At 46.3% G+C, this 125,313-nt stretch overlaps 3 protein-coding genes across 4 annotated transcripts in view; all 3 read right to left on the bottom strand.

Annotated features, from left to right (window-relative positions):
* LOC136626704 (uncharacterized) overlaps positions 1-1,563 on the bottom strand; it is a 244,542-nt gene extending 242,979 nt beyond the window's left edge. The window contains 1 exon segment of the mRNA XM_066601717.1: positions 1,463-1,563. Coding sequence (XP_066457814.1) covers positions 1,463-1,558 — 96 coding nt within the window. The 5' untranslated portion in view covers positions 1,559-1,563.
* Positions 1,564-29,508: 27,945 nt separating this feature from the next.
* LOC136624417 (oocyte zinc finger protein XlCOF8.4-like) lies at positions 29,509-85,857 on the bottom strand. 2 transcript variants are annotated; one of them, XM_066598393.1, is made up of 8 exons: positions 85,794-85,857; positions 38,709-38,751; positions 37,886-38,018; positions 37,326-37,505; positions 37,113-37,236; positions 36,966-37,030; positions 36,155-36,257; positions 29,509-31,260 (listed from the first exon to the last, which is right to left on the bottom strand). In XM_066598393.1, the coding sequence occupies exons 3-8, from the start codon at positions 37,961-37,963 to the stop codon at positions 30,515-30,517; spliced, it is 1,296 nt and encodes a 431-aa protein (XP_066454490.1). In that variant the 5' UTR covers positions 37,964-38,018; positions 38,709-38,751; positions 85,794-85,857; the 3' UTR covers positions 29,509-30,514. The 2 variants fall into 2 exon arrangements, with proteins under 2 accessions (XP_066454490.1, XP_066454489.1); XM_066598392.1 differs by having other exon boundaries at positions 29,509-31,263.
* Positions 78,585-118,789, bottom strand: LOC136626705 (zinc finger protein 585A-like). The gene is made up of 13 exons (XM_066601718.1): positions 118,745-118,789; positions 117,940-118,072; positions 116,840-117,019; positions 116,627-116,750; positions 116,480-116,544; positions 114,987-115,089; positions 102,373-103,461; positions 84,503-84,548; positions 82,136-82,268; positions 81,719-81,755; positions 81,216-81,280; positions 80,389-80,491; positions 78,585-80,082 (listed from the first exon to the last, which is right to left on the bottom strand). Exons 2-13 carry the CDS (start codon positions 118,033-118,035, stop codon positions 78,740-78,742), a joined length of 3,384 nt encoding a protein of 1,127 aa, XP_066457815.1. The 5' UTR covers positions 118,036-118,072; positions 118,745-118,789; the 3' UTR covers positions 78,585-78,739.
* Positions 118,790-125,313: the final 6,524 nt, after the last annotated feature.

Raw genomic sequence — 125,313 nt, forward strand, 5'->3', positions numbered from 1 at the left:
GGCAGGGTCAGGCCACCTTTTCTTCTATAGGTAAGCCGCCGCAGAGTGGCGAAGACACCACCTGCCTGAGTCTCCCCCGGGAGGACCGGAAAGCCAGGGAAAAGCCCCAACTCCCTGTATTCCCGTAAAATTAGACACGTCTGCCTCCTGCAGACACTAAGCTAAAGACTGATTAGCTGAGTGCCTGCAGGGGGGATATAGCTGGTGGGAGGAGCTAACACTTGTGCTTAATGTCGCCTCCTAGTGGCAGTGGCTATATCCCATGGTCTGGCTGTGGCCCCCAATGATACGGACGAGAAAAGGTCATTAATTAGTATGAGGAGCCCGAATTACATGACAGCAGTAGTGATCTGGGCCAAATAGCTGCAGGTCTCCTGTATAACTCCAACCTGTTGCTTCTTTATTCCAACCAGAAGTCTCCAGAAACAGAAAATAGTAATAAGATGCGGAGATCTAATGTCTGCGGTCGGCTGTAATCCCGCCATCTCCAGCTTTCTCATTACACAAGTATCAATCATATAATAAGACTGAACACAAAACGTTCCCAGCCGTCCTACAGACCAGAAGGGAGATTTCATGAGACCTTCTCTCCATCTACCTGATCATCCTGTGGAAGAAGAGGATGGGGACATCTCTCCGCTGCTGTTCTCTTACTGGATCTACCTGCAGAAAACACAGACAGCCACTGAATTCATTCTCTACATATAAATAATAAAGGCCATGTGGATTTAGTCCTGTCTATTACCTGGTGATCGGGGGGGCTGGTGGTCCTGCATCATGACGTTCTTGTACAGATCCTTGTGTCCTTCTAAATACTCCCACTCCTCCATGGAGAAATAGACAGTGATGTCCTGACACCTTATAGGAACCTGACAACACAATGATACCGTCATCACCCAGACACGTTAAACCACCATAGCGTTACTGTATAATGTCCCAGCATTCCCAGCAGTGTCACCTCTCCAGTCAGCAGCTGAATCATCTTATTGGTGAGTTCTAGGATCTTCTGCTCATTGATCTCCTCCAGTATCAGGGATCGAGGTGGAGACCCTGGGATTGGGCTCAAGGGTCTTCCCCATCTATCAGACCCCGAGGCCTGACAGCCATCACTAGAAGTCTTCTTCACTACCATGTAATCCTGTTTATGAGGAGACACATCCATAAATATCCCTGCAGACATTCCCAGGGTCCTTCATGTCTCCAGTTATAGCCAACAATTATTAAGATTCTCCTCACATCTGTGTTCATCATCTCCATTGTTCCACTCAGTCACAGGAGCAGAAGAACAAAATTATCAGTTTTTGTTCTATCAGATGACAGACAATAATGACCCCAACAACCTCCAATTGCCTTATAATAGATCTGTTGTTTTTTTGTCATTCTGAAAAAACAAAACAAAAGAAAAGTACAACCGCCTTTTCTTTTTTTCGGTATTTATGAATGAATCCCCAGAATCTCTCACCTCTCCTGTAAGCTGGAAGAGTATCTCTAGGGTGACGGTGAATATACTCTCTGCCATCTTGTCCCTCTTCCTATCCATCCTTGTTGAGTCAATCATGAAAATAATCTGATAATGGAGAGAAAACGAGACAATGTAAATCACACCAAATCTCTGGATTATAGTGGATCCAAAATGTAAATGTTCTCAGTAGGAGAAATCAGGTAATCTTGTAGATGTGTTACTTCTTAATTGCTAGAACCTCTACTCCTCCCCTCAGGCGCAAATTAATACTCCAGGTTTTTTCTCCCCCAAATTTCTTCTACAGAAAGGCACTGGGCAAAGATGCCCCTTATTTCCACTGTTATTCAACCTGGTGATAAAACCGCTTGATTGCTAGAAAAAAAACACAGAGCTCAAAGGCATAAAGGTCAGGGATAAAACAGGTAAAACCATGTTACTCACGGATAATATTTTACTAGCACTCCCCCAACCAAAATCCGATTTGCCACGGGTCTTTGACTTATTGGAGGCTTTCGGGAATCTATCAGGTTTCAGGGTAAACAACACCAAATGCGAACTACTGGATATTTACTCCCAGGGCAAAATTATGTATAAAGATCTCAAGAGCTGCCCTGTTGGCATAGCCAAAGACGGCATTACATACTTAGACATAAATATAGGCAAGAGATCGGAATCCCTTTTTGCATTGAATTATCCCCCAACAATCCTTAAAATAACAAAGGAACAAGACAAGTGGAGTAATCTCCCATTCTCTTTATCGGGCAGATGTCATTTTATAAAAAGGATTAGTTTCCCAAGATTATTATATCCCTTGCTAACAATATGGCTTCTCCTCCTGAGACGTGATTTGGGGAAATTGCACACGGCATTCGTAGCTTGTGTGTGATCACGTAAGAGACCACACATTGCTTTGAAAAAACTAATGCTCCCCAAGAGTGAAGGCAGCCTCAACTTTCCAGACATTCGATTATACAATGTCCCCAGCCTCATGAGACACTCCTTGGATTGGTTGCGGGGCTCCAGCGATAACTCAAATACCCTTGAAGCGGTGTTGTTTGACCCATGAAGCCTAAATGCCCTCATGCATACAAGCTATACAAATCTCCCTGTCAAATGCAAACACTCTATAATGGCAAAAGATACCATAGCAGCCTGGAAAAAACACTTGCAAGAGGTTCAAGTTTGCTGTTTAAAATTTCCAAATATATGGAATTTTGGAATCATTCAGAATTTAAGGCGGGGAGGGAAAACAAAATGTTCGAAACAAGGCGACAAAGAAGAATTATGAAAGTCCACCACCTTCTCCACCCAGAACCCCAGGTATAAGACCTTTGGAGAACTCAGCCAATCAGAGGCAGTACTCAGCTGTCATTCAATGACTGCCAATCAGAGGCAGCGCTTTCTGGAGGTGGGGATTTTTCAATTCTCGGCCTCCAGAACAGAGAAGACTGCCGGGGCTGGAGAGAAGAGCCGGACGGCTCTTCTAGGTGAGTTAATCTTTTTTTATAGCTTACTATGATTTTCAGGGAACGGCTTATATTTTAAGCCCTTCCCCAGAAATCATCACTGCAAAACCACTGCTTTCAATGAGGCCATAGCAGTGTCGGCACCATTGAAAGAAATGGGATAGCATCACGGGCTTCTGCCACAGCTGTGGCAGAGGATTCCTTCATCCCCATGGTCCCCGTGGGGGTGAAGGAATCCCCTGTCATAGCTGTCACAGCTGTGTCAGGGGAGCGCAATGTTCTCCCTATGTTTTTAATGTGGCTACCGCTGCTGCCCCATTGTATCTCAATGGAGAAGGGGGGGGGGGGGGAGCGAGAGGAGAGAAATCTCCTGCACTGCCCCGCCCCCTGCTGGCTTCTCAGTGTGCAAGCCAGCTGTGCATCCTTTGCCCGACACTTGTCCATGTAAATGGGCCTTAATACAATTACTGGAGTTATTATTGGGAGAGGTGAGAGAAGAAATTAACATGTAAATGTTGTGTTCTCTGTTTTTGTGCAGATGATCAATTGATTCATAAGACTGTTCCTCCATGTTCGAGGTAAAGCGCGTCGCATCTTCAAAAGACCAAACTGGAGCTTTCATTTGAGCTATTTTTCGGGTACACATAGTACATTGTATAATATTTTCTTAATTTTTTTGGTGGGCAGGGAAAAAAAAAATACATAAATTCTGACTTGGTTTTATTTTTCACTCATGCAGGATAAATGACATAATTTTGGTTGGTACGATTATGAGGATATCAAAACTATATATATTACATAATTTATGTATATTTTTTTAGGTTTTTTCAGTATTCTACAATAAAACCTTTATTTTGGAATTTTTTTTTCTCATCTTAACTTTCATAGTCCAATAACTTTACATTTTTTCATTGCCGGACCTCAGTGAGACGTTGTTTTTTGTGCGGAGAGCTGTAGTTTTCAATTGTACCATTTTTGGGTATATATAGATTTTTTGAGAACTTTTATAGTGTTTTTATTCTGGGAGGAAAAATGTAACGAAAAAAGCATTTTGGATCCATTTTTCTTTTTTTTTTGGAATTCGTTTTCAAACAAAAGAAAAGTGTGTAAAAGGTTTTGTTACTAAGCATTTTTTTAACATTTTTTTTTTGGTTACATTTTTATGTCCCTGGGGGGAACTTGAACCTGTGATGCTATGATCGCTCTGGTAATACACTTCCATGGCATGGCTACTTGTCATGGCAACCTACTTACATTCCACGCTTACATGGCTTTCCCTCTGTGAGACTTTCACATGCCACAATTAACTTTTAATCGCTGGTATCGATGTTCTCACTGATCCCTGCTGTTGCAGTGGGAGGCCAGTAGTCAGTTGCAGCTGGCACCCGCTGCAGATGATGGGGGCTCAACCTTTTAGCACGCACCATTTATTGGATGTAACTGCAGGAATTCCTTCTTATTCAGCGTGTACATATAAGCAGGAAGGGGTTAACCAGGGTGAGTTATGATGTTATGAAAATACAAAATGTTATCTATTTCTTCACAAGTGATTTGTATGAGTCCGGTAGCTGAAGAAGGATCGGGCGGCCAAAACTTGTCCAATGTATCCTGATAAATGCTATAAAACACTGCATTAGGAAGGGAATTGCGAGAGCCGAGATATTTTGAAAGATTTACTGGTTTCAGAAGATGGCCAGAAGATTCTGGAGTGGTTGTGGAGACGGCAGCTGCACAACACAAAGCCTAGAGCACATGTGTCAAACACAAGGCCCGCGGGCCGAATCTGGCCCGCTGCCTTGTGTCATGTGGCCCGTGGTGTGCCGACGGCCGCTCACCACTGTAGTGATTACCAGCTGGGGTGCCGCAGCTCCCCGCTGGTAATCACACTGACAGCGCTAATCCCTTCTCCCCTGAGTCCCCTGCTCTTCAGTTCCGCAGGAGAGGACTCAGGGAGGAAGCGTGCCGTGCTGCTCACTGATGTCAGTGCACACCCGGACGCATATGAACTTTTTCCACAAGACTTCTGCACTTGTCAGCAATTCCAGCAATCTGATTGGGGAATCAGCCAACCCAGAGAACCAAACAACCAATCAGGTTGCTGGAATTGCTCAATAGTGCAGAAGTCTTGTGGGAAAAGTTCATATGCCACCCGGGCTCAGCACGATCCGAGGAGGAACGGTGCTGACAGCAAGGAGGAGGTAAGCACATGGCTGGGGAAGGGGGAAGTTAATATTGCTGCTGGGGGGTGAGGGTTAATATTGTTGTTGCTGGGAGAAGGTTAATAATGCTGATTGCTGCCGGGGCTGAGGGAGTTAATATTGCTGGTGTGTTGGGGGGTGGGGGTGGGGGTTAAATTGTTGCTGGCAGGGGGTTAATATTACTGCGGGGGTCGGGTGGGGTGGTAATATTGCTGGTGGGGGTGAATATTGTTGCTGGCAGGGGGTTAATATTGCTGCGGGGGTCGGGTGGGGTGGTAATATTGCTGGTGGGGGTGAATATTGTTGCTGGCAGGGGGTTAATATTGCTGCGGGGGTCGGGTGGGGTGGTAATATTGCTGGTGGGGGTTAATATTGCTGCTGGGAGGGGGTTAATATTGTTGCTGGCAGGGGGTTAATATTGCTGCTGGGTTGGGAAGGGGAGGAGGGGGGGGGGTGTTAATATTGCTGCTGGGTGGGTGGGGGTTAATACTGTTGCTGGGAGGGGGTTAATATTGGTGCAGGGGGGAGGGGTTAATATTGCTGGTGGGGGTTAATGTTGCTGTGTGGGGGGGTTAATATTGTTGCTGGGAGTGGGTAATATTGCTGCTGGGAGGGAGTAATATTACTGTAGGGGTCGCTATTACTACTGGGGCCACTGTGGGGATCGCTATTACTAACTGGTCTACTGTGGGGGTCAATATTTTTACTGGGGCCACTATCAGAGTCACTATTACTACTGCGACCACTATGGGGGTCACTATTAGGGCTCGTTCACACTGGCGTAATTGCATTTCGGTCGCACAAATACGCTACGTATTTGCGCAATCGAAAATCGCTTATGCCTGCGTATTTGGGCACGCAGAAAAGAACGCAGATGGGCCCCTGAGATGGTGCGCAAATATGCATTGAATACATAGGCTTCCTGCGCATTCACCACGTATTTGCGCGGCCCATTCACTTCAATGGCCTATCTGGGTGCGTCATACACAACAAAGTAGGTCCTGCTGTGTGAGAATATACAATATGTGAATGAAATCATTGACATCAATGGCTTCTGTTCTCTGCATATTATGTACGCAAATACGCTGGTGTGAACGAGCCCTTACTGTACTGTCTTATAATCGGCCCTTTGAAGTTCACCAAAAACCTGATGTGGCCCCTGGTGAAAATGAGTTTGACACCCCTGGCCTAGAGCATCAGTGAGCTGGAGGCCACCGACTGTGAGGAACAGGGTAGGACTTCTCAGGAACGCTGGTGGAAGCTGCTGTCCGTCTATACATTACGTCTGCAGCCGCTCAGCAGAAGTGTCACATCTGACCCTGATTGCTAAGTAGGTGTAGCAGGTAGCAGAACACTCCCATAGACACTCCCACCATTGCTAGAGAAAGCTGAGTCTCAAATCTAAAATAGTATTAGTATAAACCAGACCTCCATTAACCAAAACCAAAATCGGAAGGGGCTCTAAGTACTAAAGGCCTTACAGAGAAGGATTATTTTGAGACTGTAGAAGTCAGAAAAAGTGGCATTTTGTGGAGAATTTGAAGAAACTGCTTGTTATATTAGGGAGAATAGAAAGTTTACAAGGATCAAGCAAGACTGAAAATATTACACAAAATATATAATTTATAACCTAATGTAACTTCCAACATTCCCTATGGAAGATTATTTTGACCAAAAATTGGAACACTCTACAAGGGAATCACCTCATAGTTACTAAAATTCCAGAACATCCTTCGGTGGTCTTCCATGGAAACCAGACACCAAAGAATATTTTGGGACCTCCTTGCCCCCGCAGACAGAGCGCTCTCCAAACTATTCGATCAGCCATGGGCCACCATTAAAAGGCTCATTTAAGTGTGTGATATGGATATGTGTCCATCCACATCAGCCCCTCCCTCCTCTCCTCACCTATGCATGGCTCCCATGCACTTTTCAACTTCCTCAGACGCCTCCGACCCCCCCATACCGCCAAGAAACACCTCAGCCACCCACACAAATCCCCTAACCATGTGCTCACCTTCGCTACCCTGCTACTCCTAGCCGCAGGGGACATATCGCCCAACCCAGGCCCAGCCCGTACTGCTCTCTACCAAAATGCCCCCCCAACCCCATTCAAGTGCGTCCTATGGAACTTCCAATTCGTATGCAACAAACTCCCAGCTATCCATGACCTCTTCACCACCAAAACTTTAACCTGCTCACCCTCACCAAAACCTGGATACAGCGGTCCGATTTTACCTCCCCTGCTGCATTGTCATATGATGGCCTGCAGTTCTCCCACACCTCTAGATTGGACGACAGGTGCAGCGGAGGAGTAGGCGTCATCCGCTCACCTAACTGTATCTTCCAGTTCATTCCCTCAGCTCCCTCGTTCACCTTCCAGTCATTCAAAGTCCACACCCTGCGACTATTCCGCCCACTGCCCCTGCGTGTTGCAATTATTTACTGGCCCCCAGGTCCCATCCACCTGTTCCTATACTACTGCGCTGCCTGGCTCCCCCACTTCCTATCCTGTGAAATCCCAACTCTCATCCTTGGCAATTTCAACATTCCTACTAACGACCCCAGCTCCCCTTTTGCCTCCCGGCTTTCAATGCCTACCTCCTCTCTCGGCCTATCACTAATCTCTGACTCCCCCACTCACAGAGATGGCAACACTTTCGCTATAATCTTCCTCCGTCTCTGCTCTGCCTTTCACTTTACTAACTCCCCCCTTCCTCTCTCAGATCACAACCTCCTCTCTTTCTCCATCAGACACCATAGCATCTCCCCTAACATTCCTACCTATTGAACCTCTAGGAACCTCCAGTCCATCCATACCCAACAGTTCGCCGAAACCATTCAGTCCTCCCTGTCTCCTATCTCTCTCCTCCCTTGCCCTAACCTTGTAGCGAACACTAGCACACCACCCTCAGCAGCGCCCTTGCTGAAGCCGCATGGCCCATGACCTGAGCCTTCAACCGTAGACCACGGCAACCTTGGCTGACGTCCCAAACGCACTTCATCCGGCGGCGCTCTAGGTGCGCCGAGCAGCTGTGCAGAAAATCAAAGCTGCCCGCAGACTTTCTCCACTTCAAATTCATGCTTAAAACTTATAACCTAGCCCTCCATCATGCCAAACAAGTTTATTTCACCTCCCTTCTTTCTCCACAACCCCAAATGACTCTTCAAGACCTTCCACTCCCTCCTCAGCCCCAAAGAACAGGCCCCCATGACGGATCTGACTGCTGGAGAACTAGCTGCCTATTTCAAAGAAAAACAATCGACAACATCCGTAAAGAAATCTCCAAAAACTGCACTGCTAGCCTCGATCCCCGTTTCCTCAGCACTGCATCCAGCACCTACCCACTTTCTAAGTTAGAACCAATGACAAAGGAAGAAGTTTCCAGGCTGCTTTCCGATGCCTGCCTCACCACCTGCGCTAGCGACCCTCTCACCTCCTCCGGCCCCTTTCCCCAGCTCTCAATTCTCACCTCACCACAATCTGCAACCTCTCCCTAATCTCTGGCACCTTCCCCTCCTCATTTAAACACTCCATCATATCCCCTCTGCTTAAAAAAAAAGACCCTTGACCCGACCGATGCCGCCAACTACCGACCCATCTCAAACCTCCCCTTCATCTCCAAAATTACTAGAACGCCTGGTCTACTCCCACCTCAAATGCTTTCTCTCTGACAACTCACTCTTCAAGCCCCTCCAGTCTGGTTTCCACTCTCTACATTCGACCGAAACAACTCTCACAAAAGTGACAAATGATCTGATGATGGCAAAGCCGAGAGGTGACTACTCCCAACTAATCCTCCTTGACCTCTCTGCTGCATTTGAGACTGTCGACCATGACTTCCTTCTCACTATGCTCCACTCTATTGGTCTAAAGGACACTGCTCTCTCCTGGTTCTCCTTCTAACTCTCTGACGGCTCTTTCAGTGTCTCTTTTGCTGGCTCTCTCTTCTCTCCACTTCCTCTCACTGTTGTGGTACCCCAGGGCTCGGTCCTTGGTCCTCTTTTCTTCTCTATCTATACAGCCCCAATTGGACAAACCATCCACAAACTCGGCCTCCAATACCATCTCTACGCTGACGACACCCAACTATACACCTCTTCCTGTGAGATCTCTGAACCATTCCTCCAAAATATCACCGACTGTCTGTCCACTGTCTCTAATACTATGTCATCCCTTTTTCTCAAACTTAACCTGTCTAAAATGGACCTTCTAGTCTTTCCGCCTTCCAACCAATCTCCCCTCAACATGTCCATTCCAGTGTCTGGCACCATCATAACCCACAGACAGCATGCCCGCTGCCTTGGGGTTACACTGGACTCTGACCTCTCCTTTGCCCCCCACATCCAATCTCTGGCCCAAACATGCCACATGCACCTCAGAAATATTGCTAAAATATGTCCGTTCCTCACCACGGACACGCTAAAGACACTCGTGGTCACCCCCATCCTTTACCGACTCGACATCTGCAACTCTCTATTCATTGGCCTTCCCCGCACCAGACTCGCTCCACTCCAATCCATACTAAATGAGGCAGCTAGGCTCATTTTACTATCCAGCCGTTAATCAGATGCCTCTCCACTATGCCAGTCACTGCATTGGCTGCCCATCCACTGCAGAACTAAATTTAAACTCCTCAACCTCACCCACAAAGCTCTACATGGCACTGCGCCACCATACATCACCTCCCTCCTGTCCATACACCACGCAGCCTGCTCACTGCGATCCGCTAACACTTTTGGACTAAAGACCCCTCTAATACAAACCTCACATGCTCACCTCCAGGACTTCACCAGAGCAGCACCCATCCTCTGGATCCATTCCCGGTTGCACAAATTTCAGACGCGCCTTAAAAATGCACCTCTTCAGGGACGCATACCAAGTCCCCTGACCTAGTACCCCTGCTTCTCCCTATGGCTCCCCATACCTTCCACCCTGCCTATCACATACAACCTCTACCCCTGCACTTCCTTACTGGTCCACTCTGTTTGCTTTCTAATTAACTGATTTCCACATGAAATCCCCTACTGCTATGTCCCCATGTCCCCTCCTCCCCTTGTACCTCCTGTACCACCCCCACCCCATTTGTTTCAAACCGATTGCATCTCACATTGTAATTGTTTGCATTTCTTCCATGTTTGAAAGCTCTGCAGAATATGTTGGTGCCATACAAATAAAGATTATTATTATATATTTATATCGCTGGAGGAAACTTGAACCCATGATGCTATGATCTCTCTGATAATACACTGCAATACTTTTGTACTGCAATGCATCAATGCTTATCCTAGTGATCACAGACCCAGACGCCATTGACTGGCATTTATTTGCCTTGGCAACCTACTCGCCCACCAGGTTTAAATGGTTCTCCCTCTGTGATTCTTTCACATGCTGCGATCAACATTGATTGTGTCATGTAAAGGATTAACAACTGGCACTGATGTTCTCACCGATCCCTGCTGCTGCAGCAGGAGGCCAGCAGTCAGACCATAGGATGTAATTGTTCATCCAATCACAGGAGCCCCTTCTCACCCAGCGTGTACATATAAGCCCCGGAGCAGGAAGGGGTTAACCAGGGGATTTATGATGCTATGAAGATACAACATGTTATCCTCTGTTTCTTCCCCAGTGATTTGTAGCAGTCCGGCCGCTGAAGAAGGATCGGGCGGCCAAAACGTGTCCAGCGCTTCCCGCTAAATGCTACAAACAGCACATCCAGCCGGGAGCTGCGAGCCGAGAAGTTCTGGGGGATTTACTGGTTTCAGAAGACGGAAGATTCTGGAGCGACGAGACGGCGGCTGCACCTCCCAAACCCCAGAGCATCAGTGAGCCGGCGGCCGCGAGGAACGGGGTAAGACTCCTCCGGAGCGCCGGCAGAAGCTGCTGTCCGTCTGCAGCCGCTCAGCAGAAGGGGCTCCCAGGACTAAAGACCTCATGGGGGATTCTGGGGCCGCAGGAGGCAGAAAAAGGGGCATTTTGTGGGGATTTGGGGAAAGCGCTCGTTCTATCAGTTGTGTCACTTATTTATATTCTTCTGGGGGGATTTTGTACGGATTGTAGAAAGCGAATTTGTAGTGGAGGCCGAATAATCCTGATTGTAGCTGGAGATGTTCTCTGCCTTCCGGAGGCTTCTATTCCCAGTCATGTTACAGGCCTGCCAATAGGGGGCGCTGCAGAGGCCTTGTACCATCTCCTATGTACATCCCAGACTTCCCAGAGGAGCATTACATGGCCGCTAATCTCCTGCACCTCCCCAGGGTCTCCACAAGGGGAAGCTGTGACCCCCACATACCTCCACCTGCAGCCGGACAGGAGCCGTGGGGTTGTTCTGTGCTTACAGGACCTGTGATGATGTCACCGTCATGTGATCAGTGTGTGGGCGGAGACAAGGGGTCACATGACTAGGTCTCTCCGCTTAGTGGATGCAGGACTCTGTTGTGTGAGGATGTATTCAGAGAGTGGATGGAGCAGAGCTGAGTATGTAATGTACATGTGGGGTGCTATATATATTGTAGCAACCCGGGGATCATTCGCTCACACCACAGGTAGACACTAGAGATGAGCGAGCATACTCGCTAAGGGCAATTACTCGAGTGAGCATTGCCCTTAGCGAGTACCTGCCCGCTCGAGAGAAATGGTTCGGCTGCCGGCGCGGGTGAGAGGTGAGTTGCGGCAGTGAGCAGGGGGAGCATGGGAGAGAGAGATCTCCCCTCCGTTCCTCCCCACTGTCCCCTGCCGCCGGCAGCCGAACCTTTTCTCTCGAGCAGGCAGGTTCTCGCTAACGGCAATGCTCACTCGAGTAATTGCCCTTAGCGAGTATGCTCGCTCATCCCTAGTAGTCACCAATGGGTTACACTCCAAATTCTTATTTATTTTCACTTTCGCAGCAATATTATCTTGCTTTACCGCATCACTTCATCAAGTAAACTTAAATGTCCTTTTACTTCAGGGTTTTATTAAATAGTCCAACTGTGGTTCTCACCCACACTCCAGGGCAGCTTCATACAGTTGTCTTCAGCTCAGGACTCACTCCGCTTTCCTCAGAAAGGTTTCACACAACTTTTCCTGAGGCACACGAATAGTCTCTTTAGTGTTCAGGTCTCTCCAGACCTCTTGCTTTCAATCCAGGTCTTCCCCTAGATCTATCTCAGGCTCTTACAGCCCAGGTCCCTCTCACAGGACCCTTTTCGGGCTCTCACAGCCCAGGTCCCTGTCAAATGACGCCTCTCTGGCTCACAGCCCAGGTCCCTCTCACAGGACCCCTCTCTGGCTCACAGCCCAGGTCCCTCTCACAGGACCCCCCTCTGGCTCACAGCCCAGGTCCCTCTCACAGGACCCCTCTCTGGCTCACAGTCCAGGTCCCTCTCACTGGACCTCTCTATGGCTTGCAGCCCACTTCAGCCCTGACTGTAGCAGGAACGAACACCTTTATCCTACTTACTGACCACACCTGTGGGTGTTTTTCAACTTGTCTCAGGCACCAGACTGCCTGCCTGTTGCCCCCTACAGGCCATACTCTGTAGTACACCTCTATTATATATATATACACTATATATATGTGTGCGTAATGTACATGTGGGGTGCCATATTTATGTGTGTAATGTACATGTGGGGTGGTATATATGTGTGTAATATGCATGTGGGGTGCTGTATGTGTGGGGTGTACTAGATATATATGTGTTTATAATTATAGAAATGGACCTGGATAAACTGGGGGCTTAGGTAGAAAAACGGCAAATGAAGTTCAATGTTGATAAATGTAAGGTTATGCACATGGGCAGGAGAAACGGATGTCACCAATATACACTAAATGGGTACTGCTAGGAAAAAGGGGTATGGAAAAAGACCTGGGGGCACTAGTGGATTGTAGATTTAAGTGGAGCAATCAATGCCAGTCAGCTGCTGCAAAAGCAAATAAGGTCTTGGGGTTCATTAAAAGAGGTATAGGGGCGAGGGACAAAAAACTTTTGTTCCTAATGTTTGTTTAAAAATTAGACTGATTCTTAAGGCACATTTACATGCAAAGATAATCTTTCAAATGACTGAAAGATTGAAGATTTAGCGATCTATGTTGATAATGTGTTAATGGCCATATTCTAATTAGCCTGTTTTTCTCCAATCAACAAAATTCTATTATCATAAACACATATTTAACCTCTTAACGCTATAACGCTATAGGATGTACAGTAACGGCCAGCAGCATCTGGGTATGTATGAAAAGAGATCTTGTGGCAATCTCCCTCCATGCATTGCAGGCGCCAGTTGTTCGTTACAGCGACATCCGCCTGAACAGCTCCGATAAGCTTCGCGGCTCATTGGAGCTGTTAACTCTTTAAATCCCGCCGTCAATTCTGACAGTGCTTTTTAAATGCCCCGGCCAATGTGCCAGAGGCCCATAAGCTCCCATGCGATGAGATCACGGGATGCTGAGCGGGTGTCATGGTAGCTGTCTATCAAACCATGCCTGTAGCAGAACATGCATGAGTCCAAAAACCAAGGTTCTGAGAGAGAATGAGGTGACTATTGCATGGTATGAGAAGTGAGGATAATCTTCCAGAGAAAATATTAGTTTTCTAATCACGGCATAAAATAACTCTGAATTGGCTACACTTCGAGGATCACTGGACCCTTTTTATCTGCTCAATGTTTCTTCAAGAGTTTGAGACTTAAATCTTATTTTTCCATGCAGTATTTGGGAGGGGTGACAGTTGGTGCGCTGTCCAATCCCCTGTAAAGGGTTTACCTCATTGGGTGTTGGACTGTACAACAAGAGTACCTTCCAACCATCTGGAGTTGACTATGGTATTGATGCTTATGCACATTTGGTAAGAAATGATTTACGGAAATTAAGGGCACAGCAATATAGGTATGGTTCCAAGGAAAATCTGAAAAGAGTGGAATTTGAGGCACTCAAGGCACTCAGTGATGACAGTTGCATCACCATTAGGGCTGCCAACAAAAGTGGTGCCATAGCAGTGATGGATACTGATTATTGCCAAGTTGAGGTTCTTTCTCAATTATGTGATAGAGAGACCTATGAACCACTCAAAAGTAATCCCACTACATCATTTCAGATGAGCCTCAAAGTTGTGCTTGATGATGCCTTCGACCAAGGGATCATGGATTAACAACTGAGGGATTTCCTATTCATTTCCCATCCGATCGTACCAATTATCTACACGTTATCTAAGATTCACAGAAATCTGCATGCCCCACCGGGTAATCCAATCAATTCGGTAGGGAAACCCTCTTTAGCAATGCGTCTCGTTTCCTGGACAGAATTCTTAGGTATTTTGCTAGTGAGGCAAGGTAATCTGTCCGGGATACTACGGATTGCCTGTTGAAAATCTGGGATACTCATGTGAGGGGTTAATTCAGATTTATGCCTTTAAATAGAGAATGATAAGTGTATTTCACAGAATACTTATGTGTTTATAATTTGCGTCTTCTTCTGCTAAAGGTTTAAGCTTATACGTGTAAGGGCTGACGCTTTAAAAATAGACTACAGAGACTCCATTTTGTCTCTTCGCTTTAATACACATATATATCTGTATTAATTTCAACTTTCACTTGAGAAAGATGTTAGATTCCAATTATAATGACCCACCTGGGAATATTAATTGGATAAACACTGGGTTTACGTCCTGTTCCCATCCACAAACAATTTTAGTAGAAACTTACTAACAAGCCTACAGGAATGTACCTCCCTATTAACACCCACACAGAGGAGGACATACTGATAAGAGGCCGAGATGTTTTAAATCAATGTATGTGCTTATTAATTTTAATTGTATCTGGCATAAAGCCACTTGCTTCGTAAGAACTGTATAAAGATTGAATACATTGTACATTAAACGGGCATTTCTTGGGTTGACACATGCTGTGTGGAGTCCATAGAATTCCTCAAGAGTATACTCTTATGATTTAAGATTAATTCGGAAGCAGACAGCATTAGCTGAAAGGTCTGGTTTTGACCCCTTACAATACTTGGCGCACCAACGAGGGCCAGGAGTTAACTCCTTACCTGCAGCTGATACCTGACGACCCTGCCTGCCGACCAGCCGGACTAGAGGCCACGGGACCCCAGATCTACAAAACACCGGTGTAAGGTAAGCCCTTGACTTACCACTCTAAGATCTGGATTCCCCGGACTTCAAGCCACGTGTCAGCAGACGGTTAGTTGCTGCATGTTTATAGGACACTTCTGCCTGTTATTTAATTTGTTCTTAGTAACCGTGCTAGACGGAAGAACCCTTGTGTATATTGCCATGCTGTCTGCTGTGTGCTGTAGAAAGTATTGCTTTTTGCCGGACTCATAATGTTAGCTGTAATTTGTAATAAGAATACTAAAAGCCGCCCAGCAAGGCAAGCCGTGGTCCTTCCTCTATCCCCGTAAGTATAGTAGTAATATATTCATAATATGTCTTTTTTTTAATGTGTTTAACTATTCCTCTGCCGTTCGGGTTTGATAGTCTGTGCAGAGAAATATATCTCTTGTTGCTAATGATTAATGTTGTGTAAAGTCTGAATGTTATGGCTGCTTTCCAAAATTCTGTTTCCTAGGGAGAGATAAAATTCAAAGTCATAGAAGAAAGACAGACGTTGAATATATTATGTGAATTATGTGGTTTTAAAAATAGAATATATATATAGGGATTTTAAGATATATTTTTGCTTTTTATGTAAATGTCAGTTCTGTGATTGGTTGGACGTGTGCATGATTGCAAAATGTGTTTCCTTTTTTTTTTGGACAATATTAGCGATACAGTAGTTGTTGTGGAATCCGGTATACTTCTCTAGTGTTACAAACAGTTAAAGTTTGACTGATTCCAGGGGGGGGGGGGGGGGTACAGTGAGGAGGAACAGAGTTTAGTGAGATTTGCAGAGAAGGAATGTGTGCTTCTCAAGGCCAAAGATTAGAGCGGAGAACCCTGGGCAGTAGCCCTGCTTGCTTGAACAGAATTGAATGCATTTGTTTGCAAGATGAGGACAGTTGCATCATACGCGTTACGTCCTGTGTGAACTCTTACTAACATTTGAATGAGACTTGACCGCATGAACGGATGAGAATTAATGACCCGTGTTCAGACTGTAATGAATGTAAAATGTGTGATGTAGGCGCTGTGTGCTGATAATTTGGAAGCCTGCCAACAAGCCACAATTATACTCTCTCTGAGAGAATGTTCTGTAGAAAAAAAAAAATGTGCAAACGGCCATACCTGTACTTACACCTGCTGCCAAACTCCGCACCTTTCTGGGCCTTGTTTTCATACTGCCGCCCATTGGTCCACTCTGTTTCCGCTCTTATGCAACTACTCTATGACTGCCTTTCAATCATTCTTTTCTCTCTCTCTCACCCTTGAAGCTCATTTCTCACCCTTTTATACTTTATCCTTTATTCTTTTCTGTACTGAATTTTCTGGCCATGTGAAGACAGTATTGACACAAAGGCACGGAGGACATCCACGGCCACCTGGATGCTACTCCATGAAGCTGTATCCAGTGGCTCGAGGAGCTCCCTCATGTGTTTGTGCGGTGGCAGGAGTACAGGCAATGGTTAACAAATCTTCGGAGTTGGTATTGAACTACCCCCCCAGTGGTCCTCACCCCCCCCCATGACATCCGGAGCATATACACGCAAGTGCAACCCAAGCACTTATTTCTGGCCCGTCAAATCCAGCTACAATGTGCTCTTGTCATTCTTCTCACTGTTGCTACTACTTTGAACTCGGTTACTCTTCCAATTAAGTACCCTAGTTCAAAGGGGGGGGGGGGGGGGGGGGAGAGGGAAGATATAGGTGATCTAGGTATTGCAGGTCAGCTATTTATAAATTAAAAAAATAATAATTTTTTTTCCTTCTTGCAACAAGGTTATGATCTATTTGAAATAGAATACCAGCCTGATTGTCTAGCGGTAATCAGTGCAAGGGGTTTCAGGAGTGCCAACTCAGCTGGCAGAAACTGAACCGCTTGAGGTAATGTTTAAAGGGTCACGATGCCTCACGTGCTTCCTTGTGCTGGAAGGTCCTGAAAGCATATTTGGAACTGACGTGATGGGACCCTTGGGATGTTGTATCAAACTTCACCCGTCCGGTGAGGCTCGTATACACCCCGGGTCTGAAAGTCACCCGACCTTCTGTCGGATGGCAGCAGACCAAGCGACACCTCTCCCTGTCCTCACTCTTATGCACGCAGAGGAACAAGCTCTTAGCCCCTTGGCCCATCAGTACCCCCTGGCACATGTCCAGGAAGATGCAATTGCAGACACTGTCTCTTCTTTATGTTAACTGAAAGCCCTTGTTAATAATGCATATTTTGAGTTGTTTTTTTTATATATATAGATGGTACCAGGGGTGATTGACGACTCTACACTGGATATGCAGTGGTCACACAACAAGATGTCCTAAAAGCAGAAGCTCTGCTTCCGCATGTTTCAGGACAAGAAGCGGAACTGAAGGCCCTCACTGAGGCGTGTAGAGTGGTAGAAGGTAAGACGGCAAACATTTACACTGACTCACGGTATGCATTTGGCATAGCTCATGATTACGGCCCAACATGGAAGGCCAGATAGCTTGTTACCTCAGCAGGACAGCCAATTAAGAATGATGTAGCGGTGCAGAGTCTCACAGAGGCCCTACTTACTTCTACCTGACAAAGTGGAAAGCTCACACCAATTCCTACAACAGAGAAACAAGAGGCAACGCCATCACAGACCACACAGCAAAGGCAGCGGCCCTCAAGCCATAGAAGAAAAGAAGACTTTAACAATAACTTTGGACTTTGGCTAAACCTTGGACTTTGATATGAACTTGGACTTTAACAATAACTTTTGACTTTGATATGAACTTGGACTTTGATATGAACTTGGACTTTGATATGCTAAAGACTTTACAGTTACAAGCCAGCAAGAAAGAAAAAGACAAATGGACTAAATATGGGAGCAGCAGAAATGGGACGACGTTTGGCGAACAGTCAACAGCACTTGCCTACCACGGTCCCTGTGCCCCATGATGGCCCAGCTGATGCACGGAAAGACACACCTATCAAAGCAGCAATGATGTCGACGCTTGAACGAGGACGGGTGGCTCCTGGGTTTTCTGTAGCTGCTGCATCATCATTTGTCCAATTTTGCATGATCTTTGCTGTAAGCAACAGGGCAGAAGTAAATTTGCCACATAACACTTGCCTAGACCACTCTACCCATTTCAGGGGTTGCAAATTGACTACACTCAGCTCCCACGTGTTGGGAAGTATGAATACGTGCTTGTTGTTGTTGATGTCTTTTCAGGTCAGAGACCTACCCTGTTACCAAAGTAAATAAGCAGGTAATAGCACAGGAGCTGATGAATGAGGTAACCTGCAGATGTGGGGCACCAGAAGTGATTGACTCAAACAAAGGTACACACTTCACACCTGCAGAGTTTAGGCAAAGTTAAAAAGACTAAATGGTACGCTTAAGTTAAAAGAAGTGTTGTTTGGCTCTATGCCAAGATTGGGGCTGTATCATCCACAGGCCCTACAGCAGGGCTATGACATAGTAGCCGGATATGTAAAGCACCTGTGGGACCAACTAATGGTAACCCAGAATCTAGTCTTTTTCTCCCATTCCAGACCCAGACAACCTAGAGGGATCTCACTCCCTACAACCTGGAGACTGGGTGGTCGTAAAGAGGCGTGTCTGGAAATCCCTAGGGCCCAGATTCAAGGGGCCCTGTCAAGTCCTGCTGACCACACCTACTTCAGTAAAGTTGAAGGAACTGTTGCTTGTCTTGAGACTAATGGGACTTTTCACGCCCTACTTTGCCCCCCCATGAGAAGGAAAACTAAGGACATTTTGTTTATTGATGGACTTTTGGACTCCTCACTCCATGCTTCACCCTTATGAGAGGGTGCAAAATGACAATGCCCAGAACCACCTTGTTAGACACCACCAAAAACTGGTAGATGGACTAAAACACCTCACAGGTGAAAGACTGTTGGACTTGTACACACACCTGGTGCCACTAGTTTTCCTTTCCTGGCTATTCCTGTTCCGTCGAAAGAACTGCTTGCGAGGGGGCGGAGCTTGCCGATGAGTGAGTGAGTCGCACGAGTGGCGGGCTCCGGCGGCAAATAAAGGAAAAAAGCTTACCGACAGCACATATCAGCAAAAGGAGAGCCCATGGGACACAGGAGAGCCTACAGCACCTCGGGCCGCCTGCCCGAGCCGGAGAAAGGAAGAATGGAGCACTTTCTGCGGCCGCAGACAGACGCGGCTGGAAGCCGGGGAAAAACAAAGATGGCTCCGGCGGAGAGAGGAGAGCGGGAGAACGGCAGCGCGCGCTGCGAGGAGACGCCGGGAGTGCAGAGCCCAGAGAAGAAGGGACAAGAGCACAGTCCGTCCCTGCAGATGGCCGCGATCGGCGGCAGCAGAGAGGCAGGAAGTCAGCCGTTCGGGAGTGAGGAGCAGAGGAGCGGCGGTGCACACAGCACAAAAAGGCAGGAAGACAGGAACAGCAGCAGGGGCTCAGAGGAGGAAGAGTTCCAGGAACCTGCAGCAGCACAGGCAGAGAACCAGCAGCCCAGGGGTGCCACAGCCAGAAGGGCAAAGGAGCCTGTTGACAACAAAAGGTACTGTGCCAGCACACACTCCTCACCACTAAACACAGTAGCCCCAGCAGATGTGGAGCAGGCTCTTGCACCAGAGGGACAGAGAAGGGAAGCAGGAGAGCCCATCAGCCCCCCGGGCACCCCACTGACACAGTCTCAGGCAACATTCACAGGCGGTCAGACGCACACTAGATCCCCAGGCTGGTCAGACAATGGAGAAGAATGGTATTGGAGAGCACATCTACGCTCCCTGCCCACCAAGAGAGATTTAGACAGCTCTCTACACAAGCTAGAACTGTCCCACAAAAAAGATATGTCAGCGTTACAAAAAGATATCGCCAATGTGGGCCAGCGCCTAACAGAGGTGGAAGACGTTCAAGAAAAGCTATTAGACACAGTGGAAGCTCACAGAAAAGTGATTGAAACGCAGTCATCACAAATATCAGAATTGTTTCTCCACCTGGACGATCTGGAGAATCGCCACAGGAGGAATAATCTACGCATAAGAGGCCTAGAACAAAGCGTAGAACACAACCAGCTGGGAGCGTGGGCCCAGAAATTTTTCAACAACTTTCTGCAAAGAGCTTTAGACGAACCAATTGAAATCGATAGAATTCACCGTACGCTAGGCCCAAGGCCTGCAGACCCGGCGAGGCCGCGTGACGTGGTCTGCAGAGTCCACTTCTTTCAAGAAAAAGAACTGATCATGCGCAGAGCCAGAGAGGCGGGAAAGCTGTCATACAAGGGATCCCCTATTCTCATCTTTCAAGATTTATCACGACGCACGTTACAGCTCAGACGAGCCCTAAAACCACTACTGGAGGCGCTAAAAGAAAAAGAAATTCAGTACCAATGGGGGTATCCCTTTCAACTCCAGGCGCAAAAAGGAAATAGAAGAGCTTCCTTCAGAACCATAGGGGACTTGCCGGGATTCCTGGGTGCCTTCGAACTCCCAATGATAGCGCTCCCAGACTGGCCACAACGAGAGGGGGCGTTAGCACCAGCCATAGGATCCTCATGGACGAGGGTCGAGAGAAGAACCAAGCGTTGACCCCAAGTTCAACACCTTGTGTTTACACAACGCTGTTGCACCCACGTAATGCATATATGCCTGTTGCATTTCTCACTTATTTCTTTCCCCAGGTTCAACCGAGGGATGCACTCCCTGCAGATAAAAGACAAAGTCGGTAAAGTTTAGCTTAATTGATAACCACTGTGTTTCCGCCGGAGCTGCCAGGAGATGTAATCTCGCCTCCGGATCTCCTCACCCCCCAGTAGGGTACGCAGCCAGTACGCTGCATCGAAAATCTTTTCAAAGTAGAATCGTATAATGGTAGGAGGCCTTAAGCCTCATGTTTTTCTTTTTCTTCTAGTCTCTCTCTCTCTCTCTTCTTTCTCGGTCTCCCCTCCCCACTTCCTCACCTGCCCCTTCGTTTCCTTGCCCCATCGGGGCTCGAGAGCTGGGACCCCTTACGTGCACCTGTACTTAAGAGACCATGGTTAAGGTTACTACTTGTACCTACAATGTCAAGGGGATGAACACCCCGAAAAAAGAAACCAGGTTCTGTACCACCTTCATAAGAAGGGCATTATGGTGGCCATGCTGCAAGAGACCCACTTCAAAGCAGATAACATACCGCGCCTCACATCTAGATTCTATACTACATGGGTTCACAGCCCACACCCCACCAAGAAAGCAGGAGGGGTCTCGGTAGCATTGCACAGGTCCTTGCAGCATGTAATCATAGATCGTTTGGTGGATCCTCTCGGTAGATATATTTTTTTAAAGCTGGAAGTTATGGGCTCAATTCTGTCATTCGCTAACATCTATTTTCCCAACCAAAACCAGGTCGCCTTCGGAGTGAATATTCTACGTAAGCTAGCCGACTTCGCTGATAGCACAAGCGTGATCCTGGGAGGTGATCTCAATATGGTGATGGACCCGGAGGTGGATTCGTCGGCGGGTAGGTCCCCCATCTCGCACACAGCACGCCGCACATTAAGGAGGGAGCTGGAGAGACTACAGCTAGTAGACATGTGGAGGATCCTGCATCCGGGTGTCAGGGACTATAGTTTTCATTCAGCGGTACACAACAGTTACAGCCGTATAGACCATCTATTTATTTCACATAGGCTATTAGATTTCAACCCTGCCTGCTCTATAGGCCCATTTCTGTGGTCTGATCACGCCCCAATATACGGAGAGCTTACTGACATGGGCAGACCCCCCAAAATTAATCAGTGGAGACTAAATGAGAACCTCCTTAATGATACCCTATGCATCAGCGACATCAAAAAAGCTATCGCGACATTTGAAGAAACACACAGGGAGGACCCAACTAGCCCCCCCATTAAATGGGAGGCTCTCAAGTGCATACTGAGGGGGATCTGTATCTCCCATGGGGCCCGTCTCAAAAAAGTTAGGTCAGCAAAACTAAATAGACTCCTAATTGAGCTACATTCTAAAGAGCAAACAAACAAGGGCCACCCGACAGAAACGGCAAAAGCAGAAATCTCCACAATACGCCACCAAATATTGACAATCCTAGACCAGAAGTCATTGGGATATAGGGACAGAATGCGAAAATGTGCATTCGAATACGGCGATAAATGTGGGAGGTGGCTGTCCAGGGCCCTACACCCCAGAACTCCTTTGACTCATATTCCCAAAATCCAGAAACAAAGCGGGGGGACAGTCCACTCGACCTCCGAGATACTGGAGGAGTTCCACAGCTACTACAAAAAGCTGTACGACATCGAGCCTAGCGCGGCATCAGCACAAGAAGGAGGGAGAGGGGGGATAGAGGAGTACCTCAACAGCAATGCCTCAGGCCCGGTGGACCTAGAGGAGTCAGCTAATATGGAGGAGGATTTCTCAAGCCAGGAACTAACGGAGCTGATCAAGGAACTCAAAGCAGGCAAAAGCCCGGGCCCCGATGGGTTTACCTCCAAGTTCTATAAACTCTTTAGCGAGGAATTGGCACCCTTACTTCTTAAGGCCTTTAATGCAATAAACAGAGGCTGCCCCTTCCCACCCCAGGCGCTCCAAGCACACCTGGTAGTACTGCCCAAGCCGGGGAGGGACCCTACAACTTGTGGAAACTATAGACCCGTTTCGCTCTTAAACGTAGATATCAAACTATACGCGAAATTGATTGCGACCCGGCTACAGCCACATATACCAAAATTAATACATAGAGACCAGGTGGGGTTTGTGCCGGGGAGAGAGGGAAGGGACAACATAATAAAATCTATGTCGCTGATGTCCTCTGCGCGGAATGCGGGGTCCCCGCTCTGCCTTATGGCAGTAGACGCAGAAAAGGCTTTTGATAGGGTGGGGTGGAGGTTCCTGGAGGCCACGCTGCGGAGGGTGGGGCTGGGGCCCCGCATGAGGAACAGGATCATGGCACTATACAACAGCCCTACGGCAAGGGTGAGGGTAAATGGGACACTATCTGATAACATACCCATTAAAAACGGAACAAGGCAGGGCTGCCCACTGTCGCCCTTTTTGTACATCCTGACAATGGAATCTCTGGCAAACGCCATAAGGAGGAACGACTCAATTAGGGGCATTAGGGTGGGACAAACAGACTACAAACTCTCCCTGTTCGCAGACGACCTCCTTATTTATCTGTCCTGCCCAAGCGTCGGCATCCCAGTTCTGCTACGGGAGTTCGGTAGATTCAGCGTGGCGAGCAATTTTAAAATCAATCTACAGAAAACAGAAATGTTGAATGTATCCCTCCCACGGCATGAGATGCAGACCCTACAGGGACAGTTTCCATTCAAATGGCAGGATAAATCCATTAAATACCTAGGGGTACAGTTACCGGCGGACCCGGCAGACACATTTGAACTAAATTTCAAACCCTTCGTAGCCAACCTAGAGAGAGACCTAAACAATTGGAACCCACTTTTCTTGTCATGGGTGGGAAGGATCAACTCAGTTAAAATGGACTCCCTCCCAAGGTTTTTGTATGTATGCCAGGCCTTCCCCGTTAAGCTACCTAGGCCCTACCTGAGGCACATCCGCTCCCTAATAACAAAATTCGTCTGGCGAGGCCGCAGACCTAGACTAAAATATAACATGCTTGCCAGAACAAAGGAGAAGGGAGGACTGGGCTTACCGGACTTTGCCTTATATTACAAGGCCAACATTGCCAACTGCGTACTGAACCTCCTTAAGCACCGGGAGTCTAAGCTTTGGGTCGAGATAGAACATGAGCTCGACCCGGGGTTGACTCAGGGCGTGTTCTGGATCCCGGGGGGCCTGATCAGAGGCTCTCCTAGATTGTCCCCTCTGCTGAGGCAGCTAGTGGAGGCGTGGTCGGGCATCCTGAGGGGATGCCCGCTGGTCACAGTCCCGGGACCTCTCACCCCACTAATAGCAAATCCCCAATTTAGAGCTTTCGAGCAGCGGAGATCCCTGCTGATCACCCCCGCGAATAAAACACCGCGTCTGAGAGATGTGATGGGGCGGTCGGGATTGAAGCCCCTGACGGAACTTTTTATAGAGAGACATGTACCCCCAGGGGCCTGGATGGAATACCTCCAGCTGAGGGGCTCGCTGGATTCCCTGACACCCGGATCAAACCTGGCTGGGGATCTCACCCCCTTCGAAAAAATAAGCATGTCTGCTGGCTCTCCTAGCCACTTGATCTCACTGCTTTACAAGATGCTGCTGGAGTGGGAGATGGGGGACACGCCGCCGGGATATATCGCGGCATGGGAAAAAGAACTGGGTAGAGGCTTTCCCCTGGAGGCTTGGGAGAAGTCGTTTGCCCTAACCCACAGGGGTTCGGTCTCCTCCAGATTACAGGAGCTAAACTTCAAGATTGTGTCACGCTGGTACAGGACCCCAGAGAGAATGCATAGAATGTCCCCCCAGGCGTCACCCTCATGCTGGAGATGCCCGGACGTAAGGGGCAACATGTCACACATTTGGTGGGAATGCCCGCCAATAGCAGCACTGTGGGAAGACGTTTCGGGGTTGCACAATAATTTATGCAGGAGGGAGGAGCGACTCACACTTGAGATAGCAGTACTATCCATGTACCCGAGATCCGTCTCAACCACCAAAAAGGGACTGCTTCGCTTTTTCGTGCAGGCAGTAAGGCAAATCATCCCAAGGTACTGGCGGTCTCCTGCCCACCCCTCCAGGAGTCAATGGGTCGAGGCGGTCAACGAGTTGGCAAGGTTCGAGGAAATGAGGGCTGACGAAGACATGACCACCGAAAAGTTCTATGAGATTTGGTGGCCATGGCTAGACTTCAGGGCATCCCCCAGGGCTGCGGAATGGATAGCACATGGTCGGGTATCGCCTTCGTGATGTAACCAAACCCGCAAAACATGCTAAAAAAGATATCAGAGACCAACACACATGAAACGACCCAATATTGGCTCCTGGACAGGTAAACACATCACTGGTGAATTTCAATATACGGAAATGAAACTACGCTTGCCGAGGCATACCGGCGACCCAGCTCTCACCCCTGTCCTACCCCCCTTACCCCATGCCTCCCCCTCTCCCGTCTCCCTACTGTAATTAATCTCTATCTAACGTTTATGTCTCTTCTCTTTTCTTTTCCTTCTCCTAAGTCTTAGTGTTAATTTTAGGGTTAGATTAACAGGTTTAGTTCAGGTATTCTCTAGGGTAAAAATTTTGACAGCAGGACGTCAGAGATCAAAATAGACGGATGAGAAAAGTCGATATGGCATGTCATGATGTGAATAATATGTTGCCCGCTGCAAAGCAACCTGATACATAATTTGTATGTAACAAGTGCTGCCCTAATAAAATCTTTTTGAACGAAAGAACTGCTTGCATGGACAAATGGAAACTCAGAAACCGGGAATAGCTGGTGGGGTAACATATTTAGTTCTTTGAACCCTGCCAATTGGTTCTCTGGTTTAGGAGGTTGGTTTATGGGGATCCTACAAAGTATATTACAAGTTGTGATGATTTCATCATGCATTTATATAGCAATTAAGGTTATAATTTCATGTATTTCTCAATGTACTGAAAAAGCTTTCTCTGCGCCGATATGAATCACGTGTTTATGGACTAGGACTCGTACTTGTCTTGACTCCATGTCCAAAATGGGGGAATGTGGGGGGTTAATTCAGGTTTATGCCTTTAAATAGAGAATGATAAGTGTATTTCACAGAATACTTATGTGTTTATAATTTGCGTCTTCTTCTGCTAAAGGTTTAAGCTTATATGTGTAAGGGCTGACGCTTTAAAAATAGACTACAGAGACTCCATTTTGTCTCTTCGCTTTAATACACATATATATCTGTATTAATTTCAACTTTCACTTGAGAAAGATGTTAGATTCCAATTATAATGACCCACCTGGGAATATTAATTGGATAAACACTGGGTTTACGTCCTGTTCCCATCCACAAACCATTTTAGTAGAAACTTACTAACAAGCCTACAGGAATGTACCTCCCTATTAACACCCACACAGAGGAGGACATACTGATAAGAGGCCGAGATGTTTTAAATCAATGTATGTGCTTATTAATTTTAATTGTATCTGGCATAAAGCCACTTGCTTCGTAAGAACTGTATAAAGATTGAATACATTGTACATTAAACGGGCATTTCTTGGGTTGACACATACTGTGTGGAGTCCATAGAATTCCTCAACAGTATACTCTTATGATTTAAGATTAATTCGGAAGCAGACAGCATTAGCTGAAAGGTCTGGTTTTGACTCCTTACACTCACATAACGGCTGATACGATTCGTGGATCATTTGACATATTTTCACTTTATACCAACATACAGCATAATAGAGGTTTGGAAGCGGTTCACAACTTTCTGATCTATTCCGACTTCTCCAATAGGAACATACATTTTGATATAACACTTATAGAGATGATTCTACATAACAACTATATGGTGATATGTTGTGTAGGCAATGCCGAGGCACGGCGATGGGATCGAACATAGCCCCAACATATGCAAATATGTTCATGGCCTTTGTAGAGGAGATGTACAGCTGGTCTGCGCATGCGCAGAAGACCTGTGCGGCGCGAGCACGCCGGAGTGGCCCCTTCAAGAGGCAGACTGCGCAAGCGCGTCTAATCGAGGCAGAAGAAGGCTTTGGTCGGTGCCATGGAGACGGGGACGCCAACACCGGAGGGGGTAAGTATATAACTTCTGTATGGCCAATATTTAATGCACGATGTATATTACAAAGTGCATTAATATGGCCATACAGAAGTGTTTAACCCCACTTGCTTTTGCGGGACAACCCCTTTAAGGGAGATTCCTTCACCGTATCAGGGAGAGATTTACATGTATCTCCTCCTTTGTTGTGTACGTAATTTCTTGTCCATGTGGTCTCTTGTACATTGGTGAGACGACGATGAAGGTTAGTAGTCGGATCACCAAGCACAAAAGTATCATTTGTATGAATAGGACTGACTTACCAGTAGCCAAGCACTTCCTAGAGAAACAACATTGTGTGAGCCAACTACAATATCGGATTATAGACCATGTGCCCTTGAATATTAGAGGAGGTGACAGAGTGAATAGATTAAATATCTAGAACATAAATGGATATTTGAACTGGATGCACTACAACTATAGATTAGTGAGTATACTCACTAAAGGCAATTGCTCGAGCGAGCATTGCCTTTAGCGAGTATCTCCCCCGCTCGAGACTGAAGGTTCGGGTGCCGGCAGCGGGTAGGGAGCTGCGGGGGAGAGTAGGGCGGAATGGAGGGGAGATCTCTCTCTCCCTCTCCCCCCCCCCTGCTCACCGCCACAACTCACCACCCCCCCCCCCCCCGCGCCGGCACCCGAACCTTCTGGCACCCGAATTGCCTTTAGCGAGTATACTCACTCATCTCTAGCTACAACCTAAGGGCCTTAACATTGAATATAATCCATTACCTTTTGTTTGACTTTTGTTCTGTCTACAACATCTGTCGATACTTGTTTTTACTATTGATTTAATTTGTTCTGGGTCCTTCCAGCCACAGGTACACTGGAGGAGGTGAATGCGGTGTTGGAGCTCGGTGCAGATTTAAGTTTGGTATTTGGAATTACAGATCCAGCGGAGAAGTGGCCCTGTTGGATCCAGTTTTCGCCCAAATGAGTTGACAAGTTTGGATGTGGCCCATGTAGTACATGCATAATAGCAATTTGTGGAGTTTCGCCATCTTCCATGTGATATTATATTTTGATGAATTATTTGTGTTTGTGACTATATTAGTGAGATCTGTTTGTATGAACAGTCTATGGCCCATTATGGAGTGGCGTCCGTGTGCTGACTTGCTCTTTGCTATGTATGCTACAAGCTAGCTCGACATGTGTAAACATCACAGGAGGACAGTTTGGATAAGAGATTCATAGACATGACATATCTGTTGTTTTACGCACAGATTCAGTCCTTTTTGAGTATTACTGCAGCCACTTTCCGCTACACCAGCCGTAGTGGGAGTGTGATGGGAGGATGTGCGCTAAGTGGTTTTTCACATGTATTCCGATAGCCGGGTTGGTTTTTAGATGTCATGGATTAGCCTCTGAGGTTTCCATGGGCACCAGAGTGACGCGCGAAGTCCCGCGATATGTTGAGTTCCTGTGCATGCGCAGTTACTACGGTAGTGTATAGATGTCACTGATCAGCTCCTGAGATTTCCATGGATATTGGGGTGACGCACGATGTTCCGCAATAGGTTAAGTTCCAGTGCATGCACAGTAACTGCAGCGGCCCTGAACTAGGTGAAGCTGGATCTTGCGATGACAGAGAGCTCTGCCTCTGCGCTTGGAATGCTATGCAAGTGCAGTGTAAAGTTGCGCCATATATATGGGGCCCATGTGACACTGCAGTATGTGATTGCCCGCTATGCTGAGACACCGCACCTGAAGCTGCCTCTGCCACTTTTCATGCATATTGATTTGCACCATCTATGCTGCTCATGACTCTTATATTTACCAAGTGTCTGGTCACCTACACAGACACCGAACATGTTGCTGTTAACACCAACAACAGGGAATCACACTCAGAAAGTAATGCAAGCAAGTAACACCACAGCAGAAGATGCAGGACTCCAAAAACCAAGGTTCTGAGAGGAAATGAGGTGACTATAACATGGTGTGAAGAGTGAGAAGAATCCTCTAGTGAAAAGATAAGTTTTCTAATTACAGCCTTTGCAGCAGTAAAGTATCTCTGGATTGGCTACCAATGGAGGAACACCGGACCCTCTTTATCTGCTCCAGATTGTAACTGCAAGGTAGTGTGCCATGGTGTCTTATTGAAGGATGAACTCGATCAGTTTATTCACACTTTTAAGACCTTTTAACCTCGGTGGAGTTCCTACATCACAATGTCATTGATAACAGAAGATGGGCACTGAATATATGTTCCTAAAATGGTCCCATCCCAGAATTTGTACCTTCTGGACTAAGTTAATTTTTTTTGTAAGGTGGTCACCCTTCAGCACCAGCTGCCCCTGGGTTATTACTGATGGCTCCTCCTGACGGGAGAAGTGGAAACATCATATCTGTATATTGTGATACACATAACTACAGTGATGGGATGGATGGAGAGGAGACTCTGTAGTCGGTCTCAGCGCTGTAATAGGTTTGATTTGATGATCTCCAATGAAATTATCTTTCTGAAAAACCAGAAAGTGTCCCAACTAGTCCCACAAAGTCCGGGATCCTCGGTGTAGTTCTCTGCTCACTATTTTTACACATAACACCTACTGGCTCCCTCTCATCACCAGAGGTCTGAAGAGATAATTTACCATGTAAGAAACACAAGACTGTAAGGTTTTACACATTTATTAGTTATTGGTTACACATTTTGAGACATAATTAATAATAAAGCGCTGCGGAATAAGTTGGCGCTATACAAATAAAGATTATTATTTATTATTATAATTATATACATTAATGTGAAATATTCTTTACACATGATTGGTATATAGATGTGTTTTCTGGGTTCTTGAGGATTTTCAGATAACAGACATTATTTGGCAGTTGCATATATTTCTTGATCATCTTTTTTTTTTTGTACTATTAATCAGTGAAAGAAAATGAGTTCTTCCCCAATAAGTTATTTAATTAACAAGATGAGATTTGACAGAGTGCTGTATTTGCTAACTTCAAAACACGTCAGATTTTCCAAAATTTGGTCTGGTCATTAATGCGCAAACAGGATTGGACACTAAGGGGTTAACAGATAAGATTTGTAAGTGCAGCACATGCGAAATTCAAAACATTAACATGGTTTATCCTATGTTTGTTTTTTGATAGTCAACAGGATTTGAGTAATATATTCCCAACATTCAAGATATAAAAATGGTTTCTGGCTTGTGTGACTTCTCTGATATCTAAGAAGATTTGATTTAGCTGTAAACATTTCCCACATTCAGGACATTTATAGTTTCTTCCCTGTGTGCATTTTCTGATGTGCAGCAAGATTTGATTTATTATTAAAACATTTCCCACATTCTGAACATGAAAATGGCTTTTCCCCTGTGTGAATTCTCTGATGTACAGCAAGATATGATTTCAGCCTAAAACATTTCCCACATTCTGAACATTAAAATGGCTTCTTCCCTGTGTGAGTTTTTTGATGTGCAGCAAGATTTCTTTTCAGGCTAAAACATTTCCCACATTCTGGACATAAATATGGCTTCTACCCTGTGTGGAGTTTCTCATGTTGAATAAAAGCACTTTGATGTGTGAAAGATTTCCCACATTTGGAACATGAATAAGGCTTTTTCTCCTGTGTGAATTCTCTGATGTACAGCAAAATATAATTTCCGCTTAAGACATTTCCCTTTGCTTATGTGCAAGAAGATCTAGTTTATAGTTAAAACGTTCCCCACATTCCGAACATGAAAATATCATCTCTCTTGTATGAATTTTCTTATGTTGAAGAAAATCAGATCGATATGTGAAAGATTTCCCACATTCAGAACATGAATAAGGCTTCTCCCCTGTGTGAATTCTCTGATGTACAGCTACATATGATTTCTTCTTAAAACATTTCCCACAATCAGCACATGAATAGGACTTCTCCTCTGTGTGACTTTTCTGATGTGCAAGAAGATCTAGTTTATAGTTAAAACGTTTCCCACATTCCGAACATGAAAATATCATTTCTCTTGTGTGAATTTTCTTATGTTGACAAAGACCAGATCGATATGTGTAAGATTTCCCACATTCAGAACATGAATAAGGTTTCTCCCCTGTGTGCATGTTCTGATGTGACACTAGATTTGATTTTTTGCTAAAACATTTCCCACACTCAGAACATGAATATGGCTTCTCCCCCGTGTGAACGCTTTGATTTTCAACATGTGTTGTGTAAATGTTATTTTGTTTAACATTCCGTAATGAATCAGAAGATGGAACCAGTTTAGAAGGAGCAGAGTACAGATCTTTGCTGTGAAGGGCTGAGCGTATATTTGGGATAATAGCAGGTTCCTCATATGTATCTTGTATGATATCAGGATCTTCCACTTTACAAACTGTTATCAGATGTCCCTCTGAGCTCCTGGTGTCGTCATCTGCTAAGGATAAAGCAGATTTTAATATTTTTGAATATAACATTACAATTATACTGATAGTTTATGACATTTGTATATAAAATGTTCATACAAATTCTAAGGCATGTATTACATTTCAAACAATAACAGGTTTTCCCATTTACACGAGCCACAATAGTTTTTGGAGCACCAAATCTACTGACAACCATCCTAACAGACCCATTATTTTAGCTAATAAGGTTACTTTTGTATTTTTCATTTCTCCATTAAAACTGAATATTTACATGTTAATTTCCTCCCGTGCGGTGACAGTAATTTAGTACATACAGCTGGAGCTCTCAGCTGCTGATCGTATCCACGGCTCATACAGCTAGTAAGGTTACAGAGCACAGGAGCTTTAAGAAGAAAGTATCATATATTATTCAGGTTTCTTGGGAGAGTAGGAACACCTTCAGTTTTCATTCCATGGACAAAGAACAAACAGTACAGGAATCACAGAGAAGTGCAACGCGTTATGGAGGGCTTATAAACAGATTTACATCCTTTTTCAAAACGGAAAAAAAAAAGGTTTGGTACCGTGTTAGCCAGTAGAGCAAAGTGTGATTGTTCTCAGTGAGAGAAACCAAGTAATCTTGTAGATATGATACCTTGTAATGACTAACAAAAATACATGATGTTACAGCAAGCTTTCGGTTTCAGCCTGATGAAGGGTCGATAAGCACCACCTAAAAGCTTGCTGTAACATCATGTATTTTTCTTAGCCATTAAAAGGTATAATATGTACAAGATGACTTGGTTTCTCTCACTGAGAACAATCACACTTTATTCTACTGGCTAACACCGTACCAAACCTTTTTTTGTTTTGTTTTATAGCGCTAGAAAGACATTCTTTTTTCAAAAAAGGTATTTAATTATTAAGTATTGCTACATATACGAGAAAAAGGAATTGTATAAATTTGGTATTACTGTACTCTTACTGACCCACAGATAAAAGATATGTTATTTTTTACTGCATCAAGAAAACCGTAGAAATAATCCCCCCCACACACACCAAAGATGTGTAGCTTTGGTCTTTTCCCACTCTGCCCCACTTACAGATTTTTAAAAGTCTAATAATACATTATACGGCACCTGGTATAGATAGGTCACCCAAAAAATAAAAAAGTTATGGTTTTTTGAAAGTGGGAGTACTGGAACTGCAGAATGTGTCCTGCACACAAGCGCATCAATGCCCCCAAGTCTCAAAAGAGTTACTCAATATTAAACACCAGACAGTCCCAAACTGCAGAAAGACTGCATACTCTATGACGCATTTCAGACCAACACTTCGTCCTTACTCATAGTATATGCCTATCTCCCGTGGACAACCATTTTTAAAAAGACTTATGACAAATGAGATTTTTTTTGCCTCTCTCTGGATCAACAAGGGGGGTGGCAACAGGCTGAACTAGATGGACATAGTATGTTAGGCTGATGTTACTATGTTAATAAGAGGGTCCGTTACCAGGCAATGAGAGGTGAGAGTCTGACCCTTGGCTGCAAAGGGAATGGGTAGACCCCTACCTACAAGCAAGGTGATCACCCTCATAAGGACAGCCCTGCACTGGAACCTAGGGTCTAACTATCCTTGAGGGACTGGCCTTGGACAGACGCAAACCATAAGACAGGAATGGGAATTGACAAAAAAAACAAAAACATACGCATGTAAATATATACAAGGAGCCTACATAATGAGGCTGAAGAAGACCTACAAAACATAGAGCAGACTGAGCACACAGAAGTAGGCAACTTAGAAAAGCTGAGTGTCAGAGCCTAACACACAACAATTCTCAGGCAAACAGGAAGTGCCACAACTCAGATTAAATAGAGGAGCAATGCCTATTAACCCCACAGCTGGGGTTCAGCCAAATATTTTTGGATACATTAAATAACAATTTTCAAATTAAAGAATACACATATAGTAATATCTGATTTGTGGTCTGTATGATCACATGTGATATCTGTAAGTTATCCTATGTGGGATGTACATGTAGAAAATAGAAAAGTAGAATATTGGAACATTTGTAGGATTATGTGAGGCACATTGGATCTTCCATCTGTCAACACGGTGCCTATAGGGTTAAACCTTAGAAAGGAAATAATGTTGCATTATTAACCCCTTGAGTGGCACGCCCGGAAATTTTCCGGGACGTGCTCCACTGCCGATAGTGATAAAGCCCGGAAGATTTCCGGGCTATGTATCACTATGGGAGCTGCAGAGCACAATGCCACAAGCTGTGACAGTGTGCTCTGCCTGCACAGTCCCACAGAGAACAAAGCAAGGGCTATGAACAACAGAAGCAGAAGATATTGCCGATATGCCGGCAACCTTCTGCTTCTAAGTCTCCTGCTTTGTTTATAGGTTGCCATAGAGACCATCGGCTTGTCAGAAGCAAGCCGATGGTCTCTGTGACAGGGAGAGCTCGTGCTTGGCTGCCAGAGGACAGCTAGGTACTAGCTCTTACAGCAGAGATCAGAGAAAACCTCCAATCTCTGCTGTTAACCCTTTACATGCTGCAGTCTATGTGACTGCAGCATGTAAAGGGCTGTCACTGCAGCATGTAAAGGGCTGTCACCATCGGACCTCCCTCCCCCCCCACAGAATGTGATCAGGGAGTCCTGATGGGTCTCTTGGGAAGTCCACTAAAGGGACAAAAATGAATAAAAGAAAAGTAAAAAAAAGTAAAAAAAAAAAAAGGTAAAAATTATTTAAAAATAAATAAAATTAAAAACACTTGTCTCCCTTTACTTTGTGAAAAATGAAAAATAAATTTACATATGTGGTATCCCTGCATCGTAATGACCCAGAGAAGGAAGTTAGTGCATTATTTAACCCCTTAATGAAACGGTCCCTTTTTTCCTTCTTTCCCCATTTCGTTTTTTCCTCCCCCGTTTAAAAAATCATAACTCCTTTATTTTTCCATCGACGGACTTGAGCAAGGGCTCATTTTTTGCAGGACGTCCTGTAGTTAACGTTGGTACCATTTTGGAATACATACAACTTTTTGATCGCTTTTTATTGCATTTTTTCTGGGAGACAGGGTGATTGAAAAAGTGCATTTCTGGCGTTCTTTATTTTTTTTTCGGATTACGTTCACCGTGGGGGGTAAATAATGCACTATTTTGATACATCAGACATTTACGGACGCGGCGATACCAAATATATATTTTTCTTTTATGATTTAGATTTTTTTATTATAGATATGGCAAAAGGAGGGTGATTTAACTTGTATTACTTTTTTTCCCTAATCTCCCTACAAATTTTTTCACAAAAGTTATGCAATACATTATATATACCCAAAAATGATGCCATCAAAGAGTACAACTTCTCCAGCAAAAAACAAGCCCTCACATGGCCGTGTCAATGGAAAAATGAAAAAGTTATGGCTCTTGGAACGCGACTGCAAAATTAGTTGAAATTAAATGATTGTCCCATTTAAAAAACCTGCCCTGATGGGCACGACAGGGGGGTAAGAAACCTGCCACTCAAGGGGTTAATTGTATCAGTATGCACACGACTTTTTGATATGTTTGTAGTAGTCTTACTGTTACGTATTCGGGTGTGGAACCACTGTGTTGTTCCTCTGAGCAGGGAAACAACTGAGCAGGACTGACTGCCAACCCAGGGACCGGGTGCTCATTCTTCGGCACGAAGCTTGGTACGAGGCAGAGACTGGAACTGAGCTAACCCTAAGATGTTGAGGGGTAATGAAGTCGCTGCCTAACAGAACGAAGTAATCGTCCCGACAAGGATGGAACCCTGTCAAGGTCGTAACCAGAACATACCAAGCAGAAACAACCGAGGATGTGAGCAGGGACAGAAGATCAGGAAAAAGCACAAGTACAGCAGACTTGAGATCAGTTGTAACAGAGGTACTGTAGGAGCAGCAGCCGTGAGCCATCATAGAACAACAACAACAACAACCCGGAAGTACTGGATACCAGCACACACGGATCTGTGATTGTATAATGTCGGGTGATTTCATTGTCATAAATGGTTGTTCAGGAAAGAATCATATTCGCTATGACTAAAGACTGAGCATTGGTCTAAAACGTGTTGTAGGGTGGGCATTCTTTTTCCTGTTTGTAACTGGTTTTTAATATGGATTAAAAAAACCTGCTATCTGGAGTCTTCATGTGCGGGACTGATAGTTTTACATTTCATGTGATCGAAATGTTCCCTTAAAGGGGTTGTCTCGCGAAAGCAAGTGGGTCTATACACTTCTGTATGGCCATATTAATGCATTTTGTAATATACATCGTGCATTAAATATGAGCCATACAGAAGTTATTTACTTACCCAATCCGTTGCTGGCGTCCCGTCGCCATGGTGCCGTCTAATTTCAGCGTCTAATCGCCCGATGAAACGCGCTTGCGCAGAAGGGTCTTCTCCCTTCTGGTCGGTCCGGGCACGAGCGGTGTTCTGGCCCTGCCCCCTTCTACGCGTCATCGCGTAGCTCCGCCCCGTCACGTGTGCCGATTCCAGCCAATCAGGAGGCTGGAATCGGCAATGGACCTCACAGAGCCCACGGTGCACCATGGGAGAAGACCCGCGGTGCACCATGGGAGAAAACCGCGGTGCATCCCTGGGAAAGGACCGGCGGCCATCTTTGGAAGAAGTTTTATAAGTTGCTGAAACGCTAGAATGGTGAGTAGAAACCTTCTTTAAACCTTCTTTACACGTGTACATTGTAATGTTTGATTTAGAAGGGGGACTGGGCAGAAAAAAAAATGTCACTTTTGCCTCGGGACAACCCCTTTAAACATTTTTTTCATTATGTTCCTTTCAAAAAAATTAACATTGTCTTTCGCTGAATAAGGGAATATACAGTTGAAAACCCCGACAACACAGACTCTTCTCTACATGTAGTCTCACCTGGGGGGTCATCTGTAGGAATCTCCTCCTTACACGGCTGATCCCCCCTCACACGTGTCTCGGTAGCATCAATAGGGATTGGATCTTCCTCCAGTTTCACCAGCTGTGAAATAAATATTGTAAAAGTCATCACTGAGGAGACATGTTTGCTTGTTGGTGCCAGCGGCATTAGCACTGGTGATGGCATCATGTTCAGGAGATGTAAAGATAGCGGTGAAGGACTGAGCTTCAATGTTGTTGTTCAATATGTACCGCCAGCTATGTATGGGGACATTTGTGATGTGTTATTTATTGGAGTCTCCACACAGGTGTGCAGCTGTCTCACAACCAGCTATAAACTGCCAGACTAAGTACTGCTATATCCATAGCAACTGAAGCAGCAGGGGTTTGTGGGGTATGTAGTTCACCTGAAGGACCTGTGATGATGTCACCGCCATGTGAGCCCCGGTGACTGATCACATGACAGTGGCATCATCACATGTAACACACACAGTTCCTCAGTTACACATCACTAACAGACAGGTGGTTGTTAGTATTTTGATTTAATCAAATACAGTGGTTGCATAACTAGCATAAAATCAGTATGAGTAGCCAATAACACCATGTATAACTTCAGAACCCGACGTCCTAGGCAGAATCCCACTACAGATTTGGAGTCCACGCACTCAGTTTAGTATTGGACACTTGAAATACCACAAGTAGCAGACAATTTTTTTTCCCTGTGATCCAATGTAATAAGCCTGAATACAAGACCTTCCCAGCTGTCCTACAGACCAGAGGAGAGATTTCATGAGACCTTCTCTCTATCTACCTGATCATCCTGTGGAAGAAGAGGATGGGGACATCTCTCCGTTGCTGTTCTCTTACTGGATCTACCTGCAGAAAACACAGAGAGCCACTGAATTCATTCTCTACATACAAATAATAAAGGCCGTGTGTATTTAGTCCTGTCTATTACCTGGTGATGAGGGGGGCTGGTGGTCCTCCATCATGACGTCCTTGTACAGATCCTTGTGTCCTTCTAAATACTCCCACTCCTCCATGGAGAAATAGACAGTGATGTCCTGACACCTTATAGGAACCTGACAACAGAATGATACCGTCATCACCCAGGCACATTATACCGCCATATCGTTACTGTATAATGTCCCAGCATTCCCAGCAGCGTCACCTCTCCAGTCAGCAGCTCAATCATCTTGTTGGTGAGTTCTAGGATCTTCTGCTCATTGATCTCCTCCAGTATCAGGGGGTGAGGTGGAGGCCCTGTGATTGTGCTCAGGGGTCTTCCCCATCCATCAGACACCGGGGCCTGACAGCCATCACTAGAAGTCTTCTTCACGACCATGTAATCCTGTTTATGGGGAGATACATCCATAAATATCAATGCAGACATTCCCAGAGTCCTTCATGTCTCCAGTTATGGCCAACAATTAGTAAGATTCTCCTCACATCTGTGTTCATCATCTCCGTTGTTCTACTCAGTCACAGGAGCAGAAGAACAAAATGATCAGAGTTTTGGTTCTGTTAGATGACAGACAATAATGACCCCCAACAACCTCAAATTGCCTTATAGTAGATCTGTTGGGTTTCCGTCATTCTACCAGAACAACCGGCTCTATTATTTTCCCGGCATTTATGATGAATCGGCAGTAAATCCTCTGCCGTAGATGTGACCAGAGACTGACATAGATAAGAATGATGGAACGTGACGTCATCCCCAGAATCTCTCACCTCTCCTGTAAGCCGGAAGAGTATCTCTAGGGTGAGGGTGAATATACTCTCCGCCATCTTGTCCCGGTTCCTATCCATCCTTGTCGGGTCAATCAGGAATATTATCTGATATAGAAGATATCAGCTGAGGATCCTGAATGGAGAGAAGACGAGACAATGTAACATCATAGAAAATCCCCTGGAATAAGACAATTACTGGACATAATAAGTGGAAACCGGCAAGGAGGTAATAAAGTGTAGATGTTGTGTTCTCTCGTAAAAAGAGAGAACACAACATCTTGTATATGGAAATCAAGGCATATCGCATCTTCACATGACGGCTGCAGCAAATCAGGGGCCACAAAGGTGATGTTACTATATAGCAGTAAATCTGGAGCTCAGATAGCGACTTCCCAATTCCTCTAAGCTGGAATCACAAGAGTTAATAGGAAATCTGAATCATCTTGGTGCTTCAACAAGAAAGGCAAGTCCAAGATACAAACGCCAACAGTCTTCAGGTGTTTTCAGACGTAGGAATAGATGTATGAAATTGTCTAAAAATCAGAAATGCCCTTGTTGCCCACAGCAACCAATCAGAGCACAGCTTTCACTCTTCAATAGCAGAATATGTAGTGAGCTGAGCTGTGATTGGTTGCTAGGGGCAACAAAGATAGTTTTTCTTTTAAACACTTTCATGCATCCCCATAGTATTCTAAGCAACATTCTGTGTGTTTTGTTATGTTCTTCACCCCTGCAGCGGCCAGATGTGAGTTTCAGGTAAACTAGGAGTTATGAAATACACAAAAATATACAGTTTTTAAAGCATTTTTTCCTCATTTTCTACCTTATTTGGATCCGTGCAGTGTTTCTTTTTCCCACATTGGCTTCTGTACGAAAAAACAAAACAAGTGTGAAGAATGTGTAACCAAAAAACAGCACAAAAATGCATGATGCCTTTTATGGCTTTTTTTCATAAGTCCCCAAAAATCCTGTGCTTAGATCCGGAAGCCGGGGAGTGCTGACAGTGGGAAGGCATCAGAGGAGGTGAGGGGGAGTGCCGCATAGTATGCAATTAGCTGGTATGTATTTTGACTATTTTTTGGATGCAGAAATGCTGTGGAATGCATTGTCCTGCTTTGACCCTGGGAAGATCTGGTCACCTTAGCTACATGTACATCACACACAGCTCATCCCATACAACAGGGATCACAGTCAGCGCAACAGAGTCCTGTACACACTGATCATCCCCTGGTCATGTGACCCCAGACTCCACCCACACAGGTGAATGATTATGTATCACAGTGGTGACAGAGGCTAGAGATGTGAGAGAGTTCTCTGTCCGACCACAAAGGACGGCCACAACGCCTAGCTATCTAGAATCATTTAATGCATAATTGAGCCATTCCTAATCTAAAAAACATCTAACGCATGCCCTCCTGACATCTAACACGTGCCCTCCTGACATCTAACACGTGCCCTCCTGACATCCAACACGAACCCTACCGACATGTTTTGCCACACAGGCTTTATCAAGGGAGCTCAGGTAGGCTATAGTGAAGACAACACTGCACTGACAGCGTTTATATAGAGAGAGGGTGGGACCATTAGATTTCTAGCCAATAAGATGTCAGGAATGACAGCTCAGAGGAAGTAACCTACCCAATAGGATATAGTAACAATATGTGTCCAAAAATGTATTTTTCAATTAATGTCATGCGATGAAGAAGCCAAGATACAATATCACAGAAAATAATAACGAAGATGAATGTACAAGAATAATGGGGGAATTAGACAATGACAACGAGTTTGGCGCTGTGGTAACACTTACACCTTTTACAAATCTTAAGACCCTCTCCCATGGACAACACAAAAATAAATAAAAATCGCAGGATTTTCTTGCGATGCTACAAATCGCATGTATGTGGAGCCCCTGCGTCCCTTCGGGTTCCGGCACATTAGGGGTGTTTTCTCTGATGCCAAGTTGCAAGAAAAAAACCCTCTATACTGCTGTGATTTGTGATGTTTTGTAGTTCATGTTTTCCTATGGAGCCTCCTTGTTTATCGAATCATTGTGGAGGCGGATTTATGAATTGGCGAAAGAATGCCGCGGCTCAGCTGATTTAGAATTCTGCCTTCACTACTTGATTGGTTCCTCAAACTCTGCTCAGCCAATCAATGCAGAGCTGGATAAACCAATCATAGCCCTCGCATTGGGTTATCAAGCGCTGCATTAATTGGCTGAGTAACGCTGGATAAACCAATCAGAGCCATTGCTTCCTGAAAGCAGGATTTTTCAAGCCCACAACCAGGAAGTGATGCGGGGCGAACGAGGACTGCGGGACGCCCGGCGGAGCTCTGGAGAGCAGCGAGAGGACCCAGACCGCGCCTGCTGGGTAATGTATTGCTTTTTTCAGGCAGTTCAACAGGGGCTTATTATAGGGGAGGGGCTTAACCGTATCGCTGTCGCCCGTGTGTGAGAGAGCGGCCTAAGTGTAAGAGCGCCCCCTCTCTCACGCTATTTAGTTATCTCAGTACATTTACGGGGCGCATCCTAGCGGACATCATGAAGATCCGTCCCAATAAAGGATCGGTCCGTTCTAATCTCCCACCAGATCCCCTGAGGGGCGCGGGGCGGCTTCACAAGGCACAAACATGTGTGATGGACTCACAAACTAATATTACTGACAGTGAGAGGAAGAATCCGGGAGAACAGCAGCTTGTAGTATGGGGAGCGGCGAGGATAGAAAACACAGGAGGCGATTATACCGATTATACCAGGAAGCAGAAGAGCGAAAGAACAAAATACTGGTCTTACAATGAATGCCCAAAACTGGAGGGTGCTGAAGGGGTTAATGATCCCTGCCCCCCCCCAGTGCTGGAGACCCCACATACCTCCACCTGCAGCCGGACAGGAGCCGCGGGGTTGTTCTGTGCTTACAGGACCTGTGATGATGTCACCGTCATGTGATCAGTGTGTGGGAGGAGACAAGGGGTCACATGACCAGGTCTCTCCGCTCAGTGGATGCAGGACTCTGCTGTGTGAGGATGTATTCAGAGAGTGGATGGAGCAGAGCCGAGCGTGTGTGAGACGGAGGAGCGGACCGAGCGTGTGTGAAACGGAGGAGCAGAGCCGAGCGTGTGTGACGGAGAAGTGGACCGAGCATATGTGACAGGGAGGAGCAGACCGAGCGTGTGTTAGAGGGAGGAGCCGAGCATATGTGACAGGGAGGAGCAGACCGAGCGTGTGTTAGAGGGAGGAGCCGAGCGTGTGTGAGAGGGAGGAGCAGAGCTAAGTGCGTGTGAGACAGAGGAGTAGAGCCGAGCGTGTGCGAGACATAGTAACATAATATGTTAGACTGAATGAAGACAATGTCCATCTAGATTAACTCCTCTTGTTGGTCCAGAGGAAGGTAAAAAAAAGAAAACGAGCCAATTAGCTCATTTGGAGGAATAAAATTCCATCAGCCCCGCTGGACACCTAATGCCTATGTCCTGTAATATCATAGCGCTCTAGAAAGACATCTAGTTCCCTCTTAAACTCCTCTATGGATTTTGCCATCACCACGTCCTCAGGCAGAGAGTTCCGCTGTCTCACTGCTCTTACAGTAAAGGACCCCCTTCTACGTTGGTGATGAAACCTGCTTTCCTCTAAACATAGCGGATGCCCTCTTGTTACCGTCGCAGTCCTGGGTATAAACAGATCCTGGGAGAGATCCTTGTGTTGTCCCCTCATGTATTTATACAGAGTTATTTGGTCGCCCCTTAATCACCTTTTTTTCAGGGTGAATAATCCCAATTTTGATAGCCTCTCTGGGTATTCCAGTCCCGTCATTCCATGTATTAATTTAGTTGCCATTCTTTGAACCCCCTCAAGCACTGCAACTGTGGAGGATATGTATGTATATGTCTCCTTATGTCCATGCAAGGTGAAATGTCTATTTCACTATCTGAGGCAATAGAACGGAATGTGCAGGCACATCGCATACTGCTAACCATTATCAGAATATGCAGCTTGATAGAAACACACACTCATAACCTAAGGGTGCACTTTTTACCCGCACATAACCCTCAGGCGTCATTTGACGACACATTGCTCATTCCTGCCCCTACCCCCTCCACCGAACTCAGAAAGATGGCGCTGGCTCTTCATCTGAAAACACGTGATGTCGGACGTCCATGACGACAGCAACTCACGCACGACCGGATGCAAAAAGACCATATTTGGACCACTCAATCCCATGCTTTAATTTCCAACCACGTATCGTTTCCTGCTGCCCATAAAGGGCAATTAGCCACTAATGCTATAAAAGATGCTTTACGCCTACTAATAAACAGAGTCAGGAAGACTTTCTACAGTGACAGTCTTGTCTCCGTGTGATCTCTTCCATTGTGCACACAAACTCTGAACATAAATCTGGAAGGGTGCAAACATTCCTATTGATTACGCCGTGGACAACAAAAATAAATCCACGACAGTTGGCGCCCAACGGGGCCATGGTCGATTTGGATCCCGAGGGACCGGACTTTGAAGGACGTGGACGCACGGGACAATCCTAGCGGAACTGGTGAGCCCAACCAAAAAATGATGGTACCAGGGTGAAGATTGGCGACTCTACACCGGATATGCAGTGGTCACACAACAAGATGTCCTAAAAGCAGAATGCCTCCACATGTCTCAGCACAAGAAGCGGAACTGAAGGCCCTCACTGAGGCGTGTAGGGTGGCAGAAGGTAAGACGGTAAACATTTACGCTGATTCCCGGTATGCATTTGGCATAGCTCATGATTATGGCCCAAGATGGAAGGCCAGTTAGTTTCTTACCTCAGCAGGACAGCCAATTAAGAATGGTGCAGCGGTGCAGAGTCTCATGGAGGCCCTACTTCTACCTGACAAAGTGGAGACCTCACACCAATTCCTACACCGGAGAGGCAAGAGGCAACACCCTCACATACCACACAGCAAAGGCAGCGGCCCTCAAGCCATGGAAGAAAAGAAGACATTGACAAAAACCTTGGACATTGACTAAATTTTGGACATTGACAAAACTTTGGACTTTGATAAGCTAAGGACTTTACAGTTACAAGCCAGCAAAGAAGAAAAGGAAAAATGGACTAAAAATGGGAACAACAGAACGGGACAGCGTATGGCGAACAGTCAACAGAACTTGCCTACCACGGTCCCTGTACCCCATGATGGCCCGGCTGATACACGGAAAGACACACCTATCAAAGCAGCAATGATGTCGGCTCTTGAACAAGGACTGGTGGTTCGTGGGTTCTGATGTATCATTTGTCCAATCTTGCATGATCTATGCCGCAAGCAACAGGGCAGAAGTAAAATTTGCCACATAACACTTGCCGGGGCCACTCTACCCTTTTCAGGGATTGCAAATTGACTACATTCAGCTCCCACTTGTTGGGAAGTATGAATATGTGCTTGTTGTTGTTGATGTCTTTTCAGGTTGGAGACTTGCCCTGTTACCAAGGTAAAGAAGCAGGTAACCTCACAGAAGCGCATAAATTAGGTAATCTGCAGATACGGGGCACCGGAGGTGATTGAGTCAAACAAAGGTACACACTTTACAGGTGAAATAATGCAACACATCATGTCCGCTCTGGGTGTATCCCAGGCCTTTCACACACCCTACCATCCGCGGAGTAGTAGGAAATTAGAAAGGATGAACGGTACTCCGAAATTTAAGATACAAAAGGCAATGGAGGAAACAGCAAACCTTGGACTGAGTACCTGCCATTAGCCCTTTTTTTCTCAGGTACATACCTAGCAGCAGAGGAATAAATAAATAAGTTTAGAACACTGTATTCAGAACACTGTAATAGATTTTGGCTAAAATTGTGCTTCACTTTTACCTACAGTGCACCCTGCTCATGCCTCTCAACTTGCCAGCATTACAGCGCCCTAAGTCCATCTACCTTGCTGCCTCTGGAGAAAGGGGGGAAAGCGGGAATAATCACCTAGTTTTTTTCTTTCAGATTGGTAGACATGACTATGTACTGGCTAATGGCCCAAGAGACAGGGGATTCAGTCATGTTGAGCAGTCATTAGATAACCCTGATTCTGCACTCTTTGTGGATGGATTAAGGTATGGTCAAGAAGGCAGGCTCTACACAAGTTGTATTGTTCTCTCCTTACAAAGCCGAACCTCTTCTAACCTAACCAGACTCCCACTATGCCTATGGCATTGCTTATGACTACGGAAACATCTGGAGAGTGAGGTTATTCTTGAGTAAATAAACAGTAAATAAATTAGAAACAGTAAAGGTGTACCAGCACTGATGGAAGCCCTCTTGCTGCCCGAGAGAGGGGCCTAAAATTGCAACAAAAGGCCACTCCATGGATGGCACCTGAGGCAATAGTAAATCACCCAGCTGATCAGGCTATGAAGACAGCCACACAGAAGCCCAGACTTGATCCTTCAGGGGTTGGGGCGGTACAGGTACCCCCTCAGACGACACCCCCGGTGGATTATAACCTGTTGATTCAGTTACAAAGGCGACTAAATAGGGGTAAAGAGACACCTGGGGATAAATGAATGGTATCCAACAAGCCTTGTCTCCCACAGTCCCCTATCCTGTCATGGTCATGGCTTCAGCCTCCCAGGAAAATATACAGCTGTCACAAACAGCTGTGGCCGCTAGTCACTGGTCTGCACCAGGATGTAGCGTCACGACAGACACACACACGCACACAGGACTGCCTTATTAGTGCACAGAACAACGTGGGCAAGTCTGTATAAGCTCCCATGCAGTGCACTCCTCGTCCTGACTACCCGTTCCAGTGTCTTCAAGTTGACTACTTCTAACTGCCAAGGGTGGGCAGGTACAAGTTCGGTCTGATCTGCCTAGACCTGTTCTCAGGGTAGCCAGTCTGACATACATGCCCACAAACGCCACCAACAAAAACTGAGCTCTGAGGTGGAATACAGGTACAGAGTACCAGAGACAACTGAGAGTGACCGACGGACTCCCTCCACGGGAGAAGTGATGCAGAAAGTACTGAAAGTGTTGGGGATAGAACTGGCCTTTTATGCTCCGTACCATCCACAAAGCAGTGGTAGTGTTACGCCCGTCTGCTCATAGTTAGCCTTGCCAGCACCAGCACACCTTGTTCTGTCCCTAGATTCATTACAAGCTTGTTCTGTCCAGACGAGCAAGGGTTAACATCTCCTGTGCCTTCCAGTCAGGTTAATTACCCTGCTAGGTGTCTGAGATGTGTGCTGATGATTGACAGGTCTATCCACCTATCGGCTCCTCCCGCCTCCCTATAAGATCCAGCTCAAGCTGCTTGGGAGTTGCCGATTATTGTCCTGATTTTCCTGTCCGCTAGCCCTTGCTTTCATGTTCTGATTCTCCTGACCTGGAGATCTGTTATCTGCCAGGCCTGTCCGTTAGACCTTTTTTTTTTATTTTCAGTTTTCAGTGTCTGCTGAGTTGTCCAGCTACTCTGACCTGCTGATAATTTGGCCCTGGTACTTTGTGCCATTCCCTCAGTCTTCTAGCCTGTCTGCCTCATTTGGTGTCCTGCTTCTGTCAGCTTGTCACTGTTATCAGCCAGGCCTTACCATCTGCCTCTGTTCTGTTTGTATTATTTTGTGTTGATCCTTGTCATCTGCCTTTCCTGTCGGTGCTAGTGGGTAGTTGTCTCTGCATAGGTACTGCGGTCCCTGCCTATCCCCCCCTAGTAAGAGTAGGGTCAGAGTTGGCGGCCAGGACGTCTCCACCACCAGGGCTATCTCAAGGAAGGGCCACTGGCGTGGTGGGTAGATCAGGGAACCCCGCACCGTGAGTACCTAGGCCTCCACTGGTACCGTAACAGGTAGAGCAGAATGTTTAAATGGCACCTTAATAACCATGATCCAGAAGGCCATTGCAGAGCTCAGTAGACCATGGACCGAGTGCCTCTGGACATAATCCTAGCAGAAAAAGGTGGTGTGTGTAAGATGATTGGTGAGACCTGTTGCACCTACATTCCAGATAATACAGGCCCTACGGGTAAAGTAACCATTGCCATTAAAAAGCTGACCTGTCAGAAGACCTCAAGAACTCAGGGGTAACTGACCCTTGGGATCAGTATTTCTCATGGATGACCGGGTGGCAGAAAATCCTAACCCAGATAGGGATCTCTGCCCTGTGTGTATTAATTATCTTTATCATTTTAGCTTGCTGTGTAATCCCCTGTATCCAAAGAACCTGTGAAACCGCGGCTGCCAGTGCTGCTCCCACCATGAACCTGCTGAATGTATCCTCAGAGAATGTGAACAAGTCTCACACCCCCTTGAAGCCTCTAACCGCTGTCTACAACACACTCCAGCCTTAGGGCCAGATCACCCTCATTGGAATGAGTCAGTGGCTACGCGGACTCAGACTTGCTGTGGTCCAGTCGCAAGGGCTGTGAACAACCCCATGGTAGACCCGGAGAGCTTGCTTTGGTTTGCTTGAAGGGTCTGCCTCGATCTGGGACGTCGAGGAGGGTCAATTGTTGAGGATTGCGGGGTAGTGTAGGGACAGTTAGTGAAACAGACAGTTTCAAGGGGGTCTGTGGAGGATATGTATGTATATGTCTCCTTATGTCCATGCAAGGTGAAATGTCTACTTCACTATCTGAGCTAATAGAATGGAATGTGCAGGCACATCTCATACTGCTAACCATTATCAGAATATGCAGCTTGATAGAAACACACGCTCATAACCTAAGGGCACACTTTTTACCCGCACATAACCCTCAGGCGTCATTTGACGACACATTGCTCATTCCTGTCCCTACCCCCTCCATCGAACTCAGAAAGATGGCGCTGGCTCTTCATCTGAAAACACGTGATGTCGGACGTCCATGACGACAGCAACTCACGCACGACCGGATGCAAAAAGACCATATTTGGACCACCCAATCCCATGCTTTGATTTCCAACCACGTATCGCTTCCTGCTGCCCATAAAGGGCAATTAACCACTAATGCTATAAAAGATGCTTTACGCCTACTAATAAACAGAGTCAGGAAGACTTTCTACAGTGACAGTCTTGTCTCCGTGTGATCTCTTCCATTGTGCGCACAAACTCTGAACATAAATCTGGAAGGGTGCAAACATTCCTATTGATTACGCCGTGGACCCCAAAAATATATCCATGACACAACATCTTTCCTGAGCACCGGTGTCCAGAACTGTACGCAGTATTCCATGTGGGGCCTGACAAGTGCCTTATATAGTGGGAGGATAATGTTCCTGCCCCTCGCCCCTATACCTCTTTTAATGTAACCCAAGACTTTATTAGCTTTTGCAGCAGCTGACTGGCATTGATTGCTCCAGTTAAGGCTGCCTGTCAACGTGCGTTATTGCATTGCGTTCCTCACGGCATCAATCTGGCCACGGGGAACGCCATGCACGCTTTCCATAGTGTTGCTATGGAAAGCACAGTCCCCCTGTCCACCAGCGGAGAATCATAGAAATTCTTTGCTCGTGGACTGCAAATCGCAGCATGCTACGGAGATCCATCTGCCAGCTCCTGCTCCCGGGCCGCAACGCCAGTGGACAGGCAGCCTTAGTCTACAGTCAACTAGTACCCCCAGGTCTTTTTCCATATCCCTTTTTCCCAGCTGTACCTCATTTAGTGTATATTGATTACACCTGTTTCTCCTGCCCATGTGCATAACCTTACATTAAAGGGGTGGTCTCGCGAAACCAAGTGGGGTTATACACTTCCGTATGGCCATATTAATGCACTTTGTAATATACATCGTGCATTAAATATGAGCCATACAGAAGTCATTCCACTTACCTGCTCCGTTGCTAGCGTCCTCGTCTCCATGGTTCCGTCTAAATTCGCCGGCAGCTTGCTTTTTTAGACGCGCTTGCGCAGTCCGGTCTTCTCCATTCAGCACGAGCCGCTTCAGTGTGCTCCCCGCTACAGCTCTTCTGCGCATGCGCAGACGAGCTGTCACTGCTCGGGAGCGCGCTGGAGCGGCCATTCTGTACCTTCCTCTGTTAGAGGAAGGTGCAGAAACTGGAGCTGCCCAGCGGAGAAGCCCAGCCCAGCAGCCCCGAGAAGCGTCCCAGGTAAGTGATGGGTCGGGGGGGGCTGCCGCTGCGCCGGGGGAACTAGCGCTGCGCCAGGGGGGGGGGGCTGTCGCTGCGCCGGGGGGGGCTGCCGCTGTGATGAGGGAACTAGCGCTAGGCCGGGGGGGGCTGTCGCTGCGCCGGGGGGGCTGCCGATGTGATGGGGGAACTAGCGCTAGGCCGGGGGGGGGCTGTCGCTGCGCCGGGGGGGCTGCCGATGTGATGGGGGAACTAGCGCTAGGCCGGGGGGGCTGTCGCTGGGGGGGGGGGGGCTGCGCCGGTTACCTGCTGCCTGGCGGTGGGTGACTGGTCGGCGGCTGCGGGGCGTCTGGTCGGCGGCTGCTTGGCGTCCGGTTGCCATGGAGACACAGCTGGCAGCGTCTCGGGAGCGCGCACGTCGGGCTGCAGCGAGCGACGGGGAAAGAGCCGGCGGCCATCTTGGGGAAACTTTTATAAGTTGCTGGAACGGTAAGTAGAAACCAGCTAGGAAAGTAATTTACAGGGGTAATTAGTAATGTATGTTTAATTAGGGGGACTGGGCAAAAAAAAAAAATCACTGCTTCCTCGAGACATCTCCTTTAATCAATGTTAAACTTATCTTGCCATTTTTCTGCCCAAGCCCCGAGCTTATCTAGGTCCTTTTCTAGCCGCACATTGTCCTCCATTGTATTAATTATCTTATATAATTTTGTATGCAAATATTGATATTTTACTGTGCAGTCCCTCTATCAGGTCGTTGATAAAGATATTAAACAGAATGGGGCCTAATACTGAACCCTGTGGCACCCCACTAGCAACAGTGGCCCAGTCAGAGTATGAAACTTTTAATACCACCCTCTGCTTTCTATCTCTGAGCCAATTCATTACCCAGATACACACATTTTCACCCAATCTGAGCGGTCTTATTTTATATATCAGCCTATTATGCGGCACGGTGTCAAATGCATTAGAGAAATCCAGATACACAAGATCAATAGACTCTCCCAGGTCCAGCCTAGAACTTACTTCATCGTAGAAGCTGATCAGATTGGTCTGACATGATCGACCCCTCATGAACCCATGCTGATGAGGATGGAGTCTCTCAGTAATCCCTGGAATATTTTTCCAATTACTGAAGTGAGACTTACTGGTCTGTAGTTACCAGCCTCTCTTTTGGACCCCTTTTTGTATATTGCAACCACATTGGCAATGCGCCAATCCAGTGGCACAACCCCGGTCTCTATAGTGTCTATAAATATAAGAAATGGCAGTCTAGCTATCATATCACTTAGTTCCCTAAGAACCCCTAGGTGTATTCCATCTGGGTCCGACAATTTATCAATTGTAATCCTCTTTAACTGGCTCTGCACTTCCTCCTGTGTTAGGCATGCAATATTTGGCGGGGGGTTTGATTATTCCCGCCGAATCTTGTTAGACATATCTTTTTCATTTGTGAATACACTTAAAAATAAAGTATTTAATAGATTTGCCTTCCTCCCATCGTCTTCTAAGGTTTCTCCTGCATTATTTGCTAAAGGGCCAGTGCTTTCAGTGCAAATTCTTCTACTGTTTATAGAATTGTTTAGAATAGTTTAGGGTTATTTTTGCTCTCTTTAGCGATCAATCTTTCTGCCCCCATCCTTAGCAATTTTCTTTATCTTTTCTTAACATGTTTTTTTTTCCTGAATGATTTTACCGCTTCTTCGCTGCCCTCTTGTTTTAGTAGTTTGAACGCTTTCTTTTTTTCATTTTATTGCCCCTCTTACAGTCTTATCGAGTCACATTGGTTTCCTTCTACTTGTGGTTCTTTTGTTTTTTAAGCGTATGAACTGTTCCCATGAGGTCATTAGGATGTTTTTAAACTTCTCCCATTTGTCCTCTGTACTGATATTTTTGAGGATATTGTCCCAATTAATGTTACCGATAGTAGTTCTGAGCTGATCGAATTTTGTTTTACTAAAATGTAGTTTTCTCATCGCTCTCTGATTAGGGCTTCCTATTGAATGACAACTGGAAATTAATTATATTGTGGTCACCATTTCCCAAGTGTCCCTGCACCTGTACCCCTGTGATTCTGTCTGGTTTGTTAGTTAATAGTAAGTCCAGAGTGGCCCTCCCTGTAGTTGGCACCCTCACAAGTTGGGCAAGGTAATTGTCTTTAATTGTTCTCAAGAACTTATCAACCTTGTGAGATTTGCAGGTCTTGTCTTTCCATATTATATTCAGATAATTAAAGTCCCCCATAATAATTACTTTATTGTGGTTTGACACCTCTTCTATTTGCCTTAATAGTAAAATTTCAGTTTCTTCTGTTGCTTTTGGTGGCCAGTAGATAACCCCTATCAGTGTTTTGTTATTTTTTTTCTCCCTGTATTTCTACCCACAGAGATTTCACGTGTTCATCTCCTGCACTTATATCTTCCTGTAGCCTCGGCATTAAGTAGGATTTAACATACAGACATATCTCTCCCCCTTTCTGTTCCCCATGGTCTCTTCTGAAGAGATTGTAACCCTGTAAATTCACTGCCCAATCACACTTATCATCAAGCCATGTTTCCGTTATTCCTACTATATCTTAATTTTCATCAGTCATTCTCACTGCAAGCTCACCCACTTTACCGATTAGACTTCTTGCATTCGTTGCCATACAATTTATACAGTTGTTGTTTTTATTAATTGTGCTACTAATAGTACTATTGGCTGTTCTGTCAGTTCTAACTGTAGTAACCCCACCCCCTGCTCGACCCTCATTCCCATTACTTGGTCCCAGGTCGTTATCTACACTGTTTCCCCCATTTCTCTTTTTGCCCTCCCCCCAGTCCCTAGTTTAAACTCTCCTCCAGCCTTCTAGCCATCTTCTCCCTCAGCACAGCTGCACCCTCCCCATTGAGATGCAGCCTGTTCCTTCGGTAGAGCCTTGAGCCGACAGCAAAGTCAGCCCAGTTCACCAGGAACCCAAACCTGTCCTTCTTACACCAACTCCGGAGCCACTTGTTTATCTCCCTAAGATCCTGCTGCCTTTCTAGTGTAGTTTTCCAAAAAAACAACATTGGAGGTTCTCCTGCTAAGCTTGGATCGTAGGTCCTTGAAATTGTTTTTGAGGGCCCTCCATTGACCTCTAATTTGTTCATTAGTGCCAATGTGCACCATGACCACTGGATCCTCACCAGCCCCTCCCACTAATCTGTCAATCCGATCCACAATGTGTTGAACTTGAGCGCCAGGAAGACAACACACCGATCGACGATATCGGTTTTTGTGGCAGATTGCCCTATCTATCCCTCTTATAATTGAGTCCCCCACCACTAGGACCTGTCTAACCTGCCCTGCACTCCCTGTCCTGTACTCACTGGAGCAGTCATCTCCCTGGCATTCAGAGTGCATGTCATGCTGCAGCAGTGCTGGCTCTGTAATGGCATCCCCCTCATTTGCCAACTTTGCCAACTTGTTCAGGACTAGCCTCCCTGGTTCTTTTCCGCTTACTGCTTCTTACTGTCACTCAGCTAGCAGGCCTGCTTCCCCTGCTCTTCCAAACTACCATTCTCCCCAGCCTCTATCCCAGCGAGCCTGCTCAGTGAGCAGCAAACTCCTTTCCATGTTGTCAATGGATCTCAGTGTTGCCAGTTTCACATTTAAATCCAAGATTTGGGCTTCCAAATGTGACAAGCACACATCTTACATAACAGTATGCACCCTCGATCCGCTGATCAAGGACTACATACATTGCACAAGTAGCACACTGGATGGCATTGTCAGGTATGGAACTCATCCTAATCGGGATCTACGTTTTACTTCTGGAAGTAGTGAAGATAGACTGAATCACACTCCAAATGTGCCTCCACCTCTTTTGCAATCGCTTTTTTGTTTTTTTCAAACGTTCACACATTTACTGCTTGCTTTAACTCAGTCACTTAATTCTGTGTCACTTACACCTTACCACCAGGCACTTACACACTGGCACTAACTGACAGGCACTTAAATATAGACACTCACAGGCACTTACCCACAGACCCTTACCGACATGCACTTACCAACAGGCCCTAAAAAAACAGACACACGCAGGCACATGTATTGTGATTTTACATTTTTTACATACATGTGACATTTTTTTTTTCTTGTGCGCAAAACCTACATGGTTATTATTCTGACGAGCTTGTTCATGTTTTCTCTGTGTAGTAGAATTACCCTCTCTTCCCCCGATACCCGACACAGCGCTCCTCTGTGTTCTGTACATCTTCAGGGTAGGTGATCCGCACAGGAGCTCTCAATGTGTTTCTTGTTGATGGTGGAACTATAGAGCCCAGCTGACTCTTCTATAAGTTCACACCTGGTGCAGCATCTCCTGACTATCGCATGGTGTGAGGAGCGAGGAGAATCTTCCAGAGAGAAGATTAGTTTTCTAATTATGGCCCTTGTAGCAGCAGTTAAGTAACTCTGGATTGGCTACACATGGAGAAGCACTGGACCCTCTTTATCTGCTCCAGATTTTAACTGCAATGTAGTGTGCAATGGGGTCTTATTCTTCACATTTTTAAGACTTTTAAGGCTCGGTGGAGTTCCTACATCACAATGTCATTGATAACAGAAGACGGGTGCTGAGCTCATGCTGCTACAATGGTCTTGTCCCAGAATTTGTACCTTCTGGACTGAATTAATCTTCTTTGTGATATGGTCGACCTTCACCACCAACTATCCTGAGATATGACTGACTGCTCCTCCTGATGAGCAGTGGAAACATCATACCTGTATATTGTGATACACATAACTGCAGTGATGAGATGGATGGAGTGGAGATGCTGTAGTCGGTCTCAGTGCTGTAAGATGTTGGATTTGATTATCTCCAATGAAATTATCTTTTTGAAAACCAGAGAGCGTCCCAACTAGTTCCACAAAGTCCAGGATCCTTGGTGTAATTCTTTCCTAAGGCCGCCTGGACATGAACAGGTCGGATTCCACATGCAAAATCCTGCAATGGAATCTGGCCCTGACTGCAGCATGCGACGCTGCGTACCTGTCAGTCATCTTCATTTTCTGTACTGTGGATTGTCCGGACAACTTGCTGTCGGATATGTGCAGTACAGATTTTCCCATGCTGTCACTATTTGATGACACGGTTTCCGTAACCTTTTCCGCAATGTTAATTGGGCCACAGTTCAGACGGCTTCCGATCACTTGAATGGAAGTTGTCCGTGCAGACGCCACACGAAAATGAGGCATACTGCGATTTTTTTATTTTTTTTTCCCTCCGCTTGAGGAAACAAGCACAGAAACTAGGCAGGGCCTGGGAAATGTTAAATCTCCCTGATCCTGGCTACTAAAGGTAACCGAGAGCCTGCAGCAGAGACAGAGGTTCGCGATGAGCGGTCCCTGGTCATGTGATCACAGTTATCCAATGCATAATGGAGATCCCGTGTCTATTAAGAAAATTGGGGCTACAATGGGTATGTTTCTGAACACAGGACAAACAGGGGTATCCATTTTAGGGTGCAAATCCTAATTTTCATGTGCATTATAGAAAAAAATAACAAACTGTCTTTACAATAACTCATGAAAAATTACAAATTTTTATTTGTTCTTCTCTACATGTTTGACATATTACAGTTGAAAATGTAAAAAAAAACAAAAAACTTTTTTTCAAAATGTTCCCAATTTTGGCATTTTTAATAAATATACACATTCAATTGGTTTATTTTTACCGCCTAAATGAAGAACAATATGTGGCAAACTACTAGGATATGCAAAACCTTTATGGAGTCATTCTATGTTAGAGTGACACGTCAGATTTTCCAAAATTTGGCTTGGTCATTAAAGGGGTTGTCTCGTGAAAGCAAGTGGGGTTTTATACTTCTGTATGGCCATATTAATGCACTTTGTAATATACATCGTGCATGAAATATGAGCCATACAGAAGTTATTCACTTACCCACTCCGTTGCTGGCGTCCCCGTCGCCATGGTCCCATCTAATTTCAGCGTCTAATCGCCTGATTAGACGCGCTTGCGCAGAAGGGTCTTCTCCCTTCTGCTCGGTCCGGGCACGATCGGCGTTCTGGCTCCGCCCCCTTCTACGCGTCATCGCGTAGCTCCGCCCCGTCACGTGTGCCGATTCCAGCCAATCAGGATGAGGGCTTGATAAGAACCACCCAAAAGCTTGCTGTAACATCGTGTATTTTTGTTAGCCATTAAAAGGTATAATATGTACAAGATTACTTGGTTTCTCTCATTGAGAACAATCCTACCCTCCTTTTTCAAGCATGAAACATAGAGATATAAAGCCCCCATATGCTTCCATGCTTACTTTATAAATGAACCTAAAGGCTCGCTGGAGACTGTAAACTCCTCATCCAAGTAAGTGCATCCTCTATTTTTCTGTAAACCACCCACTCATCACTGGATGAATCACTGATGTGCTGGACATTGGGGATATAAAGATATGTATCTTTGATTTCGATGGATGACAGAAACTCCCACGGTTTCAGGGACGCAATGATGGATCTTAATGAATCCACGCAGAAGTGTCGAACCTTAACATATTGATTTAATATCTCCATATCCAGAATGAGTCATAACCCTGCGAGGAAAGTGTGTGTATCGCATAAGGCAAAGCGTTGGCCTTTGAAGGAGATACTGGAATTCTATAACTGAATAAGCAATCTTAGGGTGGGCGGAAAACTCTTTGGCATAGCTCAAACAGATGACCTCTTGGACCCAGATGTCTGAGACATGAGTGAGCTAGGTCGCCCCTCCACTCTAGATGGCATGGTTGGGCATTGCCATGCACACAGAAGATTTAGCAGAGGAAGACTTGAATTTTAGTTGTCGGAGACACCTGTGCAGACGCAGTTTGTAGGAGAGCCTTTGGTTTTGCCCTTGCAAGGATTTTTTGTTATCCAAGGTGCGGGGGCTGGAGCAGCAAAAAGAACAAAACTGAGGCCTCTTCTTCTGTGTAGAACCACACACAGCTGGCTTTATTTTGTGATAGAGGAGAACTCTTACCACCAGTAGCTTCAGAAATAATCTTGGCTAGTCGCGTATGGGTAATGAAAATCAGTGCCACCTGATAAGGACCCAGGACAAGGAGTCCTCCAGCATCGCTTTGGGCTGTAGCCACATGAAACACTGCTTCGCTCCTCCCCCCTTTCCCAGCAGGAACACTGCAGCGCTTTCCCAAGCTGTGAGGAGGCCAGCAAAGGAGGAGATAATGGCATTGGTGTCCCGTTTGGAAGCTTTCATACCACCCTGGGGTATGCCATGCCAAGGAGCCCTCGGTCACTGCTCAAGGCTCTCGGTTACCTTTAGTAGCCAGGAGATTTAAAATTTCCAAGGCCATCCCTAGTTTCTTCGCTGACACCACCATTTTGCCGATGGGAGCATGTGCCAAAGGTGGGGAAGGTTTTTGTTGCTTCGTGTCCACCTCTTAGTAGCAGTAGCTATACCCACGGTCTTCAGCTGTGCCTCCTAACGCAATGGTCGACAAATATTTTTTTATGATCATTTATCATAAAAGCTCGTCTTAGATACGGCCAGTAAGCCCCTCCCAGAACGTGGCTACCACTGCGTCATTATTCCACCCTAATTCAGATGCTAATGTGCGAAATTGAATAGCATATTCACCCACCGTGCGATTATCCTGATGAAGGCGCAACAGGGTTGAGGCAGTTGAGGACAAGCGCCCTGGTTCATCAAAAACTTGACGAAATGTCTCCATAAAGAGAGACAGATTATTTACTAGTGGATCACTACACTCCCAGAGAGGATTAATCAATGCTAAAGCCTGACCAAAAAAATGGGACATAATAAAAGCAATTTTAACGTGATCGGAGACGAAGAGGTGAAGCAACAATTCGAAATGTAGAGAGCACTGATTATCAAAGCCCCAACATTGTCTGGGATCCCCCTCATAGCGAGATGGTGTCGCTAGTCGAGGACCCGAAGCAGACACTGCGTCTATAACTAGAGTTGGTGCAGCGGCAGCCACAGCTCTGGGATTCTGTGTCGACGTTGCAGTAACTGATGCACTGCCAAGACGAGCACTCACATTGTAGATGTATCCCTGTCGCTGAACTGACAGTTTCTGAAATAGTTCAGACAGACCTGCGTTTTTTAGGTCAGCGGGATCCATGGCTTCTGGGTACTGTTAAGTATTTTGGTGTGGAACCACTGTGTCATTCCTCCGAGCAGGAAAACTACTCGGCAGGACTGACAGCCAACCCAGGGACCAGATGCTCAACCCTTGGCATGAAGCTTTGTACGAGGCATAAACTGGAACTGAGCTAGCCCTGAGCTGGAGAGTGGTAATGACGTCCCTGCCCAATAGAGCAGAATGATCATACCGACAAGGACGGCCCTGAGTTGGAACCCGGCACTGTATAACCCTGTCAAGGTCGTAACCGGAACAGGACGTACCAAGCAGAAACAGGAACCAATGATGTGAGCAGGAACCGAAGATCAGGAAAAATCACAAGTAGCTTACAGCTACAGAAGACTTCAGATCAGTTGTAACAGAGATACTGCAGGAGCAGCAGCCATGAGCCGTCATAGAAGAACAACCAGACAGAAATACTGGATAGCAAATCTGGAGAAGCTATATAGTGGAATGATTGTCAAACAGCCTCCAGCTGAGTGGAGTAGTGAGGAACTGTTAACTCTGGAGATGAGCAGAATAAACGCAAACTTAGGTAACAGACAGGGCAGAGCAGCAAAACCCGTCTGCTATACTTAACACTTGTTTATCTCCTGCTGGACGGTATTATTTGTGTATGCAGGTATTTTACTATATTACTGGTACATGGGCCGCCCACGGATCTGTGATTGTATGATGTGGGGTGACTCCATTGTCAGAAGTGGTTGTTCAGGGAAGATTCCTATACACTATGACTAAAAACTGAGTGTTGGTCCGAAACGAGTCATAGGGGGCGCATTCTTTCTTCTGTTTGTGACTATTTTTATTCATATGGATTAAAAAAAAGCTGGTATCTGGAGTCTCCATGTGCCGGACTGATAGTTTTACACTTCATGTGATTTAAATGTTCCCTTAAACATTTTTTTTCATTATGTGCTATTCAAAAAAATTAACATTTTCTTTGGCTGAATAAAGGAATATAGAGCTGAAAACCCCGACAACACAGACTCTTCTCTACATGTAGTCTCACCTGGGTGGTTATCTGTAGGAATCTCCTCCTTACACGGCTGATCCCCCCTCACATGTGTCTCTGTAGCATCAATATGGAGCAGATTTTCATCCGGATTCACCAGCTGTGAAATAAATATTGTAAAAGTCATCACACAGTTGGAGAAGTCGTGTGGAAGGTTTTATATGGCCAGGAAAGGTCATTAATTAGTATGAGGAGCCGGAATGACATGACAGCAGTAGTGATCTGGGCCAAATAGCGGCATGTCTCCTGTATAACTCCATCCTGTTGCTTCTTTATTCCAACCAGAAGTCTCCAGAAACAGAAAATAGTGATAAGATGCGGAGATCTAATGTCTGCGGTCGGCTGTAATCCTGCCATCTCCAGCTTTTTCATTACACAAGTATCACTCATATAATAAGACTGAACACAAGACCTTCCCAGTCGTCCTACAGACCACAGGGGAGATTTCACGAGACCTTCTCTCCATCTACCTGATCATCCTGTGGAAGAAGAGGACGGGGACATCTCTCCGCTGCTGTTCTCTTACTGAATATACCTGCAGAAAACACAGACAGCCACTGAATTCATTCTCTACATACAAATAATAAAGGCTGTGTGGATTTAGTCCTGTCTATTACCTGGTGGTGGTGGGGGCTGGTGGTCCTCCATCATTACGTCCTTGTACAGATCCTGGTCTCCTTCTAAATACTCCCACTCCTCCATGGAGAAATAGACAGTGACCTCCTGACACCTTATAGGAACCTGACAACACAATGATCCCGTCATCACCCAGACACGTTATACCACCATAGCGTTACTGTATAATGTCCCAGCATTCCCAGCAGCGTCACCTCTCCAGTCAGCAGCTGAATCATCTTGTTGGTGAGTTCTAGGATCTTCTGCTCATTGATCTCCTCTAGTATGAGGGGGTGAGGTGGAGGCCCTCTGATTGGGCTCAGGGGTCTTCCCCATCCATCAGACACCAGGGCCTGACAGCCATCACTAGAAGTCTTCTTCACGACCGTGTAACCCTGTCTATGGGGAGATACATCCATAAATATGCCTGCAGACATTCCTAAAGTCCTTCATGTCTCCAGGGGAATGGTTTGCCCAGGGCTCTGGATATGAGGTTCGTCAACTGCCTATTGCCATCGAGATAGAGAGAGGGAAATATTTAGATCTGATTCCCAGTGTAGCGTAAATAGTTTATCTTCTAGTGCTGGCTTATTCATATTGATATATAGGGAGGATATTACACTGGACTGAAGGGGGGACCATATACATAGTCTCTCAAAGACAGTGGATTTTGCCATGGGGTTGTTGTTGTTTATTAGGAATGGGATAAAACTATATATTTGTAACAGTTCTAACCAGAGATGTCCTGGGATGGAGTATTTATCTATGAGTTGTGGAGTCTGTCATGTGGTATGTAACCGTAGAGTAAAGTTAGGCCTCTGTTTCTCCACCATAGGAGGCTGTTTTCTTGGGAACTTAATTCAAACGCTCGATTGTGGATAACTGGTAACAAAGTGGGAAGATTTGACATCAGCGAGAAATTGAACATCTTCTCCAGATGAGAAAGAGATGGTATGTTAATGGTGATAGGTGTTGGATGGCTGAAGTCTCTACATTTTTATCCCCAAAAATGGCTTTGAGGTGGGTTGGAGCTACGAGAGATGTTTCTATTTCTACCCGTAGAGGAGCCCTTAGGCCAGCGGACATGGGGAGAATTTGTGACAATTGAGCTGTCAAGAAATATTTTTGCAGATTAGGGAGTGATAGACCTCCGACCCTTTTATGGAAGTGCATAACTTTTTGTTTGATGCAAGGTCTCTTTTTCTTCCATATAAAGCGGAAGATTGCCTGTTGCATTTCTTTTAGGTCAGCGGTGGAAACATTGATGGGGAGACATCTAAAAAAGGTAGAGGAGGCACGGTAGTGCTGTCATTTTGATGGAATTTATACGTCCTACCCAGGAGAGGGTTGGTTGGTCCCATGTCAGCTTTTATTGTGCTAAATAGTAGAAGGTAGTTCTATATAGTGATTCTAAGGAGATGATGAGTTTAATACCTAAATAGGTAATGTAGAGTGGGGGTGTCTGAAAACCAAAGTCAAGCTTTATAAGTTTTTGCGTGTGTGAGGGTATGTTATGCAAAATGACTTCTGATATTTCAGTGTTAACTACTAGGCCCGATGCATCAGCAAAGCCATCTAGTTTAGCCATTAGGTTTGGGAATGATGTTATAGGCTTGGTAAGAGTGAGGAGAATGTCATCTGCAAATAATCTAACTTTGTAATTGTGTTTCCCTATTTCAATGCCTGAAATGTTTGAGTTACTTTTAATATTACAGGCCAGGCGTTCAATTGCCAGGGCAAAGAGGACAGGGGGCATCCCTGTTGTGTACCTCTTCGTATGGGTATTGTCTGAGGTTTAGAGCAAGGAAGTTGTAGCTGTGCTGAAGGGGTAAAATATAGGGCGTGTAAGGCTGTGATATAAGCTCAATGAATACCAGCTTTCTCTAGAACCGCAAAGAGATACCAGGAAAGACTGTCAAAAGCTTTTTCGAAATCCAAGGCTAGGACTACTAGTGGTGGTTTTTGTGGATGTGAGATGTGGATGAGATTGAGAATTTTTCTTACATTGTCTGGGGCCTGACGAGCTGGGATAAAGCCGACTTGATCTCTATGTATCAGAGAGGGAAGAAAGCAGTTAAGTTGGGCAGTCTATATACTTGTGAGGATTTTATAATCAGGATTTAGCAATGAGATTGTTTGTAGGAGAGGTAGGGTCTTTATTCAGTTTAGGAATGATTGTTATATGGGTGCTTAAAAATTCCTCCGAGATATCTTTTCCAGATAGTATATCATTGTCAAAGCTAAGTTGTTCATTTTGTTGTGTGGTGAGTTTTGGGAGAGAGATCGTTTTCAAAATATCTGACGTAGTAGACGCAGTTTTTTGAGGTTTGTATTTATGTAAAGTGCGGTAGAAATTGTAGGATGTTTGGCCGATTTTATCTGGGTTCGAGGTGGAAGAGCAATTTTCGGATCTGATGGAATGAACTGTGTTGATTCTCTCTTTTGTCCTTAGTGTCGCTGCTAAAATTTTGTCGGGTTAATTGGCTAATCTGAAATATGTAGCTTGGGTACAGTGAAGGACTTTTTCTGCCAAGGAAGTGTATAGGAGGTTACGTTTTAGTTTTGTGTTCTTAAAGGAGTAGTCTCGCGGCAGCAAGTGGGGTTATACACTTCTGTATGGCCATATTAATGCACTTTGTAATATACATTGTGCATTAATTATGAGCCATACAGAAGTTATTTCACTTACCTGTTCCGTTGCTGGCGTCCTGGTCTCCATGGATCCGTCTAAAATCGCCTCTTCTGGCGGTTTTAGATGCGCTTGCGCAGTCCGGTCTTCTTTCTTCTGAATGGGGCCGCTCGTGCCGGAGAGCTGGTCCCGGGTCGTCATCGTAGCTCCGCCCCGTCACGTGTGCCGATTCCAGCCAATCAGGAGGCTGGAATCGGCAATGGACCGCACAGAAGCCCTGCGGTCCACCGAGGGTGAAGATCCCGGCGGCCATCTTCACAAGGTAAGTATGAAGACGCCGGACCGCGGGGATTCGGGTAAGTACTATCTGTTTTTTTTTTTAATCCCTGCATCGGGTTTGTCTTGCGCCGAACGGGGGGGCTTTTAAAAAAAAAAAAACCCCGTTTCGGCGTGAGACATCTCCTTTAATGTCTTTTATTAGTGACAAACTGGGTCTTTGTTGGTTGGCCATTTATAACAGGTCGAGACGTCTTTTCAGTACAGGTTGAGTCTGAGTTTTTTCTCTCTTTTTATGGGAAGCAATTTGAGAGATCTGGCCCCTTGTGGGCCAACCAAATCCAGAAAGGTTGCAAGTCACTACTGATGTTTGTTGCAAAATATGTCGGAAGTTGTTCTGTTATCTTTGCAAGAGATATGGGGTCCTTTAGCAGGGATTCATTAAACCTCCATCTTCTGAGGAGAAATGGGATACTTTGGTTTACAAAATGGGAAATGATCATGTCATGATCTGACCATGCACAAGGAATGTGCGCTACTTGTGCAAGTGCTGGCAGGAGGTGGGCGGAGGCAATTGTCCAGTTGATGCGTGAGTACGATTTGTATGGGGCTTAAAAAAGGTATAACCTCTTTTTAGACCATGTGCATCCCTCCACACATCAGCCAGAACCAAGTTCCCCAGGGTGGAGGCCAGCATTGACCTCTGTGATGCACTTAATTTGTCTGGCCTAGAAGAGGAGTGATCCAGGACAGGGGAAAGTACTATGTTGATATCTCCCATCCAATAGATAGAGACATTGTGCAGCATTTTAAGCCTGTTAGTGACAAGACAGATTAATTTATAGGAATTATCGACAGGGGCAGAGGAGTTGATAAAAGTTACTTTGTGGCCAAACAGAGTACCCTGTAATATGATGAATCTGCTGTGTGGATCTATCTCTGTTTTATTTAACGAGAAGGAGAGTGAGTTATCTAGAATGATGGATACACCCTGGTGCTTCTTGGCAGCTACTGATGAGTATACCTGCGTGTATTGGGAATGGAGGTATTTAGGGGCCAAGGAGGCAGAGAAGTGGGTCTCGTGGAGACAGATGACATCTCACTTGTATTTAAGATATTGAACGAAGGCCTTTCTCCTTTTGAGTGGGGAATTAAACCCTTTAACATTGTGTGACAGTATTAAGACCATTATGGTGGTAAGGTCAGAGCTGAGTAATCTAGCTTTCAAAGGGGAGAGGCAAAGGTCGCTCGTGACTTGTGTGGAAACAACATCAAACATGAATAAGTCAACAAACTTAATAAAGAACAATATTGGGTCTAAGGACCCAAGGCAGTCCGGACTAAGTGCACCTCCAAATAAATATGTGAGGCGCATCTTAAGTCTGGAGGGAAGAGAGCATCAAATCTCTCTGCCCCGTCCTAGCAAATTCTTAAGGTATATTGTTACCATGCGGCAGTTGCTGGTCTTCCGGGGGCGGCGGTGTGCGGTGTCCAGTTCCTCTGCCAGGGCAGGTCTCTTCTTTGTAGAGAAGAAGGATGGGACATTGAGGCCTTGTGTGGATTATCAGGCTTTGAATAAAATTACAGTGAAAACCATTGCTCCTTGCCCCTGATTCCTGATTTATTGAATCAGGTGGTAGGGGCCCACTGGTTTTCCAAATTGGACTTGAGGGGGGCTTACATTTTAATTTGCATCCGAAAGGGATATGAGTGGAAGACGGCGTTCAACACCTCGTTCGGACATTTTGAATGTTTAGTCATGCCCTTCGGTCTTTGTAAAGCCCCCGCTGTGTTCCAGGGATTTAGGAACACGGTCTTCCACAACTTCCTGGGGGTATTTTTGGTCATATATCTTGATGACATTCTTCTGTACTCCCCAGACTGGGACTCACATGTGTGGCACCTGAGGATGGTTCTGACTGTTTGCGTGAGTACCAACTTTTTGTCAAGTTGGAGAAATGCATTTTTGGTACTAAACAAGTGTCTTTCCTTGGTTATGTGATCTCACCCACACCCCTTGTCCCTGTTTGCTTGCCTCCACTCCTGGCTAACCCCAGGCGGGCAACTGGGCGGAGGTCCCAACTCTCACTAGGGACCGAAAAGGGACCCAGGCGTACCAGGATGGAAAGGGTAGAATACGGACAGAAAAGGCAGATGAAAATTACCAACACGAACAATGCTAAGCAGAACTGAGGCAGATGGAAAAACCTGACGGACAATAGCAAAGTATGCATGCAAGATGAAAGAGGCAGGAGACCAACAGAGGCAGACTAGCTAGCACACTGAGGGAAACCAAATAACTGGCAGTGATTGCAAATCTCTGTCCGACCTTTAAACAAAAGCCTCTGCCCAGGGGTGGAGAGAGGGAGACAGCGAACTCCCAACAGAAAATAATAAAAGGGAGCTTGTGCACGGCAGCTGCACTCACAGGTGCCCGCGCGCACGGCGCCGCACGCCCCTTGCACCACGCCGGCCGGACACCTGCACCCCCGGCAGCCGGACAACAAGCCGGGGGACCCCGCACACCGCCGCCCCGGGAGGACCAGCAACCGCCGCATGGTAACATATATAAGGTTTAAACTAAATAACCAGCTGACCGGAAAAGCTGGTCAGTGAACCATTTAACTGTGTCAGGGATTTAATAAACCTGGAATTAGGAGACTTAACCACTTAAGCATTCAATTAAAGGCTGTTCATACATATCTTGTTTCAGGGGTTCTGGTTATGTTGTAGTGGAGGTTCGGATTGTTCGTTGAGGTTTAGGTGGCGAGTTGCTCCCAGGGTTGTAGGGGATCCCTTCCTCTTCCAGGACACATTTCCTTTCTTCCAGGGATTTAATATGGAAGGCTCTTTGGTTGATGCAAAGAGAAGTTTCACCTATACTTGATGTTTGCCTGTTGTAATGCTGAGGTGATGCGTCTCAGATTTCTCCTTTTTGCAAAGGTGGAGGGCGCGATGTCGGTGTACAGCTGGATCGAAAGTGGAACACCCGGACGTGAAGATAGGTCGTGAGCGGAGGATTGGATTTGATCTCTCATCTCAGAGTAGTGGAGCTTCAAGATGATGTCTCTAGTGAGGTCAGCATTAGCAGGGCACTATAAATTCTGTCCATACAGAGGGTTTCCTTGTCAACTTGTGAAGGGAGTGCAGAGAAAAGGTTAGTAGCCACTTAATTTAAGTTGGTGATGCTCTCGGGGAGGCCTTGAATCCTTAAATTTGCCCTCCTGCTCCTGTCTTCAAGGTCTTCACATTTTAGCTCAAGAGCTTCAACCCTCATTGAGTGTTCATCCCATCTGGCTCTCTCTTAGTTCAATGCGTCGATTATCTCATTCGGTTTTTGTTCAAGGTCATTTGTGCTCTGGCCTAAGTCGTAGATTTGCTTGGAGATATCTCGTACTGCTGATTTGATGTGGTTAAAGAGCATTGTATCTGCAGTGGAGAGATTTGTACATTGAGTGTTATTCACTGGCTCAATATCTTGCCAACTTGCGGACTGATCTCTCGATTCATTGGAGTCTGAGTTTTTGGGAAGAGGGAGCCATAGGGGTGGGAATAATGGACTGATATCCTGAGAAGAGTTCTGCAAGGTAACTTTGAGCTGATGTTGTAAGCAATCTTTTCTGTCTGCCGTTCGTTATTGTCATTTTACGGCCGTAACCTGGAGGGAATAGCTTAACCTTTTGCAATCCAATTTTGGATTCAGGGTTTCCTAGGGGTTTCTCTCTTTCTGCCATTATACAATGGCACCATCTGCTGGCTAGAGCCAGTACTGCGGTATGGGACATGCTGCAGAGGCCCCCGACAACAGAGCATCCAGTAATATACAGTAAGAATACCCTTCCCGACGTCTTCCGACATCGAAGCAGCGCAGCCTTCAATCAGAATGTCGTCAGACAGTGGATGGGAAAGGGTTAAGGAGTGGTGATTGAAATGTTCCGACCACTGGGTGGCAGCAGAGTACAGCCATTCTGTGGGTGCAGGCTAGAGACTGAGTCTTCACTTATCCCCTCCCTTATGGAGCTGCAGCTTATTCAGGCAGGTAAGCAGGACAAAGAGAGGGAGGGCAGGCAGCTTCACCCCTCTGCTCTATGGGTGTTATGTACCCCGGGGCACTTCACTGAGGACTGTTCTTTCCTAATTCCTCTCCTCCACTGCTTCCTACTCCCCCCCTCTGTGCTTACTCTCTCTCCTCTTCACTTCTCTACAGCCGTGGGTGAGGGGGTGCAGCAGGAGGAATGCCTTCTCCTATCCCCAGGCTCAAGATGGAGGCCACCCAGCGGGAGGTGAGTGTCCCAGTGTCCCGGAGTCAGGGCTGTCTAGATGGTTGCAGTGAAAGGAGGAGCACCAATCCCGCTGTACAGGAGGCCCGTGGCAGCAGGGGGCTCACAGTTCAGGTGCTGTCAGACGGAGCTGCCATGGGCAGCAGTATCTCTCACCCAACTGCGAGGTGATCATCTAGGTCTCTTTTAAAACGGAAACTATCCAATTGGGTTCATTGTCCAGTAAAGCTGAGAGTAAGTGGAAATGAGGGAGCAGAGGTCACTGCTTCTTCTGTTGCCAAACTGGACATTTTTTATTCATGTGTCCTCTCCAGGAATCTCAATGTGTCCTCTTCAGGGAAACTAGTTGGCCTGGAGGTTAAGGGAAAGTTTCCTCTAGGCCCACAAATTGCCTGGATGTCATCCTCCCTGCTCGTCCTTCCTGCTGAGATACTCCTTACTAGCCATAATTTGCCTGTGACTTTTTTTTTGAGATAGTGCAGCCAGAATTAATTTAATTCACCATGACATGGCCAAACATCTGGGATTGTGCATTAAACCCTTGGACAGTCTGATACCAGTGCCAGCCATTGAATCCACCATCCAGTCTCAAAGGTGTTTAAAATATTTTGTTCGTAATGTTTGTTTAAAAATTAGATTGATTCTTAAGGCACTTTTACATGCAAAGATAATGTTTCAAAAGACTGAAAGATTTAGCGATCTATTTTGATAATGTGTTAATGGCCATATTCTAATTAGCCTGTTTTTCTCCAATCAACAAAATTCTATTATCATAAACACATATTTAACCTCTTAACGCTATAACGCTATAGGATGTACAGTAATGGCCAGCAGCATCTGGGTATGTATGAAAAGAAATCTTGTGGCAATCTCCCTACATGCATTGCAGACGCCAGTTGTTCGTTACAGCGGCATCTGCCTGAACAGCTCCGATAAGCTTCGCGGCTCATTGGAGCTGTTAACTCTTTAAATCCCGCCATCAATTCTGACAGTGCTATTTAAATGCCCCGGCCAATGTGCCAGAGGCCCATAAGCTCCCCTGCGATGAGATCGCGGGATGCTGAGCGGGTGTCATGGTAGCTGTCTATCAAACCATGCCTGTAGCAGAACATGCATGAGTCCAAAAACCAAGGTTCTGAGAGAGAATAAGGTGACTATTGCATGGTATGAAGAGTGAGGATAATCTTCCAGAGAAAATATTAGTTTTCTAATCATGGCATAAAATAACTGAATTGGCTACACTTCGAGGATCACTGGACCCTTTTATCTGCTCAATGTTTCTTCAAGAGTTTGAGACTTAAATCTTATTTTTCCACCCAGTATAGTTATGGTTCCAAGGAAAATCTGAAAAGAGTGGAATCTGAGGCACTCAAGGCACTCAGTGATGACAGTTGCATCACCATTAGGGCTGCCAACAAAAGTGGTGCCATAGTAGTGATGGATACTGATTATTGCCAAGTTGAGGTTCTTTCTCAATTATGTGATAGAGAGACCTATGAACCCCTAAAAAGTAATCCCACTACATCATTTCAGATGAGCCTCAAAGTTGTGCTTGATGATGCCTTCGACCAAGGGATCATGGATTAACAACTGAGGGATTTCCTATTCATTTCCCATCCGATCGTACTAATTATGTACACATTATCTAAGATTCACAGAAATCTGCATGCCCCACCGGGTCATCCAATCAATTCGGTAGGGAAACCCTCTTTAGCAATGCGTCTCGTTACCTGGACACAATTCTTAGGCATTTTGCTAGTGAGGCAAGGTAATCTGTCCGGGATACTACGGATTGCCTGTTGAAAATCTGGGATACTCACGATTCTTGGATCATTTGACATATTTTCACTTTATGCCAACATACAGCATAATAGAGGTTTGGAAGCGGTTCACAACTTTCTGATCAATTCCAACTTCTCCAATAGGATCATACATTTTGATATAACACTTATAGAGATGATTCTACATAACAACTATATGGTGATATGTTGTGTAGGCAATGCCGAGGCACGGCGATGGGATCGAACATAGCCCCAACATATGCAAATATGTTCATGGCCTTTGTAGAGGAGATGTACATATATACCTCCGTATGCTGGACCAAGGTCTGGACGTAGGTGAGATATATTGATGACATTTTTGTCATCTGGGAGGGCACTATGGCCGGGTTACAGTCCTTTTATTTTGAGTTAACGGGATCTTCACTGAACTCAAATTCACACTCACTCCAAAGACCAAGTGCAGTTTTTGGATGTGCGGGTTGACAAATGTGATGGTCAGCTGAGTAGTGATTTGTACACTAAACTGACCGACAATTTTCCCTGTCTGGGATCTTGGTGTTGGCATAATATGGTTAAGGGAGATTCCTTCACCGTATCAGGGAGAGATTTACATGTATCTCCTCCTTTGTTGTGTACGTAATTTCTTGTCCATGTGGTCTCTACATTGGTGAGACGGCGATGAAGGTTAGTAGGCGGATCACCAAGCACAAAAGTATCATTTGTATGAATAGGACTGACTTACCAGTAGCCAAGCACTTCCTAGAGAAACAACATTGTGTGAGCCAACTACAATATCGGCTTATAGACCATGTGCCCTTGAATATTAGACGAGGTGACAGAGTGAATAGATTAAATATCTAGAACATAAATGGATATTTGAACTGGATGCGCTACAACCTGAGGGCCTTAACATTGAATATAATCCATAACCATTTGTTTGACTTTTGTTCTGTCTACAACATCTGTCGATACTTGTTTTTAATATTGATTTTAATTTGTTCCGGGTCCTTCCAGCCACAGGTACACTGGAGGCGGTGGATGCGGTGTTGGAGCTCGGTGCACATTTAAAGGGGTTGTCCCGAGGCAAAACATCAAAATTTTACATTAGCCCATTCCCCCTGTCACCCTCCCGGCATAAAATAGCATTTTAAAGCGGTTTTTAAACCGCTTGCTACTTACCGATGTGATGAAATATGAACATATAAAATTCTTCTCCCAAGATGGCCGCCGGTCCTTTCCCAGGGATGCACTGCAGTTTTCTCCCATGGTGCACAGCGGGTCTTCTCCCATGGTGCACCATGGGCTCTGTGCAGTCCATTGCCGATTCCAGCCTCCTGATTGGCTGGAATCGGCACACGTGATGGGGCGGAGCTACGATGACGACGCGGTGACCAGCTCTCCGGCACGAGCGCCCCATTCACCAGGCAGAAGCACGGACTGCGCAAGCGCGTCTAAAAACGCCAGAACACATCGGAATTAGACGGAGCCATGGAGACGGGGATGCCAGCAACGGAGCAGGTAAGTGAATAACTTCTGTATGGCTCATATTTAACCCCTTGAGTGGCAGGTTTCCTACCACCCTGTCGTGCCCACCAGGGCAGGTTTTTTAAAATGGTCTAATCATTGAATTTCAACTAGTTTTGCAGTTGCGTCTCAAGAGCCATAACTTTTTCATTTTTCCATTGACATGGCCATATAAGGGCTTGTTTTTTGCGGGACAAGTTGTGATTTTTTAAACAGGGGGGAGGAAAAAAAGAAATGGGGAAAAAAGAAAAAAGGGGCCATGTCATTAAGGGGTTAAATAATGTATTAACTTCCTTCTCTGGGTCATTACGACGCACATGGATACCACATGTGTGATTGTATTTTTGATTTTTTACAAAGTAAAGGGAGACAAGTGTTTTTTTTACTTTTTTAATAATTTTTTTACTTTTTTTTTTTAAATTTAAAAAAAATTTTTTTTTTTTTTTGTCCCTTTAGGGGACTTCCACAGGGACCCATCAGGACCCCTGATCACATTCCAGGGGTCCGATGCTGACAGCCCTTTACATGCTGCAGTGACAGCCCTTTACATGCTGCAGTCACATAGACTGCAGCATGTAAAGGGTTAACACAGCAGAGATCGGAGGTTTTCTCTGATCTCTGCTGTAAGAGCTAGTACCTAGCTGTCCTCTGACAGCTAACAACCAGCTCTCCCTGCCACAGAGACCATCGGCTTGCTTCTGACAAGCCGATGGTCTCTATGGCAACCTGTAAACAAAGCAGGACATTGCCGACATGTCGGCAATATCTTCTGCTGGTTTTTCAAAGCCCTTGCTTTGTTCTCTGTGGGGCTGTGCAGGCAGAGCACACTGTCACAGCTTGTGGCATTGTGCTCTGCAGCTCCCATAGTGATACATAGCCCGGAAATCTTCCGGGCTATGTTGCTATGAGCAGTGGAGCTCGTCACGGAACTTTTCCGGGCGTGCCACTCAAGGGGTTAATGCACGATGTACATTACAAAGTGCATTAATATGGCCATACAGAAGTGTATAACCCCACTTGCTTTCGCGAGACAACCCCTTTAAGTTTGGTATTTGGAATTACAGATCCAGCGGAGAAGTGGCCCTGTTGGATCCAGTTTTCGCCCAAATGAGTTGACAAGTTTGGATGTGGCCCATGTAGTACATGCATAATAGCAATTTGTGGAGTTTCGCCATCTTCCATGTGATATTATATTTTGATGAATTATTTGTGTTTGTGACTATATTAGTGAGATCTGTTTGTATGAACAGTCTATGGCCCATTATGGAGTGGCGTCCGTGTGCTGACTTGCTCTTTGCTATGTATGCTACAAGCTAGCTCGACATGCGTAAACATCACAGGAGGACAGTTTGGATAAGAGATTCATAGACATGACATATCTGTTGTTTTACACACAGATTCAGTCCTTTGTGAGTATTACTGCAGCCACTTTCCGCTGCACCAGCCGTAGTGGGAGTGTGATGGGAGGATGTGCGCTAAGTGGTTTTTCACATGTATTCCGATAGCCGGGTTGGTTTTTAGATGTCATGGATTAGCCTCTGAGGTTTCCATGGGCACCAGAGTGACGCGCGAAGTCCCGCGATATGTTGGGTTCCTGTGCTTGAGCGGTTACTACGGTAGTGTATAGATGTCACTGATCAGCTCCTGAGATTTCCATGGATATTGGGGTGACGCACGATGTTCCGCAATAGGTTAAGTTCCAGTGCATGCACAGTAACTGCAGCGGCCCTGAACTAGGTGAAGCTGGATCTTGCGATGACAGAGAGCTCTGCCTCTGCGCTTGGAATGCTATGCAAGTGCAGTGCAAAGTTGCGCCATATATATGGGGCCCATGTGACACTGCAGTATGTGATTGCCCGCCATGCTAAGGAACCGCACCTGAAGCTGCCTCTGATGTGAGTACATCTGCTGGTGGAAGGAGATGTTTGTTGGGGATTGGTTTCTCTAGGATATTTATGTAGGTAGATATGTTATATATTACCTTGAAAAAGACTGCAGTTATGGAGAAAATTAAGGAGCATCACTTTTCATGCATATTGATTTGAACCATTTATGCTGCTCATGACTCTTATATTTACCAAGTGTCTGGTCACCTACACAGACACTGAACATCTCGCTGTTCACACCAACAACAGGGAAACCCACAGAGAACCTAATGCAAACAAGCAACACCACAGCAGAACATGCGTGACTCCAAAAACCAAGGTTCTGAGAGGGAATGAAGTGACTATCACATGGTGTGAAGAGTGAGAAGAATCCTCTAGTGAAAATATAAGTCTTCTAATTACAGCCTTTGCAGCAGTAAAGTGACTCTGGATTGGCTACATTTGGAGAAGCCCCAGACCCTCTTTATCTGCTCCAGATTGTAACTGCAAGGTAGTGTGTAGAGATGAGCGAGCACCAAAATGCTCGGGTGCTCGTTACTAGAGACGAAATTTTCGCGATGCTCGAGGGTTCGTTTCGAGTAACGAACCCCCATTGAAGTCAATGGGCGACTCGAGCATTTTGGTATTCGCCGATGCTCGCTAAGGTTTCCATTTGTGAAAATCTGGGCAATTCAAGAAAGTGATGGGAACAACACAGCAACGGATAGGGCAGGCGAGGGGCTACATGTTGGGCTGCATCTCAAGTTCCCAGGTCCCACTATTAAGCCACAATAGCGGCAAGAGTGGGCCCCCCCCCCTCCCAACAATTTTTACTTCTGAAAAACCCTCATTAGCAATGCATACCTTAACTAAGCACCACACTACCTCCAACAAAGCACAATCACTGCCTGCATGACACTCCGCTGCCACTTCTCCTGGGTTACATGCTGCCCAACCCCCCCCGCGCGCGCGCACGACCCAGTGTCCACAGCACACACCAAAGTGTCCCTGCGCAGCCTTCAGCTGCCCTCATGCCACACCACCCTCATGAGGAGGAACCGCAGGCACACACTGCAGATGGTTGGCACGGCCAGGCAGCGACCCTCTTTAAAAGGGGTGGGGCGATAGCCCTGTACAGAAGCAATGAGAAATTCAATTTTGTGCCACCTCCATCAGGAGTTGCACACGTGGGCATAGCAATGGGGAACCTATGTGCCACACACTATTCATTCTGTCAAGGTGTCTGCATGCCCCAGTCAGACCGGGGTTTTTTATAAATAGTCACAGGCAGGTACAACTCCGCAATGGGAATTCCGTGTGCACCCACAGCATGGGTGGCTCCCTGGAACCCACCGGCTGTACATAAATAAATCCCATTGCATTGCCCATCACAGCTGAGGTAACGTCAGGTGTAATGCAGGTGGGCTTCGGCCCACACTGCATGCCCCAGTCAGACTGGGGTTCTTTAGAAGTGGACACATGCAGTTACAACTCCGTGTGGACCGACAGCATGGGTGGCTCCCTGGAACCCACCGGCGGTACATAAATAAATCCCATTGCAGTGCCCATCACAGCTGAGGTAACGTCAGGTTTATGCAGGTGGTCTTCGGCCCACACTGCATGCCCCAGTCAGACTGGGGTTCTTTAGAAGTGGACACATGCAGTTACAACTCCGTGTGGACCGACAGCATGGGTGGGTCCCAGGAAGCCACCGGCGGTACATAAATATATCCCATTGCATTGCCCATCACAGCTGAGGTAACGTCCGATTAAATGCAGGTGGTCTTCGGCCCACACTGCATTCCCCAGTCAGACTGGGGTTCTTTAGAAGTGGACACATGCAGTTACAACTCCGTGTGGACCGACAGCATGGGTGGCTCCCTGGAACCCACCGGCGGTACATAAATATATCCCATTGCAGTGCCCAGCACAGCTGAGGTAACATCAGCTTTAATGCAGGTGGGCTAAAAATTACTAGGATTACAATGTAGGCGAGGGCCCAAAAAAATTGGTGTACCAACAGTACAAATGTACTTCAGAAAAATTGCCCAAGCCCAACCAAGAGGGCAGGTGAAACCCATTAATCGCTTTGGTTAATGTGGCTTAATTTGTAACTAGGCCTGTAGGCGGCCCAGTTAAAATAAAAATTGGTTCAGGTGCAAGTTTCAACGCTTTATTGAATTGAGAATTGAAACGTATAAACATTGTTTACAAAAGTTATATGACTGAGCCTTGTGGGCCTCAGAAAAATTGCCCGTTCGGCGTGATTACGTGAGGTTTCAGGAGGAGGAGCAGGAGGAGGATGAATATAATACACAGATTGATGAAGCCAGAAGGTCCCCGTTTTTTATGGTGATAGAGAATGATGCTTCCATTCGCGGGTGCAGCCTACGTATTGTTTATTGTTTAGATACCGCTGCTGTCTGCTGGTGGAGAAGAGAAGTCGAGGGAAATCCAGGCTTTGTTCATCTTGATGATTGTAAGCCTGTCGGCACTGTCGGTTGACAGGCGGGTACGCTTATCCGTGATGATTCCCCCATTCGCACTAAACACCCTCTCTGACAAGATGCTAGCCGCAGGACAAGCAAGCACCTCCAGGGCATACAGCGCGAGTTCAGGCCACGTGTCCAGCTTCGACACCCAGTAGTTGTAGGGGGCAGAGGCGTCACGGAGGACGGTCGTGCGATCGGCTACGTACTCCCTCACCATCCTTTTACAGTGCTCCCGCCGACTCAGCCTTGACTGGGGAGCGGTGACACAGTCTTGCTGGGGAGCCATAAAGCTGTCAAAGGCCTTGGACAGTGTTCCCCTGCCTGTGCTGTACATGCTGCCTGATCTCCGCGCCTCCCCTGCTACCTGGCCCTCGGAACTGCGTCTTCTGCCACTAGTGCTGTCGGATGGGAATTTTACCATCAGTTTGTCCGCCAGGGTCCTGTGGTATAGCATCACTCTCGAACCCCTTTCCTCTTCAGGTATGAGAGTGGAAAGGTTCTCCTTATACCGTGGGTCGAGCTGTGTGTACACCCAGTAATCCGTAGTGGCCAGAATGCGTGTAACGCGAGGGTCACGAGAAAGGCATCCTAACATGAAGTCACCCATATGTGCCAGGGTACCTGTACGCAACACATGGCTGTCCTCACTAGGAAGATCACTTTCAGGATCCTCCTCCTCCTCCTCCTCAGGCCATACACGCTGAAAGGATGACAGGCAAGCAGCATGGGTACCCTCAGCAGTGGGCCAAGCTTTCTCTTCCCCCTCCTCCTCATGCTCCTCCACCTCCTCCTCCTCCTCCTCAACGCGCTGAGATATAGACAGGAGGGTGCTCTGACTATCCAGCAACATACTGTCTTCCCCCGCCTCTGTTTCCGAGCGCAAAGCGTCTGCCTTTATGCTTTGCAGGGAACTTCTCAAGAGGCATAGCAGAGGAATGGTGACGCTAATGATTGCAGCATCGCCGCTCACCATCTGGGTAGACTCCTCAAAGTTTCCAAGGACCTGGCAGATGTCTGCCAACCAGGCCCACTCTTCTGTAAAGAATTGAGGAGGCTGACTCCCACTGCGCCGCCCATGTTGGAGTTGGTATTCCACTATAGCTCTACGCTGCTCATAGAGCCTGGCCAACATGTGGAGCGTAGAGTTCCACCGTGTGGGCACGTCGCACAGCAGTCGGTGCACTGGCAGATTAAACCGACGTTGCAGGGTGCGCAGGGTGCGCAGGGTGGCAGCGTCCGTGTTGGACTTGCAGAAATGTGCGCTGAGCCGGCGCACCTTTCCGAGTAGGTCTGACAAGCGTGGGTAACTTTTCAGAAAGCGCTGAACCACCAAATTAAAGACGTGGGCCAGGCATGGCACGTGCGTGAGTTTGCCGAGCTGCAGAGCCGCCACCAGGTTACGGCCGTTGTCACACACGACCATGCCCGGTTGGAGGCTCAGCGGCGAAAGCCAGCGGTCGGTCTGCTCTGTCAGACCCTGCAGCAGTTCGTGGGCCGTGTGCTTCTTCTCTCCTAAGCTGAGTAGTTTCAGCACGGCCTGCTGACGCTTGACCACCGCTGTGCTGCCACGCCGCGTGACACCGACTGCTGGCGACGTGCTGCTGCTGACACATCTTGATTGCGAGACAGAGGTTGCGTAGGAGGAGCAGGGTGGTTTAGTGGAGGAAGCATACACCGCCGCAGATACCACCACCGAGCTGGGGCCCGCAATTCTGGGGGTGGGTAGGACGTAAGCGGTCCCAGGCTCTGACTCGGTCCCAGCCTCCACTAAATTCACCCAATGTGCCGTCAGGGAGATATAGTGGCCCTGCCCGCCTGTGCTTGTCCACGTGTCCGTTGTTAAGTGGACCTTGGCAGTTACCGCGTTGGTGAGGGCGCGTACAATGTTGCGGGAGACGTGGTCGTGCAGGGCTGGGACGGCACATCGGGAAAAGTAGTGGCGACTGGGAACCGAATAGCGCGGGGCCGCCGCCGCCATCATGTTTTTGAAAGCCTCCGTTTCCACAAGCCTATACGGCAGCATCTCCAGGTTGATCAATTTGGCTATGTGCACGTTTAACGCTTGAGCGTGCGGGTGCGTGGCAGCGTACTTGCGCTTGCGCTAGCGACAGCTGGACGGTGCGCTGAGAGACATTGGTGGATAGGGCCGAGGACAGCGGAGGTGAGGGTGTGGGTGCAGGACGGGAGACGGTCGTGTCTGTGTCCTGAGAGGGGGGTTGGATCTCAGTGGCAGGTTGGGGCACAGGGGGAGAGGCAGTGGTGCAAACCGGAGGCGGTGAACGGCTTTCGTCCCACCTTGTGGGGTGCTTGGCCATCATATGCCTGCGCATGCTGGTGGTGGTGAGGCTGGTGGTGGTGGCTCCCCGGCTGATCTTGGTGCGACAAAGGTTGCACACCACTGTTCGTCGGTCGTCTGCACTCTCAGTGAAAAACTGCCAGACCTTTGAGCACCTCGGCCTCTGCAGGGTGGCATGGCGTGAGGGGGCGCTTTGGGAAACAGTTGGTGGATTATTCGGTCTGGCCCTGCCTCTACCCCTGGCCACCGCACTGCCTCTTCCAACCTGCCCTGCTGCTGCACTTGCCTCCCCCTCTGAAGACCTGTCCTCAGTAGGCTTAGCAAACCAGGTGGGGTCAGTCACCTCATCGTCCTGCTGCTCTTCCCCCAAATCCTCTGTGCGCTCCTCCCTCGGACTTACTGCAATTACTACTACCTGAGTGATAGACAACTGTGTCTCATCGTCGTCGTCCTCCTCACCCACTGAAAGCTCTTGAGACAGTTGCCGGAAGTCCCCAGCCTCATCCCCCGGACCCCGGGAACTTTCCAAAGGTTGGGCATCGGGCACAACAAACTCCTCCGATGGGATAGGAACCATGGCTGCCCATTCTGGGCAGGGGCCCGAGAACAGTTCCTGGGAGTCTGCCTGCTCCTCAGAATGTGTCATTGTAATGGAGTGAGGAGGCTGGGAGGAAGGAGGAGCAGCAGCCAGAGGATTCAGAGTTGCAGCAGTGGACGGCACAGAACTCTGGGTGGTCGATAGATTGCTGGATGCACTTTCTGCCATCCACGACAGGACCTGCTCACACTGCTCATTTTCTAATAAAGGTCTACCGCGTGGACCCATTAAGTGTGAGATTAATCTTGGGACACCAGAAACGTGCCTCTCTCCTAATCCCGTAGCAGTCGGCTGCGATACACCTGGATCAGGAGATCGGCCTGTGCCCACACCCTGACTTGGGCCTCTACGTCCTCTAGGCCTACCCCTACCTCTCAGCATGGTGTATTACCAGTAGTGCAGAAACAGAACGCTGTAATTAAATGTGCCGCTTATTGGCCTGTGGTTGGAGGCTGACCGCTTACGGAACGCACAGCAGAGCCAGGAAAGAATTTTGCGCAAGCCTGTAGTGAGACGTAGGTGCGTATGACTGAGCTAGTGGAATTCACAGCGCAGAAGCAGTCGTGTCCAAAGACCACTAGTAGGCCTTAAGTGTTTTGCTTCTATTTTTTTAAAGGCTGAGCTGAGACAGCAGACAGATACTGTAGGCAGCGTTTATATGTATACTGTTTCCCTCTGGATGGGATGACGGCGGTGATGTAACGGGCAACGCAGAGCCAGGAAAGAATTTTGCGCAAGCCTGCTGTAACACTTAGCTGCGTATTAATTAGGACTACTACCCCCAGCAGAGACGCAGTACACTCAAGACGGTCACAGGCAGCTCAAAGATAGTATTTTTCCCAAATTTTTTTGAAAAAGCCCACTGCCTATATAGACAGTATATCTCTTTTTTACCTTTCCCACTGTCCCTTCCTCACCACTACTGGCCCTATACTATGTAAAATTACTGCAGACTGTTTCCCTCTGGACGGGATGACGGCGGTGATGTAGCGGGCAACGCAGAGCCAGGAAACACTTTTGCGCAAGCCTGCTGTAACACTTAGCTGCGTATTAATTAGGACTACTACCCCCAGCAGAGACGCAGTACACTGAGGACGTTCACAGGCAGCCCAAATATTTTTTTTTCCCAAATTTGTTTGAAAAAGCCCACTGCCTATATAGACAGTATATCTCTTTCACCTTTACCACTGTCCCTGCCTCACCAGTACTGCCGCTATACTATGTAAAATTACTGCAGACTGAGAACGCTATGGCCTGCACGGCCGATATACAAAAAAAAAAAAAAAGTGCAACACTGCTAAAAGCAGCCTCAACAGTACTGCACACGGTCAGATGTGGCCCTAAGAAGGACCGTTGGGGTTCTTGAAGCCTAAAATAACTCCTAACACTCTCCCTATAGCAGCTCCAGCATCAGCAGCACTTTCCCTGATCTATGTCAGAATGCATCTGTGGCGAGCCGCGGGAGGGGCCGATTTAAATACTCAGGTGACACCTGATCTCGCCAGCCACTCACTGCAGGGGGGTGGTATAGGGCTTGAACGTCGCAGGGGGAAGTTGTAATGCCTTCCCTGTCTTTCTATTGGCCAGAAAAGCGCACTAACGTCTCAGAGATGAAAGTGAAAGTAACTCGAACATCGCGTGGTGCTCGCCTCGAGTAACGAGTATCTCGAACACGCTACTACTCGAACGAGCATCAAGCTCGGACGAGTACGTTTGCTCATCTCTAGTAGTGTGCTATGGGGTCTTATTGAAGGATGTACTCAATCACTTTATTCACACTTTTAAGCCTTTTTAGCCTCGGTGGAGTTCCTACATCACAATGTCATTGATAACAGAAGATGGGCACTGAATTTATGTTCCTAAAATGATCCCATCCCAGAATTTGTACCTTCTGGACTAAGTTAATTTTTTTTGTAAGGTGGTCGCCCTCCAGCACCAGCTGCCCCTGGGGTATCACTGATGGCTCTTCTTGATGAGGAGCAGTGTGAACATCATACCCATATATTGTGATACACATAACTACATTGATGAGGTGGATGGAGTGGAGACTCTGTAGTCTGTCTCAGTGCTGTAATAAGTTTGATTTGATTATCTCCAATGAAATTATCTTTCTGAAAACCAGAAAGTGTCCCAACTAGTTCCATAAAGTCCGGGATCCTTGGTGTAGTTCTCTCCTCACTATTTCTACACATAACCCCTATCAGCTCCCTCTCATCTCCAGAGGTCTGCAGCGATAGCTTACCATGTAAAAAACACAAGCATGTAAGGTTTTACCCATTTATTAGTGATTGGTAATAAGTTTTAAGATTTAATTCTATACATTAATGTGAAATATTCTATTCACATGGTTGGTATATAGATGTGCTATCTGCGCTCTTGATGATTTTCTGATAACAGACATTATTTGGCAGTTGCATATATTTCTTGATTATCTTTTTTTTCTTGTACTATTAATCATTGAAAGAAAATGGGTTCTTCCCCAATAAGTTATTTGATTAACAAGATGAGATTTAAGAGTGCTGTATTTGCTAACTTCAAAATACATGTCAGAGTTTCCAAAATTTGGCCTGGTCATTAAGGTGCAAACAGGATTGGACACTAAGGGGTTAACAGATGAGATTTGCGAGTGCAGCAATTGCCAATTTCAAAACATTAAAGGAGATGTCCCGAGGCAGCAAGTGGGGTTATACACTTCTGTATGGCCATAATAATGCACTTTGTAATATACATTGTGCATTAATTATGAGCCATACAGAAGTTATAAAAAGTTTTTTACTTACCTGCTCCGTTGCTAGCGTCCTGGTCTCCATGGTGCCGACTAATTTTTGGCCTCCGATGGCCAAATTAGCCGCGCTTGCGCAGTCCGGGTCTTCTGCTGTTCTCTATGGGGCTCCGTGTAGCTCCGTGTAGCTCCGCCCCGTCACGTGCCGATTCCAGCCAATCAGGAGGCTGGAATCGGCAGTGGACCGCACAGAAGAGCTGCGGTCCACGGAGGAAGAGGCCATCTTCAGCGGTGAGTAGAGAAGTCACCGGAGCGCCGGGATTCAGGTAAGCGCTGTGCGGGTGGTTTTTTTAACCCCTGCATCGGGGTTGTCTCGCGCCGAACGGGGGGGGGGTTTAAAAAAAAAAAAACCCGTTTCGGCGCGGGACATCTCCTTTAACATAGTTTTTCCTATGGTTTGTTTTTTTGATAGTCAACGGAATTTAAGTAAAATATTCCCAACATTTAAAATATGAAAATGGTTTCTCCCCTGAGTGACTTCTCTGATATCTAAGAAGCTTTGATTTAGTTGTAAACATTTCTCACATTCAGGACATTTATAGCTTCTTCCCTGTGTGCATTTTCTGATGTGCAGCAAGATTTGATTTATTATTAAAACATTTCCCACATTCTGAACATGAAAATGGTTTTTCCCCTGTGTGAATTCTCTGATGTATAGCAAGATATGATTTCAGCCTAAAACATTTCCCACATTCTGAACATATAAATGGCTTCTTGCCTGTGTGAGTTTTTTGATGTGCAACAAGATTCCTTTTCAGACTAAAACATTTCCCACATTCTGGACATAAATATGGCTTCTCCCCTGTGTGAAGTTTCTCATGTTGAATAAAAGCACTTTGATGTGTGAAAGATTTCCCACATTCAGAACATGAATAAGGCTTTTCTCCTGTGTGAATTCTCTGATGTACAGCAAAATATGATTTCTGCTTAAAACATTTCCCACATTCCGAACATACATATGACTTCTCCTCTGTGTGACTTTGCTTATGTGCAAGAAGATCTAGTTTATAGTTAAAACGTTTTCCACATTCTGAACATGAAAATATCATCTCTCTTGCGTGAATTTTCTTATGTTGAAAAAAAGCAGATCGATGTGTGAAAGGTTTCCCACATTCAGAACACGAATATGGCTTCTCTCCTGTGTGAATTCTCTGATGTAACATAAGATTCCTTTTCTGCTTAAAACATTTCCCACATTCAGAGCATGGAAATGGCTTATTCCCTGTGTGAATTACCTGATGTAACACAAGATTTGATTTTTTATTAAAACATTTCCCACATTGAGAACATGAATACGGCTTCTCCCCTGTGTGAATTCTCTGATGTACAGCTAGATATGATTTCTGCTTAAAACATTTCCCACAATCAGCACATGAATAGGACTTCTCCTCTGTATGACTTTGATGATGGGCAAGCAGATCTAGTTTATAGTTAAAACGTTTCCCACATTCCGAACATGAAAATATCATTTCTCTTGTGTGAATTTTCTTATGTTGACAAAGAGCAGATCGGTGTTTGAATGATTTCCCACATTGAGAACATGAATAAGGCTTCTCCCCTGTGTGAATTCTCTGATGTACAGCAAGATATGATTTCTGCTTAAAACATTTCCCACAATCAGAACAGGAGTATGGCTTCTCTCCTGTGTGAACTCCTTGATGTTCAACATCTGTTCTGTAAATTTTATTTTGTATAACATTCTGTAATGAATCAGAAGATGGAACCTGTTTAGAAGGATCAGAGGACAGATCTTTGCTGTGAAGGGCTGAGGGCATATCTGGGATAATAGCAGGCTCTTCATATGTATCTTGTATGATACCAGGATATTCCACTTTACAAACTGTTATCAGATGTCCCTCTGAGCTCCTGGTGTCATCATCTGCCAAGGATAAAACAGATTTTAATATTTTTGAATATTACATTACAATTATACTGATAGTTTATGACATAAAATGTTCATACAAATTCAAAGGCATGTATTAAATTTCAAACAATAAAAGGTTTTCCTATTTACATGAGCCACAATGGTTTTTGGAGCACCTAATCTACTGACAACCATCCTAATAGACCAATTATTTTAGCTTATAAGGTTACTTTTGTATTTTTAACATGCTCTTTGGCTGAATAAGGGAATATACAGTTGAAAACCCTGAAAACACAGACTCTTTTCTACATGTAGTCTCACCTGGGTGGTTATCTGTAGGAATCTCCTCCTTACACAGCTTATCCCCCCTCACATGTGTCTCTGTAGCATCAATAGGGATCGGGTCTTCCTCCAGTTTCACCAGCTGTGAAATAAATATTGTAAAAGTCATCACTCAGGAGATATGTTTGCTTGTTGGTGTCAGTGGCATTAGCACTGGAGATGGCATCACGTTCAGGAGATGTGAAGATAGCGGTGAAGGACTGAGCTTCAATGTTGTTGTTCAGTATGCACTGCCAGCTATGTATGGGGACATTTGTGATGTGTTATTTATTGGAGTCTCCACACAGGTGTGCAGCTGTCTCACAACCAGCTACAAACTGCCAGACTGAGTACTGCTATATCCATAGCAACTGAAGCAGCAGGGGTTTGTGGGGTATGCAGTTCACCTGAAGGACCTGTGATGATGTCACCGCCATGTGATCAGGGGCGGAGCTCCGCGCCCCGGTGACTGATCACATGACGGTGGCATCATCACATGTAACACACACAGTTCCTCAGTTACACATCACTAACAGACAGGTGGTCGTTAGTATTTTGATTTAATCAAATACAGTGGTTGTAGAATTAGCATAAAATCAGTATGAGTAGCCAATAACACCATGTATAACTTCAGAACCCGACGTCCAAGGCAAAATCCACTACAGATTTGGAGTCTACACACTTAGTTTAGTATTGGACACTTGAAATACCACAAGTAGCAGACAATTTTTTTTCCTGTGATCCAGTGTAATAAGCCTGAACACAAGACCTTCCCAGCCGTCCTACAGACCAGAGGAGAGATTTCATGAGACCTTCTATCCATCTACCTGATCATCCTGTGAAAGAAGAGGATGGGGACAACTCTCCGTTGCTGTTCTCTTACTGGATCTACCTGCAGAAAACACATACAGCCACTGAATTCATTCTCTACATACAAATAATAAAGGCCGAGTGGATTTAGTGCTGTCTATTACCTGGTGATGGGGGAGGCTGGTGGTCCTCCATCATGGCGTCCTTGTACAGATCCTTGTGTCCTTCTAAATACTCCCACTCCTCCATGGAGAAATAGACAGTGACGTCCTGACACCTTATAGGAACCTGACAACACAATGATACCGTCATCGCCCAGACACGTTATACCGCCATAGCGTTACTGTATAATGTCCCAGCATTCCCAGCAGCGTCACCTCTCCAGTCAGCAGCTCAATCATCTTGTTGGTGAGTTCTAGGATCTTCTGCTCATTGATCTCCTCCAGTATCAGGTGGTGAGGTGGAGGCCCTGTGATTGGGCTCAGGGGTCTTCCCCATCCATCAGAGACCGGGGCCTGACAGACATCACTAGAAGTCTTCTTCACTACCGTGTAATCCTGTTTATGGGGAGACACATCCATAAATATCTCTGCAGACATTCCCAGAGTCCTTCATGTCTCCAGTTATGGCCAATCATTAGTAAGATTCTCCTCACATCTGTGTTCATCATCTCCATTGTTCTACTCAGTCACAGGAGCAGAAGAGTAAAATGATCAGAGTTTTGGTTCTGTTAGATGACAGACAATAATGACCCCCAACAACTCCTGATTGCCTTACAGTAGATCTGTTGGATTTCCGTCATTCTACCAGAACAACCAACTCTATTATTTTTCTGGCATTTATGATGAATCGGCAGTAAATCCTCTGCCGTAGATGTGACCAGAGATTGACATAGATAATAATGATGGAACGTGACCTCATCCCCAGAATCTCTCACCTCTCCTGTAAGCTGGAAGAGTATCTCTAGGGTGAGGGTGAATATACTCTCCGCCATCTTGTCCCGGTTCCTCTCCATCCTTGTCGGGTCAATCAGGAATATTATCTGATATAGACGATATCGGCTGAGGATCCTGAATGGGGGAGAAGACGAGACAATGTAACATCATACAAAATCCTCCAATTACTGGACATAATAAGTGGAAACTGGCGAGGAGGTAATAAAGGGTAGATGTTGTGTTCTCTCGTAAAAAGAGAACACAACATCTTATATATGGAAATCAAGGCATGTCGCATCTTCACATGACGGCTGCAGCAAATCAGGGGCCACAAAGGTGATGTTACTATATAGCAGTAAATCTGGAGCTCAGATAGCGACTTCCCAATTCCTCTAAGCTGGAATCACATGAGTTAATAAGAAATCTGGATCATCTTGGGAAGTCCGAGATACAAACGCCAACAGTCTTCAGGTGTTTTCACACGTAGGAGTAGATTTATGAAATTGTCTAAAAATCAGAAGTGCCCTTGTTGCCCACAGCAACCAATCAGAGCGCAGCATTCACTTTTCAATAGCAGAATATGTAGTGAGCTGAGCTGTGATTGGTTGCTAGGGGCAACAAAGACCGTTTTTCTTTTAAACACTTTCATGCATCTCCCCCATATTATTCTAAGGAATATTCTGTGTGTTGTGTTAGGTTCTTCACCCCTGCAGCGGCCAGATGTGAGTTTTAGGTAAATGGGGAGTTATGAAATACACAAAAATACAGTTTTTAAAGCATTTTTTCCTCATTTTCTACCTTATTTGGATCCATGCAGTGTTGCTTTTTCCCACATTGGCTTCTGTACGAAAAACAAGTGTGAAGAATCTGTAACCAAAAAACACCACTAAAATAATGCTTACCAAAATGCATGATGTGTTTTATGGCATTTTTTCACAAGTCCAAAACAATCCTGTGCTTAGAACCGGGGAGCGCTGACAGTGGGAAGGCTTCGGAGGAGGTGAGGGGGATCGCCGCATAGTATGCAATCAGCTGGTATGTATTTTGACTATTTTTTGGTTGCAGAAATGCTGTGGAATTTGCTCCCTGTCTTTCTTGAACCAGCTCTGTACTTTTTATAATGACCGAGGTAAAAATCAAATGTCATGGTAAGCCCCACCCCTGACCACACCCCTTTGTCCTGCTCTGACCCTGGGAAGATCTGGTCACCTTAGCTACATGTACATCACATACAACTCTGCTTCATCCCATTCAACAGGGATCACAGCCAGCACAACAGAGTCCTGTACACACTGCTCATCCCCTGGTCATGTAACCCCAGACTCCTCCCACACAGGTGACTGATTATGTATCACAGTGGTGACAGAGGCTAGAGATGTGAGAGAGGTCTCCGTCCGACCACAATGGACGGCCACAACGCCTAGCTATCTAGAATCATTTAATGCATAATTGAGCCACTCCTAATCTAAAAAAGACCTAACATGTGCCCTCGCGACATCCAACACGTACCCTCGCGACATCCAACACGTGCCCTCGCGACATCCAACACGTGCCCTCGCGACATCCAACACGTGCCCTCGCGACATCCAACACGTGCCCTCGCGACATCCAACACGTGCCCTCGCGACATCCAACACGTGCCCTCGCGACATCCAACACGTGCCCTCGCGACATCCAACACGTTCCCTCCCGACATCCAACACGTTCCCTCCCGACATCCAACACGTTCCCTCCCGACATCCAACACGTTCCCTCCCGACATCCAACACGCTCCCTCCCGACATCCAACACGCTCCCTCCCGACATCCAACACGCTTCCTCCCGACATCCAACACGTTTCCTCCCGACATCCAACACGTTTCCTCCCGACATCCAACACGTTTCCTCCCGACATCCAACACATTTCTCCCGACATCCAACACGTTTCCTCCCGACATCCAACACGTTTCCTCCCGACATCTAAAGGTGCACTTCCGACACCCAACACGTGCCCTCCCAATATCCAAGACCTTCCCTCTCGACACCCAACACGTTCCCTCCCGACACCCAGCACGTGCCCTCCCGACACCCAACACGTACCCTCCCGACACCCAACACGTACCCTCCCGACACCCAACACGTGCCCTCGCGACATCCAACACGTGCCCTCCCGACATCCAACACGTGCCCTCCCGACATCCAACACGTGCCCTCCCGACATCTAACGCCTGCCTTCCCCGACACCTAACTCCTACCCTCCCCGACACCTAACGCCTGCCCTCCCCGACACCTAACGCCTGCCCTCCCCGACACCTAACGCCTGCCCTCCCGACACCTAACGCCTGCCCTCCCGACATCTAACGCGTGCCCTCCCAACATCTAACACGTACCCTACATCTTTCGCCACACAGGCGTTATCAAGGGAGCTCAGGTAGGCTATAGTGAAGACAACACTGCACTGACAACGTTTATATAGAGAGAGGGTGGGACCTTTTGATTTCTAGCCAATAAGATGGCATGAATGACAGCTCAGGGGGAGTGACCTACCCAATAGGATATAGTAACAATATGCGTCCCAAAATGTATTTTTCAATAAATGTCATGTGATGAAGAAGCCAAGATACAAAATCACAGAAAATAATAACGTTGATGAATGTACAAGAATTATGGGGGAATTAGAGAATGACGAGTTTGCACTGTGGTAACACTTACACCTTTTACAAATCTTAAGACCCTCTCCCATGGACGACAAAAAATAAAATAAAAATCGCACAATTTTCTCACAATGCTACAAATCGCATGTATGTGGAGCCCCTGCGTCCCTTCTGGTTCCTGCACATTAAGGATGTTTTCTCTGATGCCAAGTTGCAAGAAAAAAAAAAACTCTATACTGCTGTGATTTGTGATGTTTTGTAGCCCATGTTTCCCTATGGAGCCTCCTTGTTTATCGCATCGCAATCACGTTGTGGAGGCGGGATTTATGAATTGGCCAAAGAATGCCGCGGCTCAGCTGATTTAGAATTCCGCCTTCACAACTTGATTGGTTCCTCAAACTCTGCTCAGCCAATCAATGCAGAGCTGGATAAACCAATCATAGGCCTCGTATTGGGTTATCAAGCGCTGCATTGATTGGCTGAGTAACGCTGGATAAACCCATCAGAGCCATTGCTTCCTGGAAGCAGGATTTTTCAAGCCCACAACCAGGAAGTGATGTGGGACGAACGAGGACTGCGGGACGCCCGGCGGAGCTCCGGAGAGCAGCGAGAGGACCCAGACCACGCCTGCTGGGTAATGTATTGCTTTTTTTCAGGCAGTTCAGCAGGGGCTTATTATAGGGAAGGGGCTTAACCGTATCGCTGTCACCCTAGTGGACATCATGAAGACCCGTCACAATAAAGGATTGGTCCATTCTAATCTCCCACCAGATGACCTGAGGGGCTTCACAAGGCACAAACATGTGATGGACTCACAAACTAATATTACTGACAGCGAGAGGAAGAATCCGGGAGAACAGCAGCTTGTAGTATGGGGAGCGGCGAGGAGAGAAAACACAGGAGGCGATTATACCAGGAAGCAGAAGAGCGAAAGAACAAAATACTGGTCTTACAATGAATGCCCAAAACTGGAAGGTGCTGAAGGGGTTAATGATCCCTGCGCCCCAGTGCTGGAGACCCCACATACCTCCACCTGCAGCCGGACAGGAGCCGTGGGGTTGTTCTGTGCTTTCAGGACCTGTGATGATGTCACCATCATGTGATCAGTGTGTGGGAGGAGACAAGGGGTCACATGACCAGGTCTCTCCGTTCAGTGGATGCAGGACTCTGCTGTGTGAGGATGTATTCAGAGAGTGGATGGAGCAGAGCCGAGCGTGTGTGAGACGGAGGAACCGAGCCGAGCGTGTGCAAGACAGAGGAGCGGAGCCGAGCGTGTGCAAGACAGAGGAGCGGAGCCGAGCGTGTGCAAGACAGAGGAGCGGAGCCGAGTGTGTGCGAGACGGAGGAGCGGAGCCGAGCGTGTGTGAGAGGGAGGAGCAGGGCTGAGAGTGTGTGAGACGGAGGAGCGGAGATGAGTGTGTGTTGGTGTGAGACAGAATGAGTCTCCAATCATTAGTAAGATTGAGTGGAGACGAATGCATGTGAGACATAGTAACCTAGTATGTTAGGCTGAATGAAGACAATGTCCATCCAGGTCAGCCTGCTTCAACCCCCCTTGTTGGTCCAGAGGAAGGCAAAAAAAAAAATAAAACGAGCCAATTAGCTCATTTGGAGGAAAAAAAATCCTTCCTGACTCCATAATGGCAGCCAGAGTAATCTCTGGATCAACATTTGAGATCATCAGCTCCACTGGTCACCTAATGTCTATATCCTGTAATATTATAGCGCTATAGAAAGACATCTAGTCCCCTCTTAAACTCCTCTATGGATTTTGCCATCACCACTTCCTCCGGTAGAGAGTTCCACAGTCTAACTGCTCTTACAGTAAACAACCCCCTTCTGTGTTGGTGATGAAACCTGCTTTCTTCTAGACATAGCGGATGCCCTCTTGTTACCGCCGCAGTCCTGGGTAGAAACAGATCATGGGAGAGATCCTTGTATCGTCCCCTAATGTCTTTATACATAGTTATTTGGTCGCCTCTTAACCTTCTTTTTTCCAGGGTGAATAATCCCAATTTTGATGCCTCTCCGGGTATTCCAGTCCCTTCATTCCATGTATTATTTTAGTTGCCCTTCTTTGAACCCCCTCCAGCACTGTAACATCCTTCCTGAGCACCGGTGTCCAGAACTGCACACAGTATTCCATGTGAGGCCTGACTAGTGCCTTATATAGTGGAAGGATAATGTTCTCGCCCCTCACCCCTATACATCTTTTAATGCACCCCAAGACTTTATTAGCTTTTGCAGCAGCTGACTGGCATTGATTGCTCCAGTTAAATCTACAATCCACTAGTACCCCCAGGTCTTTTTCCATATCACTTTTCCCTAGCAGTACCCCATTTAGTGTATATTGGTGACATCCGTTTCTCCTGCCCATGTGCACAACCTTACATTTATCAATGTTAAACTTATCTTGCCATTTTTCTGCCCAAGCCCCCAGCTTATCCAGGTCCGTTTGTAGCCGCACATTGTCCTCCTTTGCCTTAATTATCTTGTATAATTTTGTATAATCTGCAAATATTGATATTTTACTGTGCAGTCCCTCTATCAGGTCATAGATAAATATATTAAACAGAATGGGGCCCAATACTGAACCTTGTGGCCCTCCACTAGCAACAGTGGCCCAGTCAGAGTATGAACCATTTATTCCCACCCTCTGCTTTCTATCTCTGAGCCAGTTCTTTACCCATATACACACGTTTTCACCCAGTCCGAGCTGTCTCATTTTATATATTAACCCATTATGCGGCACAGTGTCAAATGCTTTAGAGAAATCAAGATTTATGAGATCAATAGACTCTCCCAGGTCCAGCCTAGAATTACTTCATCGTAGAGGCTGATCAGATTGATCTGACATGATCGACCCCTCATGAACCCGTGCTTATGAGGGGTTTACCGCTTTTTTCCGTGCCGCGCTGTATGGTAACATTACCCCCCCCTCTGACGGGGGACCTCCGGGCCCCCGGAAACTCGACCAGGCTTATCCAGGCAACGGCTGTGAAAACGCTGTACCGACCCGAGAATGTGACCCTCCTGAGCGGACACCATGGACTGATCCTCAGGTCCATGACTTCGGTAGTCTGTGGCTGCCCCATTTCCTTAAGGTATTCTAGGATGGTGTCTCTCAGAAATCTCTGGAATATTTTTCCAATTTCTGAAGTGGGACCCCTTTTGTATAGTGCAACCACATTGGCAATGCGGCAATCCAATGGTACAACCCCGGTCTATATAGTGTCTATAAATATAAGAAATAGTGGTCTAGCTATCTCATCACTTAGTTCCCTTAGAACCCTTAGGTGTATTCCATCTGAGTCCGACAATTTATCAATTGTAATCCTCTTTAACTGGCTCTGTGTTACGGCACTCTGCCCCCCGAGCGCCAAGTGGGGTGCCCTGATCTTCCCGCACCCCACTGTCCCTGCCTACTTGCCTCGGCCCTGGCTAACCCCAGGCGGACAACTGGACGGCGGTCCCTGCCCTGGCTAGGGACCTGGCGGCTGACAAGAAGAAAACTACCTAATGGGGGGAACAGAGTGCCGACAGAGGAGGCAGATGAATCAGACCAACAAAACTTACAAGGCTGGAGATGGAACTTCACAGGCAAACTGGCAGGGTGCTGGATAGCAACTAGTGCTGACTGGGCCAGACTAGATTAGAGGCAAACAGAACCAACAAAAACAGACAGAGTAATAGGGAACCAGAGGGAGCTGACCGGCAACTAGGGACTGGCTGAGGAGACCCGCAGACAGACTGGCTAGGTGCATGCAGAACCAATAACTGGCAGTGAGCTCAGTTCACTGCCAGTCTTTTAACCACAAGGTTCCGCCCAGGGGCGGAGCGTGGGAGGAGGCAACTCCACCCACTGTTGTATAAGAAGCACAGAGGAGTGCGGGCGGCACCCTACGGGCGGGCACGCCCACGCCGCCGCCCACTGGCCAACCCAAGCTGCTGGGATGACCTCGACACAGGGCTCCAGGCTGCTGGAGCCGACGCCGGAGCGACGCGCGCCGACCGCGGGACCCTAGCCGCGCTGTATGGTAACATTACCCCCCCTCTGACGGGGGACCTCCGGGCCCCCGGAAACTCGACCAGGCTTATCCAGGCAACGGCTGTGAAAACGCTGTACCGACCCGAGAATGTGACCCTCCTGAGCGGACACCATGGACTGATCCTCAGGTCCATGACTTTGGTAGTCTGTGGCTGCCCCATTACCTTCAGGGCCAACCGTTGACATATCGTCATGTTTCAGGTCGTCTTCCGAGTCAATGTCCAACCATTCACCACTGTCTTTTGACCCATTCTCGCTACCAATGACGCTGCCTTCAAAATCTGAGGCATCTCTAACTTTAAAATCACTGTCATCTGAGCTATCATACTCCAAAAAACTCTTCCGGGCCCCCAAATATTGTAAGGTTCCTGGACCCCGGCAAGAATCCAGGACCTCCTGGGCCTTGTGTTCCACTTCATCACAGACCAGGGTGGGCGGCGGGGGACCGGAGGTGGGCATCACTGAAGAGACAAGAGGTTTCGACAAAGACTTATGGAACCCCGTGCGACCCCTCCTTTTGCGATTTCCAGAGGGCCGGTACCCCTTCTGTCCCACCCTGTACGGCTCAAATACCGACAGACTCTCCTCACACGCAACTGCATACGAGACCCCACCCCTTTCTTCCGTCCCCCCTGCAGCGCACCGGCGGCGACATCAGCAGCAGGACGGGCGGACGGGGTGTGAGGGTAAGTGATACCTCGGGGACTGAGTGCGGTATCGACTGAGCAGGGAGGAAGGGGAGCGCGATGGCTATGGCAGGACGGCCCCCACTGGGTTAGCTCCCCAGTGGCCCAATCGAATTGGGGGTTGTGCAACGCCAGCCACGGCATCCCTAGTACCATGTCTACCGACATTTTCTCCATCACCAGGAATGATAGACCTTCCGAATGGCGACCCCCCACCGTGAGTTGTAACACTGGGGTCCTCCATTGTACCAAGCCCGAAGCAAGAGGAGTAGCATCAATGCTAGCAAAACGAATTGGCGTCTTCAGCGCCACAAATTCAGCCCTCAGGGGCTCAACGAGACGCATGCTTATCAGGTTAGCAGCTGCTCCGGAATCAATAAACGCCTGCCCTAGGCGGGAGAAGTTCCGGAATCTAACCTGGCAGGGTATCAGAAGTCTAGGACGTACCTGAGGTCCTAGGCGACCCTCCCTGCAATCGCCTAGGACTGGAAGTCTTTCTGCCGATTCAGACTGTGAACGCTGAGGCCTCCAGGGGCAAGTTATCACCCGATGTCCAGCTTTCCCGCAGTAGAGACAGAGATGATGTAATAACCGAATCCGGCGTCGCTCCTCGGGGTCCAGCGGGTCCAGTTCCATAGGTTCGGGAACAGAGACTGGTACGGACGGGGAGGGAACAGGACAAATGACCTCCCTGACTCTATGGGTCGGTCTATCTTGCTTCCCAGCCCTGAGCCTCCTATCTGCCTTCACTGCTAATTCCATAGCCTCCTTTAAGGACCCGGGAACGGGATGGGAGATCAACAGTTCTTTGACCGCGTCCGAGAGACCTTGCATAAAAACGTCTTTCAGGGCGCTATCGTTCCATGCAGTATCGCCCGCATAGCGTCTGAAATTGGAGCAATAATCCTCCACACAAAGCGACCCCTGGTGCAGCGCCAGCAACCGCGAAACCGCCAACCCCACTCGGTCCGGTTCATCGAAGATACCCCCGAGTTCCTGAAAAAAGGAGTCCACCGACTGCAGGGAGGGGGAACCCTCGGGAATGGAAAAGGCCCAGGTCTGGGCAGAGCCCCGCAGCAGGGACATTATAAGCCCGACCCTCTGGACCTCCGAGCCGGAAGAATGGGGACGCATCCGAAAAAACAGGCGACACGCCTGTTGAAAAACAAAAAACTTGTTCCTCTCCCCAGAGAACACCTCAGGAAGCGGGCACTTGGGTTCGGGACAGGTAAAGGCGTTCTGCCCCTGCGACAACGCCCACTGCTCCTGGGCCACCATGCGAGCTGACAAATCCCGGATCACCGGCACCAGGTCTTGCAGCTGGTTTGCAAGGGCGCTGATCGCCGCCATGAAAAGAAAAACAATATTTTAAGGGCCAGTTATTATGTTACGGCACTCTGCCCCCCGAGCGCCAAGTGGGGTGCCCTGATCTTCCCGCACCCCACTGTCCCTGCCTACTTGCCTCGGCCCTGGCTAACCCCAGGCGGACAACTGGACGGCGGTCCCTGCCCTGGCTAGGGACCTGGCGGCTGACAAGAAGAAAACTACCTAATGGGGGGAACAGAGTGCCGACAGAGGAGGCAGATGAATCAGACCAACAAAACTTACAAGGCTGGAGATGGAACTTCACAGGCAAACTGGCAGGGTGCTGGATAGCAACTAGTGCTGACTGGGCCAGACTAGATTAGAGGCAAACAGAACCAACAAAAACAGACAGAGTAATAGGGAACCAGAGGGAGCTGACCGGCAACTAGGGACTGGCTGAGGAGACCCGCAGACAGACTGGCTAGGTGCATGCAGAACCAATAACTGGCAGTGAGCTCAGTTCACTGCCAGTCTTTTAACCACAAGGTTCCGCCCAGGGGCGGAGCGTGGGAGGAGGCAACTCCACCCACTGTTGTATAAGAAGCACAGAGGAGTGCGGGCGGCACCCTACGGGCGGGCACGCCCACGCCGCCGCCCACTGGCCAACCCAAGCTGCTGGGATGACCTCGACACAGGGCTCCAGGCTGCTGGAGCCGACGCCGGAGCGACGCGCGCCGACCGCGGGACCCCGTGCCGCGCTGTATGGTAACACTCTGCACTTCCTCCTGTGTTAGGCATGCAATATTTGGCGGGTGGTTCGTTTATTCCCCCCGCATCTTATGAGTGTCATGGAATATAAAGTGTTAAGTTTCAGAATGCAATAAGTGTATGTTTCTTACCTTGTATTGGACTATTGACCCTTAAATAGAAGACTAAAACCTATGCTTTGTAGTGCCGTGAACTAGGATTTTAAGATAAGAAGTCAACAGACAAATTAAATAAGGCTGAGCTATGTTAACAGAGAAGACACACAGCGATAGCAGAACTATTGTCTAATGCAACAGCAATATCCTGACTTAAATAATTTCTATGTCTGAGACGGGCCTTAAGAACTTTGAGACTATTTGGTAGATGTCAATAAGTCTTGTGATCAATAAGTATTTTCACCTTTGTAACAGTAAACTACGTAACACTAATCTTTGTACCATGCAACATTTCGATACGCCCTTGTCTTTCTGTATAATGGTTGGCAATGTTCATAATAAAGTAGAATATCCTTGAGATTCTCACTGGAGAAATGTCTTGACATAACATGGAGTGATTTCATGCTATTGATAGATAATTTTTAGCAAATCTCCTTATCATGGGCTTCCATATCTACCAATTTGGCACCTGGCAACGAGGTCATCAGATCAGTACCAGTGTGGCCCGTAACAGGGACCGAGAGTGACCGGAACCTGTGACCTGACTTACTGTCGAACGGACAGAATGCACAGACCCATAATCAGGACAAAGCCGGCTGGTAAGAAACTGTTATTCTTATCCCTCATTGTGTCTCTGTGATTCTGTCTGGTCAAAGTTGGGTAAGTATGTTCATTTATATTGAGTGGTTCATTTAAGGTCTAAACTCGGTCTATTTTATATGACAAAGAACCCTGTCAAATAAGCTGTCTCGTTGTCTGGGTTTGAATGAATGTGTAACTCAGTGTGTTTAAAGGCCAAAATAATATCAATAGGTTGAATAATTGTCCTAGTGTGGCTATTCTATGATCTAAGTTCCCTAATTTACTGGTAACGTGTTCCGGTCTCTGACGAGGGACAGATGGTTTAGGTGGGTCCTGCAATGTGAAGCCTGAGTTTTTAGAGTCACGCAGCGGGAACACCTGTGTATATGGTTTAAGTGGGTCCTGCACTGTGAAGTCTGAGTTTTTAGAGTCACGCAGCGGGAACACTTGTACTGTATGTTGTCTGTAGGAAAAGTGTCTGATTTGTGACAAGTATCTCTTGCCATAGTCAACATGATATCCTCAGACGGGGTTACCCTCTCCTCAAATAAGGAGGAAAAAGGTTATTAAAAACCCATATAGATTACCAGTGAAACATGGGTAACGGATGGTCTAAGAAAGCCACCTCGGATGAGTCAGAATAGACAATGGCCAAAAACATAGTAAGGAATATGGAAGGTAAAGAGATAGCTAAAGAATGTAAGACTTTGATGTCTATCATGAAACAAGACACCAGACATGGGACCCTTAGTCCCCGTCTGTGGTCAAATGCAATGATAGAATATAAAGGTAGTTTTAAGGATGCTAAACTCCTGGAGGCAGCTTAAGGTTGGGACAGATGTGCCTGCCTGGTTGCTAAAGGGCGGATAGAAGAAAGAATTGAAAATGATGGTGTCAGTAAGTACAAAATGAGAAATAATATTAACAATGCCAAATCCTGAGAAACAACCCATAGGGTTCTATAGAGCTTGTCTAGAGTTAGCAGGAGTTTATGACTGCTGTTATAAAGACATAGAAGAAGTGGCCAGACATAAGGCTGATCCCTTCTTCTTCTCCTTGATGATGGAGAAATTTAATCCACCACCTGATCCTAAGGTGTTAGGTTTCGGGGCTATTTTCCTTCGTCATCTGAAAGACTGGGCTTCAAAGTGTATGGCAGAGTTAGGAATTACCTTACATGATGTTAGGCAGCAGAACATATTTTGTCTAGGATTCTGGTAGCGTGGAGGGACTTGGGATACAGTCCTAATGTCCCTGCACATGCCCAACTTCTTACACAAGCCTTTGTGGGAGGTCTCATTAAGACCCTGAAGGACAAATTAGAAGCCGCCCGTCCTGAGTGGCATACTCTAGAGGCTCAGGCTCTTCTTTAAGTTGTCAGCAGTTTGGAACTAGGCTCCTGTACCACGGTACTTGTAAACCTATCACTTGCTTTAACTGTGGCAAACAGGGCCACATGCGTAGACAATGTAGGGCATCTCCTAAGGCTCAGAATGGACAGTCCAAATCCAGACCGCCCTCCCCTGATCATTAGGAAACAGGCAATCCGGTGTCTGTACTCATTGATGACGTCTGCCCTTTGCAAGTTAGCAAATCCAGAAGGGGCCCAGTCCTGTTGTCTCTGACTGTAGGTTTAGAAGGTCCTCTCCCCTTTCTGGTAGACACTGGAGCAGCCACTAGTGTAATACACAGCAGACGTGTCAAAGAGAGTGACGTTAGTAAACAAAGCCTTTTATGTGTAGGAGTAGATGGAACACCAAAAGATACTACTTTGTCTAAGCCAATGGAAGTGAAGTTCATAACCAATTATTCTCTGACTACTCGATTGCTGGTTAGGGAAACCACCCCTCTCAACCTATTAGGAGCGGATTTGCTGCAGAAAATCCACACCTTTTAGAGTTCAGGGAGGATGGGTAGGTTAAAATCATGGGTCAGTTAGCAGAGAAAGAAATCTGTATGCTAGCTGCATTTTGTCAGTCTTCAGAAACCCCTATAGCCGTATGCACACCTTTGTTGTCAGAGGAGGAGCTGGAACAATGCTTAAAAGTTCTAACCCCACCTTTGGAGTGAGGGAACAGTGGATATAGGCAGACTAGCAGTACGTCCAGTTCAGGTTAGGTTGAAACCAAGAGTCCCATTGCCATGTATTTCTCTATCCCTCTGTATAAAAGACGGTAGGGATTTGTTTGCTTTCACACATAGGCAAACAATACACCTGGGTTGTGACTCTGCAGGGAGCTCAGATATAACCCTCCCTGTTCTCACAGCTCATGGGTCAAGTGTTGGAAGGCCGGGAACCTGAATCATAGCCTGTTGTTTTGTTATGATACATTGATGATTTTTGCTCTGTGCTCCAGACAAAGCTACATGCGTAGAAGCTTCAATCTCACTTCAATTCCTTATAAAGAACGGATGTAAGGCGGATGTAAGGCGTCAAAGAAGATGCTCCAGTTTTGTTGTTCATCTGTGACTTTTCCTGGACATTGTCTCATGGCAGGAGCTCGTCATCTCACCCAGCACCGTAAATCTGCCGTTATGGACATTAAGGTACCCGCTTCTGTCTCTAAATTACATACCTTTCTAGGACTTGTTTCTTATTGTAGACCATGGACTGTGAATGCTTCACAGCTGATGTAGCCGTTGTATGACTGTCTCAAGAAAGAACCTTTCCAACTTATAGAAGTAGCCATCTTGGTAGCCCCAGCCCTGGGCTTACCCAACTAGGACAAACCCTTCAGGTTCTACAGCACTGAGAAAATGGACACACAGCAGTAGTCCTCACACAGCAGCATGGAAGGCATCAACGACCCGTAGCCTACTACTCCAGCAGGTTAGACCCCCGTCGTCCGACGATCACCTTCCTGTCTACGAGTAGTAGCGGCAGTCTCCAGGATTAGCACCGCATGATATCTCTGCCATTCTAACACAGGTTCAGCCCAAGTACTTGTCTGCAGCCCGTTGCCTGAGACTCCAATGTGCCCTCCTGATGCCTGCCAACGTTACTATCACCCGCTGTCAGACTTTGAATCCTGCTACTCTTTTACCGGAACAGGATGACACTGAGCAAGCGACTCAAGAAGAACTTCGCAACTGCGCCCAGCTCATGCAGATGGAAACTTCTGGGTTTGATTCCATCAAGGACACTCCACTACTTAGTCCCGATTTAACCTTGTTCGTTGATGGCTCCAGGTATGCTGTAGATGGACAATTTCACACTGAATATGCGGTCACCACACAGACCCCTGTCCTTCATCAACAGACATTACTTGCACACGTCTCAGCCCAACAGGCTGAACTGCAGGCCCTTACACACGCCTGTATGCTGGCACAAGACAGAAAACATTTACACGGACTCTAGATATGCCTTGGCAGACCAAGCAACCAAAGAAGCAGCCCTGCTACCCTTCACACCGGCAGTTCTGGCCCCCTGCCAAGAAGAAGAGGACATGTCACCGTTGCTAAATGTCTCACAACATCTTTTTTTGTCTTTTCAGAAACAAGCATCTTCCCATGAAGTCTCGGGTTGGTAAGCAAAAGGAGCCACTTCAGATTCCAGTGGCATGTGAACACTTCACGGGAAGCCTTGTCTTCCAAGAGCCTTGTTTCCAGTGCTAGCCTCCATAACACATGACCTCATGCATGCCTCTAAAATTGCAATGTGTGATCCTGTTACCAGGTATTGGTATGCGTCCGGTTTGTCGGTATTTGCTGTCTCTTATACTCAGGGATGTATGACTTGTGCACTGTCCAACTCAGGTAGGACTGTGAAAACCCCTTCTAAACACATTCCTAGGCCCTTGTACCCCTTCCAGAGGTTGCAGATTGACTACATACAACTTCCTCAAATCTGGACCGTTTCAATACGTCCTTGTATGTATTGCTCTCTTTTCTGGCTGGAAACTTACCCTGTTTCTGCGTCTAATGCCAAAAATACAGCCAAAAAGCTTCTTTCTGAAGTGGTCTGTAGGTTTGGTGTCCCAGAAACTATTGAGTGACCATGGTACTCACTTTACTGAGATGGCAGGGATCTTAGGCAAAGAACAGGCATTCTACACACCCTACCATCCTCAAAGCAGTGGGGGAGTAGAGAGGCTAAATGGGACTATAAAAAAAAAAAGAAACATACGCCCACCAAACAGACAGGTCTCAGTCCTTATGAGATTCTGTTTGGTTCAGCCCCTTGTCTAGGCCTATACTTTCCTCAGCTATTATAGGTTCAATTTGAACATATGTTACCTCCATTGCAGGATGTCTGGTAGATTTGTGGTAATGGTAGGATGCGTGCAACCCTGCCCAAATTTTGGAAAGGTAAGTGCACACCTACAAAGGTACTCCTCCCCTTTCAGCTGTTCGCAGCTGGGTGGACAGGACAGACAATCACACCCCCACCAGGACATAAAGAATCTCTGCGTGGACTGCCATGTAATCTCCCTGGCGGTTCTTTTGATGCAGGTATTTATATTGATGAAATAGGGGTACCCAGGGGAGGCCCAAATGAGTTTAAAGCCAGAAACCAGATTACAGGAGGAATCTAATCTGTCTTTTGTCCTTGGTGCACAATTAATAAAAATATTGATTGGATTAATTATATAAATTATAATCAACAGAGATTTGTAAACTACACCAGAGATGTCATACAAGGATTAGTGGAACAACTAGGGCCAACATCCTCTATGGCCTTCCAGAACCGTCTTGCTTTGGACATGTTCCTAGCAGAGAAAGGAGGAGTCTGCAAGATGTCTCTATCTACACAGCCCCTATTGGACAAGCCATCAGGAGATTTGGCATCCAATATCACCTGTATGCTGATGACACCCAGCTATACACCTCTTCCCGTGACATCTCTGCACCTTTACTCCAAAATATCACCAACTGTCTGTCTGCTGTCTCTAACACTATGTCCTCTCTCTACCTAAAACTAAACCTCTCTAAAACTGACTTACTGGTATTTCCACCCTCCACTAACCGCCCTCATCCTGATATCTCCATCTCAGTGTGTGGCGCCACCATAACTCCTAGACAACATGCCGGTGCCTTGGGGTCATATTTGATTCTGATCTCTCTTTTACCCCCTATTTTTATCCCCGAGAAGAACTGTCTGACTAATACATAAAACTTAACGTTTAATATTTATTTTCTAAAAAAATGTGGACAAACACATACAAAAAGTATTTAAAATGATAATCACACCACCCTCAAGTACTGGGGATGGCTCTTTATTCAGAGCCTAAAGAACTCCACAACCCCCTTAAAGGCAAGGTGCATATGTATACGCCACCTAATGCCCAGATTCATACGTTCAGAGTAGTGGGTATGAACACTGTCCCATCTACAAGAAGTGGGTACTAGAGTGATTATTCCACTCTTGGACTCACAACGTATAGTCACAATATATAGGGGAAAAGGACTGTCCAATATCTCCCTTTAACGGGGTGGTTTATATCGGGTTTCACTGTTATAGGGTAAAGCAAGAGTAGCTGTCACCTCCAATAATCACAGTGGATAGGGAAAGACAACATATGGTCTTTACTCCGCCAACCCTACATATCCGCATCAATGTGGCATTATGCGGTCTGATACTGCCGCATTAGGTGCACACATTCAAGTATATTGGTAGCTCTGTCTTTCTGATCATTTAATAGATCAGACTTACTGAAGATCAGCCAAATCGATCTCAATCACTCTCAATCATCAATCTCAATCATCAATCTCAATCAACGCGTTTCCGCAACAGGTAAGTATACCTATTGCTTCATCAGGATTGAACTAGGTACTATAAGGCTGAGGTTTTAGTAGTTATCCTCTATGCCTTTAAGTACTTTGTGACCTAACTGTTTAAAGTAGATGAGACTTATTTAAGTCAATGTAATATCCTAGGCCCAATATTCCACTTAGTTTAATAGTGGCGATTAAGGGCTAGTTAGAGATGAATGCAGCAGCCCATATGATTAGGGCACAGTTTGTAGCACTAGCTCCTGCCCGCTCGGAAAAAAAGGTTCGGCTCCCGTCGGCGGGCGGGGAGCGGCGGGGAAGAGCGGGGAGGAACAGAGGGGAGATCTCTCTCTCGCTCTCTACCCCCAGCTCCCCCCTGCTCACTGCCGAAACTCACCTCTCACCTGCGCCGGTAGCCGAACCTTTTTTTCCGAGCGGTCAGGTACTCGCTAAGAACAATGCTCGATCGAGTAATTGTCCTTAGCGAGTATGCTCGCTCATCTCTAGTCTTGACATAACATGGAGTGATTTCATGCTATTGATAGATAATTGCTAGCAAATCTCCTCATCACGGGCTTCCATATCTACCACTTTGGCACCTGGCAATGAGGTCATCAGATCGGTACCGGTGTGGTCCGATAACATGAGACATTTATTTTTCGTTCGTTAATACACGTGAAAATAAAGTATTTAATAGATTTGCCTCCCCCCATCGTCTTCTATGGTTTTTCCTGCATTATTTATTAAAGGGCCAGTGCGTTCAGTGCAAATCCTTTTCCGTTTATATAATTGTTTAGAATAGTTTAGGGTTATTTTTGCTCTCTTTGGCGATCACTGCCCAAGCACACTTATCATCAAGCCATGTTTCCGTTATTCTTACTATATCCTAATTTTCATCAGTCATTCTCGTTGCAAGCTCACCCACTTTACCGATCAGATTTCTTGCATACAATTTATACAGTTGTTGTTTTTATTAATTGTGCTACTAATGGTACTATTGGCTGCTCTGTCATTTCTAACTGTAGTAACCCCACCCCCTGCTCGACCCTCATTCCCATTACTTGGACCCAGGTCACTATCTTCACTGTCTCCCCCATTTCTCTTTTTTCCCTCCCCCCAGTCCCAAGTTTAAACTCTCCTCCAGCCTTCTAGCCATCTTCTCCCTCAGCATAGCTGCACCCTCCCCATTAAGATGCAGCCTGTCCCTACGGTAGAGCCTTGAGTCAACAGAAAAGTCAGCCCAGTTCTCCAGGAACCCAAACCCGTCCTTCTTACACCAACTCCGGAGCCACTTGTTTATCTCCCTAAGATCCTGCTGCCTTTCAAGTGTAGTTTTCCGAAAAAACAATCTTGGAGGTTCTCCTGCTAAGCTTGGATCGTAGGTCCCTGAAATCGTTTTTGAGGGCCCTCCATTGACCTCTAATTTGTTCATTAGTGCCAATGTGCACCATGACTGCTGGATCCTAACCAGCCCCTTTCACTAATCTGTCAATTCGATCCACGATTTGTTGAACTCGAGCGCCAGGAAGACAACACAGCGATCGACGATACTGGTCTTTGTGGCAGATTGCCCTATCCCCCTTATAATTGAGTCCCCCACCACTAGGACCTGTCTAGCCTGCCCTGCACTCCCCGTCCCCTTCTCACTGGAGCAGTCATCTCCCTGGTGTTCAGAGCAGCAGTGCTGGCTCTGTAATGGCATCCTCCTCATTTGCCAACTTTGCAAACTTGTTCAGGACTAGCCTCCCTGGTTCTTTTACGCTTACCCCTTCTTACTGTCACTCAGCTAGCGGGCCTGCTTCCCCTGCTCTTCCGAACTACTATTCTCCCCAGCCTCTACCCGAGTGAGTGCCCGCTCCGTCAGCAGCAAACTCCTTCCCATGTTGTCAATGGATCTCAGTTTTGCTAGTTTCACATTTAGATCCAAGTTTTGGGCTTCCAAATGTGCGATAAGGACACATCTTACATAACAGTATGCACCCTCGATCGGCTGATCAAGGACCGCATACATTGCACAAGTAGCACACTGGATGGCATTGTCAGGTATGGAACTCATCCTTATCGGGATCTACGTTTTACTTCTGGAAGTAGTGAAAATAGACTGAATCACACTCCAAATGCACCTCCACCTTTTTTGCAATCGCTCACACGTTTTTGTTTTTTTTTAAACGTTCACACATTTACTGCTTGGTTTCACTCAGTCACTTAATTCTGTGTCACTTACACCTAACCACCAGGCACTTACTGACAGGCACTTACTGACAGGCACTTAAACATAGACATTCACAGGCACTTACCCACAGACCCTTACCGACTTGCACTTACCAACAGGCCCTAAAAAACAGACACACGCAGGCACATGTATTGTGATTTTACATTTTTTACATACATGTGACATCCTTTTTTTTTTTCGTGCGCAAAACCTACATGGTTATTATTCTGACGAGCTTGTTCATGTTTGCTCTGTGTAGTAGAATTACCCTCTCTTCCCTCGATACCCGGCACAGCGCTCCTCTGTGTTCTGTACATCTTCAGGGTAGGTGATCCGCACAGAAGCCCTCAATGGGTTTCTTGTTGATGGTGGAACAACAGTGCCCAGCTAATTCTTCTATAGGTTCACACCTGGTGCAGCATCTCCTGACTATCTCATCGTATGAGGAGCGAGGAGAATCTTCCAGAGAGAAGATTAGTTTTCTAATTATGGCCATTGTAGCAGCAAAGTGACTCTGGATTGGCTACATTTGAAAGAGCACTGGACCCTCTTTATCTGCTCCAGATTGTAACTGCGAAGTAGTGTGCTATGGTGTCTTATTGAAGGATGAACTCGATCAGTTTCTTCACATTTTTAAGACTTTTTAGGCTCGGTGGAGTTCCTACATCACAATGTCATTGATGAAAGAAGACGGGTGCTGAGCTTATGCTGCTACAATGGTCTTGTCCCAGAATTTGTACCTTCTGGACTGAATTAATCTTCTTTGTGATATGGTCGACCTTCACCACCAACCATACCGAGATATGACTGACTGCTCCTCCTGATGAGTAGTGGAAACATCAGACGTGTATATTGTCATACACATAACTACAGTGGTGAGATGGATGGAGGGGAGACTCTGTAGTCGGTCTCAGTGCTGTAAGATGTTGGATTTGATTATCTCCAATTAAATTATCTTTTTGAAAACCAGAGAGCGTCCCAACTAGTTCCACAAAGTCCAGGATCCTTGGTGTAGTTCTCTCCTAAGGCCGCCTGGACATGAACGGGTCGGATTCCACATGCAAAATCCTGCAATGGAATCTGGCCCTGACTGCAGCATGCGACGCTGCGTACCCGTCAGTCATCTTCATTTTCTGTACTGTGGATTGTCCGGACAACTTGCTGTCGGATACGTGCAGTACAGATTTTCCCATGCTGTCACTATTTGATGAAACAGTTTCCGTAACCTTTTCAACAATGTTAATTGGGCCACAGGTTAGACGGCTTCCGATCACTTGAATGGAAGTTGTCCGTGCAGACGCCACACGAAAATGGAGCATAGTGTGATTTTTTTCCCCTCCGCTTGAGGAAACAAGCGCAGAAACTAGGCAGGGCCTGGGAAATGTTAAATCTCCCTGATCCTGGCTACTAAAGGTAACCGAGAGCCTGCAGCAGAGACCGAGGTTCGCGATGAGCGGTCCCTGGTCATGTGATCACAGTTATCCAATGCATAATGGAGATCCCGTGTCTATTAAGAAAATTGGGGCTACAATGGGTATGTTTCTGAACACAGGACAAACAGAGGTATCCATTTTAAGGTGCAAATCCTAATTTTCATGTGCATTATAGAAAAAAATAACAAACTGTCTTTACAATAACTCATGAAAAATTACACATTTTTATTTGTTCTTCTCTACGTGTTTGACATGTTGCAGTTGAAAATGTAAGAAAAAACAAAAACTTTTTCTTCAAAATTTTCCCAATTTTGACATTTTTAATAAATATACACATTCAATTGGTTTGTTTTTACCGCCTAAATGAAGAACAATATGTGGCGAACTACTAGGATATGCAAAACCTTTATGGAGTTATTCTATGTTAGAGTGACACGTCAGATTTTCCAAAATTTGGCCTGGTCATTAAGGCGCAAACAGGCTTGGTCATTAAGGGGTTAACAGATAAGATTTGCGAGTGCAGCATTTGCCAAATTCAAAACATTAATATGTTTTTTTCCTATGTTTATTTTTTGATAGTCAACAGGATTTGAGTAAAATATTTCCAACAATCAAAATATGAAAATGGTTTCTGCCCTGAGTGACTTCTCTGATATCTAAGAAGCTTTAATTTAGTTGTAAACATTTCCCACATTCAGGTCATTTATAGCTTCTTCACTGTGTGCATTTTCTGATGTGCAGCAAGATTTGATTGATTGTTAAAACATTTCCCACATTCTGAACATGAACATGGCTTTTCCCCAGTGTGAATTCTCTGATGCACAGCAAGATATGATTTCAGCCTAAAACATTTCCCACATTCTGAACATGAAAATGGCTTCTCCACTGTGTGAATTTTCTGATGTGCAACAAGATTTCTTTTCAAGCTAAAACATTTCCCACATTCTGGACATAAATATGGTTTCTCCCCTGTGTGAAGTTTCTCATGTTGAATAAAAACACTTTGATGTGTGAAAGATTTCCCACATTCAGAACATGAATAAGGCTTTTCTCCTGTGTGAATTCTCTGATGTACAGCAAAATATGATTTCTGCTTAAAACATTTCCCACATTCCGAACATACATATGACTTCTCCTCTGTGTGACTTTGCCTATGTGCAAGAAGATCTAGTTTATAGTTAAAACGTTTCCCACATACCGAACATGAAAATATCATCTCTCTTGCGTGAATTTTCTTATGTTGAAAAAGACCAGAATGATATGTGAAAGATTTTCCACAATCAGAACATGAATACGGCTTCTCCCCTGTGTGAATTTTCTGATGTGACACTAGATTTGATTTTTTGTTAAAACATTTCCCACATTCAGAACATGAATAAGGCTTCTCCCCTGTGTGAATTCTCTGATGTGTAGCAAGATGTGATTTCTGCTTAAAACTTTTCCCACAATCAGAACATGAATATAATTTCTCTCCTGTATGGCTTTGCTGATGTGTAACAAGATCTGGTTTATAGTTAAAACATTTCCCACATTCAGAACATGAATATGGCCTCTCCTCTGTGTGTATTCTTTGATGTTCAACATCTGTTTTATAAATGTTATTTTGTTTAACATTCTGCAATGAATCAGAAGATGGAACCTGTATAGAAGGATCAGAGGACAGATCTCTGATGTAAAGGGCTGAGGGCATATTTGGGATAATAGCAGGCTCCTCATATGTATCTTGCATGATACCAGGATCTTCCACTTTACAAACTGTTACTAGATGTCCCTTGGAGCTCCTGGTTTTGTCATCTGTCAAGGATAAAAAAGATTTTAATATTTTGGAATATAACAGTACAATTATACTGATAGTTTATGACATAAAATGTTCATACTAATTATGAGGCTGGTATTAAAATTCAACCAATAAAAGTTTTTTCTGTTTACAGGAGCCACAAAGCTTACTTTTGTGTTTTTCATCTCTCCATTGAAACTGAGTATTTACATGCTGATTTCCTACTGTGCGGTGATGGTAATTTAATACATACAGCCGAAGCTCTCAGCTGTTGATCTTATCCTCGGCTCATACAGCTAGTAAGGTTACAGAGCACAGAAGCTTTTAGAAGAAGGTATCACACATTATCCAGGTTTCTTGGAAGAGTAGGAACACCTCCAGTTTTCATTCCATGGACAAAAGAACAAATAGTACAGGAATCACAGAGAAGCGCAACGTGTTTGGAGGCCTTATAAACAGATTTGGTACGATGTTAGCCAGTAGAGCAAAATGTCATTGGTCTCAGTGAGAGAAACCAAGTAATCGTGTAGATATGATACCTCTTAATGGCTAACATAAATGCATGCTGTTACAGCAAGCTTTTGGCTTCAGCCTGATGAGGGCTCGATAAGAACCACCCAAAAGCTTGCTGTAACATCATGTATTTTTGTTAGCCATTAAAAGGTATAATATGTACAAGATTACTTGGCTTCTTTCACTGAGAACAATCACACCCTCCTTTTTCAAGCATGGAACATACAGATATAAAGCCTCCATATGCTTCAATGTTGACTTTATAAATGAACCTAGAGGCTCGCTGTAAACCACTCAATCATCACTGGATGAATTGCTGATGTGCTGGACATTGGGGATATAAAGATATGCATCTTTGATTTCGATGGATGACAGAAACTTCCCCAGTTTCAGGGACACAATGATGGATCTTAATGAATCCACGCAGAAGTGTCGAACCTTAACATATTGATTTAATATCTCCATATCCAGAATGAGTCATAACCCTGCGAGGAAAGTGTGTGTATCGCATAAGGCAAAGCGTTGGCCTTTGAAGGAGATACTGGAATTCTATAACTGAATAAGCAATCTTGGGGTGGGCGGAAAACTCTTTGGCATAGCTCAAACAGATGACCTCTTGGACCCAGATGTCTGAGACATGAGTGAGCTAGGTCTCCCCGAATAGGGAAAGTCGCCCCTCCACTCTAGATGGAATGGTTGGGCATTGCCATATGCACACAGAAGATTTAGCAGAGGAAGACTTGAATTTTAGTTGTCGGAGACACCTGGGCAGACGCAGTTTGTAGGAGAGCCTTTGGTTTGGCCCTTGCAAGGATTTTTTGTTATCCAAGGTCCGGGGGCTGGAGCAGCAAAAAGAACAAAACTGAGGCCTCTTCTTCTGTGTAGAACCACACATGGCTGGCTTTGTTTTGTGAAAGAGGAGAACTCTTACCACCAGTAGCTTCAGAAATAATCTTGGCTAGTCACGTATGGGTAATGAAAATCAGTGCCACCTGATAAGGACCAAGGACAAGGAGTCCTCCAGCATCGCTTTGGGCTGTAGCCACATGAGACACTGCTTCGCTCCTCCCCCCTTTCCCAGCAGGAACACTGCAGCGCTTAACCAAGCTGTGAGGAGGCCTGCAAAGGAGGAGAAAATGGCATTGGTGTCCCGTTTTGAAGCTATCATACCACCCTGGGGTATGCCATGCCAAGGAGCCCTCGGTCACTGCTCAAGGCTCTCGGTTACCTTTAGTAGCCAGGAGATTTAAAATTTCCAAGGCCATCCCTAGTTTTTGCGCTGACACCACAATTTTGCCGATTGGCGCATGTGCCAAAGGTGGGGAAAGTTTTTGTTGCTTCGTGTCCACCTCTTAGTAGCAGTAGCTATACCCACGGTCTTCAGCTGTGCCTCCTAACGCAATGGTCGAGAAATATTTTTTTAGGATAATTTATGATAGAAAAATATAAAGTAAAAACAAACTGAAAAATTAGTATTGCTACAGCCATAAAGGTCTACGTAGGTATCCGGTAGAAAAAAAACAATACATAGTTGGATAATTGCATTTTTTTTGCTCATTCCAAATAAACCTTTTAGCAAGAGTGTCCCTTATGTATTCGGCCATAGTCTGAGTCTCAGGAAGAGACAGAGAATAAATTCTTCCTGAGGTGGAAGTAGTACCAGGCATGAGTTCAATAGGACAATCATACAAGCGGTATAGTGGAAGACATTCAGCCAGCTTTTTATCAAAAACATCCCTAAACCACTGATAAGCCTCATGTAAACCCTAAAGTTTCGGACGTGTGGATTGTGTATGGATGGGACGAATCGAACTGGGTGCAAACACCTAGTGTGGTATGCATTACCACCTCAACTTGTCACCTCGCCAGTAGTCAAGTTCAAAAATGGATTGGGATCACGGAGCCACGGCAGTCCTAAGAGTAAATCACTGGTGAGCCTAGGTGGAAGTGGTTCCCGGCTGGCATGGACAGTCATGCACTAAGTGACCGGAGGTTCCGCAATAAAGGCACAGCCCCGTGCCGAGTCTCCACTCATGTTCCCATTTAGACAGGCCAAGACAATCCACCTGCATGGATTCTGGCTCAACAGATGGCAGTAGCAGACCGCATTGGAGAAAACGGACGCTGGAACCGAGCAGTCGGGTAACTAGAGCTACTCTGCTGACCAGCCTCCCTAAATCTCTCCTGAAAATGCAAGTCGATTCTAGTAGTCAACAAAATCAGGGAGTCTGGGGGGCGTGGCCAGCGACCGACATGGAGAGTCGCATGTAAGGAGAGCTCCCCAGGGGGGACATCAAAATCCGCACAAAACCCTGCTCTTACCAGAACCTGAACACCCAAAAGAACACCAACGGGTCCCTAAACCCTAATGGACAAGCTGGACCGTAATTGAAGAAGATTATAACCTCCTGAAATACATAATTGGGCCGCAGACTGAGACGGGAGAGAAACGGCGCCAACACCCTGCCACCTTCCCGCGCTCAGTTTCCCGCCTAACCTGCCGACCCACCTTGCTGACTGCCTGGAGCTTTGCCGACCTGCTACCTCTCCTTAACCACCCAGTGAAAAGACCCTGCTGGCGCCCGTAGCTGACCCCATCACCCTACTTACATCGGGGCTCCCCCCTTGCTGTCTCCGGGGGTCCGCGTCTGACCGGGACCCAGGCGGAGGCGATCCCCCTCATCGAAGCCGCTGACCTCGTCCCTGGGAGGAGGGACGCTCCACTTCCTTCACCTCCGGAGCTGGACTGCCGTTGCGAGAGTGGGACGAGAGCGGCGATTCACCTGCTGACTCCGGCCGTCCTGCTGCCGCTTATCCGTAACTTCCTGCCGCCCGCTCCGCGCTGAGGGGCGCGCGGTCCCAGCTGAGCCCGCGGCGGGCCTGGGCGCTTCTTCTGCTCTGCCTGGAGGCCGCTGCCGAGCGCCCATCTCCCCTGCAGTGAGACGCGGAGTGCCTCTGTGTCGGCGCCGCTGCCGCGAAGACCCGGCAGTGGGCACGGCTCGCCGGTCCTGCCGCTCTACAGCCTCCGCTGTCATTCAGCTGCCGAGCGCCCATCTCCCCTGCAGTGAGACGCGGAGCGCCTCTGTGTCGGCGCCGCTGCCGCGAAGACCCGGCGGTGGGCACGGCTCGCCGGTCCTGCCGCTCTGCAGCCCCCGCTGTCATCCAGCTGCGGCACCCGGCGTTCCACGACGCGCGGACTGCAGAGCTGTGTGCCGACTCGACCTCGGCGCTGCAACCGGAGGACCTCTCTCCCTGCCTCCGACGCGGCTGACTCGACCACCTCCCGGCGGTTCACCTCCGGAGCGCCTTGCCACCACCGAGCCGCGACACCCGAGACCCCTCAAGACTCCGCATCTGAAATTGCCTCCTTCTCGGACCCGGCTCTGCGGAGCCGGCAACAAATTGTAAGTCACCCGTGGGGGACTGGGGGACAATCTCCGGGACTGTTAGCGCGGACCTCCCGCGATCACGCATCCTGGCCAAACGGTCCGCTACAAGGGCATTCTACACCCTGAGATAGCCAGGGGACTGACTACCCCAACATATAAGAGGGCAAGGACTGAGCTAGACTGACCTGATAAACAAAGGGCCTTACAGTGAACACCGTCATATCTCCAAACCCATACTACATCGACGGGGACTGGCTGTTGTGTCTGGCAGCCGACAGGCCACCACACTTTACTTGGGTGGTCCCTCTCCCCCTTTACCGCGGCCAGTCCAAGACCAAAAGATAATCCGGTGCCACCACAGTCCGAATTGCCGAACAATCGCCTCCCAACGGCCATCGTAACAAACACCAATATACGGACCTTTGATCCTTATCTGACAAGGAAAATATTGACACTGCCTACTTCACGACGCTAACCTTCATAACCCGCTACATTAACCCAACGAAATCTATCATGAGTACACGTGCAAAGAGCGGCACTGCCGCCGAAAAATTAAAAGAATTCTCCCGCATTGAAACCTCTGATCACACCCCGCGCGCAACGCGACCTGCCCAGATGAGAGAGTCTGAACACGAAATGGGGCAAACCCCAGAACCCACCATGCGTCAACTTTTAGATGCAATCAATACTTGCAAATCCTCTCTCACCAACAAAATAAAGGAGATAAAATCTGACGTCTCCTTGCTAAGGCAAGACTTGCAGAACATGCGTGGCAGAATGCAGGAAATGGAAGACCGCGTTTCCAATGCAGAGGACTCCCTACGCCCACTCACCACGGCGGTCAAGAAAGCGACAAGAGCAATAGAATTTTGTCAGTCCAAAACAGACAACTTAGAAAATCGCTCGCGCCGCAACAATTTACGCATAATAGGCTTACCCGAAAAATCAGAGGGCTCCCACCCGGAAGTATTCGCTGAGACTTGGTTAAAATCACTATTGGGAGACGACACCTTCTCTACCCATTTCACAGTAGAAAGAGCCCATCGAGTCCCTGCAAAACCGCCACAACCAGGAGCCCCCCCGCGCCCCTTCCTGGCAAGGATCCTAAATTGCAGGGACCGAGACGCCGCATTACGACAAGCCAGGCTAAAGGGCCCACTAAAGTACAATAACACAGCGATTTCTATATTTCCCGACTTCTCTGCTGAGCTACAAAAACAAAGAGCCACCTTCATAGAAGTGAAACGAAAATTCAAAGAAAGAAATATTCTTTACTCAATGGCATATCCAGCTCGCCTACGAATAGTAACCCAAGGAAAGGCGCTCTTTCTTCATTCTCCTACAGAAGCCCTGGAGTGGCTAGACATGCACCCCGAAACACCAAAGGACGACTGATCCTACTACAGCTATAGCAGAACTTTAAGCGTGGCTATGACTCATTCCTCAACACCCCTCGACTCATAGGCGGTGTGCAGGGTGACCGTGGCACCTTCAAGTTATTAACGGGACCCGGCGGTTAATCCCAACTTCTAAGAGTTCATCAAGAGACTCCCCCCCAACAGTACAACATCTGCTACTTCTAGCTAGATCGTAGCTAAAATGTTTTTTTTTGTTTCTTTCTTTCTCTTCCCTTTCCCTTTTCCTATTGTTTTCTGTTCTGTTGCTCTTTGGCATCTACGCCATAATTTAAGCGGGATGCCAGAGACTAATAGTTTAAATTGCTGTAATTTGTTCTCCATTAATGTTGTTTACAGGTATGCGCTGTCACTATCTCTCCCCCCATACCCATCAACCCCCTTCCCTCTCCCCCACTCCATGGACATAAGTACAATAGCTAAATCCCATACCCACATAGGCAGTAATGTCCCTAAAATGTCTTAGCTGGAATGTCCGGGGACTCGGTACAACCCTCAAGCGAAGGACAGTATTTTCATATATTAAACAAATAAACCCACATATTATTAGTTTGCAAGAGACCCACCTTATTAGGGACAAGGCAGACGCCCTTTCAAAGCCATGGATTCAGTGGACTGCCCACTCCTTCCATACCTCCTCCTCTAGAGGTGTCTCCGTGCTTATCCACAAGTCGCTGCGCTGGAACCCTATTACTACCCGCAGAGACCCCGAAGGAAGATTTATATTCATCTTCGGAGAAATAGACGCCAAACCCTATGTCATTCTATCCATCTACAACCCACCCCACAATAATCTCCATCTTCTGCAGTCTGCTATAACGTTTGCACACCAATACCCACTGGCAGGAGTGATCTGCTTAGGCGACTTTAACATGGTAATGGACCCCACTAAAGACAAATTTCATGTACCCCTCAGCGCCACTTCCACCTTAAACTCCCCTTTGAGACAGCTAATCGAAAGTGTGGGATGGGTCGATCTTTGGCGACTCCATCACCCCGAAACGCGGGAATATACCTGTCACTCACCGGGTTATAACGCACTGACAAGAATTGACTACATATTTAGCTCCATATAACTGGCAGTATATCTCTCAAACATAACACACTGCCCGAGAGGCATATCCGACCACAGCCCAATACTGCTAACCTTCAAATTTCCCCAACACAACATAAGGCCCACTTGGAAGCTTCACCCATTCTGGCTCAAGCTTATTGGGTCAGACGATCAAATGCCCTTCCACATCTCCCTATTCTTAGATGCTCATAATGACAACACCCACCCCGCTCTGAAGTGGGACACACTTAAGGCCTATATCAGAGGGTTCCTCAAGTCCGCCATCTCGCATATTAAGAAATCGACATCCCAGGCGGACAAAGAGATTGAAAATCAAACCCTAGAAGCCGAGAAAATATACATATCTGCCCCCACAGACGCTAATAAAATAGCTTGGCTCAGTCTATCCCGCCTTCACAGACACCAAATACATGCCAAAGCCAAACGCAAATTATTCTTTGCTAAGCAGCACTACTTCGAATTGGGAAACCAATCCAGCCAGTTACTCGCCAGTCTTATCAAACGCGAAAACTACGCTAATACGATCCTCAAGATTAAGAATCAATGCGGAATAGAGATGACTGATGCCCCATCCATCACAAACTGCTTCAAAGAATTCTACACCAATTTATATAACTCCTCCTCTCAAAACACGGTGGCGGACAATCTGGATTATCTAAATGACCTAAATTTCCTGACCCTCTCTGGGGAGCAGGTTGACCTCCTGGAAGGTCCCATCACTCTAGAGGAAATCCAACTAATAATTCAAGATATGGCCCTCAATAAATCACCAGGCCCCGATGGTCTCCCAATAGAGGCATATCGCAAATATTGCGAACAATTAGCCCCACAACTCCTTGAGACACTAAACCGAGCCCAGACAGATAAAACACTCCCACCCTCATTCTATAAAGCCTCCATAGTAGTAATCCTGAAACCCGGGAAGGACCCCACAGACTGCAGTTCTTATCGGCCAATCTCACTGGTAAACACAGATTACAAGATCCTAACCAAAATCCTGGCCACGAGACTGAATCAGGTGATCCTATCCATTATACACCCGGACCAGACGGGATTTATGCCAGGAAAATCCACGACCATAAATATCCGCAGAGTCCAAACAGCCATCCAACTAGGCAAGCAATATAATATGCCCTGGGCACTGGTTTCACTCGACATGGCAAAAGCTTTCGATTCCCTGGAATGGGCCTTTCTGGAGGCCTGTCTGGTCCGTTTTGGGTTCGGACCCAACTTTATACAATGGGTCAAAACCATATATAAGTCCCCAAGTGCAAATGTAATCGTAAATGGCATCCCATCAACGGAATTTCAACTGACAAGAGGCACCCGGCAGGGATGCCCCTTGTCTCCGGCCCTATTTGCCATAGCCATCGAGGCATTGGCGATCCGGCTGAGAAGCGCCCCCAATGTGACTGGTATTAAATGGACAGACCTTGAAAGTAAATTAGGACTATATGCAGACGACACAATTCTATTTCTGTCGAACCCATCAAACTCCTTTGCCCAAGCTATGACACATATAGATAGATTTTCCAACTTGTCCGGGCTATATGTTAACTGGTCCAAATCAACAATCCTTTACACAGAAACTGGCCCAAAAAATGACCCCTGTGTCGCAAGATATGGACTAAAACCGGTTTCAACATTTAAATACCTGGGGGTGATTATGTCACATGACCACAACAACACAATAGCAGATAACATAAACCCACTATTAGAGAACATAAAATATAAACTGAAGCGATGGGCTAAGTTACCGCTCTCCGTAGCTGGGCGTATAAATCTCATCAAAATGGCCATCCAACCTAAATGTTTGTATATACTACAACACATGCCAGTGAGCGTCCCTAAACACTTCTTCAAGTCTTTAAACTCCCTAATTATAACATTCATATGGAACTCCTCCCGCTCCAAATTGAGCCTAGCAACTTTACAAAGACCCAAGGAACAAGCTGGAATGGCCCTTCCGGACCTCCGGCTCTATTACCTGGCAGGGCAACTGAGAAACATCCGATCCTGGGTCTTAGATAAAGAACTGCCTATAGCAGATAAACAACTTGCGAAACAAGTAACAGGAAACAGCCTACTGGGCTTTTTGTAATTCCCAGAATGTACCAAAACCTCCGACCTAATCCCGCTCCATAAACTAGCTCTCAGCGTATGGAAGGAAGTAAAGACGCTGCAGAGATACCAAGATGTAGTGCCAGAACTCCCCCTCTGGAACAACCCTGGTCTCACCGCACTACAGTCTGTTCCAGACCCACAGTACTGGACCGCCCTGGGGGTATTTACACTAAAAGACATATACATAGACGAAACACTCCCCACATTCACGCAACTACGCAACAGGTTACAGGCCCCGCACCTCCAACTTTTTAGATTTTTCCAACTAAGACACGCACTGAACTCTCAATTCCCACCCACCTCGACCCGCATATCCAAGTTCCCCACAATCGGCGTCCTTAAGTCCCAGGGGCCCAAAGGATTAATATCAGCCCTGTACACACACCTCCTTTCAGCCAAAATAAGTCTCAATCCACTCCCAACATACGATAAATGGAAACTTGCCATCCCATCTCTTACACCTGAGGAATGGCAAGATATCTCCGAATCCCACCTGTCGGTTTCACCGGCCGTAAACAATAAACTCATCCAGCTATATATTATACATCAAGCCTACCTCACTCCCAACCGTCTACGTAAAATGCGCAATACCTCCTCAGATTCCTGTCAGAGATGCCGCCAACTGAAGGCGGATTTCTGGCATTTAATATGGGAATGCCCTCTTGTCAACGAGTTCTGGTCAAAAGTGATAGACCTCGTAAACTTACTTTTGCGGCCCCCATTATCTATTGACCTGGACCCTAAGGTGGCGCTCTTCGGCCTGCTGGAGGAGGAGGTGTGGCCATACTATACTCGCGTCTTTCTGGAAAAGACGCTATTCCTGGCTCGCAAAGTGATAGCCGTGAATTGGATGGCGATAGAACCCCCCTCAGTCCCACACTGGATCCAAACTGTAAACACTGTAGCCTCATATGAAAAAAATCATATATCAAAATAGAGGCTGCCCGACTAAATTTCAAAAAGTATGGGGAGCTTGGATGGACTCCCACTCAACTTTGCCTACGGTATGAACCCTAAGCCTGAACTACACTAACCCCCTCCTCTTCCCCCCCCCACCATCCCACACCCCCCCCCCCTCCCTATGGACAAGCGCTTAGAACTTGTAATTTTTTTTCTTACCAGGACCAAGAATAAGGAAGAACAGCATTGCATTGTTTTAAAAGTTTAAAAGTTTATTGTTATAAATGATTAACCAAGAAATCTAAGAAATACAGTAGCATAAAAAATGTGTCAACTAACTACAACTATGACTATACCCATATTACTATGTGCCAAGCAAACTTCTTTTCTTTTATTCTGTATTTTATGACTTGATTATTAATAAAAAAAACGAATTAAAAAAAAAAAATCAGGGAGTCTAGTGAGATGGGTACCTCCGTCCTGCCAGCTCATCTTCGATACGGTCAGTAAGCCCCTCCCAGAACGTGGCTAGCAACACATCATTATTCCACCCCAATTCAGACGCTAAGGTGCGAAATTGAATAGCATATTCACCCACCGTGCGATTATCCTGATGAAGGCGTAACAGGGTTGAGGCGGCTGAGGACAAGCGCCCTGGTTCATCAAAAACTTGAAGAAATGTCTCCATAAAGACAGACAGATTATTTACTAGTGGATCACTACACTCCCAGAGAGGATTAATCAATGCTAAAGCCTGACCAAAAAAAATGAGACATAATAAAAGCGATTTTAGCGTGATCGGAGACAGAGAGGTGAGGCAACAGTTCAAAATGTAGAGCGCACTGATTAACAAAGCCCCGACATTATCTGGGATCCCCCTCACAGCGAGATGGCGCCGCTAGTCGAGGACCCGAAGCAGACACTGCGTCTATAACTGGAGTTGCTGCAGCGGCAGCCGCAGCTCTGGGATTCTGTGTCGACGTTGCAGTAACTGATGCACTGCCAAGACGAGTGCTCACATTGTAGATGTAAGCCAACATCTGATCCTGCCCCTGTCGCTGAACTGATAGTTTCAGAAATAGTTCAGACAGACCTGCGTCTTTTAGGTCAGCGGGATCCATGGCTTCCGGGTACTGTTAAGTATTTCGGTGTTGAACCACTGTGTCATTCCTCTGAGCAGGAAAAACAACCCAGGGACCGGATGCTCAACCCTCGGCGCGAAGCTTTGTACGAGGCAGAGACTAGAACTGAGCTAGACCTGAGCTGGTGAGGGGTAATGACGTCCCTGCCCAATAGAGCAGAATGATCATACCGACAAGGACGGCCCCGAGTTGGAACCCGGCACTGCATAACCCTGTCAAGGTCGTAACCGGTACAGGACGTACCAAGCAGAAACAGGAACCAATGATGTGAGTAGGAACCGAACATCAGGAAAAATCACAAGTAGCTTACAGCTACAGAAGACTTCAGATCAGTTGTAACAGAGATACTGCAGGAGCAGCAGCCATGAGCCGTCATAGAAGAACAACCAGACAGAAATACTAGATAGCAAATCTGGGGAAGCTATATAGTGGAGTGATTGTCAAACAGCCTCCAGCTGAGTGGAGTAGTGAGGAACTGTTAACTCTGGAGATGAGCAGAATAAACGTAAACTCAGATAACAGGGCAGAGCAGCAAAACCCGTCTGCTATACTTAACACTTATTAATCTCATGCTGGGCGGTATTATTTGTGTATGCAGGTATTTTACTATATTGCTGGTACATGGGCCGCCCACGGATCTGTGATTGTATGATATGGGGTGACTCCATTGTCAGAAATGGTTGTTCAGGGAAGATTCACATACACTATGACTAAAGACTGAGTGTTGGTCCGAAACGCATCATAGGGGGCGCAATCTTTCTCCGGTTTGTGACTATTTTTATTCATATGGATTTAAAAAAAGCTGCTATTTGGAGTCTCCATGTGCCGGACTGATAGATTTACACTTCATGTGATTGAAATGTTCCCTTAAACATTTTTTTTCATTATGTGCCATTCAAAAAAATTTACATTGTCTTTGGCTGAATAAGGGAATATACAGCTGGAATCCTGACAACACAGACTCTTCTCTACATGTAGTCTCACCTGGGGGGTCATCTGTAGGAATCTCCTCCTTACACGGCTGATCCCCCCTCACATGTGTCTCTGTAGCATCAATAGGGATCAGATCTTCCTCCAGTTTCACCAGCTGTGAAATAAATATTGTAAAAGTCATCACACAGTTGGAGAAGTCATGTGGGAGGTTTTATATGGCCAGAAAAGGTCATTAATTAGTATGAGGAGCCGGAATGACATGACAGCAGTAGTGATCTGGGCCAAATAGCTGCAGGTCTCCTGTATAACTCCAACCTGTTGCTTCTTTATTCCAACCAGAACCAGAAAATAGTGATAAGATGCGGAGATCTAATGTCCGCGGTCGGCTGTAATCCTGCCATCTCCAGCTTTCTCATTACACAAGTATCACTCATATAACACTAATAAACAAAGATTTTGCTACTGGAAGTAAAACATGTTATTTACATGTAATCAGGTGCGTTGAATTCAAATCTGAAGTCAAAATTCACCTAGGACGTCTAGATCTTAAGTTATAGGCGACTACATCTTAGTAGATTAGCCAATGTACTGATACATGGCAACATTATAATTGCCCCACCATTACCTGCATCGCACCTTCCAGCGCCTCGTCTACAACACATCCTGGCAGCCGCAGGTTCCTGTAGCATCCGAGCACATCGGAGCATGTCAGAAAGCTGATGTCAGCTGTTGCTAGGCCTATATAATGCAAGATGGACCAAGCGCAAGCTTCTAGTTGACAATACTATTTTCTTATATGGCTAGTATGTCTGTTTTAGCCTAGAGATGAATAGGCGGCGCTGCGTTAACCATCCAGATAATTTTTGCTACATTGGTGGTCAATACACCACATATGTTCAGCGCACAAACCTGACCAAGAGGGTGAAGTTGCTTACAAGTTTTATTTTGAGTGTAGAGTTGGAAATCCCTTCACAGATATAGACTAAAAAATAATAAACTTTATTCGAAAATAATTAAAATCGTGAACTAACACAAACATATAACGACAGGATAGAGGGAGTTTCAACCCAACTTGTAGACCACTGACGACTATCCACCCTCCAGTGGTGTGACAAGGAGGAACCGGGACTATGGTGCAGAAATTGTTGGTCCCCTTTCAGGTGTAGCTTAGGCACAAATCTCAATAGTGTTGTTAAGGGTTAGGTTTGAACCTGATATTCATCCACTATATTCGTATATCAAGGCACTAGGCTGCTTAGTACTATTATAGAGCTTGAGATAACTAGCCAGTAGTTGTATAACTAGCATAAAATCAGTATGAGTAGCCAATGACACAGTGTATAACTTCCGAACCCGACGTCCAAGGCAAAATCAGACTACAGATTTGGAGTCTACACACTTAGTTTAGTATTGGACACTTGAAATACCACAAGTAGCAGACAATTTTTTTCCCTGTGATCCAGTGTAATAAGCCTGAACACAAGACCTTCCCAGCCGTCCTACAGACCAGAGGAGAGATTTCATGAGACCTTCTCTCCAACTACCTGATCATCCTGTGGAAGAAGAGGCCGGGGACATCTCTCTGCTGCTGTTCTCTTACTGGATCTACCTGCAGAAAACACAGACAGCCAATGAATTCATTCTCTACATACAAATAATAAAGGCCGTGTGGATTTAGTCCTGTCTATTACCTGGTGGTGGTGGGGACTGGTGATCCTCCATCATGACGTTCTTGTACAGATCCTTGTGTCCTTCTAAATACTCCCACTCCTCCATGGAGAAATAGACAGTGACATCCCGACACCTTATAGGAACCTGACAACACAATGATACCGTCATCACCCAGTCACATTATACCTCCATAGCGTTACTGTATAATGTCCCAGCATTCCCAGCAGCGTCACCTCTCCAGTCAGCAGCTCAATCATCCTGTTGGTGAGTTCTAGGATCTTCTGCTCATTGATCTCCTCCAGTATCAGGGGGTGAGGTGGAGGCCCTGTGATTGGGCTCAGGGGTCTTCCCCACCCATCAGACATCGGGGCCTGACAGCCATTACTAGAAGTCTTCTTCACTACCGTGTAATCCTGTTTATGGGGAGATACAACTATAAATATCACTGCATTTTCCTTCATGTCTCCAGTTATGTCCAGCAGTTATTAACTTTGTTGTCTGTATCAAGACACGAATGAAAACAAGGTAGATAACTGAATAAAGCAATCCTAAAAGAGGATGTTCCACCAATACTACTTATCTCCATATCAATGGGATAGAGAATAACCTGACAATTGTGAGGGTCAGACAACTCGGACCCCCATTGATCCCAAGAATGGAGCCCCAACATGATAATTACATCACCTTTGTAATACTGAGGAAATCCCTGAGGACTGGAGTTGAGAAACACAGTTCTAAAGTACGGGCAGCGGGGAAGCATGCCCTTTACTGATTCATTCACTTCAACTCGACTATTTCTGGTGGTCCTCTTGGTGATCAGTGAAGCGGCACTTCAGGGTCCCCAGGATTTGATTATCAGGATCAGTTGGGGTCCCAGTGATTAGACCCCACCAATGAGCAAGCTATTGCCTATCCTGTGGTACAGACTAACTAGTTGGGTGGGATAACATCTTTAAGGCCCTTTTCAGGGACAGATCATCTGGCTGTGTTACAACTGCTGATCGGCAATGATCATGTTAGTCAGTGATTGTTAATAATGTTCAGATGGGTGGATGATCTCCGGGTAGTGCAAGCGATCAATAGTAATGGCTGTTCTTCCCCATAGAGCTAACATCGGTTGGCTGCACTTCTCCCTGATTACATGGGGAAACGTGCAGCAACCAACTGGCATTTTATGCACAAAGACAACGATCAGCCATCACACAAGCGTTCATAGTTATGTAAAGCTTATTTTATTGAATTTCCCAACATTGAGCCGTTTAACTGAAATCGGAGAACCCATGTAACATAGATAAGAATGATGGAACGTGGCGTCATCCCCAGAATCTCTCACCTCTCCTGTAAGCCGGAAGAGTATCTCTAGGGTGAGGGTGAATATACTCTCCGCCATCTTCTCCCGGTTTCTCTCCATCCTTGTCGGGTCAATCATGAATATTATCTGATATAGAAGATATCAGCCGAGGATCCTGAATGGGGAGAAGACGAGACAATGTAACATCATACAAAACCCCCCATAATAATACAATTACTGGAGATAATAAGGGGAAACCGGCGAGGAGGTAATAAAGTGTAGATGTTGTGTTCTCTTGTAAAAAGAGAGAACACAACATCTTGTATATGGAAATCAAGGCATATCGCATCTTCACATGACGGTTGAAGCAAATCAGGGGCCACAAAGGTGATATTACTATATAGCAGTAAATCTGGAGCTCAGATAGCGACTTCCCAATTCCTCTAAGCTGGAATCACAAGAGTTAATAAGAAATCTGGATCATCTTGGGAAGTCCGAGATACAAACGTCAACAGTCTTCAGGTGTTTTCACACATAGGAGTAGATTTATGAAATTGTCTAAAAATCAGAAGTGCCTTGTTGCTCACAGCAACCAATCAGAGCACAGCTTTCACTTTTCAATAGCAGAATATGTAGTGAGCTGAGCTGTGATTGGTTGCTAGGGGCAACACAGATAGTTTTTCTTTTAAACACTTTCATGCATCCCCATAGTATTCTAAGGAACATTCTGTGTGTTTTGTTAGGTTCTTCACCCCTGCAGCGGCCAGATGTGAGTTTTAGGTTAACGGGAAGTTATGAAATACACGAAAATACACAGTTTTTAAAGCATTTTTTCCTCATTTTCTACCTTATTTGGGTCCATGCAGTGTTGCTTTTTCCCACATTGGCTTCTGTACGAAAAACAAAACAAGTGTGAAGAATCTGTAACCAAAAAACACCACTAAAATAATGCTCACCAAAATGTATGATGTGTTTTATGGCATTTTTTCATAAGTCCAAAAAAATTCTGTGCTGGGAACCGGAAGCCGGGGAGTGCTGACAGTGGGAAGGCTTAGGAGGGGGAGCGCCGCATAGAATGAAATCAGCATGTATGTTTTTGGACTATTTTTTGGATGCAGAAATGCTGTGGAATTTGCTCCCTGTCTTTTTTGAACCAGCTCTGTACGTTTTACAACCACGGAGGTAAAAATCACATGTCATGGTAAGCCCCGCCCCTGACCACACCCCTTTGTCCTGCTCTGACCCTGGGAAGATCTGGTCACCTTAGCTACATGTACATCACATACAACTCTGCTTCATCCCATTCAACAGGGATCACAGCCAGCGCAACAGAGTCCTGTACCCACTGATCATCCCCTGGTCATGTGACCCCAGACTCCACCCACACAGGTGAATGATTATGTATCACAGTGGTGACAGAGGCTAGAGATGTGAGAGAGTTCTCTGTCAGACCACAAAGGACGGCCACAACACCTAGCTATCTATAATCATTTAATGCATAATTGAGCCATTCCTAATCTAAAAAACATCTAACACGTGCCCTCCTGACATCTAACACGTGCGCTCCCGACATCTAACACGTGCCCTCCTGACATCTAACACGTGCCCTCCTGACATCTAACACGTGCCCTCCCGACAGGTTTCGCCACACAGGCTTTATCAAGGGAGCTCAGGTAGGCTATAGTGAAGACAACACTGCACTGACAGCGTTTATATAGAGAGAGGGTGGGACCTTTAGAAAAACCCTCTATACTGCTATGATGTTTTGTAGCTCATGTTTCCCCATGGAGCCTCCTTGTTTATCGCATCCCAATTATGTTGTGGAGGCGGATTTATGAATTGGCCAAAGAATGCCGCGGCTCAGCTGATTTGTAATTCCTCCTTCACAACTTGATTGATTCTTCAAACTCTGCTCAGCCAATCAATGCAGAGCTGGATAAACCAATCATAGCCCTCGCATTGGGTTATCAAGCGCTGCATTAATTGGCTGAGTAACGCTGGATAAACCAATCAGAGCCATTGCTTCCTGGAGGCGAGATTTTTCAAGCCCACAACCAGGAAGTGATGCGGGACGCCCAGCGGAGCTCTGGAGAGCAGCGAGAGGACCCAGACCACGCCTGCTAGGTAATGTATTGCTTTTTTTTAAGGCAGTACAGCAGGAGCTTATTATAGGGGAGGGGCTTATTATAGAGGAGGGGCTTATTATAGGGGCGGAGCTTATTATAGGAGAGGGGCTTAACCATATCGCTGTCGCCCGTGTGTGAGAGCGGCTTAAGTGTAAGAGCGCCCCCTCTATCACGCTATTTAGTTATCTCAGTAGGTTTACGGGGCGCGTCCTAGCGGACATCATGAAGATCCGTCCCAATAAAGGATCGCTCCGTTCTAATCTCCCACCAGATCCCCTGAGGGGCGCGGGGCGGCTTCACAAGGCACAAACATGTGATGGACTCACAAACTAATATTACTGACAGCGAGAGGAAGAATCCAGAAGAACAGCAGCTTGTAGTATGGGGAGCGGCGAGGAGAGAAAACACAGGAGGCGATTATACCGATTATACCAGGAAGCAGAAGAGCGAAAGAACAAAATACTGGTCTTACAATGAATGCCCAAAACTGGAGGGCACTGAAGGGGTTAATGATCCCTGCCCCCCCAGTGCTGGAGACCCCACATACCTCCACCTGCAGCCGGACAGGAGCCGTGGGGTTGGTCTGTGCTTACAGGACCTGTGATGATGTCACCGTCATGTGATCAGTGTGTGGGAGGAGACAAGGGGTCACATGACCAGGTCTCTGCTCAGTGGATGCAGGACTCTGCTGTGTGACCTGCAGTTTATGTGTCCCATCAGGATGCATTCAGAGAGCGGATGGAGCAGAGCCGAGTGTGTATGTGAGACAGAGTAGCAGAGCCGAGCGTGTGTGAGACGGAGGAGCAGAGCCGAGTGTGTGCGAGACGGAGGAGCGGAGCCGAGCGTGTGTGAGATGGAGGAGCGGAGCCGAGCGTGTGTGAGATGCAGGAGCCAAGCCGAGCGCGAGCGAGACATTGGAGCAAGGCCGAGCATGTGTGAGACGGAGGAGCAGAGACAAGTGCGTGCGAGACATAGTAACATGTTAGACTGAATGAAGACAATGTCCATCTAGTTTAACCCCCCTTGTTGGTCCAGAGGAAGCAAAAAAAAAACCAAGCCAATTAGCTCATTTGGAGAAAAAAAATTCCTTCCTGACTCCTAATGGCAGCCAGAGTAATCTCTGGATCAACATTTGAGATCATCAGCCCCGCTGGTCACCTAATGTCTATATCCTGTAATATTATAGCGCTCTAGAAAGACATCTAGTCCCCTTTTAAACTCCTCTATGGATTTTGCCATCACCACTTCCTCAGGCAGAGAGTTCCACCGTCTCACTGCTCTTACAGTAAAGAACCCCTTTCTATGTTGGTGATGAAACCTGCTTTCCTCTAAACATAGCGGATGCCCTCTTGTTACCGCCGCAGTCCTGGGTGTAAACAGATCCTGGGAGAGATCCTTGTATTGTCCCCTAATGTATTTATACATAGTTATTTGATCGCCTCTTAACTGTTTTTTTTCCAGGGTGAATAATCCCAGTTTTGATGGCTCTCGGGGTATTCCAGTCCTCCCATTCTATGTATTAGCTTAGTTACCCTTCATTGAACCCCCTCCAGCACTGTAACATCTTTCCTGAGCACCGGTGACCAGAACAGTACGCAGTATTATTCCATGTGAGGCCTGACAAGTGCCTTATATAGTGGGAGGATAATGTTCTCGTCCTTCGCCCCTATACCTCTTTTAATGGACCCCAATACTTTATTAGCTTTTGCAGCAGCTGACTGGCATTGGTTACTCCAGTTTAGTCTACAGTCCACTAGTACCCCCAGGTCTTTTTCCATCTCACTTTTCCCTAGCAGTACCCCATTTAGTGTATATTGGTGACATCCGTTTCTCCTGCCCATGTGGAGAACCTTACATTTATCAACATTGAACTTCATTTGCCATTTTTCTGCCCAAGCCCCCAGTTTATCTAGGTCCGTTTGCAGCCGCACATTGTCTTCCATTGCATTGATTATATTGTATAATTTTGTGTCATCTGCAAATATTGATATTTTACTGTGCAGCCCCTCTATCAGGTCGTTGATAAATATATGGAATAGAGTGGGGCCTAATACTGAACCCTGTGGCACCCCACTAGCGACGGTGGTCCAATCAGAGTACGAACCATTTATTACCACCCTCTGCTTTCTATCATTGAGCCAGTTCCTTACCCACTTACACACATTTTCACCCAATCCGAGCTGTCTCATTCTATATATCAGCCTATTATGCGGCACGTTGTCAAACGCTTTAGAGAAGTCCAGATATACAAGATCAATAGATTCTCCCAGGTCCAGTCTAGAACTTACTTCATCGTAGAGGCTGATCAGATTGGTCTGACATGATCGACCCCTCATGAACCAATGCTGATGAGGGGTTTACCGCTGTTTTCATTGAGGTATTCTAGGATGGCATCTTTTAGAAATCCCTGAAATATACTTCCAATTACTGAAGTGAGACTTACCAGTCTGTAGTTACTGGGCTTTCTTTTGGACCCCTTTTTTGTATATTGCAACCACATTGGCAATGCGCCAATCCAATTGTACAACTCTGGTCTCTATACTGTCTATAAATATAAGAAATAGCGGTCTAGCTATCACATCACTTAGTTCCCTTAGGTTCAAAAAGGTTTTATTGAGCATTTTTACTAAACAAATATACATTAGCATAAATGAAAGAGGGTTAACAGGGAGGGGATGAGCAAAGGTTAGAAGGGGAAGGGGGGTAGTCAAGAGCTATAGTGAGTTCGATGGGAATATATGGATAGGGCAATGGGGACATTTTCTGGATCAGTCTCTATAGTCCAGTAGACCAATGGTTTAACCACCTTGTGCAAAACAGGAACCCTCAATTTTCAGATATCGCTACCTGTGGGAAAGCACTAAATTAACACAATCCCACTGAACACTATTGAAAAATCTCTCTGTATTGGGATGGATTGGTCCCCTCCTATATATATCTTTAATCTTCTGCCTGTTAATCTTAATTATCTATGTCTCTCTTTATTGTCTTGAAGAGTTTCTTCGCAGGCTTCCTTCTCGCTTTCCTAATCATTCAACCAAAACGATATTCAGGATTGGGGTCAAAACAGGCAAACATATAACAGGCCCACCAGGCGCTTTATACACCGAAGGGGGGTCATAACTAGGATTGGACACAAGAGGAAGACACAGGTGGAAAAAGTCAGAGGTCTTTGGGTATGTCATCGCTCACAGGGCCTGTCTTCTGGGGCCCTCTTCCTCTTTTTTAGAGGGTACCTGTCTCCAGCCACTTTCCTAGTGGACCGAGGACCTGAAGGTCATCCAGGTCTGCCATGTGCGGTAGTACTCCTCCCAGGTTCCCAGCTCATCTGCTCCCAGTTCTTCAAAATGCATTAGTGTGTGGATCTCCTCAACCCACATTATCCGGGTTGGGGCAACGTTGGAGTGCACAACCTTGGGATAATCCTCCTAACTGCAATGATACAGAATCGGAGGAGGCCCCTCTTGGTTTTGCTTATTGGTCTTGGTAGCATAGAGAGAAGAGCCAGTTCCGGGGTAGGAGACCCCCCCCCCCCCCCCCCATGGCAGATATGATTGTATAGCTCTATCACCTCCCTCCATAGATTTGACACCCGAGGACACCCCCACCAGATATGTAGCATTGTGCCTCTACTATCGTTACATCTCCAACAAGCGGAGGAGGTCTGGGGGAACATCCTCTGGAGTCGATCCAGACTTCTGTACTACCTTGATAGTATTCTAAAGTTTAGGTCCTGGACTCTACCCGCCGAGGAAAGCTTGTGTGTCAAGAGCCAAGCTCTGTTCCAACTCTCGGAAGAGAAGCTTCTATCCAATTCCCTTTCCCAAGCCCCCACGTAGTCAGTCCTCGCCCTCCATCTTCCGAGACAGCAGCATCCCGTAGAGTCTGGAAATCATATGTTTAGGGGGCATGGGAGAAAGGTACAGTCGTTCAAACTCTGTTAGGGGCTTTAACTCATGGCGTCCATGTGTTCACAAAACTCCTCAGCTGGAAATATTGCAGCCCCATCCCTGACTTGGTCTCGCTGTCTCCCAGGATCTCCTGCATTGGCTTTAATCCTGATTCCGACACCACGTCTCCCAACCTTGGGATTGGGTTGTTTGGTAGCGTCAGGATAGGAAAGCCTCAGAAGGTGGTCTTGACTGAGGGTTGAAGGTTAGGGGTGTGAGTGGGCCTGGTATTCCCACAAGGCCCTTTGATGCTGCGAACCTTGTCCAGTTCTCAAGAAGTTGAACACAGAAAGGGTACAGGATAGGTAAAGCCTTGATCCGTTTAGAGGGCATCCAGGCAGCTGCCTGTAGGTAACCCTCCACCCCCACATGTTCAGCTTCTACTCACAACTTTGAGCACTTAGTTCCCTTAGAACCCTTAGGTGTATTCCATCTGGGTTCGACGATTTATTATTTGTAATCCTCTTTAACTGGCTCTGCACTTCCTCCTGTGTTAGGCATGCAATATTTGGCGGGGGGTTTGTTTATTCCCGCCGCATCTTGTTAGACATATCTTTTTCATTCGTGAATACACTTGAAAATAAAGTATTTAATAGATTTGCCTCCCCCCATCGTCTTCTATGGTTTCTCCTGCATTATTTGTTAAAGGGCCAGTGCTATCAGTGCAAATTCTTCTACTGTTTATATAATTGTTTAGGGTTATTTTTGCTCTCTTTGGCGATCAATTTTTTTTGCCTCCTCCTTAGCAATTTTTATCCTTTGACATGTTTAGTTTTTTTTCCCTGAATGTTTTAGCGCTTCTTCGGTGCCTTCTTATTTTAGTAGTTTAAACTCTTTCTTTTTTTCGGTTATTCCCCCCCTTACAGTCTTATCGGGCCACATTCATTTTCTCTACTTGTAGTTCTTTTGTTTTTAAAGGGTATGAACTGTTCCCATGAGGTCATTAGGATGTTTTTAAACTTCTCCCATTTGTCCTCTGTACTGATATTTTTGAGGATATTGTCCCAATTAATGTTACCGATAGTAGTTCTGAGCTAATCAAATTTTGTTTTACTAAAGTTAAGTTTTTTTCGTTGCTCCCTGATTGGGCTTCCTATTGAATGACAGCTGGAAATTAATTATATTGTGGTCACCATTTCCCAAGTGTCCTTGCTCCTGTACCCCCGTGATTCTATCCGGTTTGTTAGTTAATAGTAAGTCCTCTAGTTGGCTCCCTCACAAGTTGGACAAGGTAGTTATCTTTAATTATTCTCAAGAACTTATCACCCTTGTGAGATTTGCAGGTTTTGTCTTCCCATATTATATTCGGATAATTAAAGTCCCCCATAATAATTACTTTG

The sequence above is a fragment of the Eleutherodactylus coqui genome, chromosome 4 (assembly GCF_035609145.1).
Source record: "Eleutherodactylus coqui strain aEleCoq1 chromosome 4, aEleCoq1.hap1, whole genome shotgun sequence".
NCBI classification, from domain to species: Eukaryota; Metazoa; Chordata; class Amphibia; order Anura; family Eleutherodactylidae; genus Eleutherodactylus; species Eleutherodactylus coqui.

What these genes read in the sequence shown, in the direction of transcription:
- LOC136624417 (XM_066598392.1), bottom strand. Translation starts at nt 37,963, where the DNA reads ATGGATAGGAACCGGGACAAGATGGCGGAGAGTATATTCACCCTCACC. An exon ending in TTGAGCTGCTGACTGGAGAG is followed by an intron (nt 37,237 to 37,325) that starts GTGACGCTGCTG and finishes TTCTGTTGTCAG; the next exon opens with GTTCCTATAAGGTGTCAGGA. An exon ending in TTCTTCCACAGGATGATCAG is followed by an intron (nt 36,258 to 36,965) that starts GTAGATAGAGAG and finishes TTTATTTCACAG; the next exon opens with CTGGTGAAACTGGAGGAAGA.
- LOC136626705 (XM_066601718.1), bottom strand. Translation starts at nt 118,035, where the DNA reads ATGATTGACCCGACAAGGATGGAGAGAAACCGGGAGAAGATGGCGGAG. An exon ending in TCTTCCGGCTTACAGGAGAG is followed by an intron (nt 117,020 to 117,939) that starts GTGAGAGATTCT and finishes CCCCATAAACAG; the next exon opens with GATTACACGGTAGTGAAGAA. An exon ending in GCACACAGTGAAGAAGCTAT is followed by an intron (nt 84,549 to 102,372) that starts AAATGACCTGAA and finishes TCTTCACTATAG; the next exon opens with CCTACCTGAGCTCCCTTGAT.